The 144179-nt window shown below is 40.5% G+C and overlaps 1 protein-coding gene across 4 annotated transcripts; it reads left to right on the forward strand.

The window, feature by feature from the left end:
* Window positions 1-10394: 10394 nt before the first annotated feature.
* Window positions 10395-121305, forward strand: SGK1 (serum/glucocorticoid regulated kinase 1). 4 transcript variants are annotated; one of them, XM_060029931.1, is made up of 14 exons: window positions 10395-10889; window positions 55845-56060; window positions 90886-90961; window positions 115660-115735; window positions 116473-116548; window positions 116964-117068; window positions 117171-117254; window positions 117355-117486; window positions 117756-117868; window positions 118211-118334; window positions 118769-118864; window positions 119360-119515; window positions 119620-119709; window positions 120093-121305. In XM_060029931.1, the coding sequence occupies exons 1-14, from the start codon at window positions 10821-10823 to the stop codon at window positions 120258-120260; spliced, it is 1581 nt and encodes a 526-aa protein (XP_059885914.1). In that variant the 5' UTR covers window positions 10395-10820; the 3' UTR covers window positions 120261-121305. The 4 variants fall into 4 exon arrangements, with proteins under 4 accessions (XP_059885914.1, XP_059885917.1, XP_059885915.1 ...); XM_060029934.1 differs by lacking the exons at window positions 10395-10889; window positions 55845-56060; window positions 90886-90961 and adding an exon at window positions 112672-112813; XM_060029932.2 differs by lacking the exons at window positions 10395-10889; window positions 55845-56060; window positions 90886-90961 and adding an exon at window positions 114214-114590.
* The last annotated feature ends 22874 nt before the right edge of the window (window positions 121306-144179 follow it).

A 144179-nucleotide genomic window follows, 5' to 3' on the forward strand; every position in this document is an offset into this window, starting at 1 on the left:
TGGTTGAAATTACAGCCTCAAATGTTACTTTTGGTGGCAGTTATCAATAAGTCAACCCTTTAGCTACATTTGGTTCTTCCATATTGTAGAGTATGTCTGAGGATGAAACAATAGGAGTCTGAATGATACTAAAGATAGTCATTTACATGGGGAGCCAATATGAGTTGTTCCCTGACACTTAAAGTGCAATAAATGTCACCATCTGTGGGGCATTCAAGAACCATTTCCCTACACACACACACACACACACACACACACACGCACACAGAACGTTCTAGGTCTAGGGAGCACCCCATCCCAGGCTATACTATGTGGCATATCTACTCAGCCTGTGCCTCCCTGGCGCCCAGACTTGAGAAAACCACAGCGTTTCGGAAATTGTCTTCCTGGAGCCCAGCAACCTCTTTTTGGTGGGGAACTTGAAAGAAAATGCTTTCATATACCCCCTGAGGCAACAGAGGACCTAGAAGAGGTCACAAAAGGCTGGATTCAGCCTATAGATAATTTTTTGTTTCATAAAGAGTTTTAAAAATTAGAATATTTTTCATAAATATATGGTTGTGCAGCTTCTCTAACACATCAGAAGATCTGGCATCACTGGACTGATACTTCCATGGGCGATAATTCACTGAGGCTGAGTAGCAGCTGTCCTTTTCAGGGGGCTCCATTCACCTCAGTTGCTGACAGTCTCACTCATTTCCTTAGCCCACCTGGCCCCTAGTCTATAACAGTGGGAGAAGCCTCAGAAATATCAGTTCATTGACCAACATGATTGTAGCACCGGCTCCTTCCATGTTTACACTCATAACTTCTCTGTAGTTATGAGGAACTTCCCATAGCAACAAACAAATAATTACACAGAGCTGCTCGTGAGTCAGTAAATATTTCAAAATTCATGTATTAACTCATTTCAATCTTCATAAAAACTCTGTGAAATACGTGTATTTTTACCTCTATTTTTAGCTGAGGAAACTAAGGGACGGAAATTAAGTAACTTTCTCAAGGTCACATTGCCAGAACACAGTGCAGAGTGAAGAACTATACCCAAGTAGTCTGACGTCAGAGTCTTTGTTTTTAGCCACCATAATATGCTTCCATGCCCTACATCCACTCAGTTAAAAATTCTATTCTTGAGACTTCCCTGGTGGTGCAGTGGTTAAGAATCCGCCTGCCAATTCAGGGGACACGGGTTGGAGCCCTGGTCCGGGAAGATCCCACACGCTGCGGAGCAACTAAGCCTGTGTGCCACAACTACTGAGCCTGCGCTCTAGAGCCCATGAGACACAACTACTGAAGCCCGCGTGCTGCAACTACTGAAGCCCGCACGCCTAGAGCCTGTGCTCCGCAACACTGCAACTAGAGAAAGCCCGTGCGCAGCAACAAAGACCCAATGCAGTCAAAAATAATAAATAAATTAAATAAATAATTTTTTAAAAAAAAAGCACTCACAACCTAGTACCTGCTATTGTAAATACTACTGGAATATTTCACTTAACACCCTTTTTATAAAGTGGATAACCTGGTCCAACTTAAACTCCTGCCTCTAGCCCACATGTGATTTCTTTCTGCTCTGCCCCTTGTGCTTCTCCATCTGGCATAAAGGACAGAGTGCCAGAAGCCACAGAAAAAGTAGGCCTCAGCCCCCAGGAACAGAAATTGTACTTGAGGACTTGCAGTGCAAGGCGAAGAAGGCATATTATTCTTATATTAACACTTAAGAGCATATATTATGGAATTATAATACAAAATTGGTGTGAATTTTTCAAAAACTAAAACATAAGACTTAAAGAAAATCTTTACTTGCAGGTGATTGCTTTGGGTTAATATCCTCAGACCACCTCTAATAACTAGGTCCACTGTCCTATGAAAGTATTGTCCAGCACCCAAAAGAACACTCAGAACGCTTCCTGCCTGCTGTGCTCTGAATGCTCTTTTGTAGCCGCTGGTTTCAATGAGATCTGCCTCTGTGAATGTTTTCAGGTAGCAATAGCAACAGTAGCCAACCCTTCCTGATCTCCTACAGTACACCGAGTACCCTGTTAAACAACTCACATATATCTTTCAAGTATTCTAAGAACTCAAAGAGATAGGTACTACTATTATCTCATCTTTAAAGATCAGAAACGAGCTTGGAAGGCTTAAATCATGTGTCTCAAATCACATAGCAGGGAAATGATGAAGACATACATTCAAACCCGGGCATTCTTACTCTTAGCCATTAGACCCCACTGCCTCTAGTACAATAACCCATTGTTTCATTATTCCTCTGTTGTTAATTTAAATATGCATATTGAATCCTTGAGATAAAGAGGTGAAACTCATTGTCCTTTATTTAGACTGTATCTCCTTCCTCACCCAAACAGTGGTGATATGTATCTAGTAGACTAAATAAATACAGCTTAGCATATAGACCCTTAAAAATAGAGAGGTCTTATTTTCCTTAAGATTTCATGTTTGTGCACTATCTAGAATGCCTGGCAATAAAACATAAATTTATATTACATTTTTAAAGCTTTTCAGCGGTCTATTTTATTATAAAAATAGCACACACTGGGTAAAAATAAGAGTATTCCACTGAAAGTACACTTTCAGCCCTTCCAGAAAAGTTAAATATTGGAATTTGGCTCAGCCAAAGCTGACAAGGGAATCAAGGCAGAACTCTCTAGTAAAACCCTATATTAAAAATTAAAAATAGGGCTTCCCTGGTGGCGCAGTGGTTGCGAGTCCGCCTGCCGATGCAGGGGACACGGGTTCGTGCCCCGGTCCGGGAAGATCCCACATGCCGCGGAGCGGCTGGGTCCGTGAGCCATGGCCGCTGAGCCTGCGCGTCCAGAGCCTGTGCTCCGCAGCGGGAGAGGCCACAACAGTGAGAGGCTCGCGTACCGCAAAAAAAAAAAAAAAAAAAAAAAATTAAAAATAGAAATATAAAACGATAGGCTATATAAGGAATAAGTATTTTAAAAATATAAATAAATAAACGTGAGAATTTTAGAAGAACATACTGGTCTTTCCCCACTTCGTTCAACAGCTTCTGTCCAAATGTCAAGTCTGTACTTCAGTGACAAGATAGTGTAGAAGGAAAGGCCAAATCAAATGAGAAACACAGTCGCTAAAATGTGTTTACCCATTTACAATAGATGACCTTTCACAGTCCAAGTGATTTCTGATTGCACATAACTTCCCAAAATAGCCAGTTTCTCTTCAGAATGTGTTATTATATTTTGAACTAAACATTATTTTTCCCATCCCATCTGAAAAAGTCTAAACCTCCTATTCAACTTCTTATAGATTTCTTGACTTTAGGAACTTGGGGAAAGTTTCATGAAAATGTTATGATGCAAATTCAATTAAATTCTCAATCATTTACCAGAATCCTGTTTGTCTGAGTTTATCTCTTTTGATTAAGAAGGTTACTTATAGGGAGCGGTTGTTTGACTGAGTTTGTAATCAGTAAAGAAAAAGAAAGAAAGAAAGAAAAAGCAAAGTCACTAAAAGGAGGAGCTACAAGTCCTCACGCAAATTTTATTAAAGAGGCCTTTATAAAATTAAGCATTGGTAGCCAAAGGCTGGGTCTAGAAAAAAATGAGTCAGAGCCTAAAGAAATGTGAGTGACACTTAGTCCTGAACCCTGTGCTTAAGGAATGATTGAATTGTCAACAAACACTTGCTGTCCTATTGCTTGATGGATACATTTTACTATATTTTCTATTCTCTTTTGTATAGGTTTCATATATTCTTGTGATTGGCTAGATTCAAAATGGAAAGTCATTAACTAGGATGTAACTTTGGGCAAGTCAGTCGCTCTCTGCGCCTCAATATCATCATCTATAGAATGAAGGGTTTGACTGAAAGATCACTAGGGTCCTTTGCAGCTCTATGTTACATTCTACAATTCTAGGTACTGACTGTGATCAAATACTATTCTATGTAAATGTCCTAGCACCCAGCATCGCACCTAAAATCTATGATGTATAGTCAGGGATGAATGCCATTTTAGTATGCTCACAAATTCTACCTCTGCTCCACAAAGCCTGGGACCTCAGCTGAAAAATCTCAAACAGCTGAGATGACTCAAATATTTCAGGGCTGGAATTATCTGAAGAATTTCCACTCACATGTCTGGTTCCTGGGCTGGGATGACTTGAAGGCTGGGCTCAGTTGAGACCGTCAACCAGAGAGCCTACTGCTGTCCTATTCATGCAGTTTGGGCTTCTTCACACCACTATGGTCTTTGGGCCACAAACTTCTCACATGGTGGCTCAGGGCTCCAAGTGAGGCAGTTACAGTGAACAAAGTAAAGCAACTTGGCCTTTTATGACCTAACCTCAGAAGTCACAGAACAGCATTTCCACTGTATTATATTGGTTGAAGCAGACACAAGCCCACCCGGATTCCAAGTAAGGGGTCACCAACCCCTCACTTGTCAATGAGAGAGCAGAACTGAAGAATTAGCAAACCATGTTTTAAAACTGTCATATATATATATATATATATATAAAAATATAAATTTATATATATATTTTTATATATATATAAATAGGTATATATATATGTGCACGTGTGTATATTAAATCTCCTTTAATTTTCACAATCAATCACTTGGATAGGTAGTATTCTATTTTTAGCTTGCCTGGGGTCACATAACTAGTAAGTTTCAGAGGGAGAATTCCAATCCATCTACACAAAGCCATGCTAATTCTACTAAACCATATTGACTGGAGGGGAGACCCCATTCATTTCAATGCTTATTATTGCCACTCCAATAATTTTGAGTTGACACTGTATTCATGGTGGCTGATTTCCCTTGAAAACCAAATAAGCCAGATGAGATGAAATTGTGTTCAATTTAAATAAGCATAATTTACAAAACAAATAAACCCCAGGTAAACTCTGAGAGAGTTTCAAATTGAAGCCAATCACATTCAGGGATCAATTCACCCTAAGGCACAGGAATTTCTAGAATGCTAGGATATGAGGTTTCTGGTTCTCTGTCTCTGCTGGGGCCACTCCTGCTGCTGGACTTATATCCACCCAGCTCACTCTCTCTTCTGATTTGAATTATCTGAGAAATTGACTCAGCTTTTCATTTCATGGGGCTCGTAGAGATAAAGCCAAGGATCCTGCCTATAAAATAGAGAAAACAGGACGCTGGTACAGGCTACTAATTTCCCTCTAGAGTCTTCTCAATCAATACCAGTCCCAATAGCCTCCTGCATCACGTACAGAGCATGATGGGATGGCTGACAGGAGTAACCCTCCACCCCATGGTTCATTTGTGCTCCACACAGAGAAGTAGCTAATGAACATCTTTTCGACAAATCAAATCAATAACATGACTTCTGACCTCATTTTTAGGAATTTTATTGAACCTGATCTCAAAGGTTGAATGTTGAAAGAAAAACAAAGAAGTCGCTAAAAATATCCCCAATGCCCAAAATTGCATCTTATAAAAAGGCTACGAAATCCATTACCATCTAGAGTTTCTATTTCATTTCTCAAAGTCATTCAGAAGGCAATCTAATTCACAGATGATAATGACCTTTGCAGGATACTCTGCTGACCTGCTCTATTCGTTGCCACTGAGTATGCACATGTGTGTGCAAGCGGGAGTGTGTCTTTGTATGTTTTCCAGGTCTCCATCAATGAGATTTACACAAAGTCTTGCTTGCTACATGTTGAAACTATCCTGACTCAGGAGAAAAGAGATCACTGTAATAAAGATGGTCAAGTCTAAAGGGAGTTCAAAGGAATATATTTTCTTTAAAAAACAATCTTTGCGGGTCCTAAATCTTTTGTATGATTTAAACGAGGGAATAGAAATAAACATGAAATCTGGCTGAGCTGTAAACTTCACTGTTTATGTTGAATGAATTATCACTAATATTCAAATGAGCAATTACTAACAAGTTGACTTGTCCCCTTGGGCTACATGTTGTCACATCGTCTCAAGAAAGAGCCGATTTCTTTATGCCTTCGTGTCAGAAAAGGCTGTCACAAATATGTTTGATACTATTTTATTATATCGAAATAATGAGAGAAAACACAAAGAAAGAGAGGTCTATGTGTGTGTGTGCCTGCGTGGGTGAGCAGACCCAGGTAAAAAGCAAGTAACAGAGAAATATAGGGAGGTGGCTTGAATTTTTAATCAGCTGCTACCGCTTCTCTTGAACTAAGGAACTAAATGTTGTAATTCTATGTAAAAATGTTTCAGGTAATAGAGATAAATAAAAGTCAAGTTTATTTGGTGATCTGGCTAAAACCATATCCCTGGAAAAACGTCAAATGCCTTAAATGTGAATTAAATATTATCTTCAGATAGGATTTACCAAGATAAATACAGTTCTTCTTTTTATTGGTTTGTTCTTTTTCTCATAAGTATAATGACTTGACATTCAATAAGTAGTGCCAAATCAATTAACATTGAAAATATTTTTTGACTTTTTTGCCCATTAGAAGAACATAGTTGATAAATACTGTCTCTATAAGGAAGCTGTATATCTATAAATTGCATGACTGTTTTTTGGATGTAGTGAGAATGGAAACCAACTGTAAGGATGCAGCACTTTATCCTTACTTAGTCTCTTATTTACAAAAGGGACAGCAATCCATAGCTACCGGCATCTTTTCTGCAAAATTCCATGAATCCATTCTGGTATTGATTCTTTGTGTGTACATAATCCTTTCTCTCAAAGAAAAATATCATGAACTGATATGCAGGGTTTGGCTCTTCTTTTGTAATTTTCCTTTGATATATGCACGAATTAAATAAAAATAAATCTAATTTGGTGAAACCAAAGAATTCTAATTAAAAGAAAAATTCTTTCATCTGTACAAAAACAACCCATAATTCCCAGTGGGCTTTCCTAATTTCATACATACATCACTACCATTGTGGCTGGAGTTTTAAGCAAATGATCAAGTCATCTGGGCCAAAGAGGAATGTAAAACATTTCTCATCATGTGGTCTATTTGTATCCTTTTCTCCTTAGGGACATTTGTCACTAGATAGATCTTCTGTTGTTTATCAACTTTTGGTTTTCCAGGTTGTTAAAGAAAAAAAAAAAAGAATCTGTGTTCCATTTAACAACTAAGTGCATAATACAAAAACACTTTAATCTATGGAAAGATAAACTTTCTAAAAAGTATTACAGCAGTATATGTCTCTTGCTTTAGTAAGACCAAAACAGTAGAGTTAAATACTCTTATACAAGGCCCTTTTATATGTAATTTGATACTTTTGCAGCAATATGGATGGACCTAGAGATTATCATACTAAGTGAAATAAGAAGGAGAAAGACAAATATCATATGAGATCACTTATATGTGAAATCTAAAAAAAATTGATACAAATGTATTTATTTACAAAACAGAAACAGACCCACAGACATAGAAAATGAACTTATGGTTACCAAAGGAGAAAAGGGGGGAGGGATAAATTGGGAGTTTGGGATTAACATATACACACCACTATATATGAAATGGATAACCAACAAGGACCTACTGTATAGCACAGGGAACTATAGTCAGTATCTTGTAATAACCTATAATGGAAAAGAATCTGAAAAAGGATATGTATATATATATACGTATGTGTAGCTAAATCGCTTTGCTGTAACCTGAAACTAACACAACATTGTAGATCAACTATACGTCAATAAAATTAAAAAAAAAAATGATACTGACAATTGCCTTATGAGGTAGATGGGATGCATTTTGTTATTGTTATTTTACAGATGAGGAAACTGAGGCTCAGTGAGTTGAAGGGACTTGTTCAAGGTCACACAGTTAGAGAAGGGAGGTTAGTAACCAGATCTTCCAAATCGGCATAACCTCTTTCCATATCATTTATATGTTGGTAGTCGGTCCTACCTATTTACTTTATTTTATTATTTGCCTCACGGTTTAAACATTTTTCTTGGGAGGAAAAGTATATATACTACAAAAATGCAAATAGAGGATCAAAGGATTCTTTTTCACATGAGAGTTTTTTTAATAAAAATGCTGTGTTGGGGACTTCCCTGGTGGGGCAGTGGTTAAGAATCCACCTGCCAATGCAGGGGACACGGGTTCGAGCCCTGATCTGGGAAGATCCCACATACCCCAGAGCAACTAAGCCCATGCACCACAGCTACTGAGGCCGTGTGCCACAACTACTGAAGCCCGTGCATCTAGAGCCCATGCTCCACAACAAGAGAGGCCACTGCAATGAGAAGTCCGTGCACCACAACAAAGAGTAGCCCCTGCTTACTGCAACTAGAGAAAGCCTGCACACAGCAGCAAAGATCCAAGGCAGCCAAGACCCAATGCAGCCAAAAAGAAAGAAAGAAAATTTTAAAAAGAAAATCCAATAATATTTTTAAAATAATTTCTCTTTGGGGGGGGCTTCCCTTGTGGCACAGTGGTTAAGAGTCTGCCTGCCAATGCAAGGGACACGGATTCGAGCCCTGGTCCGGGAAGATCCCACATGCTGCGGAGCAACTAAGCCCGTACGCCACAGCTACTGAGCCTGCGCTCTACAGCACGCAAGCCGCAACTACCGAGCCCACGTGCCACGACTACTGAAGGCTGCATGCCTAGAGCCCGTGCTCCGCAACAAGAGAAGCCATGACAATGAGAAGCCCGTGCACCGCAACGAAGAGTAGCCCCCACTCACCACAACTAGAGAAAGCCTGCACACAGCAACGAAGACCCAATACAGCCAAAAAAAAAAAAAAAAAAATTTCTCTTTGGGGAGTTCCCTGGTGTCCTAGTGGTTAGGATTCTGGGCTTTCACTGCTGTGGCCCTGGTTCAACCCCTGGTCAGGGAACTGAGATCCTGCAAGCCGCCCGGCACAGCCAAAAAAAAGAAAAGAAAAGAAAAGAAAAGAAATTCTCTTCGAACTGCCAGAATTTTAATGAACTCTTCAGAAGAACCACAAAAAGCTATCGATGTTGGAGATTAAATAATATAACCCCTGGCGTCTCGGACAGCTTAACGTATCTCTCTAAAATGAATAGCTTATTTTTCCTCAATCATCATGCCGTCATTTGGTTGTGCTGCATTTTCTTTTGGAAATCCCAAAGCATTTAGCTAACAAGAGTTCATGGTTATTCCCAAGGAAACCTGATCCAGCTATAAAGGTTTATATTCCAATTCAATGAAGTCAGTGCATCTCTTCCCCAGTTAACCTGTATGTTTCTCCTCTTGCCATAGACTGTCATATAAATATGTTAACAGTGTTAGCTACATTGTTTTTAATGACCTGGCCATTTGTTTTATCAAGTAGACTTTGTGCCTTTCCTTTATTTATTAATTGTATTCCTTCGTGGTGACATTGAAAAGGCCCTACCTCCTGGGGACACTTGCTGCTTTGGGATCTGATTTAATGGATACGTAGAATGACACGGCAAACCAGTGAATGACTAGATAAGTGAAGGAGTGAGTGAATGAATGAGTGATTGCCTCCCTTTCATGGATGAGACACGGTCTGAGGGGCGTGTGAGGTCATGTGACGGGCAGAAAGCCACACGCTGATGTCGTAGTAGTGCCCAGTTGACAGATGCCAAGATTATTTTCTTTGCTCTATTTAGCTATCAACTGTTTAAAATCCTCATAAAATATCAACATGAAAAAGTAAAAATGGAAAAATAAGCCACACACAAATTACATGGCTTTTTAAATTGACTGTAATGTGCAAAGAATAACGAGTAAAAAGTATAGTGGGGGGGATAGTTTTTCCCTTGATGGGGTATAGGTTATTCACTGTGAGTCCTTCCTCTCCGTCAAATGGATTCAGTAGTACTTTTGGGTAATGCTCTTTGTAGTTTTTGCATAAAACACTTTGGATATATGCCCATTGTGTTCTTTTTAAGCAGACTCCTTTAGTGGAAAACACACACACACACAATTACGTTCACGGTTGCCCACTGTATTACGACAAGTAGAAGAGGACACTAGAAAGGTCCTACATAATGAGAGATCATCAATTGTTATATGTACACTTGCACTTTATTTCATTTTTCTCCACATTTGGACAGATCAGGAATAAATTTGATTACGTTTCCACTGAGAGCCTTTTTTTCCCAGGAATACATATCAACAGAATTTCAATGAGCATAAAATAAAAACGTTCTGCATTTTGTATGAAAGTTTGATTTAAATGGTCTTAACAACAAAAAGAAAAGAAAAAAGCTGTTCAAGTAACCCTCCCAAGGGGAGTCAACTGCTTTTCAGCGCTTCCTGCGCTGGTGCCTTCTCTCCATCCGCTGCTCAGATATTCGTGAATTGCTTCCAGCACTGCTTTCTGTCTCCCTCTGCTTTTGTGGCGCGGCTCTCCCTCCCTCCCTCTGGCTTCTGGTCTTTCTTACTCCTTCTCTCAGCTACTTAACTACAGCTCCCACTGGAACTTGCACAATCAAAACGAGCTCTCCTCTCCAGCAGCCTCCAGAACTCATCACCTGGAGCAGAGCGACTCGCCCAGTGCACCCGCCGCAGAGCGGCCAGGTAGCTGGGGCCGCGCAGCGGGTGCCCTTCTCCGGCTCTGCGGCAGCAGGAGCCTCTCCCCGGAATCCGCTGCATCCCGGGGTCCTGTAGCGGTGATGCCTGCGTTTCGGAGCAATGATGGAAAGAGAAGAGCCACTGCCGGTGACAACTGAGAGTGCGGAGAGGTTGCTGCAGTAGCCAGTGCTGCAGAATGTGTGAGTGAAAACCTGAGCCCTGCTAGATTCTCCATCACGCTCCGTCTTCGTTAACTATCTCCAGGAGGCACACCGAGAACCAGATGCATTGACCAGGCAGGTGCCACCCTGGATCTATAACTGTGAACTCCCCACTGTGGAAGATGGTAAACAAAGACATGAATGGATTCCCAGTCAAGAAATGCTCAGCCTTCCAATTTTTTAAGAAGCGGGTAAGGACAGGTTTTGTCTGTTTCTTTTGTTTTCTGCTCTTGTCTGAAATGCCTTTGATTGCTTGCCTGAGGTAAGCCTAAGGTTCAGTTGCAGAGCCCTGAATGGAAGCCGCGTGTCTGGTAGCAGTGGTCCAGCTAGGAAATATACCTGCCTTGATACAAATTTGTGGGTGGGGGCCCCGAAGAGTTGCTTTGGGAGAAGGGGGTTGGGCTGAGATGTCTTAAGGAAGGTTTAGAGCTGGGAATGGGAATTTCTCAATCAAAGCCACAAGATTACAAGCAGTTTCAAAGAGAACTGGCCTGGGTAGAGTTACGGCTAGCAATTTAGTCAGGGACTAATTCAGTAGCGCACTCTTGCTCTCTGTTATCTTTGAAGGCTTCAACTTTTCCCACACCTTTCATTCACTCATGTCAAGTGCTGCATTATCATCTTCCTGCCTCAGAAGCAGCAGCTTCTAGCTTTCCAAATCCGTCCAGCCAATAACTTGCTGAGTCTCTATCTATGGTAAAAATAGCAAAGGACTAGAATGACCTTTTACAGAAATGATAGAATCCAGCATTTTAAATCCTCTATTTCAAGAATGCCTCAATTTTACTTGGTACAACTGCCTTTCTTTTTTGTGGGCAGTCTGAATTCAAGTGATAATATGGGGTTATGCTGCTGTATACTTTTATTTCTTGAATTCCTTGTTCTATTCAGAGAGTTAACATTACATTGCTTGTAAGTGAGCAAAAAAAATAATAAAATAAAATAGAGGGGGGGTTCTTTTTTGTGTGTTTCACAATAAACTCAGTTCATTGTAATGGTCCCACTGGTGGTCTGCGTAAATCTGCAAATTTATACACAAGTGGGAGGTAAGAAATGAATGATTGCTAAGCAACTGATGACTGACACTCTTATGGAGAGTTTCTTTAGCAACAGAAGCTTCCTCCAGTCCCCAGCTGCCCAGCTTATTTAATACCCTGGGGCAATTCCATCAAAATGGCTCTCTTCATTCATTCTGTCCCTTCATTCAGGTCTTTTCTGTGCTGCTCCTGAAACATTAGCCCTTCACTTAAACCAGCAGCAGCACACAGTGATTATACACTGGGCTGGACTACCTCCTACACCAAGTGGGCAAGCTGGGAAGGCAGGGCTGGGAACAGCGTGTCAGGCCAGGCCAGAGGGCTAACACAGGTTCCCACACGCCTGTGACTGAATTCTCTTCAGTAAGGCAAAATCTTCCCTAAAGTCCACGGACCAAAATGTATGCATTAAAACCAAAGCAAAACCCACGCTGCCCTGGCCGCTGCTCCTGGAGCCCCAGCAGCAGGCAAGGTCTCCCACTAGAGGAGACTCAAGTTGATTTTTTTAGGTTTTCTCTTATTTTCTTTGCTATCGAAATGTACTAATAACAATATTAATTTACTGTCTAGTTTTTTTTGCTTAAGAGCATGATTTACCAGTAGCCTTCAGTTGGTGCCTCTGTAGACCTTGGATTTGACAAAGAACTAACCAGGGTACTGATGTCTAATCTGAGTACTTGCAGAGAGAAAGAACTTTACACCAAGATATCCGGCTGGCAGCTTCATCTGCCTTTGAACCTGGGTCTATCACTTGCTGGAGATAGGATCAGAAATGCCCCCTCCTGCTGTCTGTACTCTTCAAGGATGGAACTAAGCAGAATATGACTTTGTGTCAAGTCATGGATGGCCCTAAGAATAAAGTCCTTGATTCTTGTCCATACGTTCTCTTTTCTGAAAGTTCTTTTCAGTTTGTACGATGACTTTGCTTTAGGTTTTGCTTTTCATTTGTTTGCTTGTTTGTTTGGGATCTTTATTTACACAGCTTATATGTAAATAAATGTGTAAAACACTAAGATAACATCCAGGTAAATCCCTCCTCCTCCCTTCTCCAGAGGTAACTGTTGTTACTGTGTTGGTGTCTATCCTTTCCAGATCTTTTCTATGCATCTGCATATATATTTATAGATTAGAATGCCTTTGTTTTCAGCTAAGAATAATCCATTTTTCTTATATTTTATTGTTGACGTTCCACACATTTCTGCACATTTTATTTTTACCCTACTTAGACAGTCTTACAAAGTGAACCTTTGGGCCCACGTTAAACTATGAATAGATCTTGGAAAAAAAGCCATAGGTTTTTTAGGGCTTACTAAACACATGGAGGTTTGGACCCAAATTCTGACGGCAGAAAGCTTAAACAGTGTTTTCTATGCCTCTGAGACATTTCAAAAGGAGCGTAAGAAGGTAGCAAAAAGGGAAGGCAGAACGATCCGCCCTATCGTTCATTTAGGATAGTAAGTGTAGCACCATTTATTGAGTGCTTACTTTGTTCTCGAAGTTATGGGTCAAGTGCTTTATATGTGTTAGCTCTTTAAATCCTCATAGCCACCCTATGAAGTAAGAAAGCTTATTAAATGTGCAAAGGGTGGCTTAAAAGAGATTAAACAACTAGCCCAAGATCACTTAGCTAAAAAGTAGCAGAGCCAAAATTCAAACTTTCTTTGACCCAAAGCCCATATTCTTAATCCAGACTTTCTAATTCAAATCTGCTCCTAGGGACTTCCCTCCCTGGTGCTCCAGTGGTTAAGACTCTGCCCTCCCATTGTAGGCGGCCCCCTGAGTTCAATCCCTGGTCAGGGAACTAGATCCCACATGCTGCAACTAAAAAAAAAAAAAAGATCCCACATGCCTCAACAAAGGTCTCGCAGGTGGCAATGAAGGTCCCTCGTGCCACACATAAGCTATGGCACAACCAAAGTAAATAAATACATATTTAAAAACAAACAAACAAAATTATGCTCCCACCTTTTTTTTTTTCCATAACAGAATCTTTTCTTTCCCCAAATGAAATCTTTATGCCATTACACAATTTATAAAACCTATGAAGGCAGCCAGTCCTCAGTTGATGTCTCTCGAAGCTCCTTTCCAACCCTCAGTCGTGACCGAGGCAGCTCTGGGGAACCCAGCTTCAAGGAACACAATCTGAAGAAAGACATTCCCAGTGCTATAGTTTCCCCAAATCCTTTGGATTGATGCTTTCCACGCTCATGTCTTAAAAGCTCAACTAAATCAGCTTTAGTTGAGAATTGCTAAGCTAACCTCAGTAAGAGTTCTGCTTTCATTCTCTCCGTGTTAATGATAAGTTAACGTTAGATGCCAATGGATTATGTTGTATTCTTAGAATTTCTGAAAAATTTGTTTAAGATGAATGCAAAAATGTCCTTAATCATCTTTATTGTTACAATCCAAGAGCTTTAAAAGTTAACATGTTTGCTAAAGATAATCCATTTTCATGGATTTAAAGATTTGCTCATGGTTCAGATTCTCGCATTATGACTCAGAAAACACCAACAAATGACGTTATCTTCAACTTGATAATCCATTTTGGAAATATGCTAGGTATGTAAAAAGACTTCTATACATCTTTTGTAACATTTCAAAGGATAACTAACCCGTGTGGAATTTTGGGTTTGGAATGCACCTTAGAAATTCTTCCATTGACCTCCCTATTTTAAAGATGTAGAAACTGAGTGCTTGGCAGGTGAATCACTTACTCAAATTAAAATGAGGCCAACCACCCCTCACAGGTAGGGTTTTCACTTCCAAATCAAGTGTGCTTTCCTCTTTATTATGCTCTCAAAGTCGTTCAGTGCTTTATGCCTTACTATTCATATTTTTTTTAGCAAACAGAGTAGGGACAAAATCCAGCTCTTGTCTTCCTAGAGCTAACTGCCTCATGACCACCAACTCTGACAGGACACAATTCTTGCCAAACTTGTCTCGACTCACTAAGTGATACTTTTATGCTTTTGAGCAATCCCTTGCATTGTTCTTTACTAATGACACATTTTATAATAACTATCACTTATACAGCACTAATATCACTGACCACTGTTCTAAGAGGCTTTCATATACTACATATTTAATTTCTCAAACATGAAAAGTCTAAGGGAGATATTATTGTCATCCCGATATCACAGATGAAGAAGGTGAGGTGGGCCGAGAAGGAGGAAGTAGTCTTAACATCATACAGGTAGCTCATGGCAGAGTTAGGGTTTGGGTCAAAACATCTGGCTGCGGAGTCTGTATCCTTCACTGCTGTACTTCCTGTCTGTGACGTCAAACAATCCAGTGTGGCCAGAAGAGACATGAAGAGGTCTGATGGCCTTAGCTTCCTCCCTTCTCTAAAAATGATGGGGAGCAAAGCAAAGGGTTTCAGCCTGGTTATGACGTTTCCTCTAGCAGAGCTGAGAGATGAAATTAACATCCCTGAAGTGGTTATTCTCCACCACTGTTTCATACACCGCATCCCTTTACATCTTATTTCCCTTTACTGTTCTATTATGTCTGCTTAAAGCAACTGAATTGGAATGATAACAAAGGTCCTTTTCTTATGTGAAACCCTTTATGTCTTCTCAGGAGGCTAGAGTTTACTGAGTGTTCACTAAGGGCCAGGCCTTACTAGTGCAGCACTTTACTCATGTAATCGGCACAGTCACTCCATTATGCCCATTTCACAGCCAAGGACACTGAGTCAGAGAAGTTAAGTAACTGGTCCAAGGTCATGGTTCTAGGAAGAGGTGTAGCCAGAATACAAACTCAGGCAGTCAGCTTTAGCACCACCAGTATTTCCATTTGACCCACTGGAGTGAATGGCTATGAGGCTAACACCGCTTCAGGGTTAGCTCTTCCCACTGGATCATCTGTGAAGATGATCCAGAGACGATTAATTGGCGGGGAGCGGGGGGTGGGGGGGCAGGGGTGGTGGTGGTGGTCGTAGCTGTGGAGAATTACATTTCCCACACGACTCCTCAGGGCTGTAGGAATCAGAAGTCTGCGTCAGATTTCTCCAAGATATATTTGATCATACTTCCTGGAACCATGGTGGAGATTCCAATGGCTTCTACTGTGCTGTCTTCAGAGATAGCTAAAATCTGAGCCCTTTGAGTCCCTCCTGTGTGCACTCGACAGCACAGCACACAGTCCCAGTCACAGTGCACTGTAATCTTAGGGCCCACCTGGATCTCCCACAGGGCAGAAAGGTCCTTAAGGACAGAGAACCCATAACCTTGTTCACTATATCCCCTACCAGTCAAACCATATTTGTTAAATGAATGTATGAATAAAATGAATAAATGAATCCTTACATTAACTGGTCCCTAATTCGTTGCCTTGTCCTCCTCCTCCACTTTCTTCTGTCTTGAGATAGTTGAACGGCTTAGGGATCTAATGTATTTTAGTTCTCTCTGTGTTTGAATATGAATTATATATAAATGAAGACTTTGAAAAATAACTTAAATCTGATTCAAAGACATGTTGTCACTACCCTTAGCAGCTGGCAGGGAAACTTGAACTCAGATCATTTAATGAGCAATGACCACACCTTTTCTGTAATGCTTTTCCTGTCAGGACAAACAAGACAGACATAGTCATGACTTACTAATCTCTTTTGATTTTATATTAATATAAATCACTGACTTCAACACTATACATTATGCATTATGTATTCTCCCACCTAGAATCCTTAAAATATTTTCCCAGTTATTGTTTTTCCTCATTTTTCAATGTGATCTTAGGAGCTACTGAGTGTGAAGAAAAGCTTGAACTCAAGAGGGCTTTTCTGCTTTGACCAGTGAGTCTTAGAGGGTTTGGACTGGAGCAGGGACTGGCTAGGCTTGGCTGTGCTGGGGGATTACTCTTCAGTACCATAGGACGCAGGTAAGGAGTATCAGGTATTTGTCACCCCAGCAGCTCTCAAGAAAGCCCATGAAGGACTTCCCTGGTGGCGCAGTGGTTAAGAACCCGCCTGCCAATGCAGGGGACACGGGTTCAAGCCCTGGTCTGGGAAGGTCGCACACGCCACGGAGCAACTAAGTCCGTAAGCCACAACTACTGAACCTGAGCCCTCAAGCCACAACTACTGAGCCCGTGAGCCACAACTACTGAGCCCGTGTGTTACAACTACTGAAGCTCGCGCACCACAACAAAAGGTAGACTCCGCCTGCCGCAACTAGAGAAAGCCCGCGCACAGCAACAAAGACCCAATGCAACTAAAAATCAAAATAATAGATAAATAAATTATTTTTTTAAAAAAAGAAAGAAGGTCAGTTGCAACCACCTCCCCAGGTCCTTGGTCTAAGGGCAGGCGGACCCAGCAATTGGCCAGGTTCCTCTGGCAGCCTGCACAGTGAGCTGGCAAATTTTTAAAGCTTCTGTGTGGGAGGAAAAGGAGAAGGAGGCAGGAGGAGGACAATGGGGAGAGCAGACAGCCAAGCGAGCTGGGTGCTGCCTCAGCTTCCTTCTGCAGCGGCTCTGGCGTTTGCAGAAAGGATTACTATTAGAGTTTGTTTTCTCTCACACCTATTTCTTCACAGCATTCTAAAATGATTTCATAAGTATTTACAACAAAGGGAAATGAAAATCAGGGCTGTAACTAGGACGGTAGGAGACTCTTCCCCTTGGTGGTTCAAGATGCCAAAATATTACTCTAATTGCCTTCCAGAGCCTGCTGTGACATTTTTCTGGGAAGAGTCCGCTGAGCTATTTTTATAACTTTGGGGTCACCTTGGTCTCTTTTTTCCTCCTAGGTCAGGGCATTCACCCAAAATGCCATTTGTTTGGGGAATGACTGGTCCTAAGGTTCTTTTCTTTTACTCTTCTCTCTTCCTCTTCTTCCTCCTTTTCTTTTTCTTCTTCTTTTCTCTTTTTTTTTCCTCCCTCCACCCCTCTCCCTCTCTTTCTCTCCTGTCTCTGGAGGATAAGTGCACATCAAGGCCAAAGAGAGAAAAACCTGACATGAAATACTCCTAGATTCATCTTCCATGGAGAACAGAGAACCCATGTTCTTCTAACCCAATGCTTCAGGAATATCTTGCCATCTCCGAGGCTGTTAGAGTGAAATCGGCCAGTGTGGAAGATCCTGACAGCTCCAAGATTTTAGTTTCTAAAAATAGCAAGGTGAAAAGGGCCCCAAGATAGTTAAAACACTTTAAGACTCAAATCTTTGTAGGATCAATATTAAAATATGCCAAGAAGGAAAAAAATCAAAGTTAATTGATAAGTAAAAATATGTATTTTCAATGTTTTTCGTTACAAACATCATCTTTTCTATAGAATGCTCTTTCTGAAAATTGACCGAATTTCCTTTGAACCCTGAATCTTTCTAGATCTGTGATAATTTGGGTTATATTGTAGAAAAAAGAAGTGTAAGAAAGAAAACTGTGAGTATATAGCTTCTAGAGTAGTTAAAAAGATTCAAGGAAAGCTAAGGAGCAAAACAGTGGAGAGGTAGAGTAAAAGCAAAGACATTAAAAAGGAACAATATATAACAATAAAATATATGTAACAATAAAAATGTTATATATATATCAACAATAATGTTATGTATATATAACATATATCGATAATATATGTTTAATGGATCGATAAAAACAATTAAAAGGGCTTGGGGAGAAGGTGTAATTGTAATAACAAAACTCAGTTAAACAGAGAGGGTATTGATAAAGAGAGAGATTAAGAATTTAAGAAAACCTTGGTGTGTTTTCCACTGCTTTCAATAGTGCCATAGCAACACATAAAAGTGAAGAACTAGAACCCAAGGCCTTAATGAATTAAAATACTTTAACGCAGGTAGTGAAATGCTGTTTTTGTTTGGTCAGGCTTGGTAGAAACTAGATTTGAGCACTGAACTCTAAACCGTGTTCTATTTTGATGACTAGTTTGGCATTTTTTTGATGCTAGATGTAAATAATTTTTTAATATCTTTGTAACAAGTAGGAGGGCTTGATATATGAATACCCATATCTTGTACATCAATTTTACTGTGATTAACCAGAAAAGCTGAATGAATATATTGGTAGTTTACTGAAGAATATGTTTAATGGGATTACAAAGCTTAAGGAGTTAAGAGATATCAAAGACATCCACGGCACTTAATTCATGGAGGTAGATTATAAAATTTCTAATTCATCTCTTGGTGAGAAGTAGAAAAAGCTTCCAGAAACTATCTTTGATTTTCATGGGGAAATAGAGTTTGCGTTAGTTTCTTAAGGCTGCTGTAACAAAGTTCCGTGTACTGAGTGGCTTAAACAGTAGAAATGTATCGCCTCACTGTTCTGGAAGCTTGAAGCTTCAGAAGAAGGGGTCAGCAGAGTTGGTTCCTCTTGAGGGCTCTTATCCAGGCCTCTCTTCTGGGCTTGTAGATGGCTATCTTCTCTATATGTCTTCCCTCCACATGTATCTGTCCAAGTTTTCCTTTCTTATAAGGACACTAGTAAGTTGAACTAGGGACCACCTTATTTTAACTTGGTTACTTCTGTTAAGACTTTATCTCCAAATAAGTTCACATTCTGAGGCTCTATAGTTAGGACTTCAATATAATAATTTGAGGGGGACACAGTTCAACCCATAACAGAAGTTTCTTCTTATCATTGAAACTTCAGTTATATCTGAAATGGAGGAACATCCCAATAGGATGGGCTCTAAGGTATAAATTTTTACTTTGTTAAAATTATTTGCAAATTCTAGGAAGCAAAATATTGCAGAAAATCTATAACACTGGAGAGCATCAGGTGAGACAGAGAGGTTTGGCACACAAGAATATGTTTTTAAAAAGATGGTGAGGGGCTTCCCTGGTGGCGCAGTGGTTGAGAGTCCGCTTGCCAATGCAGGGGACACGGGTTCAATCCCTGGTCTGGGAAGATCCCACATGTCACAGAGCAACTAAGCCTATGTGCCACAACTACTGAGCCCACGTGCTGCAACTACTAAAGCCCGTGCACCTAGAGCCTGTGTTCTGCAGCAAGAGAAGCCTGCGCACTGCAAAGACCCAATGCAGCCAAAAACAAAACAAAACAAAAAAACCAGTGGTGATGTGTTAGAAATGAAAATTGACCGAACAATAAAATATATGTAACAATAAAAATGTTATATATATATCAACAATAATGTTATGTATATATAACATATATCGATAATATATGTTTAATGTGCTGGGAAAAAAGTGCTGCTAAATGTTATGTAATAAAGCTTGAGGAGCTATATGGTTGATAAGATGTCTAATACAGCATCAAAAACTTACAACTGATGATGTATCAATATTGGTTCATTAATTGTAATGAATGTACTATACTAATGTAAGATGCTAATAATGGGGAAATTGGGTATATGTATATGGGAACTCTCCATGCCATTGCCTCAGTTTTTCTGTAAATCTAAAACTATACTAAAAAATGGAGTTCATTAAAAAATTTAAAAGGCAAAAAAAAAAAAAGCTTACAACTAAAATAAAAAAAGCTCTGTAAATGAATTTCTCCAAAGAACATCAATATAATTGCTTCCTCTTCCAACCACTTAACCTCAAAGATTAAATGTTGCATAGTAAGAACCAGGACCCGGCACTTACTGTATACAGGGCCTTGCTTATCAGCTTTGGCAAAGCAGTCATATCTAATTTATTTGTCTATTAGTCAGCTTCTATGTAAAAGGGCCCACACCTTCTCACCTTGCCTAATAAGATGGTGAGGCCATTGCTAATAATTAGTCTTCCAGGCCAAAATGAACACATTAAATCAGGCATTTGAGAGTAACCCTTCAGACCTAATCTCAATTAGATGGATTTTTTTTCTCTGGTATCTTGACAGTTATCTCTTGTATTATATATTTTATTCTTTTCCAAAAATCGGAAAATTTCTAACAATGCCTTTTTCCTAAAGTCATTATCTTTCAAACAATAGGTTCAGAATGTGTTGAAAAGCCTCCTTTTTTTTTTTAATAGTATCATCATCAACAGCCAACATGAATTGAGCACCTATATGTGTTAGGCATTATGGTAGGAATGCAGATATAAGAAATTATATTTTCCTTTAACAAGGACCTACTATATAGCACAGAGAACAATACTCAATATCTTGTAATAATCTATAAGGCAAAAGAATCTGAAAAATAATATGTGTGTGTGTGTGTGTGTGTGTGTGTGTGTGCGTGTGTATAAACTGAATCACTTTACTGTACATCTAAAGCTAACATGACATTGTAAACCAACTATACTTCAATTAAAGAAAAGAAGGGCTTCCCTGGTGGCGCAGTGGTTGAGAGTCCGCCTGCCGATGCAGGGGACACGGGTTCGTGTCCCGGTCTGGGAGAAGCCCGCGTACCGCAAAACAAACAAACAAACAAACAAAAACAATTTAAAAAAATTATATTTTCCTTCAGTCTCCCCATCTTACCCCATCCCCAAGAACTTGGATCACATCTCCCTGTTGTGTATATACTCTTTATAGCACCTTGTACTTTTTTTCATGACACCTATAAATCTGTTATCACATATTGGTGTAGCTATTTAATTAATGCCCTTTACATTAATTAATATCCTCCTGGACTATGACCTCTATGAGAGCAGGGACCTTCTCTCTCTTTTGCTTCCAGTTATACCCTCATGGCTCGGTACCTGGAGGGTTATCAATACATCCTATTGAAACAAATAAAAAGATAGGATATTATGAAATTCTGATTATGGGGGAGAGGAGAGAGGAGTTAATCTTAAAACCCACATTGAAATGAAAAGTCCCTTACATTTTATTCTGCTTTGTTTTAAACGGAGGCATATATGAAGACTCCATGTCCGAGAAACATTTGTATTCTAAATGACATCTCTTTGGAAACTGTTTTCTTTTCTATCATTTACTGTTCCCTGTGAAGAGATCCACATTAATAAATTGTCCTTATAATTTAGCAGTAGGCTAAAGATTTTTCTTCTCTGAAAGAAATCACACTTAGCATGATATAATCCCACAGGTTTGCCTCAGTTGCCAGGAAACTCAAAGCTAAATTTAAAGGTAAATTTCAGTTGAACAAATTAGACAAATCTTTAGAAATGACTTCTCAGTTGCTGAATTTGGTTTTGAGCTTGTGTTTGTATTGTAACTCTCTTGTTATACGTATCTCATTGTAATCTGCCTCAGATGGTCTTAAAAGTAAGGTAGATGGTATATAATATAAATAAAAAAGCAAAAAGGACTTATCAGGGACGAGTTCCAAATATTAAAAGTGGCTAGGGCTTCCCTGGTGGCGCAGTGGTTGAGAGTCTGCCTGCCGATGCAGGGGACACGAGTTCGTGCCCCGGTCTGGGAAGATCCCACATGCCGCGGAGCGGTTGGGCCCGTGAGCCATGGCCGCTGAGCCTGTGCATCCGGAGCCTGTGCTCCGCAATGGGAGAGGCCACAACAGTGAGAGGTCCGCATACTGCAAAAAAAAAAAAAAAAGTGGCTAAAGATTACACAAATACATCACTGTGGTGATATACAGCACACACAGAAGAAATGTATTTCTAAGCTATAAAGTGCTTCTCTGCTAGCTTTTCTTCTTGAAAATGCTGCTTGCCTCAGACCTACAGAAATTAACCACTGGACAACAGAGCTAACGTTTAAACTGTAGGTTTATTAGCTTGGCTATCCTATGTAAGCCACTGGGACGCAAAGTAAAGCTATAGGAATGTTTACTCTCCGTCCCCCCAAAGTAGAGTATATTTTTCCAAATCATATCAAACCGTACTAAATTTATGTTGTTTATTGTTGCCTAAAAAATACCCCCCAAAAAGTACCCCAAAATTAGTGATCAAAACAACCCCCACTTTTTTTTTTTGCTTATGATTCTATGATTAGGAATTCACACTGACTTATTAGGATGGCTCTGCTCCACGATGCTGGCTGGGTCATTCCTTGGCTGCATTCAGCTGGTGGCTAGGTTGGGCCGGAAAGCCCAAGAAAGCTTCACTCTCGTGTCTAGTGCCTCATTGCTCCTCTGTTGGCCTCTTTCTCTCTCCATGTAACTTAGCCTTCCTCACAGCATCAGGGGCTTAAGACAGTCAGACTTCTTAGAGGGCCGCTGGCTTCTAAGAGGATGGGCTCCAAGAGAGAAGTGGAATCTGCCAGTCTCCTAAGGCCCAGCCTTGGAAGTCCTACTGCGTCATTTCCACTGCATTTGATTCATTAAAAAAGTCACTGGGCCAGCTCAGATTGGAGGGGTAGAGACATAAACTCCACCTCTCAATGGGAAGAGTGACAATTTACTTTTACTAACCGCTGAATGTTCCTATTTGTGCCACTGTGACATGGCATAATTTTCCAAATTGTGTCCAATTTTACTGATTTTATCTCTAAACTTTTAAAATCAAAACATTTTCAGTTACACTAAAAAGTAGAAGAAACACCCAAACCCTTATAGGAAAAAGCTGTTAAGGACTCCTAATAGGGATCAGACAAAGCCAGTAGGATTCTTACCTGCATTCTTACCAGCTTTGTAACATTGGACAAGTTATGGAAATTTCTAAGCCTATTGACTTATCCGTAAAATGGGTTTAATGACAACACTTAGCTCTTAGAACTGTTGGGAGGATTAAATGACATAACATGTATAAAGCATTTAGCCCCAGTACCTGGTATATACTTAGACCTCAAAGCATGTTAGATATTGTCAAGACAGACCTCAAAATTATGACCTACCTTTCTAGCCTACTTTTCTACATTTTTCGTTATGGTGTAAGTTGTGGTTTTACTCATGGGTATACTTGTAGACATGCTGCTCTCAAACCTCTTTGCTTTTGGATTTTATTGCTTAAAGGTCATTTCTCAAAAGACATCTGCATGATCAGTAAACTCACACTTTTATTGAGTTATTTAGATGCTTCCAGAGGCTTAGGAATTAGTGAACATAATTAATTTATCTTCTATAGATACTTCTCCCTATAGCAACTGCAGAGGTCCAGCTTCATTACCAAAACGATATTTCATTTACCCAAGATCTCATTAAATCAAATGACACCAAATTACTCTGCTTCCTTAGCTATATGTGCACAAAGTACTGAGGAAAGAACAGATACCCAAACCCACAGGTCCAACGTGTAATCAGTTATTAATGACATTCGATCTGACTTTAATGCCAGGTTTTCCTTTCTAATCTGTCTTGCATTGCCAACCAAGAATTGATATGAGCTTGAAATTCTAAATCAGAGCGCCTTGTATCTCATGAACACTCAGATGACCTTTAAAATTCTTTTTTGGCCCCCTTTCATGAAAATATTTCTTTTTAAAGGCTCAAAAGCTTGTGTTGCAATGGATTTTCATCCCTCTGTTTGAACCCTAAGATCAAGCTGTTTGGTATTTCTCTTGTCATGTGGACACTTACGCATCATCTCAACTTTCCCTTTCTCCACATGCCTCCAGGTGGACCACTCTTCCATAAAAAGCCCTGTGGCACAGCACTGGCCAGGCTCTTCTCCTACCTCTGGGCTATTTCTTAGTCTCCTTTCAGGCTCCTCCTCCTCTCCATCCTAGGAGTAGGAGTGGCTCAGTCTGAGTGGTTGGCTAACTCGCCTGTCTCCCTGTCTCACCGTCTCTTTCTCTTTTCTCTCTCCCTCTGGTTCTCTATCTTTCTCACTTTCCCATACACCCTCCCTCCTCTCCCCTTCCTCCTCTTGCAGCACACAGATTTATTCATTCCTGTACTTTAAATACAATCCATATGTCTTTCTTAAATTTATCAGTTCTCGGGACTTCCCTGGTGGCACAGTGGTTAAGAATCATCCTGCCAGTGCAGGGGACATGGGTTCAAGCCCTGGTCCGGGAAGGTACCACACGCTGTGGAGCAACTAAGCCTGTGCACCACAACTACTGAAGCCTGCGTGCCTAGAGCCCGTGCTCCGCAGCAAGAGAAGCCACCGCAATGAGAAGCCCACGCACCACAAAAGAAGAGTAGCCCCCGCTCGCCACAACTAGAGAAATCTCGCGCATAGCAACGAAGACCCAACACAGCCAAAAATAAATTAATTAATTAAAAAAAAAATGATCAGTTCTCTAAATGTCCGATTCCTATTCCCACTTGTCTACTTAATATTCCCATTCAAATGTCTCACGGACACCATGAATTAATCATGTCCAAAAATTAAACTCTTGATTTTCCTTCCTATCTAATTTTACCCCTTCCCCAATTTTCCCCAGCTCAGGAACTGAAATTACCATCGACTAATTCATTAGAGCCAGAAACCTAAACATTATTCCTCTTTCTTTTCTTCCAACATCAATGCAATAAATTCATCAGCACATCCTACTGAGTGTACCTCTAGAACAGATTTTGTTTTTAATCCCCCTCTTTATCTCCAGGGCCTTGGTGCAAGCCACGCCCACCACCCTATCTTATGAATTCTTTAATAAAGTCTTTACTCTCATCTCTAAATCTGCTCTTCCCCGCCTTTCACCTCCTTGACTGTCCCCTGAAGAAATCACAGCACTTTAGTCAGACTATAGTAGTGCGGTTTTCTTGAGGAAAAAAGGCAGTGAAAGAGAACAGAACTTCCCCAGAGACTTACAGAGAAGTGGCCAACTTGACATTAAAAGCTGGGCTCCTTCTCTGTGGCAATAAACTCTTTTACCCTCTCAGATATCTCCTGTTGTGGTTTAGTTTTCTCCTTTTCTTGATTTACTTTAGTTTGTTGAATTAAAGAAGCATTTTATTTGGTGAAGAACTGAGGTATTTGGACCCTCGTGAGAACAGCGGACGCTGATCTGCTTTACTTAAATTCCATTATTCATCCCCACCTACCTCAGGGCAAAAGAAAGTCATAGGGATTAGAAAAGCTACCAGAGGCTCCGAAACCCTGTCAGAAGGAACTGGCCTGAGTCTTCCTCTGAAACTAGAATAAACAGACATATCCAAACACTGAGTATTTCCAAAGTGGAAATCTTTTTTCCATATTGGAAATCTTTGTTAAGTGGTTTATGAAACAGAAGCGTAAATAATGTTAGGGACCATATTTTTTATGAGTTTTACTGTAGTGTCAACGGACCGCTTTGGATAGTTTTCAAAGTCCTCCATATTCTGGACACGTTCAGCATCCTTTATACCTTATACCCTACACTCCCTGGCGTAACTCTTCACCTTTGTTATCTCAGGAACTGGGCCCCCATCATGTCATTCTTACCCTTCTTCCACCTGAAAAGTCCTTCTTTGGCTCGCCCCTCACCCTCAGCCTACTCTTCGCTAAATTCTACGCATTCTTTCCAGCGTCAGCTGTAGTTCCATTTGATCCATGACGCTTAACCAGCTGCTAGAAACTGTACAGGTTGCTTTCTTCAAATGGCTCTTCAACTCTTAGTAAACACTGACTTACAATAATTACCCTTTTCTGATTGATTTTAATATAGGAACACAAGTAGCATTTTCATAGCGCTTAATTTAGAAGATGTTCAATGATTTCTTTCTCCCTGTGTCTCACAACTCAGGAATGCAGGAGTCCTTAGCCTTTTTTTTACCAACAAGGATACTGGGCATCAGAGAGGTTATGTAACTTCCCCATGGTCACACAGAAAGAAAGGCCCACATCAGCTGGTTACATTTGAGAGTCTCTTTCCATTACATCACATCACTTCTCTAGCAACTATTGTGGTATTTCACTGGACATCTTATACTCATCATCTATTACTGCAGGAACTTCAGAAAATGGAAATAGAGTTCTTTATGTTCATGCTAGCATTGTCAGATTCTTTGGTCTAGGAGTAGGAGGGAATCCACTTTTGTCAATACTATCTTCTAAATAGCTTTCTGCTCCCATTTCCCTTACTTACTGAGAGTCCACACTGCTGTTTCCCTAGCTCAGGCCACCTCCATCCTTCCCTGGAGAACTGCCACCACTGCCAAAGTGGCCTCCTGCTGTCAGTCTTGCCCCACGGAGCCCTCCAAAGTTCAGTCTAGAAGAATTTTCTAGAAGACAAGTTAAAGCTTGTTATACCTGTGCTTAAAATATTTCAATGGTTCATCATAGCTCTCAAAATAAATTCCTAATTCCTTTTTGTTGCATATAAAACTTACTAAATTGAGCCCTTGCTTAATTCTCTCACCCCTCATGTCTTTCCCTTTCTCCTTCCCCTTCTTTATCCACTGAATTCCGGTCTCCAAGCAAGTTGAGTAACTTAATTTTTTCCACCTACACCATCCTGCCATCAATCCTGGGGCTCGTCAGCTGGGGTTTACAGACCCCTTGCAGGGAGAGAGATGTCTGTGGATGGAATCCAGAAACTTGGATGGAAAGACTTACAAGTTTATTTTCACCAAATTCTAACTGAACTTTAGTATTTCCTCCAGTTACGAATGAAACCAACAAATGACAGTATTATTACCAGGATCTGTAATTTTTTTTTTTTTTTTTTTGCGGTACCCGGGCCTCTCACTGTTGTGGCCTCTCCCGTTGCAGAGCAACAGGCTCCAGACGCTCAGGCTCAGCGGCCATGGCTCACGGGCGCAGCCGGTCCGCGGCATGTGGGATCTTCCTGGACCGGGGCACGAACCCGCGTCCCCTGCATCGGCAGGCGGACTTCCAACCACTGCGCCACCAGGATCTGTAATTTTATCAATAATAGAAATCACAGATATTTTCATACCACATGACAATTTTTGAAGATACTAAATATATCGTGTATGATTATCATTACTAAGAAGTTTACAGTAGTTACCAGTTCTCTTCTAAACCTTGTTACCTAATACATCAAGAATCACATATAGTACTGATTATTTATATAGTACTGAAATATTTTTTAAAATTTTGCTAACTATAGTTTAATACAATTGATTGCCTTTGTAATCCTACGTATTTTACTTCATTCATTAAAAACTTATTCTAGGGACTTCCCTGGTGGCGCAGGATTAAAAATCCGCCTGCCAATGCAGGGGACAAGGGTTCGAGCCCTGGTCCGGGAAGATCCCACATGCCTTGGAGCAACTAAGCCTGTGCGCCACAACCACTGAGCCTGTGCTCTAGAGCCCACGAGCCACAACTACTGAGCCCGCATGCTGCAACTAGTGAAGCCCATGTGCCTAGAGCCCGTGCTCCGCAACAAGAGAAGCCACTGCAATAAGAAGCCTGCGCACCGCAACGAAGAGTGGCCCCCGCTCGCGGCAACTAGAGAAAGCCCGCACAGCAATGAAGACCCAACGCAGCCAAAAATAAATAAATATAATAAATAAATTTATAAAAAAAACAAACAAACTTATTCTAGGAAGGGACCTCTAGGTTTCACCAGACTGTCAGAAGGGTGAAAGCCTCAAAAACGGCAAGGTCCCCTGTTGTGATTCCCCTTCCTTCCAATGTTCTTTTGACCTTGAACTCCACACTCTTGACCTGGCCAACACTCACTCATTCCTGAGGTCGGGATTTAAAGGTAGCCCTTGAAAGTCTTTTCCCTGATGCTGCAAGATTGGGAGAACTTCCTGTCTGCTTCGTTAGCAGTGAACTTTGCTCAGTTATGGGCTGATTTCACTATGGTACGATTATCTTTCAACCAATTGACTCTAATACACACACGAACTCTTTGAGGCCAGACCAGTGGCTTTATCCCTGTTATATCCACCATGCCCCAAACGTAGAAGTGCTCAGTGGTCCTCTGTTCAACTGATTCCTGCCCCATTTTAGCGGCATGCCATCCTGAGCCATCCATTCATACAAACATTTATCCTGAATCTCCTAAGTCCCAGGGAGTTTCTAGGCACTGGAAATGAAGCAGAGAATAAGACAGAAAGAAATTCCTGAACTACATGCTTACATGCTCATGAAGTGAGCTAGTCAATAAGCAAAATTTAGGAAGTAAAACACTCCAGTCACAAAAGAACAGTACTGTGTGATTCCTCTGGTGTAAGGTACCTGGAGTAGTCAAATGCATAGAGACGGAGAGTAGAATGGTGGTTGCCAGGGGCAGAGGGGAGAGGGGGATGAAGAGTTACTATTTACCGGGTACAGCACTTCAGTTTAGGAAGACTGGTCTGGAGGTGGTATCGGTCTGTGGCCGATACCACAACAATGTGAATGAACTGAACTGCACACTTAGAAACGGTTAAGATGGTAAATTTTATGTTATGTTATGTTACAATTTTTCAAAAGTAAAACACACTATACTAGATGGGAAATGTGCTGGAGAAAAGTAAAGATGGGAAGAGGGGAATAGGAAGGGCTGAGAGGTAAGAGGCTGGGATAGGCCTCACGGCCACAGGATTTCTTGCTTGTTTTGCTCGAGACCTGAGTTACAGGCACAAAGACCACCTGTTTGGAAGAAGATTCAGAAAGACCTAAATCTCCCATATGATCATCAGTGGGCATAAAAGCAGAGCTTTTGTAATGTGTGATGCTTAATTCCCAAGAACTGGATGCCTTTCATTCCCCTAGCACCTTCTGGGAAAAGCATACAGTCAGTGAGTGAAATCCTCAGGAAGAATACTGGCATCTCAGGCACAGCACAGGGAGATCAGCGCGGTGCTTTGTGACCGCCTGGAGGGGTGGGATAGGGAGGATGGGAGGGAGGGAGACCCAAGAGGGAAGAGATATGGGAACATATGTATATGTATAACTGATTCACTTTGTTATAAAGCGGAAACTAACACACCATTGTAAAGCAATTACACTCCAATAAAGATGTAAAAAAAAAAAATTGTTATTTGGACCTACCATTTATCTTTCCCCCTCCACTTTTCAGTCTGACATAAGCACTTCTCTGCTGTGCGCCATCAAAGAACTATGAGACCATTTGAGGAGGCGAATATGATTCGTTTTTGAAAATCAGATAATTATATCCGATTTACGTCTCTCATGTCCTCATAAATCACCGTAATATCCATGTTTCCGTGTGTTTGGTTTTATACTATATACTTTTCTTACTCACAAAGCTAATCAATGGGGAGTCCAAGTCTAACCGTAACCTTTCTGTAAGCGGTCTGACTTCTGTTCTTTTTTTATTAAAATACAGGCTTTTATTTAAGTAAATATTATCAAATTTTGAGGTTTAGAGGTTTGATATTAAAGTTTGATTTACAAAATATCAAAACAACCAGTTATAAAGTGAAACTTCTATCTAATCAAGACTCTTTGGGCTTTGCAATATCAATCATACAGCCTAGTTGATTTTTTTTTTTAAGGTAATTTGACAAATAAATAAACACAGACCTTCTAATACTCTTGTTTGCCTTTAACCTAAAGGTTCTACCATTGAGGGACACCTCGACCAGCAAAGCCTTATGAAATGTTCAGTCTATTACTCCTTTGTAATATTTTCTTAGTTAGTTGTAACTGTTTAAGATTTTTTAAATTTACGAATCTTTCTCGATGAAATAGTGATACTTTTACAGCTTATTGGAAACCGGCAAATTATGAGTCATCTTATATTGTCTAGATCCTAAAGTATCGATTGTCAAAGCTTATTTCGTTAAATATTAAAAGTATTCTTTCCCTCTTTTCACTGTCTTCTGAGACACTCAGACAAAAAAAGACATGGAGTTTAGCTGAGAACACGGCCTAGAAACAAGCAAGTTATCTAATTATGAGATGACATGTGACTTAGAGAACAAGCTTCCATGACCATGGTGCTGCCACCAATTTCCCTCTTTTTGAATTCTTTCAAATGGGAACCCTTTGACATTTTGATCATTGTGAAGGTATCAGTAACGCTTCTAACATCCTTAGAAAATGGAAATATATAAGTAATTGCTAAATCAGAGCCCTTGACTGAATATGTTATCAGCTTCAGGGTTTTAAGGTCAGTAATCTCTAGTGTCCAAACCTTTTTTTTAGTACTTTTTAAAAATAAATTTATTTATGTATTTATTTATTTTTGGCTGCATTGGGTTTTTGTTGCTGCATGTGGGCTTTCTCTAACTGCAGCGAACGGGGGCTACTCTTCGTTGCGGTGCGCAGACTTCTCATTGCGGTGGCTTCTGTTGTTGCAGAGCACGGGTTCTAGGCACGCGGCCTTCGATAGTTGTGGCACGTGGGCTCAGTAGTTGTGGCTCACAGGCTCTAGAGCGCAGACCCAGTAGTCGTGGCACATGGGCTTAGTTGCTCTGCGGCATGTGGGATCTTCCCAGACTAGGGCTCCAACCCGTGTCCTCTGCGTTGGCAGGCGGATCCTTAACCACTGTGCATTCAGGGAAGTCCCTAGTGTCCAAAACTTTTAAAAATAATTTCTTTCATAATTCAGATGCATTTTGAATCCTTTTCACGCTTTTCTCCTCTATCTATAATCTGTTTAATTTAATATTTGTAAAATGATCCCTTCTCCTATAACAGGTAATCTACTCCTGGACTTTATCTTCAGAATGAAGTTCATTCGTGCAGAGTAATGAACTCCAAGATTTCATTAAAGGAAAGTAATTTAACTTATCTGAGTCTTGCTTTCCTCATCTGTAAAATGACAGAAGCTCTTTTCACCTCTAAAAATGCGATTTGTGGGAAATGATTTGCTCTCTTGGTGTAATTTGTAACTAATACACACACCCACCATTCTCCTATAGCATAGGACCCGACGAATTCTCATCTGGACTCCTTCCAAAGACTCCTAACAGGGCTCTCCATTGCCTAGGTCTCCTCATCCCAAACTGTCCCGCACATAGCTAAGCTGCAGATAAATATTTAACATGCAAGGGACAGGTGTGGACCTGGCTTCTCCAGAATTCATTACAAACCCTTAAGCTCAAGGTCCTTGGCAACATGTCACCATCAGACCTTTCCCACTTTCCCTTCTTCTTATCCTCCTCCCCTCCTCCTCCTGCCTCTCCCCGCCTTTCCCTTTTTCCCTCCTGCCCCTTCTTTTTCTTCTCCTTCTTCCACTTCCTCTTTCTCTTCCTCCCCCCCTCCCCTTCCCTTCTTCTTTCTTTTCTTCCTCTTCTTCTTCTTCTTCCTCGTCTCTTCCTTCATGTTCCCTGCAATTGTTCATTTGTTCATTTGTTCATCCAAATGTCTTAACTGATGACTATCTGAGCACTCTGCTAGGTGCTAGAAGCAATGAGGAGCCAGATAGGTTCCAGGCAGGGCACTGCTTATGTAAAGACCTAGGTGGGAAGAAGTAAGGAATTTATGAGAAGAGGCATATAGCCTGTGCAGCTGGAGCAGAGAGCCTGAAAGTAGGGGATAAGTTTGGAGTGTAAAGTAAAAAACTCAATAGAACCTCATAGACCTCCTTAAGGAGTTGTGTCATTATTCTGAGCACAAGGAGAAGCTCCATTGATTGAACTGAGCTGTAATTCCCTGCAATTTTCCTCCCCCAAGTTGCTGCTTCTACAATTTCTAAAGTGTGAACTACACTCTTCATCTCTCCAACTCACAAGCATTATCTAGAACACCAATTTCAAAAGCCATCTCCTCCATGGAAAAGTTCCTCCTCTCCCTAAAACAAATGAGCTTGTATTGTACTCATTTATGGCCTTATCTCTTCCAAGTACTAGACCTATAAGGCCTGATATGGTAGCTGCCAGCTACATGTGTTTTTCAAACCCCTGAAACGTGCCTAGTCTGAACTGAGATGTGTTGTAAGTTAACCTACATACCAGAGGTTAAAGGCTTTTAAGAAAAAAAAAAAAAAAAAAAAAAAAAATATATATATATATATATATATATACATTGATAGTTTATAACTATATAAACTCATTGGTAGTTTCATGTTGACTACATTTTGAAATGATAATATTTGGATATATTGGGTTAAATAATTATATGATTAAAATGAATTTCCTCTTTCTTTTTGCTTTATTTAATGTAGCTAGAGGAACTTTTTAATTTTTAATTTTTAAATTAATTAATTTATTTGGCTGCATCTGGTCTTAATTGCGGCACACGGGATCTTGCGGCACACGGGCTTCTCTCTAGTCGTGGTGTGCAGGCTCCAGAGCACATGGGCTCAGTAGTTGTGGCACAAGGGGCCTCTAGTTGTGAAACGTGGGCTCAGTAGCTACAGCATGCGGGATTAGTTGCCCCGTGGCATGTGGGATCTTAGTTCCCTGACCAGGGATCGAACCTGCGTCCCCTGCATTAGAAGAAGGATTCTCAACGACTGGACCACCAGGGAAGTCCCGGAACACGTTTGTTTGTTTTGGTTTTTTTTTTTTGGCTGCCTTGGGTCTTCATTGTTGTGCGCAGGCTTTCTCTAATCGCAGTGAGCGAGAGCTACTCTTTGTTGTGGTGCATGGGCTTCTCATTGCGGTGGCTGGGCTCTAGGCGCGTGGACTTCAGTAGTTGCAGCCTGCGAACTCAGTAGTTGTGGCATACAGGCTTAGTTGCTCTGCGGCACGTGCGATCTTCCTGGACCAGGGATCGAACCCATGTCCACTGCATTGGCAGGCAGATTCTTAACCACTGCACCACCAGGGGAGTCCCTGGAACATTTTAAATTACTTTTGTGGTTCACATTATATTTCTAGTGAGCAACACTCTTCCGGACTATAGATTTCCTGAATAGTGAGTGTTTATTCAATTATGTATATGTTTATCTCCCTAACTAAGCAACACACTAGCTTGTCCACAGTAAATATTGTTTTAAATTCATTGCCATTCTCTAAAGTATTTTTTAAAAGTACTTTGCAATTTTAGTACACTACCTACTTTCCATTTCAGATGTGTAGCCACAACTCCACAGTGAGAATAATGGGTGGGGAAGGGGACAGGTTTGCCCCTTGGCCCTGAGAAGGTTAATGTACAGAACACATGTGGTGTGACCATGGCAAACACAGTGGGCCATGACAGCTGATTCAGAAGGTTTCTCTGTTTCCAAAACAAGAACTTTTATTGCAGTGTGTGGAAGGAGCATTAAGACAAGAGGATCCTTGTGGTTTCTCGCTGTATCTGTGGAAAAAACCTGTGGCTAAGGTTTAAATTAAACTGACATTAAAAGAGCCTTTGTAGTTACTATGCGTATTTTAACATCTGTTGCTATAGCTATACTGACACTGAGTATTGTGAATGATGGTTTAGGAGTGATGGAATAAAATGTTGTTTCCTGCCCATGATTTTCTAAGGTTGACTTGGTCTTTTTTAATGATGAGACAAAGACCAAGGAAAATTATTAAGAGCATAGAAAACATAACAGAAAGAAAAAATTATTAAGATACCAAGTATTTCTGGTATAAGAAAAAAAGTAGGACTTCCCAGTACCACATCTGTAATTTTATGGATTCTTTTGTTTTGGCCAGTTTCAGGTTTAGAACAATTTTCAGGTTTAAGTTCATGGAGGCTCCCCCATGGCAACACTGCACACACATTCTCCTCTTTGTTAAGGGAGCTTTGAGGATGAACCAAACACAGTTTTCATCATAAAATATTTCGGAACACCTCTCAGCCAATTTGAAAAACCGTTTGCAAGGATATTATGTTTTATGCCTGGATAAAATGTTTCATTTTAGACTAGTTTTGGTTCAATCAATTGTGGCCAGTATGACAAAGTCCCATTACTGGGTTTTCCTCAGAAGGAGCAGAGGGTGTGACTGACACCCAGAGCTAATAAATGCTCTCTAATATACCATGTGTTATATGTATTTATGTGAATATTGTTTCTGCTTATTTCTCAATAAATCTGGGTAAGCTCAAAGAACTTTTGCTGGAAATAGTTTAATTATGCCAAGCATACTGTATATGACGAGTGCTAGGATAAAAATGTGTTTGTATATTTGTTGTTGTGGCCCAGCACATTCTGTGGAGAAGCAGCAGGAAGTAGTAGATAAGACTCTGAAAAAAGTCAGACCTGGATTCTGCATCTTACTTGCTGTGTGACTTTAGGCAAGTCAAGTGACTTCTCTGAGCCTCAGTATTTTTTATCTATAAATTAGTGATGATGTTGGCCTTGTGGGATATTATGCATAAGAGGTGACAATTACACAGTGCCTGGGACACAGTAGTCCTTCAATAAGAGAAAGCTGTTTTTAGTGGCTTGGGACATTATTGATGGAATCCTTGGTAGAAATTTGACATCATTTTTACTGTAATAGAGTTCTTATTTTACTGAATGCTGAACATTTACAAATCTAGAATGGGGAAGAAACATCAAACTCAGGTTCTGTAACCTCAGATATTATATCACTCATAAATCATTATATTTTAAATAGCCGTTGATAAGACATGGCAGCAAAAATTCAATGAAAACAAACAAAAACAACCTCTCAGTCAATCATTTGGATTTTAGTGTATTTGATAGCCAGTGTGACAGTCTTATGGCCTTCAAAAATGTTCAAACATAAAGGAATGAAGTTGCATTGATAATATAGCACAATGTCTCAGATGAACCCTAAATTGGAAATCAGGATTGATCTATAGAATTGGGTGCCCAATATCTCTTTATACTAAATGACATGCATGTGTGCTTTTAGTTTTTGGAAGAAGGCACCTTACAAGGACAGGAGAGTAGTTGTGGCGTACAGGCCCTTGAGAATGGAGAAGGTGACGTTTGAAAAACTTGTATAGTATCTGTTTCCCTGCCCACATCAAGGGATGGGTTTGAGTAGTGGTGGGGAAGGGATGTCAAGACTAGATGCTGAAGGGCCATGTTCTCCAGTGGCTTTGAAACTCTGAGCACAAATTATGCCACTTGGGCCTCTGGTGATGGTCGAATGAGACAGAACGGGGCAGAGGGGCATTTTCCACCCCGTAAACACCTGCCCCTCTCCTTGAACGCTCATGCCAGCATCACATCGACACACAGGGGCTGAAGTGTCACAGGAATGCGAGGCAGTCACCAACAAAGGTGTCTGTGCAGAGCCAAGATAACACAAGCACAACTGGAGGCCCAGAAGAGGTTAAAGAACACACACACACCTGGATTTACTTCTGAGGACACTGAGGGGAGACTAAGACACATAATCTGGCCATTACCTTTAAACTGACCTCAGTTGCACCCAAAGGCTCCTGGGGGCTAGGACATGTTCAAATGAGCTAATCAGATTAGTAAACATTTAGAAAATGCTGACAACTTGGCCTTGTGGCAAAGAGATAAGATGTATTTTCATGGTGAGGAAAGAAACCTGGGCTGCAAAAACTCCTCCTTGGTTTGAAGGAGGAGGGCAAAAGCAGGGACCTTGGAAATCCTGGAGCTGTGGTTTTCAAAGTGGGGTCCCCGGAACAGTAGCATCAGCTTCTTCTGGGAACTTGATAGAAATGCAAATCCTCATCCTCAATCTGCTGAATCAGAAACTCTGGAGATGGGGTCCAGAGAACTGTGTTTTAATTAGCCCTCCATATGATTCTGATGCAGGCTTAAATTTGAGAACCTCTGGCCTTGTGGAAGTTGAGAAAACTGGGGCGTAGCCTATGAGGTGAGAGGAAGCCCTGGCATCTGCCCTGCCCCTAGGTGGGTCCCATTTACCTAATGCCTCTGCCACTGGCCTTGTGTCATTGTCCTTCCTCCCACCCCCCAACAAAGTGTATGGAGTCCAGTCCCACACCCCCCAGAGCACCGCCCCAGGTAAGCCACACCCCTCTAGGCCACTCCCCAGAGCCCACCTGGGGCTTCCTTTACAAAAGGCCACAAGCCCTCTTTCAGTGCCTGCTCTCCTAAGGGGGACCTTATGCATGCGCTGTATAGGGGAAGGGGGGCAGGGTTGGGGGTGAAGCTTGAGCCCCAGGCAGTGGGGTGGAGTCAGACGGCTTGGCTGGAGCCTCGAGCAGGCCCAGGCCCTGTCACCAACATCTACGTGAGTGCCTAGGACAGTCACCTGCTCACCGTTTTATCTAGGGGCAACCTAAGTGACCCCAGTTCAAATTACTGACCTGAGGAGAAGAAATAAGACCAGCAATTCTTTTTCTCTCAGAAATCTAGTCTCTAAGAGGAAAACAAGAAACTCTAAAAATTAACTCTGATGTACTTTAGAAAAAAGTTGGCAGTCCAACTTTTTTCTCTGGCAGTCCAGTGGTTAGGTTGCCGTGCTTTCATTGCAGGGGGCACAGGTTCCATCCCTGGTCGGGGAACTAAGATCCCGCAAGCTGCGTGGCATTACCAAAAGAAAGAAAGAAAGAGAGAGAGAGAGAGAGAGAGAGGAAGGAAGGAAGGAAGGAAGGAAGGGAGGGAGGGAGGGAGGGAGAAAAGAACAGTTATTATTTTTCTGCTTGCTTATTTATATGCGGTAACCTAAATTAGTCATTTAATCACTATTCTGAGATGATGCTTTCTTTACCAGTCTACTACTATATGTAGAATTCTGAAATGAGGTCTGAACACCTAGGTTAACTAGAAAATTAATATCAATTGAACATGAATTTTAGAATAACTTCAAACTCCAAATGAATGAACTTTTCTTCTAATCAAGGTCAAATATAAAGTCAAAATATAAAAATATTTTTTTCATCACCTGCCAGATCTGGAAATTTTTAAATATGTCTGTTAAAAATGTCTTCATTTCCAGCAAAATGAGAGAGAGCAAATAATTAACAGCACCATGGAGATTTTAGGAACTGAAAAATAGTAGTGAAAAATATATTCAATTCTAAGATTTATTATTTCTCTGCAGATCAATATAAAATAATACCTTTCCCTTTTTAGAAATTCATGTTAAAAATATTTCCAAGTCTACATTCTATTGAATTAATATAATTGTATATAATTTAATGAAATAAAAGAGAACAGAAACAAGATTATGTTACCCACTACCAGAACACGTACAATATCCTTCAAGATAACTGGACACAGAGACTTAAAACAGGCATCATTTCCATCTAAGAACTAATGATTATAGTTAAAAGGGGTCTCGTTTTAAATGAGGAAATCCATTATATTCATCTCCAGTGGTAAGGGATGATTATTATATTGTAATTATATTTTATATTGGCTCCATATTTCAGCTAAAGTTGCTGAAAAGTAGAAAAAATAATTATAGCAAGCAGTTCTATGAAGTATACTTCAGGGAATGTAAAGCTCAAGGGAAAAGTCCTCCATGAGCATGGCTTGCATGATGGTGCCAGGGGTGGGTGCACAGGGCACACTTTAAATATGTGTTTTGCAGGCAGTGTTGGCTGATTTCTAAGTCACCTCCTAGCTTTGACCTTGTTCTAAGTGTTAGAACATTATAATGTCATTTGTGCATTTCAAAAATAAGCTTTATAAAAATTCAATTCTTGATTCTATGCTTATCTAGCCTAGAATTTGTTTTGCTGGCTACAGTCTCACAGAAAAATTGGGGAAAATTGTATATTGCTAAAGCCATTTGGCTGAGAGATGCCAACTAGTCTGGTAAGAAAAACCCTGCTGTTAATTTTATAAGCTTGCTAACCTTCTCCAAGTCCTGATTTGTTACAGAATGGTTGGACGACTTTAGAAAAGCATCAGTTTTATATTCTGCAAAATTAGAACCATGTGAGAGGCTTTACTTAGTGGATGAATATGCAGCTAGGAGCTTTGAGCTTAATACAATGGTCCACAAATTAGAAATATTGTTTAATGAACCACAGAAAAGTCCGTCCAGGAAGAATAGTTATAAGAGCAAATAAAATTTCAAAGAGTAATAAAAGAGCTGTAAGAAAGGAACTCATTTAATGCTTAGAACCAAAAAAAAGCATTATTTGGGCACTTCATTTCACAGAATAAAAGATTGATCAGATTTCTTCTTCGATGTGCCCTCTGACGGGCAGCTGCCTTCTTTAAGAGAAAACCCCATTTAACTTCTGTTATATGGAAAGCCCACATATGCCTTGCTGTTACCTCCATCCATTTGTTCATCTTTCACACAATAGCTATTCAAATACTGGGAAACTGTAGTCATGACCTTCCTAAGTTTTTCATCTCCATCTTTCTTATTTGGTCTCTGAATCAGGGCTCTCCAGTGAAACAGACCATTAGGAGATATAGATGAAGAAAGTTATTTCAATGAATTGGCTCATGAGATTGTGGAAATAGCAAGTTTGAAATGCATAGTGCAGGCTGGAAGGTTGATACAATCTTGAGGCAGAATTTCTTCTTTCTGAGGGAAATCTGTTTTGCTCTTAAGGCCTTTCAGCTGATTGCATGAGGCCCACCCAGATTATCAAAGATAAACTCTTTTAGTTAAAGTCAATTGATTGTACATATTGATAACATCCACAAAATCCCTTTATAGCAAACCATAGATTAGTGTTTAATTTAATAACCAGATACTATAGCCTAGCCAAGTTGATACGTATAACTAACCATCACAATCTCCTTCCCCATTTTACCTGTTCTTATTTGGGTGTCCCCTAGTTTGTCAATACCCCTATTAAAATCAGAAAACCAAGTCTGGAACCGGTACTCCTGATCCGATTTAGCAGGATAGAGGTCAGTGTATCACCTCCCTTGCTCTAATCTCAATGTTTCTACTGATATAGCTTCATTCCAATAGTCCGGAAGATGGATTTGGTGATTCTTATAGGGTTTAGTGTGAACTAAAATCCCTAGGACTTTTTCTACTTGAACTGCTTTTAAGCCAGTCTCTCTTATTCCACAGTTAGAAGGAAAATAGTGAATTTACCTGTCATAGCTCAAGTGTAAGAAAGCTCAAGTATACAGTTAAACTTTGACTTCCCTCTGCCCCTACTTGCCAAGTGCCTGCAACTTTCTCTGAAGTAACTCTAGTGACTTCCTGTCTTTTCCGAGAGCCAGTTTCATCTTTGGAAAGCTAACTGTGAATAATTACAAAATTAATTATCCTTATACATGTATATTCATTTAACATACTCACAGAGGGCTCAGGTGCCTTCCTGCTACTACCACCTGCTTGTCTTCTAATTCGTACCACTTTTTAGATAAGTATGATCATTACCTCTTAATGGATGAGAAAGTACTCAGAGTTTTAGTTGCTCAAAATCACACCTCTAATAAGTTCAAGAAACAACACTTGAAATCAGACCTTCTAACAATACTAAGATAGTGAGATAGACATCAAAACAGACAAGAGCTAAAACTATGAATGGATAGGTGGATGAAAAATTTGGATCAGGACCTTAAAATTATGGTTATGGTCTAGATTCAAGGAAGCTGGAACAGAGAATAAGACCGTGAAATTTCCAAAGACTGGGTCTGCTACTCCATTCAGACCCCATGGGGTGACAGGTAGTTACTTAGCAACTAATAAAGCAAATATTTGCTGAACTTGATCCATGCAAGACACTGCCTGGAGTGACAAGTGACACAAAGATGTCTAAGGTGAAAACTTTATCCTTAAAAAATTTACCATCTTGGGGCTTCCCTAGTGGCGCAGTGGTTGAGAGTCCGCCTGCCGATGCAGGGGACATGGGTTTGTGCCCCAGTCCAGGAAGATCCCACATGTCGCGGAGCGGCTGGGCCCATGAGCCATGGCCGCTGAGCCTGCGCGTCCAGAGCCTGTGCTCCGCTATGGGAGAGGCCACAACAGTGAGAGGCCCGCATATTACAAAAGAAAAAAAAAAAAATTACCATCTAGTAAGGACACAAATTAAGAAGTTAAATATTTATTCCTTTACCCATCTGTTCATCTACAAATACTTAGGAATTTCTGTGTGCCCTCAAGACAGTCATGAACAAGATATAAGTAATAAAATGATAATAGGAAGTATCCTCTACAGGGTAGAGGTACCCTTCTACAGAGAAAGGCCACTGGAAGATTAAATGAGACTGGGAGAAATTCTTCACCCAGGAGAGGAAAATGATGAAGAACAGAGTTGAGGATTCCTTGTAAAATGAGTCAGGCACTCCTACCCCAAACCTTCTCATGTTGGCCCTTGTATGTTTCCAAGGGAAAATGACTAGGTGGGGAATGGCTATAGCGAGACCAGTGTTTTTTCAAGAAAGTGATAAGTAAAAATATAAAGCTTGATAGAATCAGAGAAGCAAAATTAATACCCATGCATAGAAAGGTGAAAAGCACTTGGTGATGAAATTTTAAGTAAATCATTGACCGCTATCCAAGTCAAATAAATGTCAAAATCAGTGGAAATCATTGGTCTAAGGACATGTTAGAAATTTTATAGTAGCCCTCAAGGTCTCACACAGTCCCTTAGGAAAAGGAATAGCAAAAGTATTGGCAAAGAAATTAGTCTTACAGACTGAACCCTCAGGGGAATTCTCAGAGTATAAATGAAGTCCTCCAATTTCATATACACATGATGAATTATTTTCTCCTAACCCTTCTAGCATGACATTATGGCAAAAAATTCTACATTTCTCATAATCCCAGGAGGGGAATATACCTCATGGTAATTATCCATGAAAATAAATCCTAGTTGGAATCTTTAAAGAGTGCATCAATCACGGTGCTATACAATATGATGGATTCACATGAGAAGTTTGGAGTAAAAATGGGGGGTTCAAGGAGGAAGATACTTCATGAAGTTGTAATAAGCCTTCATGAAGATGCTTTTAGAGCCAGGTTTTCAAGTTTGGCTAAGATTTGACCCAGCAAAACTGAGATGAGATGAAGAATAAAAGTCACTCCTGTTGACAAGAACACATAAGAATACAGAAACTCAATGATCAAAAAATTGAAGGATTTGTTAGGAAAAAAACAAATAATCTGTTTTGGCTGGTGTATGGCACAAAAGCAGGTGAATCATGGGGAATTGGATGGTAAATAGTGTCAGGGCCAGAGCGTGGAGAGATTCCAGGTAAATGCTAAACAAACTGGCTTTGCCCTTATTCAGCAGAAAATAAAAAGTCATTGAAGGTACTAAGCAAGGAGGTAATATAATCAAAACTATGTTTTGGGAAGATGGCTCTAGTAGGGAAGTACAGGGTGGATTGGAAGGGGGTGAAGGAGAAAGGGAAATGAGTAGGCTGCTGTGATGGTGTTCAATCACCGCTTAACCTGTGACTCTTGGGTTCCTAAAGAACATTCCCTATGGGACTGAGGAAAGAAAATGTACTGTTGAGCTCGTTGTCTGCTGACCACAGCTCTTATTGCAATCAATAGTGTTTCCTTAATACTCAGTTCACTAGAGACAGGCCTGGAATTCAAATGCCTTGTTTTCATATACTCTACATTTTTGTTTTGTTTTGTTTTAGTGGATTTATTAGCCAAAGTACCCACCAAAATCCATTTTTTTCACATTTTATTTCTTGTTTTTGGGAAATTCTTTCCTATTTTTTTGATTAGTTAGGATTAGTTTCCCTTATGCTCAGAATATTTGCCCTATATTTCTTTATGAAATGTAAGTACTCGTCTTATTTAACCTTGGACATGAACAAAAGACATTTTTAATGCTTTTTACTATCTTCTGGCACTTGGTGGAGGGCTCAGGGACAGCTGGATTGTGGAAAGAAATGAAATTTTGGCCATTATCAATTTGGAATGTAAAAGAAGACCATAAAACCCAAACTATAAGAACAATTTGAGTTCAAGCAATTGGACAGCTTTTATGCTACGTACAACCTTCATCACACAGTCTACTCTGTCATTTCCACAGAGAATAACCACAATTCCATTTCCTCTTTTCCCAAACAAGGGCGGATGTTCAGTTGACATGCATGGTAAGCCATACTGACTTTGAAATGTTGAAATATTTCTATAAGGGTTAGTAAATAGTCATTGTCCAGAACTTTCTGAGTGTCCCCTCCCTCCAACCAACCTAGCTCTTCCTGCCTGTCCCAAAGGACTCTTCAAGAACTCTCCACAATCTAATAAGCAGAGGCATGAAATTGGGACCGTAGGAGCCCTAAGCGATCCTGCCTGGGTCCTACAGACAATGTCTGTTCTCCGTGCCCCTGCTGTTCAACGGGTGAAATATTTTGAATTATGTCTACCTAAAAGCAACTTTCTTTTCCTGAGAATTGTATTCCTTGCATCTAATTACACCAATATGGTCCATATTAAAAAATGCTTACTTTTTTTGGAATCTGGGTATGATATGCCTCTGCCTTTCAGTTCTGCCTCTCACTAGGTAGATTATTATCTCAGCCTTTTCCACATGACAAGAGAGAGGCTGCTGGTATTTCCTCGGGACACATCCCTAGGGTCTGCAATCCAGAAAGAAGAAAACTCTACCTCTCAGCTTCAGTATGAAAAGATTGCAGAGAAGGATTCTGATTAGTTCTGATTTGGGTCGCAGGCCAACTCTTGGACCGATCACCATGGCCAGAGACATAAGTTCTTACAATTGCCTTTACCTGAATGTTATGTATGAAACCCTCCCCATAAAGCTGAAAGGTTTGCTATATCCTTTTGGGGTTTAATGAGGACCATATTAAAGTATTGCATTAAATATGTATTTCTGGATTACATACTCCGTTTTCATTTACTCATGTTTCCTTTAACGAGTCAGTTCATACGGCTCAGTATTGCTGTCCATTGGCAGATTGCACCATTTCTGGAGGGCGTAGGATCACCAGGGATAATGTTGCTTGCTAAGCTCTTTCTCTGATTCTAATTCTTTAGTTTTTTTTGTTTGTTTTTTGCGGTATGTGGGCCTCTCACTGTTGTGGCCTCTCCCGCTGTGGAGCACAGGCTCCGGATGTGCAGGCTCAGCGGCCATGGCTCACGGGCCCAGCCGCTCCGCGGCATGTGGGATCCGCCCGGACCGGGTCACGAACCCGTGTCCCCTGCATTGGCAGGCGGACTCTCAACCACTGCGACACCAGGGAAGCCCTAATTCTTTAGTTTTAATATTATTATTAGTGTTTTTTTTTTTTTCACATCCCCAGATTGCATCTGTCCTGAAAAATATCTTTTTCTCCTTCTCCACTTACACAGATTCATAGTAATGGTAATTTTCCTCTGGCTCAGTTGTTCTGAGGTCATAGTGAGTTTTCCGATTTCAGCAGTTTCCATAGGATTTTCAAACATCTGCAATTCATTCTGAATTCCTTCTGCCATCTCCCACATTTTTAGTACCTCAAAATTCTTGGACATAGTAGAGACTTAATAAATATCTATTTATTAGCTTTGACTTCCTTCTTGTTTTCAGGCAACAATTGAATCTTACCATTTTCTTTATAAAACATGAAGTGAGGGGAAAAAAAATAGAATACTGAAATAGCAACCATTACCAATACAGAACAAGCATCATCTGGAGGAAAACTGTTTTTGCATAAAATTGAAACTGACTGTACTGTGCAGCTTCTGTTATAAGAAGCCTCGAGGACGGAGCAAAAACATCAGGAAGGGGCTTCCCTGGTGACGCAGTGGTTGAGAGTCCGCCTGCCGATGCAGGGGACACGGGTTCGTGCCCCGGTCCGGGAAGATCCCACATGCCGCGGAGCGCCTGGGCCGCTGAGCCTGTGCTCTGCAACGGGAGAGGCCACGACAGTGAGAGGCCCGCGTACCGAAAAAAAAAAAAAAAAAAAAAATCAGGGAGTAGTAATAAGCCCCCATTTTGGATGCAAATCATCTTCCCTTTCATTTAGAGCTTTCAATTTAATTAAGGAATGTACACTGTTCAAATAATGAGACTTTCATCAGTCTGCGTCATTGCAATTTAAATGGGTTTTCTAACAACTGCCTTTAATACCATATGATTATTTTAAGAGCCTTGTGGGTTTTTTTCCATTTATCTAATGGAAGTAATACATAGTTATGGAAGAATGTAACTGACTTGGCAAGCAAGGAGAAAATGTAGTGGGTAAAGCAAATGTTATTTGATCATTTGTTCATTCAGCAGACCTGTGCTGAGCACAGCACACCATAGAAGTGGGGGTTCCAAATTATCTTAGTAGAACCCAGTGAAGAAATAGCCTTGAATCTGTGACGTGGCTGCAGGGGACTGTGGGGTTTACCAGCACCGAGCCCTTCATTCCACAGATAAGGGCAGTGAAGTTCAAACAGGTGAAGTGAGTTGCTCAAGGTGGTTGCACAGCGGGAACAAGAATCCAGTTCTCATCAGCCAGTTCATTCATGTCTGTAGAAAATCATTTTTACATTTTACATGTTTTTTAAATTGTGAGAAAACCCAAATCACTTGTAAACTGTTTCACCCCAGAATAACATAAAAGCAATATTATACTTGCTGTTTAGTAACCTTTCATGTGTCACACCTGACCCTACCCTTAACCATAAGAATCTATTAAATTCATAATATACCTTGATTATTAAGGAATTTAGCAGTTGTGTGAAATAATAAACCTCTGACATTATATTAGATTCGGTCGGGGGGGAGGAGGGAGGAAGAAGGGAAGGAGATGGTCTTTGAAGGATGATAAGGTAGCGCTGCAACAGGGGCTGCAAAGTGGCGCTTAGGCTTCCACTTGCACTATACTCAGGGTAACCCCTCCCAGTGCCCGCTCCTGGGTCTGCCCATCCTACCTGACCCCCTAACCTCCAAGGCCCCACTCTTTTCATGCTTCATTCAGTCTGCCCTGACCTTCATCCAGTCACACAGAGCTTGAAAGGAAAATTTAAAATTTTTTTAAAGAATCTGGTTTACCTTCATTTTTTAAAAAGCTCCCCTAGGGGTTTCCCTGGTGGCGCAGTGGTTGGGAGTCCGCCTGCCGACGCTGGGGACACGGGTTCGTGCCCTGGTCCGGGAAGATTCCACATGCCGCAGAGCAGCTGGGCCCGTGAGCCATGGCCGCTGAGCCTGCGTGTCCAGAGCCTGTGCTCCGCAATGGGAGAGGCCACAACAGTGACAGGCCCGCGTACCACAAAAAAAAAAAAAACCTCCCCTAGGTTTAGAAACACATGTAGGAGATGTTCTTTCTTGGGTTTCCCTGGTGGTGCAGTGGTTGAGAATCCGCCTGCCAATGCAGCGGACACGGGTTTGAGCCCTGGTCTGGGAAGACCCCACATGCCCTGGAGCAACTAAGCCCGTGAGACACAACTACTGAGCCTGTGTTCCACAACTACTGAAGCCTGCGCACCTAGAGCCGGTGCTCCGCAACAAGAGAAGCCACCGCAATGAGAAGCCCGTGAACCACAGCGAAGAGTAGGTCTCGCTCCCGGCAGCTAGAGAAAGCCCTTACACAGCAAGAAAGACCCAATGCAGCCAAAAATAAGTAAATTAAATAAATAAATTAAAAACAAGAAAAAGATGTGCTTTCTCGAGACCCCCCTCTCTACCCAGTGCTTGTTCCTCTAGTCTAGGCTGCCTTTCCCCTGGACGTGTTCTAATTCATCCAGAGTACGGCAAGTCTAATCACTGGAAATTTTAAAACCCTTAAGTTTTTCCCTCCCTGGGAGTGAAGGATAACATTCCATCATTCAGGAGGTCAAGTCCCTTTGATAGCTGACACCCTTCCCTCTTTGGCTTTCTGTCTTGCCCTATACATGTTCACGCCCAAGGGCGGCTCCAGCCAAGCCCATCACGCTATCCTCTCTATCCAAAACCCACCCCCGTCATGGCCCTGTCCTAGCTGTTCCCAAAGATGAACTCAAACTAGCTTTAACACTGTTTTACAACTGTTGATTTCCTTGTTGATTCTTAAGGACAATTGCCTCTTATTTTTTATTCCCTGTGCCTTGAATAATATCTGGCTTTAAGCCAATCAACAAATATTTCTTTATTGCTTACTATATGCTGGGAGCTGCGCTCAAGAGGTATAATAGTGAGCCTCTTTCCTTGGGAGCTTCAGCTCAAAGTCAGGGCAGACAGGAAGTGGGGAGAGGATGGGCTAGGAAGAAGGAACACACAAAAGAAACTTTGTAAATGTCCCTTTAAGGAATAAATGAGAGAAAATAATGTCTTCCTCCTTGCAAAACTCAAATTATAATAGGGAAAATAGACAAGTAAATCAGAGTGAATGTGAGGTCCCATTTGAAGAAATAAATACCTTAATGGGTCAAGGAGTAGTGAGAAGACAGACAACGGTAGTCTGTCCCTAGTGTGTGACACTTAGTAAGAGTTCCCAGATGGACAGGTGGGTCAGAGGGAAGAGTTTGTACACAATCAAAGACTTAGGAGACCAGTCTTTAAGACAACTGAAAATTAAACGATATAGTGGAGGCTCTGGATCCACTGGGGGCACAGTGGGAAAGGAGAATGCAGATCCTTGGGGAATATCCCAGGCCAATGAGTTTAGACTTTTTTTTTTTTTTTTTGGTCATGCCGCGGAGCATGCGGGATCTTAGTTCCCTGACCAGGGATCAAACCCAGGCCCCCTGTAGTGGAAGCACAGAGTCCTAACCACTGGACTTCCAGGGAATTCCCCTAGACTTTACCATTTAGATGAGTGTTCTTCAATTTGTGTGTCAGCTATTAGTGGGTCATGAAATCAAATTAGTGGGTTGTAATAAGCATTAAAGGAATAGATTAGAATAGAAAATGTCAGTGCAATTTCATGAAAAAAGAATAAAGTTGGAGGTAGACAATTTTTCCTGTTATCTCTCTCTGTATTATTACAAATGTGTATAAATGTGTATATGTGCAGGACTTTTTTTTTTCCTGGCCGCACCATGTGGCTTGCAGGACCTCAGTTACCCAGCCAGGGATTGAACCCTGACCACGGCCATGAAAGCCTGGAATCCTAACCACTAGACCACCAGGGAACTCCCTGCACAGGACTTTCTTACAGCACATCCATCCTTACCAAACAGATTTGAAAGCCACTGCCACCATTGATGGGAAACCACTGAAGAGTTTAAAGCTGGGACAAGATCAGCTTTTCCATTTGGAAAGATACTGTGGTTTCAGTGAGAATGGATTAAAGGGTCAAGGCCATGTAGGGCTTGGCTTTAAGAATCCAGATAAAAGACAATAAAACAGTGATTCTCGAATGAATATAGACTTGAGAGCTGCAGGATCGATAGATTTGCTGATTCATCCCTCCTTTCCACCTCCACTGCTGCTATTCTTTTTTGGCCCTTATCATTTCTTTTATAATCAAAGACTCCTGACTCATCTAGCTACTTGTGTTCTTGATCAACTTAAATCCATCCATCATACTGCATTGAAAGACACATCTGACCATCCCACTCTCCTGCTTTAAACACTTCAGTGACCATTCATCACCCCACAACCCAACTTTTCTATCCAGCTTCAGTTCTTGCCTCTCCTCTATGGGCTTAGTTTCTATACATCACATGCAGACTTTTGCCTCTGTAATTTGTTTCCTGTCGTCCTCTCTGCTGGAAGTGTCTTTCCCATTTCAATTCACCTGGCTTCCTTTAACTCAACCTTTAAGCCTCAATTTAACCATCACTTCCTCCAGGAAGCCTTCCCTGATTTCTCCCAACTGGGCCAAATACCTCCCACTTTTTCTGCCATGGCACTTTGTATAAAACTCTCTCCTGCTTAGAACCATAACTATAATAGCAAATATTAACCAAGTGTTCACCCAGGGCCAAGTGCTGAGTTTACTTGCATTGTCTCATTCAGGCCTCATTAAACCCTGATGAGGTTGGTATTATCATTATCTCTATTTTACAAGTGTAGAAACTGAGATCTGGGAAGGCTCAGTCAGTTGCTGAAGCAGTGATGCTAGGTTTTGCAGCCAAGCAGTGTGGTTCTAGAGCTTATGCGTTTAACTATTTGCTACATTAACACTTACTATGATGTGATAACCCATTCTCCTCTGAAATGCAAGCAACCTCACTCAAGGGTCACTCGAGCAATTTTATTTCTTTGTGTCTTCACCACCCAGCATAATGCCAGGCAGAGACTTTTTGAACTTTCGTTGAAACCTTTAAATGCTGCAGAGCATGCAAGCCAGGTTAAGTACTGAGAGGGGTCCATTGGATTTGGAAATGAGGTTTATTGACATCTCAGTAAAAACTTGTTTCAATGGAGTGAGACTTTTTGTCATGTTCTTCCCTTTAGTCCCAGAAAATATTAGGTGATCCATAATATTTGTTTAATGGATAATTGCAATGGGCTGAGGAGTAAATGTGAGGTGAAGCAATGGAGATCATGTTTTCATGAAGCTTAGCTAAGAAGGAAAAGGGCTGGGGTGGTGGTGAAAGAGGGTTTCTGGAACCAGGAAATTTGTGGGTGAAAAGGGGGTGTTATGTGTTCAGTTAGTTTGCTGGCTTTTTAGAGATAGTTCAAATATTTCAATGTGTTGAATACGCCAGGGGACAGTAGCCAAAAGAGAAGAAGTTAAAGCTCCTGGAACAGGGCATTATTGGAGGAGCCAGAAGAGGAAGCTTCCAAAGCGTGTGTGGGTGGATTAGCTGTGGACGGGCCAGACAGGCTCTTTCCCGGGGATCAGCTCAGGCTTGCAATTTTCCCTGAGCCTTATTTTTCAATTCCAAAAGCAAATAGTACATACTGCCCCCTAAGAGATATTACCTGAAAGAATTCTCTCCTACTTCCTCTTTTTTCCTTTTTTTTTTTTTTTGACTGTCACCATTATTTTATTCATCCATTCACTCAACAAATATTTACTGATACCTACTTTGTGCCCAGCACAAAAGAAGCCTTTCATTTTTTTTTTAAAAGGGCCATTTAAACACTAAAAAAGCCAAATGTACATGATTCCAGAATGCCAGGCAATCCATTAAATCGAACATGTTTGGTTTTAAGCATAACTTTTTCTGTTGTCCTCACCGTTCCCATCCTGCCAAGGGCTGTTCCTCTTTTTTCTTTTTTTCTTTTCTTTTTTTAAATTTTCTAGATCCAGGAAAGACGAATTCAAGCTAAAAGCCTCAGTCCCAGAACTTAAAGGACTGAGAAAAACTCTACTTCCATTTCCAAAGAAAAACTTATGTCAGTAAATTCTGAGCTTTTTCTGTTTAAAGCTTTGTGGGGGGAGACGGGGTGAGGTGGGCACGTAAACGAGGAGGAAGAAGAAGGGGATTTACAGGACTGACTACGAGAACCGGGTCTGGTGTTGAATCCTCACTGCCTCATGCTGGTAGAACACGGAGGGCTGGCAGCTGTAACAGGGGATGTAGCTGAGGGTGTAGGTAGCAGCGTAGAAAAGGATGAAGAGATGTGGACCCTCTCATTCCTGCCTCTTCCCCCTAGCCCTCCTCACCACCCCATCCCCCAGACGAGCCCTGGGGAAACACAGGGTTAGACCCTGAGAATCTTGAACAGGATGTAATTACCTTGGCCAATGCTGACAAGAAAGGACGGGGAAATCCCAAGGGCAGTGGCATGAAAGGATGGGGAATTCCAAAAGTCACTCTGTCTTCTCAGGGTGTCTGCTCTGAGGAGCTATTGCTATGTGAAAGAAATTGTTATGCAGAACATATTTATTACCTTGATAGAGGATGACAGCCAAGTGTGTTAAGAACTGTAAATGAGGGCTTCCCTGGTGGCGCAGTGGGTAAGAATCCGCCTGCCAATGCAGGAGACACGGGTTTGAGCCCTGGTCTGGGAAGATCCCACATGCCACAGAGCAACTAAGCCCGTGTGCCACAACTACTGAGCCGGTGTGCCACAACTACTGAAGCCTGCATGCCTAGAGCCCGTGCTCCACAACAAGAGAAGCCACTGCAGTGAGAAGCCCTCACACCGCAAGGAAGAGTAGCCCCCGCTCGCCGCAACTAGAGAAAGCTTGCATGCAGCAACAAAGACCAAACGCAGCCAAAAAAAAAAAAGATCTATAAATGAATAAATATAGTTATTGTCAAAAATAATCAAGCAGGGCTTCCCTGGTGGCGCAGTGGTTGCGAGTCCGCCTGCTGATGCAGGGGACGCGGGTTCGTGCCCCGGTCCGGGAAGATCCCACATGCCGCAGAGCGGCTGGGCCCGTGAGCCATGGCCGCTGGGCCTGCGCGTCTGGAGCCTATGCTCCGCGAAGGGAGAGGCCACAGCAGTGAGAGGCCCGCATACCACACAAAAAAATAATAACAATAATAATAATCAAGCAATTCCTATTTTTATTGCCTACTATTTGTAAGGGCTAATGCTAGCCTCTGGGGAATTAAAAAAAAAAGCCTAAGATGCTATCCTCACCCTTATGTTCCAGTTAGAGAGATGACATAGCATAACAGCCGGTGAGCATCAAAGTCCCACGGTTTTACTTAAGCAATACACACTGCAGATGTTCAGAGAAAAGAAAGTTAGATGATGACCACGAATAGCTAAAGTGAAGAAATCAGATTAATATCACTGACCTTGTATCGTAGCACTGTTATATTTTAGGAACCGTGCTATGAAGCAGCCCCGGGCACCAAGGTAAGAGGAACTTGCTTCCAGGAGCCTTCTCCTGAATTCCATTAATGTCAAAACCAGCCTGCTGGCAGGCACCCCTCTGGAAAAAGGAATAGGTGTGGAGGTCTCTCTTTATGATCAATTGAATTATTCAGATCATCTTACTAGAAAGCTTGCTTGACTATATCTGAATTGAAAGTTACGGTGGCATCATATAAACAAAGTCAGTTTTGTATAATAAAAAACGCCTCTCTGGAAATTGCCAAAGTTGTGTCCAACATCAAGTTCACTTGGATTTTAAGGAAGAGACAGCTCTTCATTCCCAGAAAACAAAAGGAGTGATGAGACCAGCAGGTGCTGCCTTGTGAATTCACAGATAAGTACTTGAACCCTCTATAATTTTTCTGTATCAGTGGACATCATTATCAGCTTAAACGTATTAAATTAGGAGTAATATATGTTTCCTATTATTTAATAGGAAAAGAAAACCACTAGTGGAAGATCCCTCGAAGCTGGCCAATCTTTTTAATCACATCTGGTGATTTTCTAGTCTGCGGGATTATTGCTTTTGGAGATTTTTTTCAAATCTATTCAAATAGAGAAATTAAAAAAACCGGGGCAGACTGATTTAGCAAAGAAATTGGCTTAATATTTTGCATACACACTGTTCAGTAAGAGTAGCTGTGAGGTTAAAAGAAAGGCTTTACTCTTTGACCTGTGGCTGGAGAGGTAATTCCTCCTTTAAAAGTCTGATGCGGTTTGGAGAACAGGCTTCTAGAAAGCCCAAGTGAGGGAGTTTTTGATTTATTTGCGGTGAAGAGGATGTCTCACCCCAGTCCGTGTTTGTTTACAATGCTCTCCACAAACGAGAGTGTGTGGCTCTGAATAAAACCAGGCCCAGGTGGCCCAGGAGCCAGGGCAACAGCCTGTATCCGGGCATTCATTTTTCTCACACAGGCAGCTGCTACGGTTTTCCGAGAGCCATTGTGACAGGTCTCTGAGGGGCTCCCAAAGCCACTCGCTGTCAGCAACTCCCACAATAGGCCGGTTGTAGCTTGAATTCCCTCAGGGCCAAGGGAGTGGTCCTGCACTCAGCAGTTTTGGAGGGCACCTTGCCGGAGTCCAAGGCCAGAGGGAGAGCCCTTATACTCACTCCCCGTCCAGCCACTCTCTCAAGATTAAGTACACATCGTCAACGCTGTCATGAATCAGGCCAATAAAAACCACTTGGAAGGCTCCAAAGCAGTGAAATGTGCAAAGCAGTAGGAGGGGAAGGGACAGACTGAAGCCAGTAAGAGGACTTAGCCAGAGGAGATACAGCAGTTCAAGACAACGCAGGTGATGAATGTCAGCCACAGTCCTTTCACAAAACGTATCACTATATCTATTTTTATAACACCTTTCTCCTTTCTCCCTGATGCTTCTGGAGAAATGGAATATTTCTAAATTTCCCTCACGACCTTTTCTGTGGAAAGAAAGGGAGAATCCTAGTCCCATGTCTGTAAGGATCAGAATGGGTTAATTCGTTGAAGGTTATTTGGAATCAGGGACCTTTCTAATGAAATGTCACGCCACCCACTCCCTGCCCTCCAGTGGGAGGTGTGAAGACACAAAACACAAAACACTCACTCTTAGGAGACTTGAGTAAGTCATGTTATTCAGTAAGTTTACGTGAAATATAATAGATTCGAATAACCAAATCCCCAGAAATATGACACATACTTCGCAAGTAGATCTTGGCAAGTCACTGGGTTTTTTCCCCTGGAAGACTTCAGTAGAACATGGCTATTTGTTTCAAGTCTTCAACGCATATCTTCAGCTTGAATCTTTCTCCCGAAATCTCATAAAATTAAAACTGAACCCTCCACTGAGACTGATCACTCACTTCTGCTTTACCTCCCCCTTTAGTCTTTATTTAAATAAATAAATAATTTACTCCTTGAGTCATAAGTCGAGCTCCACGAGGGCAGGTTTTGGGGGATCTGACTTATGAACTGAATTCTCAATGCCTAGATTATGCCTGACACGTAGCTGGTCTTCAATAATAAGTGATGAATACGTGAATGAAAGTTAAAATGTTGAAAGCATTGGATTTTTTTTAAGTTAGAAGATAGCAAATCATTTTATTTCTACTTCATAGAATTCTACGTCATACTTATTCTACTTGCTAGAATAACTTCAAGGGTCAAGCAGTGACTCTTGAAGGTGTAGGGTATGTTTGACTAGGGTTTTATTTGGCCAGCATTGTTTGCTTGGGGGTTTTATGTGTTTGTTTGTTCATTTTTTCATTTAAATGTGAAAACACTTGGCAAGCATGCACTCCTAGTTTGCCGCAGTCTCTACCACTCCCTATTTTTATACCCTGGTCATAGGGCTTTACACATTTCCTGTTCTTGCCAGCCTCTGAAGACACTGAGTTTGCCAGCTTATACCCTAGTAGAAACTAGTTGACTGATTTGCTTAAACTAAGAGGTGTAGTTTTTCCCACATAATAATTTTCATTGTGACTTTGGGCAAATTACTAACATCTTTGGGTCTCTTTCAACTCTCAAATTCTGTGAAAGCATCTATGCATTGTTTGACAGCCTATGCTCAAAGTCATCTGAACTATTTTGGGAATTCTTAGCTGATATCAAATAAAATGACAATTCCTTATGTGATTCTTTTATTTAAATTTATTTATTTATTTTCGGTTCAGTTGGGTCTTTGTTGCTGCGCGCGGGCTTTCTCTAGCTGTGGCGAGCGGGGGCTTCTCTTCATTACGGTGCACAGGCTTCTCTTGCTGCGGAGCGCCGGCTCCAGGCACATGGGCTTCAGTAGTCGTGGCGCGCAGGCTCAGTAGTTGTGACTGGCGGGCTCTAGAGCACAGGCTCAGTAGTTGTGGCGCACGGGTTTAGTTGTTCCGCGGCATGTGGGATGAGGGATTCTCCCGGACCATGGCTCGAACCCGTGTCGCCTGCATTGGCAGGCGGATTCTCAACCACTGCGCCACCAGGAAGCCCCAAACAAACACTTTGAATGCAGCTACTAACATGCTTATGGGGCCCCAGCGTACAAGAAATACTGATGGAACCCTCGCAAATGTTAACATCAGAATAGTAAACGTAAAAAGATTATTTTAAATGACATTGAGAAGAGTACCTATACACAAAGCAAGTAAAAGACACGTATGTAACCAAAGAAAGAAATATGATGATTTTAATTGCTTAAGATTCTTATAAACTTTAAAAGAAATTATTCTTTAAAAAATTAAAGCACAGGACACTGTAAAAAGAGGGAGAACTAAGACATCCATGATCCTAACAAGAAATGCAAGTTTCTATTTTGCCTGTTACTTTCTTGCTTTGTCTATAGATAGTACATATATTTTTACATTTGCAATTATAGTGATTGAGCAATTCTGTATTTGGCTTTTTTTCGTATAATTACATTCTAAACATTTTCCATGTTGCCACAGAGTCTTCACAATATTTATTTTTAGTGATGGCATAATATTCCATCAAATTGCTTAAACATTCTTATGCTATTGCAATTTTAGTTTATTCTCAGTATATTTTTAAAAAATCTAATTGTCAGCATTACTAACTAAAATTCAGTACTGTGATTTTATTTTTTCATCCTTTCAATATACACTAATTTCACCAATTGGTTACCTATAAAAAGAATCCTCAGGAGTTTCAAAGAGCATGGAAAAGACATATTAAATTAGGATGAATTTTAAGTATTTGATGACAAGTCATAAATCACTCCAACACTTGCTAAAACTGCATGCTTGTAAAGGACTAGACAGTGGATTCAAAGTGCCTGCATCCTGCCTTTGCTTGACACCAGTATTGCGCCTTGGGGAAACTTGATTCATTTCTCTCTGCCTCTGTCTTCTCATCTGCAAAATGGGATTAGTAATAGTGCCTATCATGTAAGACTGTTCTGTGGATTAAACAAAAAAAAAAACGTTGCATGTTAAACACTTAGAACAGTGCCTTTCACACTGAAAGTGCTATATAAATGTTATCCTTTTAATGTTAGAATACCTTTACATTTTTTCTCTACCTTACAAGAATTCTACATGCAAGCAAGACAAGTGGTGAGTTTTAAAACTTTAAGGAAAAAAAAAAAACAAAGTGAGATAATTTCTTAGCCAGGAGCAACTTCTTTTACTTCTTTTTCTAAGGTGAATTGGTTACAATTCACCTTAGACATTTGTGAACTATCATTCTGTCAGCATAATCATAATAGTAAGAGTAAAGTAAAATAAGAACCACTCTGGCATGAAAGGATGAGGAATTCCAAAAGCCACTCTGTCTTCTCAGGGTGTCTGCTCTGAGGAGCTATTGCTATGTGAAAGAAATCGTTATGCAGGACATATTTATTACCTTGATAGAGGATGACAGCCAAGTGTGTTAAGATCTATAAATGAGGGTTTCCCTGGTGGCGCAGTGGGTAAGAATCCACCTGCCAATGCAGGGGACACGGGTTCTAGCCCTGGTCCGGGAAGATCCCACATGCCACGGAGCAACTAAGCCTGTGCGCCACAACTACTGAAGCCCTCACGCCTAGAGCCCGTGCTCCACAACAAGAGTAGCCACTGCAGTGAGAAGCCCTCACACCGCAAGGAAGAGTAGCCCCCACTCGCCGCAACTAGAGAAAGCTTGCATGCAGCAACAAAGATAAGAGTGAAGTAAAATAAGCACCATCGGGCTTCCCTGGTGGCACAGTGGTTGAGAGTCCACCTGCCGATGCAGGGGACACGGGTTCGTGCCCCCATCCGCGAAGATCCCACATGCCACGAAGCGGCTGGACCCGTGAGCCATGGCCGCTGAGCCTGCGCGTCCGGAGCCTGTGCTCTGCAATGGGAGAGGCCACAACAGTGAGAGGCCCGCGTACCACAGAAAAAAAAAAAAAAAAAAGCACCCTCTACTCAATATTATGTGCCAGGCAAAACACTTGGACTTTTAAAAATATTTTAAAATCTGCATAACAACCTGGGCAGAAATATGACTACCCCAGTCTTACAGATGGGGAGACAGACTCAGTGAAATGAAATGACCAGCCAAAAAACACAAGGTGCTGGAAAATGAGTGGCCAGCACTGACCAGTTCAGGTTATGTTAAGGTTTGATTCCTGACTGTCCATCCCACCAACTTTCCCATCAAGGCCTCATTAGACATCAAAGGAGGTAAAACGCATTTTTCCTTTTCTTTTGCACACTGCAGGTACGAAGATGGATCAAGAGTCCGGTGGTCAGTGTGGACAAGCATCAGAGTCCCAGTCTGAAGTACACGGGCCCTTCAGTGGTGTACATGCCACCAGGGGAGCCAGACTTCGAGCCTTCGTTGTGTCAGACGTGCCTGGGAGACCAAGCTTTCCAAAGAGGGGTTCTCCCTCAGGAGAAGGAGTCAAGCTCATGGGAAACTCAATCCGCGTGCGAAGTAAGTTTGGTCTGGATCCATTCTTCTGAAAGGATTCTAGGCCTTTGTTTTTCTTGTATCCATGCCATGGTACGCCCCCAAAATTTATTTTTTTAATGCACGTTTATAAAGCTTCTGAGGAGGACATAGAATTGTGGCCTTTGTTAGTCCATTGTACTAAGTATTTTTTAAATAGACTTTACTTTTTAGAGCAATTTTCAGATTACAGCAAAATTGAGAAGAAAATATAGAAATTCCTATACATTCCCTACCCCTAGATATGCATAGTCTCTCCCACTATCAATGTCCCCACCAGAGTGGAACATTCCTTACAACTGATGAGCCTACTTTGACACATCCGCGCCCAAAGTTCATAGTTTACATAAGGGTTCACTCTTGGTGTTGTATATTCTGTGGGTTTGGACAAATGTATAATGACATGTATCCGTCTTTATAATATCATACAGAATAGTTTCACTGTCCTAAAAACCCTCGGTGTTTCACCTATTCATCCCACTCTTCCCCCAAACCCTGGCAACCACATATATTTTACTGTCTCCATAGTTTTGCCTTTTCCAGATGCCATGCAGTTAGAATCATACACTCTATTGCCCTAATTTTTTATGCTGTTCCAAGGCAGCAATGTTTTGGTCAACTAGAAATTCCTCCTAAGTTGTTTGATCACACAGAAATCAATTCTTGTATGATGTAAGAAAGACATCATAACAGTCATCTAAAGTTTGTAAACACCACTGAAATATTTATCTCAACTTGATTTGACCCATAAGAGAGAACTATGTCAATCTTTCACTATTTTCCCATATATACTTATATTTTTCCTGACATTTTTCTCTGTTACTCCAAGAGTTTTGGGGATTTGTGTGTTTGTTGTTTTTTAATTTTGCTAATTCGAGGAAGCCAGATAACTGACTTATCTTGTAGGTTCTAACATTTCAAAAATTTAAGGTTGTATTTTTAACTTATAACTCAATTAGGCTTATTTAGTTTGACTTTTTAAACCGTCAGATTACATGTTTATATTATTTTTATTACCAATTTATTGACATAAAAATACAACAGTAAGAAGACAGGACATGTTATTACAAAGTACAATTAATTGCAAGTGATCTTCCAATATATTATTTCAAATCAGTGCATCATAAGATGATAAATGTTAATAACTTCTCCTTCTTTTTTTTTTTTTAAATCAGCATTTTCCAGAGATAAAGTAATCATTTTAGCTGCTAAAAGATAAAAACACTTGAATCTGAATTCCTTTTAACCCTGAGATATGCAATGTCTCAGAAACTGTTACCTCATGAAAAAGTAATACCTGCTGCCTACTTTCTAGGGTTATTGGAAATATCAAGTGAGATATACATGAAATACTTCATAATCTATAAAGTGTCACGCAAATATAAATCATCATTACTTATGTTTGCTGACGTACATATTAGCTAAGCCTGTAACTGAACTAGACTTCCATGACTAGGTCAGCAGTTTGCTGATCTATGAACATTTGTCATAGGGCATTTGTTGTTTAGCTAGACACTGGCTCAACCCCGTGTTAGTCATAAAAGGTAATAAATAGATTTTAAATGCAAGGATTGGAAAACTTTTTCTGTAAAAGGCCAAATAGCAAATATTTTAGGCTTTGCAGGCCATACGGTCTCTGTCACTCTGATTGAGCTCTGCCCTTGTAGGGAAAGCAGCCACAGATAACATACAAATGAATGGGCCTGACTGTGTTGAAATAAAACTTATATTTATAAAAACACGTGGCTGGTCCACCAGCCATAGTTTGCATACTCTTGGACTCTTAAGAGTCTAAAAGAATTTGCCAACTCCTTAGAGTCTAAAGAACTATTCATGACGCAGAGGCAGAGAGAGGGCTCTGCAAATCCTATACAGAGCACAAATGCCTAGTCCTAAATGTTTACTGGAGGCCCTACTATATGCCAAGCTGTTGGGAACAGAGCTAGATTAATGAATAAATGGAATTCCACTCAAGAGGAAACAATAAACAAAGAGCTGGAAGGAATTTAAAGCAACATTGTGATTCATCCTTTTACTTTATCCAGGATTATAGGTGAATCAGTCTCCAATTTACAATGGATTACCTGGTTCTGACTTAGTTGGGTTTTTTTAAGATCACCACAAACCAAAAAGACACTTATATTTTAACAATTTAAAAATGAATCTAGAAACTTCTCTGGTGGTCTAGTAGTTAAGATTCCACGCTTCCACTGCAGGGAGCATGGCTTCAATCCCTGGTTGAGGAAGTAAGATCCCGCATGCTGCGTGGCACGGCCAAAAAATAAAAATGAATCTATACCTTGTATCCTTTAGGGATTAAACCATGAAATAGTTCCTTGAGAAGGCACCGCTGTCCTTTTAGGAAGTGGAGTTGTGTGCTAAGTAGATGGAGAGGCTGTTAGATGGAGACCAGGCCTCGTGGCGAAGACCTCAAGTTGGCCCCCTGACAACTCCTGATGTGGATTATTTTAAGCAAGTCATTAATTCATCCTTCCTGCTCAATGTTCCCTCCTATGAAAACTGAGATTATTCATGCCATCGAGTTTCTTCCTAGGAGTTTCTTGGTACTTTGCAGATGAGATGGGACTTTTAAAATCTTTTGTAAATGTAAATTTATGTGTAGTGTTCTGGAGTCAGGCAACCCACATTCTAGTGCCAGCTCTGTCCCAAGGTCAATATACGAACTTGAGCATGTCACAAAAGCTCTTCAACATCATGTGATGGGCCTAACCTAGTTAACTCTAAAGCCCTTTTTAGTCTGAAATCCTGTGGTTGGAATTTGATGACCTATAAATGAGAAAAAACTCTCTATTTGATGTATAAAGATAAAGCATAGAAAATGAGGTGAGAGTGTTTCAAATAAAATAAGAAAGGAAACAAAGCACAAGTCCTTTATGAATAATTGTGAGAGATTTTTTTTTTTTTTCCTGACTTTAAAAATAGTACAGTCTAAATGCTACTTTTGGGCTTCCCTGGTGGCGCAGTGGTTGAGAGTCCGCCTGCCGATGCAGGGGACGTGGGTTCGTGCCCCGGTCCGGGAAGATCCCACATGCCAGGGAGCGGCTGGACCCGTGAGCCATGGCCGCTGAGCCTGCGCGTCCGGAGCCTGTGCTCCGCAACGGGAGAGGCCACAACAGTGAGAGGCCCGCGTACCGCAAAAAATAAATAAATAAAAATAAATAAATGCTACTTTTAATGGCCAAAAATTTGCTAAGAGTTATAGTGCAGTTAGTTTGTGCCATGCCTCGCCAATTGTCTAGTTAGTAGCTTTTAAACATGTTTCTCCTATGCAAGAAACTGGCATATACGTATTGCTAATAAATCATCCAGAAGAATAGCAATATTGTGATGTTATTAGTAGTGCTGTCTAAAAATGGACTGTTTATTAAACAGACCTTTCTGGGAATGAGATGGGAAGAGGATAACATAGAGCTGTGTAAGCTGTTACTGAATAATGCATGCCAGTGGAACTCAAGTTGAAGTCAACTTTTAGTTCCTAAAGAGGTGGAAAACCATGTTAGTTTTCGATGGGTGCATGTTGATTAAACATGTTCAAACTCTGTTTTGAAGCATATCTCTCACAGCACCTCCAATATCCAGATAGACCTCGCTCTAAGGACAGGAAAGGAATGTTTTGGAGTGGCAGTGGGGAAGGAAATCTGGTGTGAGGGAAAGCATAGGATTGGATCAAGATGGCAGCCAGAACATTTAACGTCATCTCTTCTTCTTGCTTTAAATAATAGAAAACACACACGCATTTTAATTTATAGTAGTGCTAGAAAACAAGGTATGTCATTGTATGCATAAGGAATAATTAAGACTCTCTGAAAAACAGAAGGCAGGTAGGATTATGAAGTTGATGAGAAAACTACAGTCCAAAATGATCACATCAAAGACAGATCTAACAGATGGGGACACTGCAAGCTTATCTATTCAAAAGAATCCAGTAAGTTGGAAAATAAAGATGTTCCAGGCAAGGCTTAATAAAAGGAAAGCAGTGTTAAGAATATAAATGTCAGAAAAAATACAATGTAACACAAAAAATTTGAAAGGAACAAAGAGGAATATTTCACATTGATGAAAGATAGCTGCTAAGAAGGTAAAACATTCACCAACCTTTACGAGCTTAGCAACATAACACGGAAATAGTTAAAGCAACAAATAATAGAAATACAAAGAAAAATGGAAAATTCATGTCACAGAAGAACATTTTTGTCATACTTCTCCCAGGAATTGCCAGTTCAAGAAGACCGACAATGTGTGAGGATAGAGGATTTTATTTTATTTATTTTTAAAAATTAATCTATTTATTTATTTATTTACTTTTGGCTATGTTGGGTCTTTGTTGCTGCGCGTGGGCTTTCTCTAGTTGTGGTGAGCGGGCACTACTCTTCGTTGTGGCGCGCAGGCTTCTCATTGTCGTGGCTCCTCTTGTTGTGGAGCACAGGCTCTAGGTGTACAGGCTTCAGTAGTTGTGGCACATGGGCTCAGTAGTTGTGGCTTGCGGGCTCTAGAGCTCAGGCTCAGTAGTTGTGCTGTACGGGCTTAGTTGCTCCACGGAATGTGGGATCTTCCCGGGCCAGGGCTCAAACCTGTGTCCCTTGCATTGGCAGGCAGATTCTTAACCACTGCACCACCAGGGAAGTCCCATTAGAAGATTTTAATAAAACAATTAACCAAATCTGATTTATGCTGAGATTTGTATATAAAGAAGAATATAGTTTATTTTAAGCACACATGGAACGGTTACAAAAACTGACCAAGAATTAGATCATGAAGCATATCTCATCAAATTCCAAAAAACAGGAATCACACAGGTCGTACTAGCTAATTACAATTTGATAAAATTAGAAATTAAAAACAATATGAGAGCCAACCACCATCCTCAGCCAATCCATCCACCTGGAATTCCCATACATTCTTCCTATAACTCTGGGCTTACAGAGGAAATAAGAAAAGAAAACTAAATACTATTTTAAGTGTCTACCACACCACCAGGGAAATGCAAACTGAAACAATGAAATCCATGTGTTTTTACTCCATCAGATTGTCAATGGTTGAAAAGATTGATAATGTCATGGTAAAAGTATAGGCCAAAACACTACTGGTGGAAGGATTTTTTTGGCAATTTTCCTTTATTAAAAATTCTCATCCACCTCTACTTTAGATATGTACTTGCTTATGCTGACAATGGGGACAGGTACAGTGATATTCAGTTAGAAAAGCAAATCGAAGATGAATATAGCATCATCACATTTATTTTTTTTTTAATTCGGTATTTCTCTTTTCATGTCTGTGTGTGTATGTGCGTGTGTATCTATGAGTATATGTGTGTGTCTGTGTAAATGCAAACAAAAAGATCTGGAAGTATATACATCAAACTGAAATAGTGATTACAACTTTCGTGTGATTCAAATGGAGAGATGATGAGGTGTGAGAGAGTAATCAAGAAGGACTTTAGCTTTGTCTATATTGGTTGAACCTCTCAAGACTATATTAGTGTATTACCCGTGAGTTTGGGGAAAATATTATGCCCACCAGGAAACTCACTTGTAGAAAGGAAGTTATAACTCAACCTCATTGGTTAAAAGTCAGGCACCATCACAAAGATGGTTTTGTACCATGAGACTTTCCCAGCACTACACTACAAAGAAAGGCACCTGGAGGAAAATGGAAACACACAATGTTTGTGCTCCCAACGTGCCTTGCTAATCCTTCTGTCTGTCAATCATTTTACCCTGCCCTGTGTGGTGTTTTTTGGTATGCACATCCATTCATTCTCGCAGTTCCCCCCAGTTTTTAAATCTAACATGTTCATTCTCCTATATCCTTCCTGGACCTTGCCTACATCTTAAAAATTAATGTGTTCTTTGTTTTTCTCTTTGCCTTTATTAGTTGAAATGGAAATTTTGTTGATGCAATTTTTTTTTTTTTTTTAACGTGAAAAGGGGAGACTAAGAAAACTCTGCAGCCCATGCTGGTTATAAATCACTTAACATTTTAGAGGCGTTGCATGCCGAAGGCTCATGACTGATTCTCATTAACTTTGCCCTCTCATACGGGTTAGATTTGGCTGAGTGAGGATTTCCTCAGACTCCTCTGTCTGTGTTTCAATTGAAGACAGCTCGAAAGGTGCTTAGTCGGCTGCCAACAAATGAAGCCAGGGCACTGCACGCGGATTTTAAGGCCTGGTGAAGTCAGTCCCCTGGATAGAGCTGCCAACTTGAAGAAATTATTAACCACATTACTAACCCAAGAATTACTGTTGAGCCTTTGACATGATTAAATATAAGGTCACTGCCTCTTCTTCTTCCTCAGCAAATCACCACAGACAATAATAGAAGGCACTTTTAATTAAGCTTACTTGACACAGTTCTGGGAGAGCATCTGCCCCATGTGGCTTGTTCAGCATCTGGGATGCCATCCCTCCATCTGTTAGGCTATCATGGCTCAAGGAGGTGCACCGTTACCTTTATATTTCTTCTCAAAACTGTTGAGCTGTTCCTTTGAAGGCCAGGAAGCTTGGTAGTAAAATGGTGAGCTGAGGGACAGTCTCCATCCTGATTTACCTTCACATCATCTTGAGGTTTTCTGATCTTTCTTAAGAAAAGGCTATAAAAGACTTGAATCAACCAGATGGCTTTATAGACTTCTGGTTTCTTTCAATTTACATAGTAAAAATGGATTTTTATGAAGGCTTATAGGGAATAAAATAATAGTCTTTCCAATTGCCTTCTCCCCCAGTTTTCTGCTCTTAGTATGACATATCATGGTCTCTGGGGGATGTCGGGTGATTTCTAAGCTTATCATCCACAATAGTCCTTGTTCTGCACCAAATTTTAAGCTATTTCATCTTTGAGAAGGCATTTATCACATGAAACAAAACATTAGACCACTAAGGCAGGGAAAAGAAAATACCCTATACTTAGGATGTGACAGAGTGGATGAAATTCTGTCCAGAGCCAGAAAACCTGGGTTCGAAGTCCAGCTCTACCACTGGTGGGTCACGTGAACATCCACATGCTACGTGATCTCCAGAGGCTGACCTGCAAACCCTGAAGAATAAAACAGTGCTGCCTACCTTACCCAGCTGATGAGATGATGGGGATCAAATGACAGAGCATGTGTGGAAACTCCTAAAGAAAAAAACCCATAAACAGCACTTGTAATATTATTAGTTGGCAAATACACTTAAGGGTAATACAAACTGAAAAGACTTTAAAGCAAGTAAATCAATCTTAAGCAAAACAGTCATCACATTTCCAAACTTTCCTAATAATAACAGCAACAATAAAGAATACTACCTGGAAAGTAATATGTCTTGGGAAACATTAAAAATGACTTAATTGGGGACTTCCCTGGTGGCACAGTGGGTAAGAACCCACCTGCCAATGCAGGGGACACATGTTCCCGGGAAGATCCCACATGCCTCAGAGCAACTAAGCCCGTGCACCACAACTACTGAAGCCCACGTGCCTAGAACCCGTGCTCTGCATCAAGAGAAGCCACCCAGTGAGAAGCGCGCGCACCAAAAGGAAGAGTAGCCCCCCCTCGCCACAACTAGAGAAAGCCCACACACAGCAAGAAGGACCCAAACACAGCCAAAAATAAATAAAATTTTAAAAAATGACTTAGTTGCCCTCTTAGGAGAATGAAAACCCCGATACTCACTATTGCCAATATTTATCTGAATATTATTATTCTAAGACTAAGGCAGAATTGGAAAAAAATTAGTTTCTTTCCCCAAAAAACTTGGAATATTTTTTCCTAGAAAGGCAACATAAAAAAAAAAAAAGGTAGGGGTAAGAAAATAGAGGAAACTCTATTGGTTCCCCTTGGAGGTTTTCAATGTTTTTTCCTTTGTTCTACAATAATTTGAAGTGTCCTAAGTGACTTACAACTCAAGCATTTCTCTTTGGCTAAGAACCAGAGGAAAGATTACCTTGTTATCCTGTAGCTCTTGCTAAGAGCTACTAGTTAGCTGAAATTTCCATTTTTAGATTTCATATGTCTTTTACTATAAATCTATCTCCTTTCTGACTTTTCCCCATGATTTTCAAAATTTATGTAAGAATGATCATAACAGCATTATCGAGATGTTTAAAAATAATTCCATTTTCTTTATATGCCAACTGTTTTTATTTTTTTGTGTTCTCTCTCAGTTTCCCCCCTGTGTACCTAGTTTGTCCATGATTGTTGTCATAGTGTATATATGATACTGAAGCTGCCTTTTTTCCACTTAACATTTATTGGAAACATTCATATGTTGTAACAAATTTCATATTTATTATGGTTAACATTGCATCAAATTGATGTTGTTTAATGTAACCATAGACCTACCGTTAGTCCTTTCATTTTCTTAATTTTTTTCTCTTTTTCATAAGGCTGAAAATGATTTTTTCCCTCTCAATTTGAATAACCTTAGAATAAATTGAACCTTAGTATGAATCCCCAGTAATGGAGTAGAGTTTAAAAATAATTATTTTTGTCAAAATACTTTCAAGACCAATTTAGAAAGAATCAAATAAATAAAAATGGTACCAGCACTATGTGAATAAACTTACTCCACTAGCCCTTTATCCCTTGAAGGTAGTGGTATGTTTTAATTTTTGTTCATTTAATGAAATGACACTTCAGTGATGTGATATGCATTTCTTTGATTACCAGAAAATTTAAGAAATTTTTCTATTTTTCAAGTCGTTACTTGTAAGTCTTCATGAGAATTGTTTTGTTCTATCCTTGCCTCTTTATTTGTCAGAATTTTGCATTTAATTTTGTCAATTTAAATGAATTATTTCTAGGTAGTTGACATTCTCCTTCAACTTCTTTCAAGTCTGTCTGGGGCAGATTTTTTTCCCACTCTACGTCTTGGTTATTATAGCCACAGAAATGAACCAGGTCTGCTTTTTGCACTACTAGAGAGAGGATATCTACATTTAAAGCTAAAATAAGCACACACTCCTCCACCCAAGAAGGTACAGAGCAAAGCCCTAGTGCCAACAGAAGGGTTGCACGTGAAAGAATGCTAGGTCCTGGGTGATTATGGCTTTCTGTCTGTGCCACATGCACATTTTGTGTCTGGCCAGACAGCTTGATACCCAGGATGCCGGTTCCTCCTCTTCCAGGAGTACATCTGTGTTTCCAGTCCATGTTTCCAGGGCTTGTAGAGCCAGGAAGCCATCTCCACCCACTTGGTGCTGTCCTTCTCTTCCAGAGACGAGGGCCGGGACTCTGGAGGGGCATTCTTCCAGGGTCAGGGCACAGGGGGAGGTAGCACAGTGTCCCGCTCAGCCCCTCACCACCAGGCACTGACCAAAGGCTCGTTTGCTCCACAACCTGGCACACACTTCTGCTGTATTTAAAGACATGACTTAAGTCACAGGACTTACATGTGAGAGTCAGACTTTGGAATAAAACAAGTTTCTGCTTGCATCCAGAGCTCACTTCATTTTGATTACCTAAGCTCTCCTATGAGGTCCATCCCACCAGTATGCCTCCTTCCCAGGAGATAAGTCTGGAAAGGGATAAGGGAATCCATCCAGGCTATTTAGGACATAAAATATTCCAGGAAAGTTACTCTCTGTCCTCTCTAGAAATCTCTAGCCAGTGGTTACACTTACGCTTGGGTTGGAGCATATTTCGTTGGCTCTTGTTGTATGTAACCAAATCTATCCTGCTTCTAATTAAACTTATTCCTTTTAGTATAGTCCTTCCCAGAAACCATACGGCTATTTTCCACTATAATAATACCCCTTCTCAGTAGTTTTGAGACTTTAAAAATTTTATAAGAAGGCTTTTTACAAACTACTAAAAATCTACAAGCAAGAACTGAATTTAAGTGATAAAGCAAGTTTAATTGTATTCCATTTGATATTTTTGGTCATTATTTCTCTTTTTTTCCTCAAAGTTTACAATTATATTTTTTTCTTGGATTGTTTTTTGAAATAATAGAATTGAATCTATCAAGAAGCATCCCTATAGTGTAAACTATAAAGAACAAGTGAAACAAAACTGTGAAGAATTTTGAGAAAGACAATGATAATTTCTTAAAACGTAACTCTAAACTTAACTTTTGCGGACTTGAAAAGACTCTTCTTATAAACATTCTAAAGACAAAGGAAATAAAAATGATTAATATCACCTTGATATTCCCTATTCACACAAAGTAAATTGCTTCTGGTTCATTCTGCTTACACAGAGAGACTTTGATAAACACCTAAATGTGCCAAGACACACATTTGTCTGTGGTGTTCATGACAAATAAGCCATTCTATTTTCACTTGTCTTTGTGAACCCATAAATAAATCAATCTATTTCTAGGCAAGATTCTAGCAAAGCTCAATTTGGTGACATCATCTCTTTAGAGAATCATCACAACCAGTAGAAGTACACTGATATTATGTGACTCAGCTCTGTTCCATGAGAAGATTAAACTTTTCTTATCGACCTTGAGCAGCAGACATTGGCATAAGGGCATATTAAAAATCCCTTTGAAGTCAAGCCAAACTTTACAGCTTGCTATCCATAATTTTAGTGTACTTTTCCAATGTCCATCAGCCTTGATAACTATAAATACACAATTCTATCCTCAATTCACTTTTCTCTCTTGTGCTGATAGGTGGTTTTCCTTTTGAGTTGGTTTTAAAATGACCTTTCAAGAGATTCATCTAGATTTCTACTTGAGGGAAAAATTTGAGAATTCAACACCTCTGGCTGGGTTAGATAAGTAGCAGACAGGTGGCTCCCTAGTTAAGACAGGGAGCAGGGGTTATAGATCTTTGTAGATTAGAAAATGCTAAATGCATTAACTTGGTCCGTACCAAAAGAAAAAGAAAAGAGAGAAATGGCCATTACAGTTCTCTTCTCAGCTTAGTATTGTGGAATCAGCAGCACTGACTTATTTTTAAAACAAGTAATCTGATATTAGCACAAAGGCAGACCTTTCCTGTAGTGACCACATATGCAAAATGCTAAGAGGGACATGAGAATGTGGAATGCCCTCCGAGCCACCATTGGTTTGTTCTCTCAACTAGTGTTTATTGAGAATTTCTATTACAGGCCAGGCAGGAAGAAGTATCTCATGCAGTGCTTCCAGGAGAAGGGAAAATACTGATAATTAACCAGGCAGTTATAATACAGTGATACATGCTACCAAAGGGGAAAGTACTTAAGAGGGTCCCATAGCCCACTACTGAGGGTCGATGAAGGCTTCAGCAGAATAGAAATCTAAACTGAACAGTGAAGGATGATGTACCCCAGTGTTCACAGCAGCATTATTTACAATAGCCAACACATGGAAGTAACATGAATGCCCATTGACAGAGGAATGGATAAAGATGTGGTATACCTGTATATATATATATAAACACACACACACACACATATATATATATATATATATATATACCAGTCATGTATATTACTCAGCCATAAAAAAGAATGAAATAGTCTGCAGCAACATGGATGGACCTAGAGATAATCATACTAAGTTAAGTAAGTCAGACAGAGAAAGACAAATATCATATGATATCACTTATATGTGGAATCTAAAAAAATAATACAAATAAACTTATTTACAAAACAGAAATAGACTCACAGACATAGAAAACAAACTTATGGTTACCAAAGGGGAAAGGTGGAGGAGAACAAATTAGGAATTTGGGATTAACAGATACCACACTACTATATATAAACGAGATTAAAAAAAGACCTACTATATAGCACAGGGAACTATATTCAATATCTTGTAATAATCTATAATGGAAAAGAATCTGAAAAAGAATGCATATATATATATATATATATATATACATACAAACATATATATGTGTATATATATGTGTGTTGTATATATGTGTGTGTATATATATATATATATATATGTATGTATATATATAACTGAATCACTTTGCAGTACACCTGAAAGTAACACAACATTATAAATCATCTACACTTCAATTTAAAAAAAAAAAAAGTGAAGGATGCGTAAATTAGTGAGGTAAGGAAAGGTGAGGAAGGAGAAACCCAGGCAGATGGGACAAATAACCAAAAGCCTGGAGAACTCAAATGAGAGAGTAAATTTGGAGCAAGGGAAATGAAGCTGAACTGGGACACAAAGAGTTTAGATCATTAAGGCTTTTCACAAGGCATTTTAAATAATTTATAACTATCCTCAGGAAACAAAGATCCATTGAAATGTTTCCATCACAACAGTGTTATCATTAGGCATAAAGAATGGATAGGAGAGAGTCAAATTCCAGAAATTCTTCCATTGGAGATTTATGGCTTTGGATTAAGGTTTATGGCTCTGACCCTGCTGAGGATAAATATGCTTGAGATTTAATACAATAAGCTTGATTCTCATTTCACAAAGAAAAACAAAGGTTCCAGATTTGGAAAAGGATAACATTAACCAATTTACTAAAAATTCCCTCATTATTAAAATGGGGAGGGAGGATGAGAATCTGAAACCATGAACCAACTTTGTCATTTGCCAACTTTGTTGTTATTTTGTGACTGAAAAAAAAAGGTAAAATTAAGATGTGGGAGAATTGAAAAGTTTCAAAGAGGATTGTAGTTGGAGGGAGAAGGAGACAGAAAGAGAGGATACGTGTGATCACATGCTCACATGCTCTAAGCCATTTTGTGTTTGACTTGAGGAATCCAACTGTGTCTTGCAGAGGCAGAGCCTACGTGGATCAGAGTCAAGGAGTTCTCTCTGTTGGGGCTGATTGTACATGTGTAAGCAAAAAGCTGTAAAAAGCCAAGGAGAGTGGATGTTTGTAAAATGCATCTGCACCAGTGTCATCAGTCTTTGTATGGGAAGATGATACCACTGACTTTGTATCAACGCTGAGTGTGGTTCCTAGCGCTAAAAGCTGGATTTGTACTGATCTGCTCATACTGTCTTGCCTAATCTCACAGAAGACTAATAGAACAAATTTTCAGTAGACTTGGAGGGTTAATCTGACTGACCTTCCCTGGGCTTAAACAAGGGGCCTTGGTCTTTTAGCACAATGCTCTAATCAGCTACTCTAATCAGATCCATGGTTTGCAATACACACAAGGAGAAGAAAGTAACAACATTTGAAGAAGTGGGGAGGTTTTTAGTGATTTTTAGCCACTGAAGAATGCGAAAGTTCCAATTTTCTTCATAACTGAAATCATAACAGCTATGAGCACTCGGCTGTTCATCAAAGATACGAGGAGGAGTCATGAGGCTTTATTTCATGGATTAAGTCTAAAAGCTGTATGTACTTTCATGAAGTCTCATAATGGATTGGTAATGGTTATTATGGATGATAATATTTATTTCGACAAGTCAGAAATACAAAGTACAAAAGATGTTTAAAGTGCAAATGGCATAGATGGTTTCACAAATGCATAGGTTGAAATTACCTATAATTTCAGTGACTGTCATAAATTGTATGACATAAAGTTGGCTCTGGTTTTCATTTTCATGGTAAGGACAGCTTGTAAATCAATGACATGACTCATGGGTCTCAGGGATGGGGCATCAACCCAGCACCTGCTTTCCCAATCAGTCAAGTTACATTCACATCCAAACACAAATAACCATAGTCTTATTAATCTCAGCCACGAAACTTGATATTTCAGTTTTGAGAGGACAGGCAAGTTTAAGCTCAGAGGGTTCATTTCCTCCTGGTGGCATACACCATACACTTAATGCATAAAAAACTGCTATTTCTTTCTGAGGAACTTCTCAGGGTTGAATGCCATTTTGGGTTCCGTGTTTGTGGCTTTGCATGGGCCATATATAGGTAAATTTTACAAAAGTCCACAGCAGATGTCACTTTGAGCTGAGGCTATGTGACAAGCAGCAGCGTGCCACCCTAACCTCACTTTGGGGAAATCCAAGCTTCGCAGTTGCCACACAGGATGTCTCATCAAAAGAGGGATTTTCCCCTCTGCTCTGGAACACGTTACTTCCTTCCCCTTCTTCAGTTCTACCGTACAGAAGTACTCTCAAAACAGTAAATGAAAAAAAAAAACAGTTAATGATTTTCCCTGTCATGAGTGACTGTACTTGGGGGGACTGTAAGGGGGTAGGGGTAGGGAATGAGGGGTGGGTATTCGAGGGCCGGGGTGTAGAAGAGGCCATAAGAACAAGATGCCCTGAGCACTCTGGTCAGCCCACCATGTCTATGGGCATGCTATTGATAGTGACCAATAATAAAAAAAATAATAATAATTGTCTCTGACCCATGTATGTATCAAGCATGGTTTTGGTGTCAGATTTCAATTCAAAGCCCAGCACTGACACTTACCAGCTGTATCCTTGAGTTTCCCCACCTACAAAATGGATAATAACACAAACTAAACAGGGTTGCTGTATGGTTTCAATGAGAAAATGTACAGACAATGACTACATTTCTCTCTGCTTCCATCTTCCCTCAAACCTCTTCCTAGCTCCCCAAGCCTAAAAGAAGTCAAACAGATCTAACAGTGAGAGTCATACGGTGATTCTGAACTATGTGTCGTGAGCCCAATGTACTACTTCTATTTACTTTGTAATTTGTTTCCGTAGGATACTACATTTATTAATCACAAGCTTGTGTCCCATGTCTTTTCGTTCAGCAAAAAGAGAATTAAAATAGGAAGTGAAAGTTGCAAAACAAGTACATTATTAAACAAGCTTGTGTCAGTGTAGCTTTTTTAAAACAAGTGAGCTTTTGACCAGTCAAGGTATTCTGTCAACTTATTTTTAGTCTCATTTCCAAATCTCTTGAATGAAACTAGTGGGAAAACTGGAGGAAAAATATTCGAGTTTGCTTTTCTCTAGGGCAAAATTTTTAGTATTCCTACCCCCAATTCTGAAGGCTAGCTCTCCCCTGAATACCTATTATGGACAAAACCACACAGATTGTTTGCTCAACCTACACTGCAACCTGAAATATTCTCACAGAAAAATAATTCCACTGACATTTTTTTCCCCATTGAACTGCAGCTCCTTCTGGAAAGTCAGATTCTCTGTATAATCTCAAGATCATCCCAAGCAGGTGTGTCTTTATCTTTAATTCTAGGAAATAATTGCTGCCTGGAAGATTAAACTATCAGGGCCTAAAACATAAATAAAACCAGAACTCCTAGAGTTTTTTTTATTGTTGTTTAGAGTTTTCTCAATTTTAACCTCAAGACAATTTTTCTTCACCTATAAAGGAAAAAATGCAATAGAATTTTTAAAACAAAAATAATAATTATCTATAAATTAATGAGCAGCATCTTAAGCTTTCTGAGAACAAGCCAGACAGTAGAATTCCTTCGTGCAAGGTTAATGAATAATACAGATTAGAAAACCACTAGCAATTTAGTTCCATCACTGATGGGACTTTAAAACTATAAATTAGAATGAAAATAACAAGGCCATAACTTGGCATATAACGAATTGCCCCAATTATACTTTTGTAATTTACTTTCAATTTGCCTCCATTCAGGCAATTTAGAACTAAAATTTAATCATTAATATATTAAAGATGGCATATATTCTTTATTATTATCATATTCATCCATTCTTATTGATTCTACATTTCCTATAACAGAAGACAAAAGCTAAATAGGGAAATGTATTGATAACAATGCTTTTAAGTATTTTTTTACTTGGAAGATTTGAGAATCTTTTTAAGGATTTTTTTTTTTTTTTTTTTTTTGCGGTACGCGGGCTTCTCACTGTTGTGGCCTTTCCCGTTGCGGAGCACAGGCTCCGGACGCGCAGGCTCAGCGGCCATGACTCACGGGCCCAGCCGCTCCGCGGCATGTGGGATCCTCCCGGACCGAGGCACGAACGCGTGTCCCCTGCATCAGCAGGAGGACTCTCAACCACTGCGCCACCAGGGAAGCCCTTTTTTAAGGATTTTTTCTCACTAGTTGAAATACCTATTCAGCCTGTCACTGTGTAATCTAGTTCATACTCAAGGACAGATTACTGTTTCGAAGAGAAAAAAACATTCTAAATGTTGGAAGGGTTATAAAGCAACATTGGGTAAATTTCACATGTTCAAAATAGCTCCACCACTGGCCCAGACCACCTATCTCCTTCACTCTTATCCCTTATTTCAAAGTTCCATTTCAACACTGAGTCAGAGAGACATCTGGATCAGCAATCCATCCTCCTGCGACCACTGTCCTTTAATTGCTCTCCTCCTTCAATTCAGTGATGCCTGAGTCCCAGCATCACAGCAAGCACCCCAGCACATTCAGTCCCCATCACAGTTTTCATCCCACTCATCTCTGGTCTGCTGTTTTTCTTACTCAACAACACCATTAACCCCCTCACTTTCCCTTTCTACAGCATCCTCTGGGACTGTTGTCAGTAAACACCATTAAATCATTCAACTTTTCCTCAAAACCCTCCCTCTGCCCTCTCACCTTGTTACGCAAGATGGCAATATGGGCCACACATTAAACAGGGTTTGTCACCAATAAACAGGGTTTGTCACCAACCCTGTCAACAAACAGGGTTTGTTTTGAAAAAGCCAGGTTAGATTTCTCAGGGCCTCCGTTAGGGTAATGTGCCCTGGGAATCTCCAAGAGGGAAGAGCCTGAGCATTACCCAGATGCATTGGACCCAAAAATTTCCTATAAAGAAACATCTTTAGGAGACCACTGTCTTAGCTGAGACTTGGCTTTCTATGGAAGATGATACTGCTTCTCCTGCACCCTCAAGTAGAAATGGCCTCTTTTCCAGCCTCCTTTACCTGGAGGTAAAGAGCTTGGCTCTAACATAGGCTCTGAGAATTTCACTACCTTTACTCAACCACAGTCTTCACTGGCATCTTCTACTAACCTCCAAGACACTTCTTCCTATTCTTTAATCACTTTGGTGGTTGATGTCATAATTTTCTCTACTCTTTCACAAGCAGTCATTCTGGACAAATCCAATATTCACACTCACGATTCGGCTAATAATAACAATAGTAGTAGTAATACTGACAAGTAATAGATTATTTTTGAATGTCTTCTGTGCGCCAATAAGTATCTTTAACACTTGACATGTATTATCTCATTTAATGTCCACAAGCACTATAAGTAAGAGATATCATTACTTTCAATTCACTGATGAGGATCATGACATTATTTAACAAGTCCAAGTTCACACAGACCATTAAGTGGCAGAACCAGGATTCAGAGCCATATTTAGCTGATCTACCATATGGGACTGTTGTCAGTCTAGTTTCCCGCTTTATAGCTACTCAAACTCTTTCATCAGACCTCTGTACCCCCATTCCACGTCATCCTACCGGCATGGCCATTTGTTGGATCTTGTGATTACCCTAAGCTCTTCCTTCTCCAAGTTTTTATACTCTGCAGTTCCCTCTTGACTAAGGCTTTCTGCCCCCATCTCCTCCCTCACTTTCACTGCTTGCCCTTCTCCTCCATGCCCTCCAATCATTTCCCTTGTACCCCTGCTCTTCATCACGGAGACCTCATCTTTATCTGCTGAAGTGGCAAGTCCTCTCTTCACCTACCAGAGATTCCTACAGTGTGTTAAATGTGGGGACGACCCAACAAGCTGGGCATAGTTTGTAGGCAGTTTAGAGAAAAGAAGACATGGACAGGATTATAAAACACATCTATCGGGACTTCCCTGGTGGTGCAGTTGTTAAGAATCCGCCTGTCAATGCAGGGGACACAGGTTCAAGCCCTGGTCCGGGAAGATTCCACATGCCACAGAGCAACTAAGCCCGTGCGCCACATCTACGGAGCCTGTGCTCTAGAGCCCGTGAGCTATAACTACTGAGCCTGTGTGCCACAACTACCGAAGCCCATGCACCTAGAGCCCATGCTCCGCAACAAGAGAAGCCACCACGATGAGAAGACCGCTCACCACAACAAAGAGTCGTCCCCGCTCACCGCAACTAGAGAAAGCCTGCGTGCAGTAACAAAGACCCAACGCAGCCAAAAAATAAATAAATAAATTTATTTTTTAAAAAGTTAAAAAAACAAAAACCAAACACATCTATCATCATTTGAGAGATCATCTTTGAGTATCACCTTCCTCCCCAACGATCTGGTACCATCAGGAGCTATGGTGTCCCAGAGCAAGTTTCACATGTTTGCTGTCATTCCTTATTCCTCCATAGTCCTTTCTCTCTGTGCCCGGAGTATATTCTGTGAAATCACAAACTGATGAGATATTGAGATTAGAAGGGGCCATAAAGTTCACACAGCCCAACACCTTCATTTTACAGATAAAGAACGGAGGCCTGAAGAAGCCCATAAACAGACATTATCAAAAGAAACGGCTGAAAGATTAGATAAAGGTAACAGAATCTGCTGATGTCCTTTCAAAAAGAGATTTATTTCACCATTATATCCCTGACTACTTCTTATCTGTCACGCCGTCATAGTTTTAGATCTAAGCCTCTCAGTGAACCCCCTGTTCATAAATATTTCTCTTACTCACTCGCTGCTTGAGAAGCTCGTGTGTTATCCGAGGACAGGAGGGCCCACTGCTCTTCACAGCAGCACAGTGAGGCTCTTTCTGTTGGGTGGGACACTTGGTCTAGATTTCCTCTGCACCAGATGGCTGTCCCCCAAAGGCCCCAGAGCTCCTGGGATCATTAGGATTCCAGATGTTCTTGCTACCGTTGATCTGCGGTAATGCGACCCCAGCTCTCTTCTTGCCAAGTATGTATTCAGCAGTTAGACTATGTTCAGATATGTTGTTTGGCATGCTCCTAATATATGTGATCATTTTCATTTTCCATTTTGATCCTCAAAATAGGCATTATTCAGTATTTAAAGATATTTAGAGCTTAACTAGTTAAAAAGAAAACCAAAAACCTGCTGTATGAATCGTGTGTTGTAGAAATGTATTAGTGAACATCTGAGACAATCTAATTCCCAGGTCCCAGAGTTCCAAGGCGTCTCCGTTCTTAATACATTGATGTTCTGAATTCAGTTATGCTCTTTCCAATTTGCAAAATAACTCATTTTGTATGTTCATCAGTAGGATGTACTCTGCTATTAGAAAAAGCTTTTACTTTAGTGTGCTCCAGATTGAAGACCCTTTTTAAGGCTGGTCTGCCTTATTTCCCAGTAGTACTAATTAAAAGTACTAATTATTTCCAGGCTAGTATCTCAGGATCATGCATGAAAGTTTTGAGGGAATTAATTTAAAAAAAAGAACTGACTGATTTTGGGAATCATATGAGGGAATTGATATTCTTTAGTCCCAATTAAAAAAAAATGCTTTTACGTCAGTCCATTTGACTTTCGTTCTTACTTCTTCAGTTTCAGGTCTATTCTGGATTTCTGCCATGTGGGACGTAGTTGCCAGAATCCTCTTTCTTTATATAGCAGTTAGTGTCATTAATGCTGAAAGGGAACTTACCTCACTCCTGAAGCTAATAGGCTTCTCAAAAGCAGTTTTCATGCCTAATTCTTATCATTTATGAAGGATTTAAACCAGATTCCCAAGATCCTTCTTACATTTAAAGTCAATGATTCTCTTAGACCTTAGGGTCATTTTCCTAATTCTTAAATCAACCCGTTTGTTCCTCTCATGAGAAATAATCCAGGTGTGCTTAGGCAGGAGGTCGGTTATTTACTTTTCTATGCAAAAGTTGGGAGAATGGAAGAAATATTATCTTTCCAGCTGGAAGGCAATCCTTTCCCAGAGATACATAAAATCCCTTTAAAATGTTTTTAGATTCCAGAACAATTATACTCTGAATAATTATTAAGTCACATAAACTGAGGGAACCTTTCTATTGGGGAGTAAGATTTCTGTTCACACATTTACAGGTACAAAATTTTGAGTTATGTGAATTACCTACAGTATACTATTCTCAATGGCAAGTTTATTCTATTTTAGATGCTCTGGTATTGCAAACATGCAACTTATTTACTCTTTCAGTATACCTTTGCTTGAGAAAAGAGAATATTTTGGGGGCAAGCCATTTCTATAGATTTAGACCATGCAATCGGACATAAAAAAAAAAAAAGAACCTTTCTAAAAAGTAAGTGTATATATAACTGGAATTGAGTTTATTTTACAAAAATAAAGTCAGTGAAAGTGAATCCCACAAGTGGAGTGCACTCACTCAACAATGATTTTATTTATAAATAATACAGCAGCATTGGAGATGCTTACTGTGGGTGCTTTTCTGTCCAACTCTAATGCTGTGGGTTGGTTAGGGAAACAAAATAGCAGCAATGGTATCTACCTGAATCCCATTAGCATTTGGGAGTTAATATCCTGATTTTTGAGGAGTGAATTGGAGCTCAAAAGGTAGCAAACCATTCCATTCTGCAATTATTATAATTATCTCAAAAAACTTTAATATTCATGGGACGTCCCTGGTGGCACAGTGGTTGGGAATCCGCCTGCCAATGCAGGGGACACAGGTTCAAGCCCTGGTCCAGGAAGATCCCACATGCTGTGGAGCAACTAAGCCCGTGCGCCACAACTACTGAGCCTGTGTGCCACAACTACTGAGGCCCGTGTGCCTAGAGCCCGTGAAGAAAAAAAAAAACTTTAACATTTAATACTTAGAAAATGGCTATTTCAGATATTTGAGTTGCTGGCAAGCTACTTCAAAATAGTTATTTCTTAATGATTTTTTAAAAATCACTTATCTAGGGCTATTGATAGAAACAACAAACTCTGGGGATGAAGCATAGAAGCTATTATAGGAGGAGAAAGTACCCAATAGTATGTAAAATATGTTGGAACTGAGTCATATGTAAATTTTCTTTTTTAACTTTTTCACTCTTAAATTCTAGTTCCTGGAATCCCTCCTTCATAACTGACTCACAATCTATTTTGGGACAAACCTGCCAGTACTACAACCCTTTCACTGTATATTACAATCCATATAGAAAAGTCAGAGACTAATGGAATGATCAAGTAAGACTGACTGGGCTTCCCTGGTGGCGCAGTGGTTGAGAGTCCGCCTGCCAATGCAGGGGACACGGGTTCGTGCCCCGGTCTGGGAAGATCCCACATGCCGCGGAGCGGCTGGGCCCGTGAGCCATGGCCAGTGAGCCTGCGCGTCCGGAGCCTGTGCTCTGCAACGGGAGACGCCACGACAGTGAGAGGCCCGCGTACTGCATAAAAATAAAATAAAATAAAATAAAACTAAGACTGACGAAGGAGCCTCTCATACCTGTAGCCCTATGTTAACACTGAGCACTGGCCTCCAAGTCAAGGCTGACCTAAACCCAGTGTTTTGAAGTTATGTCTCCTGATGCTGTGTTTGGAAAAATGAGTTGATTAGAAATACTAAGTTTCTAATTTAGGTGAAACACTTGATCTTGTTCTTATTTAAAATAGTTATTTTTTCCTACTTCCTTCCTGTCAAAACCTCTCTAAACCTTTTAATAATGAATTTCATTATTTTTAAGTAATCCCTTTTCTTTTTTCTAAAAATAAGCTACATTTTCATCTTCATCTTAGTTGCTTTCTCCCCTTTTGTTTACCACGTTCAGCTAATTTGTTTTCAGAGTGTATATTAACTCCCTGGCTTTAAGAAGATTCTCTCCAGGGAACTGAATCTTAGGCCTAGAAGGGACATGAGCACATCCCTCTCCTTCAGGAAGAGCCAGCCAAAGAAGATACCATACAATAATTATTTTTTATGGCTCTAGAGAAGATTGCACAACCTCAACCTGCATCTCATTTCGACATAGAAATACTCTTATTCTGCTTAAACAAAGCCTTTATACTTCAACCCCAGCCTGTTTTCTTTTGTTTTATATATAATGCAGATAGCCCACCACCTCCTTATAAAATGCTCTTCATACACTCAAAGAATGTATTCATTTGCCATCTGACTTCTCTTCAAGAGAATGAATAACTGTCCTGTTTACTCTTCTTCCTGGTCTTATTTTCCAACACTTGAATCATTTTGCCATTTTCCTGGTTATTTTTTAAACAATTTCCAACTTCTCCAATCAAGTCTCCAAACATGGACTCCAGGAATTCACCTTTCAGAACAATAATAAGTTGACATCACCTAACACCTCCTTCACGTCATACTCTCATTCTACATTTATTTATTTTTATATTGGTCTTTTTAAATGTTTTATTATAAAAACCAAATTTTTGAATCTAGATTTAGATTTTTTTTAATGCAACTGATTGGTTTAAATGAGTGTGTCTATATAGAGTAGGTGTTTTAATGCAACACAGATGACATACATAAAGTTTCTCCAAGAAACATCCATAGAAATTATAACTACAGTTAAAATAGCTTTACAGTTTCTCTATTTAATTTTTATTTCTAATATTTTTCCTCTATTTAATCTTGGATGAATTTTCCAGTTCTATGTTTTTCCAGCAAGTTTCTGCCCCACCCCACCCCCCCAAAAAATAAAATTCAGAAACTAGCTGCATAATACCAGTACTAGGCCAATTTAGTTTGGCGTCAGTGTGATTATGAACAAATTTAGAGCCTTTAAGAATGTTTTGAGCTATTTCTGCATGAATTATATTTAAATATCAGGTTTATTGTTTTCCTTTTTTGGAAATCAGGCTGAAAATGATTACAGTAGATGCAAGTATGCAGATTGTAGTTCATTAACTTCATTAATCCCTCTGAAGTTTCAGACCTTCAGAAATGGTAACCTTGACTGGCACTGGCATATTCAGTATGGGTCTTTGGGAAGTTCAGTAAAGTGCTGACCTGGCATGTGGATTTTCATTCACCTTGGGTGAGAACCAGGTCCATGGGGAAAGTAGGCAATGGAAATAATGATTGAGGCCCTAGAACTTAAAGGAAAATCTTCACAGGGGAACTTTGATACTCCCTGTCTCCCTTTTCCCAATGACACAAAATGAACCTATCATGGATTGGTGCTAGAGGGCCTTATCTTTGCACAAGTCCAGAGAAACTCGAGAACACCAAACTATAAGAGAAGACTGGAGGTAGGGTATACATGCATTCACGTTCATCAATAATTCTGTGCCGAAGCAAGCATGAGATTATAGCTCAAAATGAATATAATTTCGTTTGTTGTTTTTATAGTAACACTTTATATCAGGGCTTTTTCCCATCATTAGGACATTCATTCCTATACTCCATTTCCTACATATGGACAAAGCAGTTCTGTTTGCATTAAGATAGATAGATGATAGATAGATAAATAGATAGATAGATAGATAGAATTATAGACATAGATGTTACATAATTTTTAAATTATGAAGATAATATAAAATATTACTAAAAAGCAAAGAAATAAGAAACAAAAGAAAAGCATCCATAATCCCACTACAGTAAAACAACAAACATTGCTTCAGGCATCGACTTGTTTGTCCTTCTATACACAATTGAAATACAATTTTATGTTGTGATTTCTTTTATTTAACATAATATGGGTAGCATTTCTCTATACCAACAAAAACATTTCAGAGGCACCATGTGAATAGTGGCTATCTTTCTTTACTCAATCATTTCCCCATTAAATGTTAGGTTGTTTCCAGTGTTTTGTAATTATGAACAATGCTAATTCAGCTTTGTGCATATAGATTTATGAATTATTTATTTAGGATAAATTACCTAAAATAAAATAAATAAAAGTATTGAGAATCTTCTTTTTTTTTTTAACTTTTATTTATTTATTTTTGGCTGTGTTGGGTCTCCGTTGCTGTGCGCGGGCTTTCTCTAGTTGCAGCGAGTGGAGGCTACTCTTCGTTGCAGTGCGCGGGCTTCTCACTGCAGTGGCTTATCTTGCTGCGGAGCGCGGGCTCTAGGTGCGAGGGCTTCAGTAGTTGTGGTGCATGGGCTTAGTTGTTCTGCAGCCTGTGGGATCTTCCCGGACTAGGGCTGGAACCCATGTCCCCCACACTGGCAGGCGGATTCTTAACCACTGCACCACCAGGTAAGCCCCTAAAAGTATTGAGAATCTTAAAGGTCTTAAAATACATTACAGTAGCTTTCAGAAAATGTTTTGAAAATTAAAATACGATGAACAACCTATGAGAATACCAGGTTTCCTAAACCCTTGCCATCATTGAATATTGCCAAATAAAAAATTAGTTCTGTATATTATTATGAATATAATTTTATTTTGAAACATGAATATTCTAACCAAATACCATCATTGCTAACCTTGTCTTTTTATATGAGGAAGAGTCAAATACATATTATTATTATTTTTTTTTTTCGGTACGCGGGTCTCTCACTGTTGTGGCCTCTCCCGTTGCGGGGCACAGGCTCCGGACGGGCAGGCTCACTGGCCATGACTCACGGGCCCAGCCGCTCCGTGGCATGTGGAATCCTCCCAGACCGGGGCACGAACCCGTGTCCCCTGCATCGGCAGGCGAACTCTCAACCACTGCGCCACCAGGGAAGCCCCAGGAAGTATACTTTCTGTGCCTTTTTTTTTTTTGCTTCCTCTCTTTTCCTTTTTTGAACTTCTATTTCCTGGAAATGGAGAATTGTCCTTAATTAATTTTTTAGCGTTACTTTGTGAAAAGGTATCCTATTTAATCATCTTTATTTCCCCACAACAAACTAATAATTTAAATAGTAATATATTTTACACCATCTTTGTAGAAAGTGTACCCTGATGTTATTGAGAATGAATTCCATTTATTCTTCTCTTTCAAACAGGTTTAAAAGGCAGATGTATGCCCTAACATTCAAAAGAATAAATTTCAAATAAAATTTTCAAATAAGATTTGATTAATATACTCATGTACAATAGTTATAATCTAAGTCATTTGACTTCAAGTATGTATGTATTTGGAGGCAGTGTGGTATAGAGATTAAAAGCCTGCACTTGCTAGCTGCATTTACTTTTTCCAAGGTACCTCAGTTTCCTCGTCTGTAAAATGGGGATAATGATCATAGTACCTTTCTCATAGGGATGCTATGAGCATAAAGTGAGTTAGTTAATGTGAAGCACATAGAACCTAATGTGCTTCCTCTTTGGGTTTAATTGTAGTCTTTTGCCCTACAAGCCTGCCGCTTACTTATCTCCTTACAAGGTTTTCCAGCAGTGTCCGCTCCTTTTCTGGCCTAGGTGAGAGATGATCTCCTTACTGCAGTCCTTAGGTAGCTCACAGATAGATTCAAAGGGACATACACTCAGGGACATACCCTCTGGGACCAGGGACTAAGAAGGCAGGTTGTGGGGATGGGCAGAGGGCTGGCTCTTCAAGATTGTCACTAAGCTAGGGAGGGGGGAGGGTACAGACAACTAAGAACTCTGCAAAGCTTTCCTACAATTTTTAGATTTCCCCTTCCCGTCTTTTATTCTGTCTTCACTTGGTTACTGTAAACCTTTGACTGTTTTCCAGAGTTTTAACAAATTTAGTTGACAATTTTTGCTTGCTTTTTGATGTTTCTGTCAGGGTACAGGAGCTTGGAGGGGCATACTCTGTCATTTGGCTGATGTCACCTCCCTGGATAAGATTTTAAAGGTTAACTTGTTCATACTTCCTTTCTCCCCCAAAAGGAGACAACCCAGAGGTTGTTCTGAGGATAAACTGAGTAATGAGATAATTAATGTGCCTGGCCCATTGTAACATCCATTAAAAATTTTTAGTAATTATTATGCTAAAATACAGTGTGACTTGAAATGCATGATATTCTAAGTCTAGGAAAACTTCAATACCAGATTGCAGTGACCTTTACTTCCTTTTTAAGACAGCTAAGGGTAGCACCATTTCTTCCTCAATAGTAGTCTCTTGCCTTTAACTATCTGGGATGTCTATTTGATCCTTCGCCAAACTCTGGATCCACAATTGTATCTCATATATATTACAGGATCTCTATAAGGAATGATAAAATACAAAATTCATGTAAGGATTTCCTAGAACACACTGAAAAATAAATAGGAAAGAAAATATATACAGAAAGAAAAGACAAGGGGCTTCCCTGGTGGTCCAGTGGTTAAGACTCCATGCTTCCAATGCAGGGGGTGCGGGTTTGATCCCTGGTCAGGGAATTAAGATCCCACGTGCCAGACGGCGCGGCCAAAAAATAAAATAAAAAGAAAGAAAAGGCAAAAGTAAAGCTGCATATGGAAAATACCTGCAAAGGGAAGCAACTCATGCAGGATCTTCTTGGAACACTCACAGACTCACGTTGTTAGTCTGCTTACTTCCCAGAAGTTAAGAGCTCAAGTGATCTGGCTGGGGTCAGAACCTGCACCCCTTAAAGTTGAAATTTAGTACTTAGTAAAACTATCCACTTCTCCACAAGTTATATAGATGTTTTTCATTCCCTGGCCATTCTCCCACTTATTTCTCCATGGGCCTAATGACCTACCCACTGAATACCAAAAAGATGTTGGATAAAGAATTACTGTCAAGATGTATGATTAACTTGGCTAAATGCTAACACAGTTTCGCAATGAAAACCTTAATCTCTGCCATTCAAAACTTTGCAAAAGATGTATGCATGGTGGTTTTGCTTATGCAAAAAATGCATTTCATAATTGTCATGTATTGTTTTTCACATATGTTTCATATCAGATACAAGAAAGGTCAAATGAGAGCTAAAAAACTGTTGGCTGGATTTGCTATGGGTGAGTCTTCCAGCACATCTGGGAACCTCTGTAAAAAATTAACTCAACATTCTGGACTCTTGGGATGGGCAGATTATTAACTGTTTTTGCAGAAGCACTCTGTGCAAGCCAAGGCATATAAGAAATATTTTTAGACCTGTAGACCATTAAATACTGTACAGTTAGCTTACTGCATGAGAAAGACAACAGGTACTTAAATGGAGATGTCTAGTTCCATTCACAAAGGGAAAAATAAACCACGCGTTTGTTGGCAATGGCATTGGACAATTTAGACTCTATGGTTAAAGCATTATTGGAAAATTGAATATCAGCCTTTTGTATTAAAATAAAATTAAACATTTAGAATTATAGCACAGAACAAATTATAATCGTATTGGCCTTGAATCTGACATAGCTTCTGTATAGGTAAGCAACGGAAATATTTCTCCTAGAACCTCACACAAAATCTAGATCCAGATTTCTACTTTTTTTCCTCCTCCTGTCAAATACCTTTTTGGAGGTAAGCTCAAGGAGAAAAATACTAAGAAATATGCTGTCATTTGCAACGAGAGATTCAAAACATTTCTCTTTTGCCCAGAAAGCCTAGGAGTGAATGTTTGGTCATCATTTAACTCAGGCCTGGGAATCATTCTTTATATTACCTTTAGACGGTACAGTGACGCTGAAATAGCCATATTTAGTCTCTTCCCTGTACACAGTAGATAAATACCACTTAATCCCTGTTACTTCTGTGTGGCAGAAGTTTGTTTAAGCATGTTAGAGATTCCTGGGGAGCTTAAAAATATACTGACTCCCCAGTCTCTTCTCTTCTTGCGTTGGGCCTTGACACTGGTATGTATTTTTTAAGTTCCTCACTATAGTGTGTAGTCATGATGGAAAACCACTGGAAAGCAATGTGTCTTAGATGGAGGAAAGAAAAATCTAATCATGGACTAGACATGGATCAGTCATGGACAAATCCAAATGATTCATTGAATGAAGTCTGAATCTATGCAAAGAGTTTTGAAGATTATCTTTTCCCAGCTACATGGTGTGTTAGTCAGACAATAACCTGAAAAATGAAAAGCCAATCATTAATCATTTTTCCAATAAATATACTTAGTAGCAGAGTACAGCCGAAACAATTTTCTACATCTTTATGCAAAGAAAAAAAATGGTTTGAATGGTAATGTCAGGAGCTAAATATCAGATCAGGTCCCAGCCTTACTGCTGGGCTGGGGAGAAGTTTCTTTCACTCCAAATTAATTACAGGAGCATCAGCTACTCTGAGCTGACCCCACTCTAAATCACTTCAGGCCCCCAACACCAGGAATTTAGAAGGGTTAAAACACTAGAGGAAATAAAGACACATGTTTTAAACCACTGCATTTTGCCATAACGACTAGCCTTTTCACTCAAATAGCTTAAGTTGAGTGGGATTTATAGTCTTCATTTTTAATTGTTTAGAGATTAATAATTCAATCATTCAGCAAGTGTTTGTTGAATGCCTACCATGTGCCAAGCACCCCTTTAGGACTCATGAAATTTACAAGAGACCATTCAAAAAAATGAAGAACACAATTATATATGAGATGGTGTTAAGTGCCGTAGAGAAATATAAAGCAGGAAGGGGAAAGAAGTTTCCATTTTAAACAGGGTGTTGGGAAAGGCTTCCCTGAGGAGCTGACGTGTGAGCAGATAGATATCTGAAGGAGATGAAAGTTATGCAGATGTCCAAGCAAAGAAAGTTCCAGTCTGAGTGCTCAGCAAGCACAATGCCTAGAGAGAAGTCTTTTTACTTTTGCCGATATTGTTTGCACATAGATAATTCAGTTAACACAGTAAACTTTTTCTACCAGAAGATTCTCCCTTCCAGCCTCCATTCTAAGTCATGATACTCCTGTTAACATGTTTGACTATATAATCATGAACCCTAGAAGAAGCTAAATCTAACCTTAAATCTAACTGTAACTTTGCCAATTTTTCCAGGAAGGAGACTGAGCCTAAGAGAGATTATGTAACTTGCCCAGGGTCACATGCATAGTCAAGTGTGGGGCTGCCGTATTTTATTCCAGGTCTGTCTGACTCCAAAGTCCATGCTCTAAACAGCTATACCTTATTATTTCTATCAACTTTGATCTAAAATAAACAATAAATGCAAGGAAGTTTCTCTTAACCATGGTGGATGTATTATAAGCAATATAAATAACTTTTGTATCTCCTTCTGTAGGTCACTTTACCTCCTCCTTCAGAATCCGTTTTCCCATCCATTAAATAAGGAGCTGAACTAAGTCATTTGTTAAATCTGTTCTAGCCTCAAAATACTATGATTCTATGATATATTCACTTTGGCCACTTTAACATCTTTTGAGTCCTACCAAATCAATGACATAGTCAGTAGACATACATTGATCGCCAAACTCCATGACCCTAAATAATTTTTACTTAAGAATTTAATTATATGCTTTGGTATAGAATTTATAAAGGTTTGACCTGGATTCCAGTCAAACCAACTCCATGTGCCTGCTTTGCTTTGTGTTTTCACTTACAAATACCGATGTGTATTGTTGATTCTGGGAATATTATTAAAATATGTAAGAAGGTGGACTACTTTAAAGCATCTAAAATGACCATATATTGCCCCACTCCCTACTCATGTCATCTTATTTTTTGCCTCCTTCATGCTCATCTCAATCACCAGCGTTAGAAAATAAGTTCCATGAGGTCAGGGACACATCCATCTGCTTCCCATCTAAGCATGTGGCTGCTAGTACTGTACCTCCTATACCATAGGTTATCCACTAATATTTACTAAATGAAATGTATAATTAAATTACTTTCAAAATTGAGGATAAACCCAAGTTTTAAGAAACCAATATCAGCTCTCAACTGACATCCTGAAATGTAACAGTGGAGACTTGGACTCTATAATCACTAACTTAAGCTACATTACTCTCTAGTCCTCAGTTTCCTTGTCCATAAAGTAAGCAGCAAGGAGAGAAACAATGTCTTCCAGCCCCGCAAGTCGCTGATCCTCTGAACTCTACCACTGGTGTAGAATATAGAAAACATCTAATTTAATAGAGGTTTAACCTGGATATCTTGACTTTATGAAACTGAAACACTTGCTGGGCCAGGCAGGAGACATAAATAAGCAAAATGGGTGGGGTGGTAAATTGCCTTTAGCAATTCACAGTCACAAGGGCTAAACTGAAAAATATAAAATCCCAGTAAGGACACAAGTGAATTAAAGCCACAAAAGGAAGAACAGTTATCTAGTAGCTTAGCATCACAGTATCTTCAGGGGCCAAGAATAATCCCTATTCTCCATGTTATGCGGATGTAATTATCCTTAAGCAACTGAATGAGGATGAGTCACTAGCTTGTGGAGACCTGCATGATAAGACTTGTGATCTCTGATGGGATTCCTCCACTAAGCTCTTGATCAGACTTCTGCTGTCCTTGTCCAAACTGTCATCTTCATGAGGGTGGAGGTTAGTGATACTAGATCTGCAGACTGTGGGATGTCTGCTCTAGTGAAATAGTGGGGGTGGATTCTCATCCTACCCTGTGTGCGGTGGAAGATTGTAGCCCGAAGGTTGAAGCCACTTACACATGACTATGTAAGTGAAACCTCACCACTAGGCACCCAAAGGGGATCTGGTCTGAGGAGGTTAGAGATGAGCAAGTGCTCCTAGGAGGACTGAAGACCTAGCACATGAACAGGGGACCACATGTGCTTGGAAAGCCCGCCATGCTAGCTTAAACACAATACAGAATCGTCCCTTTAGCTGCCAGTGACTGTGGACTGCTGGGACCACACACCAAGTTCCAAAGTTCTGAAATATTTTGGACTCCTCTGTCTTCCCTCATGTTCAGTCATTTATCAAGTCTTCCCAAATCATTCCAGCTGCCCTTCACGCCCATCCCTTCCTGCCCATATCCACAGTCCCCATGTTCACCCTGCTCTCATCCAGTACCTTCTGATGGTACAGCTGCCTCCTAATCTCCTCACTTTGGGTCTTTTCTGACTCTGGCATCTCACACAAACTTCCAGGGCTCTTGAATTTCCTCAGAGTGAAGCACTCATTGACTTTCAAAGCTATCCACTCTCTGGCTTCCACCTAGTTTCCAGTCATTTCTCCCAGGAGCCTTCTACTCCCATGAAATTGTTCAACCAACAGTTGCTTAAATACACCTTGTTAGGTTTTGCTCCCACACCTTTATTTGTATTGTTCCGCCCACTTTGGATACTTTTCTACTGGCTGCTCACCAATCCAAGTGTTGCCAGTATTTTTTTTCTTTGGCCGCGCACCACGCAGCACAAGGGATCTTGGTTCCCCGACCAGGGATGGAAACCATGCCCCCTGCAGTGGAAGTGCAGAGTCTTAACCACTGGACCACCAGGGAAGTCCCACCAGTATTTTGAAAACCTGTCAAATCCTCCCTCTTCCGTGAAGCCTTGCTTAACAGCTTTGCCTACACTATTGCTTCTTCCTTTAAACCCTGATCAAAATTAATAACCATACCACTTTCTTCATGGAGGTACTTCTTCTTGGAGGTACTTTTATTTATTTATTTATTTTAATTAATTAATTTATTTATTCTTTGGGTCTTTGTTGCTGTGCGCGGGCTTTCTCTAGTTGTGGCGAGCAGGGGCTACTCTTTTTTGCGGCGCACTTCTCATTGCAGTGGCTTCTCTTGTTGTGGAGCACGGGCTCTAGGCGTGCAGGGTTCATTAGTTGTGGCACACAGGCTCAGTAGTTGTGGCACACGGGCTTAGTTGCTCCACAGCACGTGGGATCTTCCCAGACCAGGGCTTGAACCAGTGTCCCCTGCATTGGCAGGTGGATTCTTAACCACTGCGCCACCAGGGAAGTCCCTGGAGGTATTTAGTATCAGGCTGCATTATGGCTTTGTGGATGTCTATGTGCTGTTCCCAAATCAGAATATAAAGTCCAAATGATCAAGTTTCCTTTGTGTCCTTATAAAAACCGGGGTAGCATCTTAAACAAATGCTTAATAAATACATTTTGGATGCAATAAACACATCCAAGAGAAAAAATCAAGGAATGCTTTTCTTCCTCCCAGATACACAGAACTGAATTCAAAATTAATATTTGCAGGACTGTTTTACATCCTGTGATAGTGTCCAAGGGACATTTCTAAAGTCTTATTAGAGCAATTTGAGAAGCAAAATTTCATTTCTCTAAAGTGTTCTTGCTTACTTCTGAACATCATGGAACCTGATATGGGAAAGAAGGAAAAAACCAAAGAGCCCACTGTGGATTCGTGAAGGGTCTTGTGAAGGGTCTTGTGAAGTCTCTTGTGAAGGATCTTGTGACGACCCAGCAGGACTGACATCCGATATAGACTTTTCTTACTTCTGTGAAGTACCTAAAACTATGGGAGTGAGTTTTAGGGCATTGCTTACAAACAGTTGCAATATATATATTTATGAATTAATTTGCATAAACTTGTGCTAAAAATATGCGCCACGAGCTCTATAGATAACTTGCCGTGGGTACTTTGGTGCTTGGGAATCATGAAGAAAACAGCATGATAATAATACTTCCATGATAATAACACAATGAGCAGGAAGTCATTCTTGATGACTCTGAATTTAACAGGAACAACTTCAACAATGTAGAAGATTTTTCCAACAAATAGTGATAAAGAATTATTCATAAGTAAATGATATTTGGAGGAATGATGTTTATTTGACACAAACGCCACAGAAACACAAGATAATTAGAGCTGAATGCAGGAAGAATGCTCATACATGGCAAATTTCCCAAATGGGTCCATAGTTATAAAATCAACTAGGACTTTCCAAATAAAAAAGTGTGGCTAAATAGCAATGAATTTTTTACTTTCACTCTGTTAGATTTATAGGTTCTTAGAAACATTTCAATTACTCACATCTGGAAATAATGTTTGTAATCCTTCCGGAGTTGTTCCTCAAAACCGATTCCTTATTTCAGGGGCTATTATCTGTCCCTGACCTGGAAGCTCCTAGGTGATTAGCTCACAGGCCAGAGAGGATGTCTTCTGGGGTACAGTGATCTCAATAAAGAGACTTAAAACCATTTCACGAGGAACAGTGGAAGGAAAGAGGGCCAGCTAACCTGGGAATGGAAGACTGAGGTGAGACATAACAGCTACTTTCTAATATTCTAGGTATTATTTTATCAAAGAGAAAGTAGATCTCTTCTATGTAACTCAGGAGTGAGCTAGAACCAGTGAGGGAAGTTTCAAGGATCCAAACTTCTGTTCAACTTGCAAAGAATTTTCTAACAAAGGGAGTAATACTTAGTGGAAGAGGTAATTCCTTTGAAGGAATTTAGACTGGGGCTGCTTAGTGAAATTTGAGGGATGTTTTTGCTTTGCCACTCAAACTGGTATCCACGGAATGGGGCTGGTCTATACTTTCTTTTTTTTTCTCCTGGAGATTTATATTTTAATGATTTTTTTTATCACAGTTTGACTTATAAAATGATGGTTCCTATCAATTAAAACAAACGACATTACCAGGAAATCCATTAATAAAATGTAGACCGCTTACATATTTATGTATGAAATATTTTATGTGTGTATCTGATATACTAAGAGACATAAGATGATGATCTATTCCTAGATGTTCTTGTTGGGGGAGGGGAGGTAAGAACACAATATGAAATCTACCCTCTTAACAAATGTTTGTGTGCAATACAGTAATGTTAACTATAGGCACATGTTGCTAGGCAGATCTCTAGAACTTAATCTTCTTACATAACTGCAACTTTATACTCAATGTATGGCAACTCCCCATTTCCCCTTCCCCCAGCTCCTGCCAACCACCACTCTACTTTCTGCTTTTACATGTTTCACTAATTTAGATGCCTCTTATAAGTAGTATCAGGCAGTATTTGTGCTTCTGTGTCTGGCTTATTTCACTTAGCATAATGTCTTCAAGCTTCATTCGTGTGGTTGCATATGACAGGATTTCCTTCTAAGTCAGAATAATAGTTCATTGTATGTGTCTACTACATTTTCTTTATCCATTCATCTGTCCATAAGCATTTAGGTTGTTTCTACCTCTTGGCTATTGTGAATCATAGGGGTGCAAAGAGCCCTTTGAGATCTTGATTTCTACACGTTCCTTGGTATTAGTTCAGGACAAGAGAAAGAGCTTGTGCCAGATTGAAAATGGACACACTGACTCCTTCATCAGTAGAGATTTGCTATGGAAAGAAAATGTCAACAGAACTAAACAATGTACTTAGTGACATTCTTGCTGCAATGGAAGGAATACTTCGAGTATTTTGAGTACTTTGACTGTTGCTGCAATGGTAGGAATTTATCCATTAAATAGTAAAATACTAGAGAATTTTCACAGTAATCAAATTATCATACTACAAAATATATATAAATGGAACATCCATTTGAACACTAGGATTTATATTTCCCCAATTGAATATATGTTTGAAAGTCACACATCACAATTATAGAAAATTGCAAAAAAAAAAAAAAAAAAAGGATCATTACTGTTCCCTGGTATTTATTGAAAGATTCTATTAGTTGGATGTGCTGTGCACCAGGCAGAGTCTTTAGGTTGAATAAGTAATACATATTGCATATATGCATGTGCTACTATTTAAAAAGAAAGATTCTGCTATAATTATAAAAGAAGAATTCATATTAAATTGCAACTGAATTAAAAGTAGCTCTTTCTTATTATGTGTTTTCCCAAGCATATATACTAAAAGTACCATCTTGGCTACGTAGAAGTCCAAAATGCTTTTTATTTTATTATTTTTATTTTTTTGCCCACACCACACAGCACGCGGGATCTTAGTTCCCTGACCAGGGATGGAACCCCTGCCCTCACAGAGGAAATGCGGATTCCTAACCACTGGACCACCAGGGGATTCCCCAAAATGCTTTTTATGTGATGGATATTCTTACATGAAAATGCTTGCTAATCATGCAGGGCCTCTGCGTCCAGCTGTGCAGTTTGTGTTATGCAAAAGGCACAAGAATGAGGGAGCAAAGTAGGAGGCTGAACTCCAGCCCCCATGAGCCCTGGCAGTGAAACCACATCAGGCATAGGGTCACCATCCATCCCAGTTTGCCCAGGACTGAAGGGTTTCCCAGGATATGGGGCTTTCAGTGACACAACCAGCATAGTCCTGGACAAAGCAGGTATGGTTGGTCACCCTAATCAGGTCACAGATGCACTTTATGTTCTAGTTTCAGCCTTGGAATCTTTTCTGTAGAACTGCAGGCCTGAAACAACTGAAACAGTGAAGCAATTTTTTCACATCATTTCTTTTCTCCTTCTGTTTTCAAGGTGAAAGAGCCATGTAATCATGCCAACATCCTGTCCAAGCCTGACCCAAGAACCTTCTGGACTAATGATGACTCAGGTATTATTGGAAAAATACATTCTGGCCCTGTGATATATAGAAAGCATGCGGCGGTAAAGCCCCACACAAAGGCAAGGTTTAGGGGAAATTTTTGGTTTTGCTTGTTTGTTTCTTTATACATAGTCCAACACTTGAATGTACTTCACAATCACTTTTTTATAAGTCTCTTTATTTTATCTTCTTTTTCAATTTCTAAAGCATGTATACCATTAAGTACAGCTTGATGAATTGTGAAGTATAATCAAGTGTTGGGGGAACAAAGCATGAGTCTATTTCCTGGAGTGGAGGACAGAGAAATAAGATAAGGTGGGCAAATATACTGATTCAAGTGTCTCTTCCAAGGAAGGAAGGGATTAAAAACCCTAAGGTGAGTCATATTCCAAATACTCAGTGGAGGGCAAGTATGACTTGCACTATCAATCCCGAAGTATAAATCTAATCACAGTCAGAGGAAAGCTACTTTCTGAGATTGGAGAATATGCCTCGCATGTGTAATTAAAAATTACACTCGGACCAAGGGTAGGTATGTTTTTATAGGAAACTGAAGACATAACATCTTTTCATTCTTTTCCACAAACACATTGAACCATGAGGCCTAATGACACCAAGTAAAGACACTAGAACTGAGAAGAGAAGGGTCAATAAAAGAAACAAAATAATTCAGAGGGTGATCCTAGAGCTTTCACCTTCTCTAATTAAATAGGGTCTAATTAAGTGGAGAATTGTGGTGATACCTAATATTTGTATTAGGCCTCACGGTTTGTATATTTGTATAGATCTCAGTGTGTTCACAAAAACCTAATTTAGTGTTTGGGCCAACCCTATGAAATAGAGGGGCACACATGATAGATGAGATCAGATGCTGAAAGAGGGTAACTGACATCCAAAGCTCATGAGCAGAGAACCTCAGGGCTGGGAGGGGGATGGAGAACCTGCGTGCTCAGTTCTGTATCACTCTTCCTAGGAAGAAGCAGCTCTCCTCTGAGAAGCAGCATGAGCTAAATTGGTGCTTTAATCTTTTCTTTATAAAAGAGAGTCAGAGACTATGCCTATTAGCAGAAGCAGGAGGGGTTGGAGAGGGAAAAACACTCTGCTGCCTTTTTTTCAAAGACCAGGCTTACAGTAAACTTATTATCAATTTCATCTGTCAAAAAAACTGTTCTGTCTGTTTTATGTCCTTTGAAGAAAGATGAAGAAACATGAAAGTGAATTGGCCTATTTATGCCATCATTGTGGTCCATTAGTAGTACAGCCACAAAATAAACAAGCTGTCCACCGACTAATACTACTATTAAGATCTACAGCACGTATGCTGTGAAGGAGCCATGTAGAACAAAACATAACAATTAAATGATTTTTTTTTAGTTTTTTAAGGAATTTCCATTCTGTTCTCCATAGTGGCGGTATCAATTTACATTCCCACCAACAGTGCAAGAGAGTTTCCTTCTCTCCCTATCTTTTCCAGCATTTATTGCTTGTAAATTTTTTGTTGATGGCCATTCTGACCAGTGTGAGGTGATACCTCAATGTAGCTTTGATTTGCATTTCTAGGGAGATGCAAGAGGGAGGAGATACGGGGATATATGTATATGTATAGCTGATTCACTTTGTTATACAGCAGAAACTAACACACCATTCTAAAGCAATTATACTCCAATAAAGATGTTAATAAATAAATAAGTGATTCTTAAAGTTATGCAAAGAGAATGGAATTAGAAGGGAATCTGTATGGGCCAGACCCAGAAAATGCTGCTTAGGTACTTTTTGGAGCTGGAGAAATTATGTTACAAGAAAAACTACTGCAGAACGTGTACAGAAATAGTAATAGGAATGCTCTGGATCTACTCATCTTAAAAACTTTAAAAAAATTTTTATTGCATCTTCAATGGGGTTACAAAGATAGTATCACTTCTGTAGTAGCAGCTCGCTTAATAAAGATCCTCTCCAATAATCACTTCTTAGACTAAGGTCTATGTTTAGTGCTTTGGTGGGAGAGGTAGCTGTTCAGTCAATGACTGAGACATGGGTATTAAAATCTCCACCTATGGTGGTAGAATTATCTTTTGCTTTTTAAAGTTCAGTCCATTTTTACTTTATATATTTTGAAGCTCTGATATTAAGCACATACACTCTTATAATTGTTGTAAGTTCCTGATGAATTGTGTTCCTCTTTATCTCTGGTAAAAGTCTTCATTTGAAGTCTTTTTTTTTTTTTTCTGACATTAATATAGCCTAGCCAACCTTCTGACACCTACTCTTCATGTGATATATCTTTTCTATCCATTTACTTTCAACCTATCTGTGTCTTATCGTTAAAGTGCTTGTCATATAGACCTCATATAGTTAAGTTTTCCTTTTAAAGACTATCTGACAATCTCTGCTTTTGCTTGGAATTAAATTACATTTAATGTAATTGTTAGATATAACTATACCATCTTGATATTTGTCTTCCTCATGACCCTTCTCTTCGTTTGCTATCCTTCCTTTTATGACTTCTCTAGTTATTTGAGTATGTTTTAGAATTCAATATTAATTTATCTATTGGCTTAGTGGTGGCTCTAAGGATTACAATTAATAACTAAGTTTTCACAGACCATTATAGAAAACTTCAAACAGTATAGGTCTATTTATCCCACTACTCCTCCCATGCTTTACATTATGGTTGTAATATATATCACTTCTACATACGAAATTAAACCAATGGTATAACGTATCTAAAGGAAAACCATCCTTTGTATTTTCTGAGATGTTTACCATTTCTGATGTTCTTCATTTCTTCTTGAAGATCCAATTTTCCTCAGAAATCATTTCCTTTTAGCCTGGAAAAACTTCTTTTAGTGTTTCTTATAATGCAGTGATTCTCCGGCAATGACATCTCTCAGTTTTCTTTTATCTTTATGATATGCCTTTATACATGAAAATATTTTTATTTAATTCTTGAAGGATATGTTTTTCTAGATATAAAATTCTAAGTGGATGACTTTATTTTTTTCTTTTATCGCTTTAAAGATGCTGGTCCAAGGTCTTCTTCTCTCTATAGTTTCTGATGAGAAGTCAGTGATGATTTAAATTATTGTTACCCTGAATGTAATACGTTGTCTTTCATTGGCTGCTTTAATTTTTTTTTTTTAATCTTTGGCTTTTATCAGTTTGACTATGATGTGTCTAGAATAGAATCAATGTTCTTTAAGATGTAGAACTCTGAGGTTTAGGAAGTTAAACACTCTTCTAGTCTATTAGTAGTTTTCTTAGAATTTGAATCTGAGGGATGCAGTTGTTTCTGCGGTAGTTTCTACACTGCAGCACGCCCTTTCTTCATCAGGACATCAGCACCCCAACTAAAACTTCTAGATGCCTTCAATTCTGTTAGGTGTAAACACAAGCTGAAGCAACTCCACAGCCTTCTGCAACATGCAAATTTACAAGCCTGCAAATGGATTGTTTACCAAGACAATATTCTGGTCATAGTATGAATTTTATTAGGGTAACTTTTCCCAGTTCCTGAAATAATTGTGATAAAATGGTTCCATCATTTCCTCCAGCAAATATATTTCAGTGAATGGATTATTTCCATTCAAAGCCAGCCATCATCACAGAGTATTTTACTTACTTAATCTAATGTATAGTCTCAATACACAGTTTAAGTAGAGTTCAATATTGGAGGTAACTAGTCAAGATTGCTTGATAGAAATAGAAGTTAAATTAAAAAATCTTTTGTTTTGAAGTAGGGAATTACTGAGGGTTAGCTCACCCTGAAATCTGGTGAGATTGCCTAGATTTTCATACCCATTATCTTTTTGCCTGACTACCAGAGGATGGGGCTGGCGTGCTCAGTTGCCATATGCAGATATGGTAGTTGGAGAAACAAAAGTAATTTTTTAAAAGCTTTTTTTTAAAATATAATATGAAAGTAGCATATGTTCATCATAGGAAAGAAATGGAAAATTAACCACCCATAATCCTCCCACCCACACTTTTTTTCATTGGACTTGACTGTCTTGTGCATTCCCAGTATTTGTTCTGACAAAAGCAAACAGGCTGCAAAAGTTTAGGCTCTTTCCTATTATCTTTGTTTTTAGGCCTTAAAACCTGATTTGTTTGTTTTGGCCCACCTTTGTTTTTCAATTGCTAGTCCTTCCGTAGCCTGTAACATCCTCTTAAATGAGAATTTCAAGGTAGGATGAGTTTCCTCACACTTTCAGAATGTGTGTTTTTCCAGGTACTATTATTGGCAACACAGATAATGGTATTTACTTAGAGGAAGTCAGATAATGAAGCAGTTAAACAATAAGGTTTCTTTTGCAAGGGCCATGGTTTTAACTGGGCACCTGTTTTGCCTGGTAGGAAAATGTACCTCCCTGATGTTCTCCCTGGGCTCTTACTTGAAGTCACCTTTGAACAAAATGCAATTCTACCCTTGGGATGTTCAAAATGTCTAGATTTCTTTCAAGCAAAAATTAAAGAGGAAGATTCATTATTGTGCAAATTTTTTCCAGAAAGAAAACTAAATTTTCCCTTATATTTTCAGGATTATCATTATTTCTTTATATTTATTTATTTATTTATTTATTTTGCAGTACGCGGGCCTCTCACTGCTGTGGCCTCTCCCGTTGCGGAGCACAGGCTCCGGACACACAGGCTCAGCGGCCATGGCTCACGGTCCCAGCTGCTCCGCGGCATGTGGGATCTTCCCGGACCGGGGCACGAACCCGTATCCCCTGCATCGGCAGGCAGACTCTCAACCACTGCGCCACCAGGGAAGCCCTATATTTTTTAATGATTCATCACATTTTAAAATTCAGCCCAAATTTCTGGAGATGTAGAAATCAATATCAAGAGGTATATTCATATTTATATGAGAGCAGTAATTTTTGTACCAAATGTAGAAATGAAAAGATGCATAGTTTGAAAACATATGGACTACAGAAATATTTCAGTGTTTCAGAGAATACATAAAATTCGATCATTGCGTTAATATAAGGAGAGGGAGGACTTCATTCCATAGATCTTTCAAAGTGGAGAAAATATAACTTCTAGATTTTTATTCTTAAAAAGCAAAACACTCTCATATTTAATATCCAGAAAACTGTTGCTTCATTCCTCAAGATATGGAATTATCTAACCCCCTCACCCTGCCAACAAAAAGAAATGTGAGAAAAGTTAAACACAATCTGCTTCCACAGAAACTTTCCATCTGATACTTGTTGGCCAGTGTAGACTCTGCCTCTTGCTATTAGAGATAAACCATTTGGTAAAAATCTGTGGATACAAGAAGATCTCTTAAGTAGACTGACCTCATTACTCAGGTCTTAACTAAAAAAGGTAGCTATCTCAGTAATGAAAGCCACCTTACCCACAGTGAGAAATTCCAAATATCACATAATGCCACCCATGGGATCAGAGATGGAGGTAGGCTTTGGAGAAAACGGGGGCATGCTCCTGGCTGCTTCTGATATCCCCTACTTCTGCCGCTCAAAGCTTTCCAAATCAAACTTGGTATTTATTCCCTTCATCTTAGATCAGGAAGCCACAATCATCCTCAGTTTTCTGAACCGCATCTCTCTCAGCCAACTGGACTCACATCAGTGCTGACCAGCAGACCATCTGGCCATGCTTCCCAGTGAGCCACGCATGGAGCAGCAGGAAACTGCTCAACACTTTACTTTCTGCTGTGATTAGTGCTGTGAGCTCTTGAGTAAGGCCGCCTGAGTTTGCCACCAAGTTCAATGCTTATTACCTGTGTGACTTTGCAGGAATGATTTCACCTTTCTGTGCTTCCATTTCTTTCACGTGCAAAAATGGAATATTATAATAGATTACAGTTTTGTGGGGGCTAAAGGAGATAATTCAGGTAAAGGTACTTAGAACTCTGTCTAGCATATAGTTAGTGGTCAATTTATGACAGCTCTTTTTACTTGGAGAAAGAATTATGTCATTTATACAAACCTGAACACTCATCCCCCCGCCATATATAAGGTCTACAATCTATGGGTTGAAAGAAGAATACATTTTATTTTGTCATTACTCTTACTATTTCATACTTTTCTGAACCCATAACTTGTTTTTTTGTTTCGTTTTGTTTTTTTCTTCTCTCTGAACCAAGAAGTTCATCATTCACTGTCTTCTGTTATCTGGGTCCCCATACACAGCACTGATAAGCTTCCTGAAAGTAAACATATGGCTGGACATAAAACCCTCACACTGGAAAGAACCTTAGACATCGCCTATTCATTTAGATAAAATATTGCATTCTTAAGCTTGGTCCATAAAGCAGAAACGCACTTAGTTTTGCATGACTTTAACCATTTACAATGGCTTAGAGGGTTCCCAGTTCAAGGACGGGTTGTTTATTCCAGCGAGTAGCAAAATGTCATTTCAAAACTTTCCTGTTTAAAGTTAGAGTCACGCGCATCTAGCATTTAAGTTTGATAGCAAAACATTATCAATTCCAATCCTCATGATGGTCCTGCTGCCTGTTGTGTGAATGTGTAAACGTGTGACTATAGACTCCTCCAGCTCAGCGCAGAGAAGCCCCCTCTCTCTCCCTCGCATTGTGTCAGGTAAGTTTTACAGTTGGAGCAAAGTCTGTTTCTCCCTTTGTTAAACTCACAACTTTCTCTTCCTCTTGATTATGACCAAAATTACTCGTTATTTCTGCTGTTTGACTCAAAGCTAAACTAGCAGCTTTTTCACAATTTTATTTTTCTGATTCCCCAGCATTCTTTTTTTTTTTTTGGCCTCACTGATTGGCATTCGGGATCTTATTTCCCCGACCAGGGCTCAAACCCATGTCCCCTGCATTAGCAGGCGAATTCTTAACCACTGCACCACCAGGGAAACCCCATAAGTTTGTTTTTTATGTCTGTGGGTCTATTTCTAGAAGTTCATTTGTATCATTTGAAAAAAGGGTTTTAGATCGTTGCCTTAATATCAGAAATATTTTATCTGGTCAAATATAAACGCAGTCTACAAAATTTGAAGAAAAATTATTTACAACTTTAAAATTGTATGTAATAAGGAGAATGGGCCAATGACATGAAAATGGGCTTTCCCTGGGATGAAATGGCCCACAGAGAGGGGTGGATGCAGGATAGAGAGTGACGGATTAGGAAGGGAGGGGTGGGATGGATGGGTTGGAGCCTAGCGACAGGGAGGTTTGTGTGAATCCAGGATGCCCAGAGTTGAGAATAGAATTAAAATTTAGGCAGCAGTGAATCACCAGGAGATGAATAGAGGAGGTGCGTTTTAGAAACCTTTCCCAATCACACGGTGTACCATCCTCTGGGTTTCCCATGCATGTTTTAGCTCTTGGAAGATTCCCCTGAACCTGGAGATTTGGGACCCATGGAATGGGTTTGCATTTGCTCACCCAACCTCACCAATCCTCTCAGCCCCAAGAGTGTCCAGCCTTAGGTCTCATCCAGCTGTGGGTCTAGATGTGGTCAATCCAGGTTGCATCACAGCCCCTGAACAAATTTTGTAAGAATTTCTCTCTCTTTCACTGCCTTTGTTTTTTTTGTAATTTATTTTTATAATGGGGTTTAGCTGATTTTCAATGCTGTGTTTATGCCACTTTACACCCACTTGATTCACTACACCCACTTGATTCACTACAGAGAGATCTCAATAAACACTTTTTAAGATTAAAAAAAAAAAAAAATTTAGGGCAGGGAGCCCCGAGCAAACTCACTGGTAAAGTGAGAGTTGATTGAAGTCAATTGATTCTAGGATTCTTTCTTACTCTGAAACTCCTTTATTCTATGAAGGTGTAAATTGACAACAAAAAGAAAATGCAAAAGGATTTAGAAAAAAAAATGGTTTAGGGTGGGCTGGGGCCTTTGGAATAGACTTCAATGAACAGTGTATCTCTGACCTTTTTTCCTCAGAAGCACGTGGCAATCAGCTCTTTCCACTGATTAAAATTTTGGCACTTAGAGGAAAATTTTACATTTAATAGTTCAGCTGCACTGTTCTTATAGGTATTAAATTACATAACACACTTGAGTTTTCAAATTGTTCACCCATACCTAATCTCATCTGATCTTTCCTATCAAGCCCTGAGGGATTAACTAAATGGGTGTTAACCCTGAGGACACTTAAAGGAAGTTAAGTGCTTTGCCCAGAGCTAAATATTTAGTCATAAATTCTAAGACACAGAGCTGAAAAGTCACATCTCCTGGAAACTCTTCTGGTTCTCTTTCTACAGCTTCAAAAAGGTAACAGGGGAGCTTAGTAATGAAGTAGCTTGAATGTGGACACAAGTATTTGGGGAAATAGCAGTAAGTGAAGGAGGAGATTCCAACTGACTTGTGATCTTGCCATTGGGTGAGGCAGTTGGGAAGAGGAGGAAATTAAGGTAGATACAAGGTTTGTTTTACAGAAATTAGATATAGTGTATCTCTTTCTGCCCTGCACTCTGCTAGGTTCTATGGACAAGGAAGCAACAGTTTTCTCCCTGGAAAGCTTAGGTAAACAAACTGGACAGACACAGGTGAACTTTGAATAAAGTAGTCTAAATACAAGTTAAAATCATGATTGCTGCCTACAGATATGTGAACGATTGGTTTTTAAAACAGATAGAGAGGAAGATTATTTTAATCGTTAAAAGCAAAGCTTTTGGTATCAGAAAAACCTACACTTTCATTCTGTTGGGTTTTTTAATTTTTTTTTATTGAAGTATAGTTGATTTACAATATGTAACTTACAATATGTAAGTTTCAGTTATATAGCACAGCCATTCAGTTTTATATATATACATTCTTTTTCAGATTCTTTTCCCGTATAGATTATTACATAATATTGAGTATAGTTCCTTCTGCTATACAGTAGGTCATTGTGCATTCTGTTTTTGCCATTACTAGCTATGTGGCATCACACAACCAACGTTTACCTCTTTAAGCCTCAGATCTTAAGAATGTATAAGGGTATTGTAACAGCTTTTCATAGAGTCATTATGAGGGTTAATTGAGAAATTGCATAAAAAGCACTAAAACACAGTGTCTGCCACTTAGTATAATCATTCAGTGTTGGCTATTACAATAGATGCCCTAAACTGTGGAAGTTACAAAGAGGAACATGTTCATTTCTGCTTAGCGGTATGTCCTTAGCATCACTGAAGTGCCTGGCTTTAGAACATGCAGGAGAACCATTCCTTATAAAACGTTCATGAGGATATTTGAACACAGTCTAAGAAAGAACTTTACTGATTGATGCTGGTTGACAATGGTAGAGATAGCCCTGGAAGTAGAGGTGAGTCCAGTGAGAAATTAAAGTGATAGCTCAATAAATATTTATCAGGAATACTGTAGGGATGTTCACAGTCCCTAAGATCCTTTTAACATCAATAGAATCTGTTCACAATAATATGAACAGCATGAAATGAGGCTGTCAGTGCTGTTCAAATAAAAACTCCAACTTTCATATATATACAATAGTTTCAAACTTTAAAACAAAGAGAAAAGGAGCTGTTAGTGTGCTGGCTGTGAACTCTCCTGTCCTTTGCACACATGACACAAAAATACAGTAGAACTAAAGTGAGTGGTGGTTGGGTTATTTTTGGAAATGGCAATGGGTCTACAATGGTCCAAACACATGCCCTCACCCAGTCTCGTTGTGAGATAAATGATCAGAAAGCAGGCTGTGAAAATCAGAAAGAATTGCTCTGTGAGGAAAAATAATTGGCTCTTATAGGAAAGACAATGTTAGATCCAGCAGCACCATGTTCTGACAAGACTACTTGTGTTAGAAACTTTTACTATTATTCCTGGAAGTACTTTAGCTATGGCTGGTGTATTTGTTCCTCTCTGACATCTTTATGTAAATGTACTTTCTAGTATTTTTTAAATATTAATATTTTAATAATATTAAAATGGTATACAATGTGTATTATATATAATGTATATATATACACAATGTGTGTAATATTAGGTCTAACCCTCTATACTGTTTTAAGAAAAGAGATGGAAAAGGAATAGCAGTCTTGTCTTGGGGGAATTTTACAAAGTCCCTGTCAACCTTACAGAAACTGATGATCTTAAATAATGACAGTCCTAAGAAAAGAATATGGAAAGTGGAAAGAGACAGAAAGAAGGATGCAGAGAAGAGTGGCAAGTGGGGCTTAGACAGAAACTATGTACTCCTTTCTACTCTTTGGTTATTTGTTCCTATTATTAAAGGAAAAGTCAGAAGGCAATGGGCCATCAGTGATGCTTATGAGAGCAGATTGTAGATATAAAAGTACAGTATTTACAAGGTGGTAAAGAGAAAAAAGAAAATGCTTTTTCTTTTAAAAGGTAAACTCAAGACTTGCTAAACTGGATTTACATTTGTACATTAAAAGAGATATAAACAACATGATTTGAAGAATGAATTTCAGATAGGTCTCTCATGATGATCTATGTTTGTATTCTAAGGTTTTAGATTTTTAAGTAATAGTTTGTGAATTGTGAAATAGAATCATTGTAGATACTAACGATAGTAATAGTCTTATTTCTTTGGAATATTCATTTGCTCTAAATGAGGATAGGATACAAGGCAATTTTAAACAGAGTTTTATAAACAAATAACATTATAGTAACTTCTCTAAGTGACCATATTTATTTAGTGTAGAAAGGGAGGTATTATTCATGATTCCTATCTTTTGTTCACATCTGTTTAGTTTCTTCTCTGTAATTTTCTTGTGGTCTTAAAAAAAGCTTATTTTTATTCTTTTAGCTGTCACTTATATTTTTTGTGAAATGGTGATTATGAAACAAAATAGAAAAATAAATAACAGAAGTAGTTAATATATCTGAAACTTCTGACCAAACCATCAGTTTGTGTGTGTGTGTGTGTGTGTGTGTGTATGTGTGTGTGTGACAACTAATCTTGTTAAAAGGATTCTATAATCCCATCTCAGAAACAAATAGTACTATCAAAAACGACTGATGGGATGACCATATGCTTTTAGAAAATTAGGCTCTAATGGCTAATCATAGAAGTTCTGATCAAGGAAATAATAATAAAAACAAAAATAAATTTACTCTTATTAACTAGTCTAGAATAAACATCTCTCACTGAAATGTGTCATCTGAGCAAAAGATCGAAACTTTTAATTTTCATCTTAGGGTTTTAAGCTGAGATATAAAAATAAGTAGGAGAGGGCTTCCCTGGTGGCGCAGTGGTTGAGAGTCCACCTGCCGATGCAGGGGACACGGGTTCGTGCCTCCATCCGCGAAGATCCCACATGCCGCGGAGCGGCTGGGCCCGTGAGCCATGGCCGCTGAGCCTGCGCGTCTGGAGCCTGTGCTCCACAACGGGAGAGGCCACAACAGTGAGAGGCCCGCATATCGAAAAAAAAAAAAAAAAATACAAGTCAGGGCTTTTTTAGGCATCAGAAGTCCTAAGGTGTCATATCCTGATATCTGGCGTATTTGGCTACTTCCTATTGTTGCCAAGTTATGGTGCCACTGTGTGAAATATGAAATGTGCTTTAGGTGACCCTCTGAATTTCACACAAAAATTGTCTAGTGTCAAGACAATGCCTTCCGTACTTTTACACAATATTTTCAAATATATTAAGTGGATATCAGATAGTGTAGTTAGCGCTTCACAGTAATCTTTCTTTGAAGTTTGGCTTGGTAAACTGATGGCAGTGCCTAACTTTCATTGGGTTACTAAGAATAGGTTGCAAATTATCAGCTAAAAAGAGAGTGGGAGGACTAGAAAACGACAGAACCCAAATATTAAAGCCAGCCAGGAATGTCCTAAAAATAAAGAAACATACCCAAATCTACCAAGCACTAAGAAAAAAGCAAATGAAGATGTAGAATCCTCAGGAAATAAAAATGCAAGTGCTTAGTATCAAGTCTGCGGGTTCTTGCATTTTCCTATCTCTGTGTGAGATGAAGCTGTGTGTCATACCCTCATGTGATGGATGACACCACAGAGTTACTGATATAATCACTGAGTTCTCTGATATGATCACAGAAGTGGACAGCTGCAATATGATACCCCCTTTCTGGGACATAGCTGGAGGCCAGTAGTGAAGGAAAATCCGCTCTGTGTGCAGAACTTAAGAGGAGTGCACCTGGTTGCTCATTTTGCTTGGAAGGAGGCATGGGATTATAATAATAATAATATCTATAATAATAAAATTAATATATATAATTAAATAATAATATTTATTTATTTATATAATAATATATAAAATAAAATAAATGTATATAATAATAATTCATGGGCAAGAAGAACCGTAGACCTCCTGCAAGGACTTTGCACCCTCTTCTAGGGAGAGTATTAGTAGGTTTTTGGTTGTAAGCAGGATAGTTGTATCATTTTAGGTGGAAGTATGACCTTGTCATTGTCCTTTTATGGAGATTAAGTGAGATTTAAGGAGATGCATATGGGTCCAAATTGACAAGGACTGGTCTTGTGATAGTTAATTTTATGTATCAATTTGACTGGGCCATGGTTTCCAGATATGTGGTCGAACACTTCTAGATGTTTCTGTGAGAGTATTTCTTGTGTGAGATTAACATTTAAATCAGCGGGCTTTGAGTAAATCAGATTGTCATCCAGAATGCTGGTGGGTCTCACCCAATCAGCTGAAAGCCTTAATAAAACAAAAACTGACACACACACACACCACCCCACCATCCCCACCCCCCGCCCCCCCGCCCCCGCAAGCAAGGAGGAATTCTGCAGCCAGCAGAGAGCCTTCGGGCTTGAACTGCTATTCCCTGAGTCTTCAGCCTGCTGACCCACCCTGCAGAGCTGCAGATTTTGGATTTGACAGCCTCCATAATCTTGTGAGCTAATTACTGAAAATCAACCTCCCTCTCTCCCTCTCTCTCTCTCTGCCCATATACTATTGGTTCTCTTTCTCTGGAGAACTAATACATTTGTGCTTGCATATAACCACAGAGGTATGACAATGCAATTTACCCACCGACTTGGTACTAAGCATCTGCACCACTTGCGCATGGCCAGTGGCTCTAGACGCTTCTGACAACATGGTGGTCATTCTGCTATGGCTTTAAAACTCCTTTGTCCAGGGTGGCACTGCACACTAGGGGCCCTTTTATCAAGACCTCATCATTGCGTAGAGAAGGATATTTTACAAAGATATAGTGTAGAAGGGTTTCGGACTAAATGTTCATTCAGGTTTTCTGGCAATATGAAAGTTATGGAAAAACTTTATGATTACAAGATAGAAAGAAAGGATTCTGTGAGGTGGCTGTGTTATCTTCCACGTTCTCAGGCTGGAAGTGAGGTTCTGGAGCTGCTGGAGAAAGTTGATTGAGTGACAAAAGTCAAACAGGTTATGACGGCATTCTTTTCTATACACCAAATTCATGCGGTATCATTAATGAAGAGGATTTTCCCTCCCTTTATTCCTACATATCTGCAGAGACAGTGTGACATTTTGCTACCATCATCTACTTTTAGAGATTATGCAGGGCAATCATAGAAGGCCAAGAAGAGACCCTGAGAGCACCAGGCTGCCTCTCTGACCGGCCTATGCTTGTTAACACTTTCTTTAAAGAACAGTTCTTAGTCAACTGTCAAGGCTCACGAACATGATCAGTACAGCCCCTAAAAATACTGGGGAGGCTCATAACAGGAACAGAGCAGAAGGCTTTTAGATGAAAACAGAAGTAAAGTATCATGAAACTTAATGGGACTCTCATTTGTAAATTCTATCTTTATAGACAGCAAAGAATTTTGGGGCAAAGGAGAATTTGAGGGGCAATGTAAGGAAAGTAAAAGGAGGATACATTTTTCTGACTCGTTGGAAGATTCCTCTGTGGTCCTTGGAACAAGAGGCTAAATGGACATTTTCCCAGCCTGGGCAGATGAAAACCTAGATGGCTACCCTCCCGATGGTTTGATTCTCTGGACTTGACGAACTATCCATTGAATGTTGTCTGTAGAAAAGGGCATCTACTTTAGTTCTCTCAAAAAATGGTTATTCAATATGCTTGTTTAATGATCCCATTGGACCCAAAGCCTCGATTTCAAAATCTTCATGTACCTCATGTATAAAATCTAGTCCCTCAATTTTCTGAAGCAACTGAGTAGCATAATATAATATGTAATATGATAGTTAAGCCTGAGTGGGGTGTTGTTTGGTTTGATTTTGTCTTGCGTTTTACAGTGAGGTGTCAAGTGACTGCTAGGGAAACATACCCTTGATTATTTGGTGAAGGGAAAAAAAAACTAAATTTGGTTGAGAACAAATCTTATGCCCAACAATATATAAGGGGCACATTATTAAACCATTTCATGTATTAAGCATTTTCTACGGATCAGGTACTCTTTGGGGCACCAGGGATACTCTGGAGAACAAGATAGGTACTACTATCGGGCTTCCCCAGTGGCGCAGTGGTTGAGAGTCCGCCTGCCAATGCAGGGGACACGGGTTCGTGCCCCGGTCCAGGAAGATCCCACATGCCGCGGAGCGGCTGGGCCCGTGAGCCATGGCCGCTGAGCCTGCGCGTCCGGAGCCTGTGCTCCGCAACGGGAGAGGCCACAACAGTGAGAGGCCCGCGTACCGCAAAAAAAAAAAAAAAAAAGGAAAAATAGGTACTATCCCTGGCTCACAGAGACTACTTATTAGTTGGGGGAGACAAACAGCAAACACTCAGAAAGTCAGCTAATAAAACTAATATGCAAGTAACGGAAACAGAATAAGTGACACTGTGTAAGTGATGTTTGATTGGAGACTGTTAGGCAGGAGAGAAACCTGAATTGTTTGTGTTATCTGGTCTTCAGGGAACTCAAGGTCCAGGGAGTCACCGGAGATTTAGAATAGTAGCACAAAGTCCCTGACAATGGAGGGAGGGGAGAGGCATGCAAAGCATTAGCTGAATTAGGAAGTCACATGAGGGGCTTCTGGGCATTCAGAAGTTCCTTTTTAGATTTATCTTTTCCCAGATATCACAGAACTGTAGAATCAATATTAGAGCTGCAAGAGAACTTCTAGCACATTCACTTGAGAAATGAATAATCTAAAGGGTTCAACATGCCCAAGTCTGTATTTTAATGGCATTAAGGCATAGCAGGGCCTTAGGAAAAGTAGAAATATCTGTAAGCTTACTTTTGCTTTTGGGAAAGCGCTGTTCAATTTAACAAAATAAATTCAGACTTTGCCCTCCCTGAGTTTAGCAACGCTGTCCGTCTTGGGCATCCTTGTTAGACCCAGGACTTAGCACGGTGTCCGGCACAAAAAAGGTGCTCTGTGGAGGCCTGAAGGATTAAAAACAGCAGGCCACCATCAGTTGGTGCTTGTACCTCTTTCTGTAACTCAAGGATAAGCTAAACGACCTAGAACAAGCATCCTCTGTGCTGCTGGCTTTCTCTGACCTGCTTTCAATGATTCTACCCTCTCAACAGGCCCATATTTACATTCTATTATTTTCCATCCACCTTGAACAATTAAAAACTCCTCTGGTTTAGCTTTTGCCTTACTTTCTGCTTTTTCACCTTAAATTTAACTTTTACTTCAAACATGTGGTAAACAAGCACTTATTCTGTTATCGTGGCATTTAGGTCTTTACTGCCTGTTCTGGAACATTGTGTGGAGACCAAGAGAGGAGGGGGGAATTCGAAAAAACGAAGAGGATCACCTTTTCAGGCCTTTAAAGGAATTCCCATCCAACTAGTCTGACCTTGACCCAGCAGATTAAGTGGCCCACACTGTTTCTGCTCTTTAAACACAGCACATAACCGGTATTATTTTGATTTGTTGGAGCCCTTTGCATTACATGATGTGTTCTGTTTGTGGCTGTGGTATGTGTGGAGTGGGGTAAGGAACATAGACACATTATATTTTCTTTTTTCTTCTTTTTTTTTTTTTAAGATATGTCATATTTTCTATGTGAGATTCCAACTTGAGTCAGCACTTTAAATTCTTAATTTCAATTACTTTTCTTTGCAATTTACATTAAGTATTAGTATCCCCATTATACGGATTAAGAGATAAAGATGTAGAGAATACCTTGTCTAAGTTCTCACAGGTAATGAGCCTCGGTTGTAGCTGACTTAAGTGTACTGCAAAGATCTCTATCCTCAGCACATTACTGTCACTGCTGAGCTTGTCGTGGGAGGTGACAAACATTTTTTTAAAAGTTGCTTTACATAAAAATGATGCCATTCAACCTTTTGCCAGCCACCCGTGCCTCCTGGTTTTCCCACTACGAGTTACTATGACATTTATCTTAATTCGTTGCTGCAATTTGTAGGCAGGCTTTACAGGAAACAGCCCATAAGGGTGGCCTGAGCTTCTGTTGCTTCTTGCTAAATTAATTATAGGGTTAGAAATGGAGTCGACTGGAGAGAGATTTACTTACCCTGAGCAAATGAAAGCTTTCGGGTTTCACTTTTGTTTGGCAAAAGATGTCCATCGGAAATCCAGGCTCCTTATTTACTATCGGCACTTTGTAAATACAGTTGGGGTGAAAGAGAGCCCTTTATATTGCTTTCATGTCTGTTACAACTTTAATATGTGTGTCCCAAGAAGAACTCGGCCTGCAAAGAAATTCCAAGCCCTGTGCTGCCTGAACTCTGAGCTGGGCTGTGAGGCACATAGGGAAAGTAGGTGTGTATGAGGGTTCATCCTGGACAGAGAAAAGGGAGTAAAGCCAAAAGCCCTCTGACTTGATCCTTGCGACAACATCTGACATTTTATCATTACAAATTCATTTTTTTAATCAACCAAGGCCTTTTAAAATGCAAATGCCTAGCAATAAATGCCCAATAATAAAGCTATGTCAACAATATATAAGGATTTCAGTAAGGACTGATAAAGTTAACCCCTGTGACCCCACCCTGTTCCCTCATCAGCCAATCAGAGAATTGTGCACCATCTCCTACCCTGCGACACACACCCCCCACCTGGCTTTTAAAAATGCTTTGCTGAAACCCTGCCAGGAGTTCAAGGCTTTTCAGGGCATGAGCCACCTCGTCTCCTTGCATGACCTTGCAATAAACCTTTCTCTGCTCAAAAAAAAAAAAACCCAAAGTAATAATAATAATAAAATATAAAGCTTTCAGTAAAGCCATAGTCCTCTTGAATTTAGAAAGTCACAGATAATACTGAATTTTGATTTCAAAAATTGTCCAATTTATTCCTGAATTATTTTTCATAATCATACAGAAAATACCTTGGAGGTCTTTTTCCAGGTCAATCCTGAGAGCCAAATACAAAGCTATCGAATATGTGCTATTCCTTACCCTTCATACTGTATTCTAATTGACAGTCATTTTTTATTTTTATTTCTTGTTCATTGGATTATGCTACGTCAGACATTGACAGCATTATAAAGATGGGGATACAGTGAGTTTTCAACCCAACATAGACCCGTTGGTTTGTTCTAGATTCCCATTCCTCCCATGTCAAGAGCTGCCACTGGCCTCCCTTCTTTAATTTATTCCCTGATTAAAATTAAAAATTTACTACAAAGCCATGTCCGCATCCTACCACCAACTTCCCTGTGGCCTAACTTTCCAGAAGGGATGGGCATAGAACATGGTGTTATCACTTCTGACAGATTGCTAATCCCTATGCTGGGTTATAACTATGCTTGTCTAAACTTTTATCTTCCAACTACATAAATTTCCCCATTCCAACTTCCAACATTTCTTTATGTGTTTGTGTGTGTAAATTTGTTCATTTTCAATGAGGTAGGGGTAGTGTAAAAAAAAATGCAAATATCCTTTGAAGGAATGATAGCTGAGTGATCGATCACATTTGGTTTGAATTAACTTTTCAAAGCACATTGGAATGTTCTCCTTCTTAAAAGGGATTTTCCTTGGTGGTTTTTAAGATCTCTTCACAATAGGGCTCCGTCTACCTTTGTAGGTAGTTCCCCACCTGCCTCTCACCAGGTGAGATCATGTTTACCACTGTATCTCCTGCATCTAGCGCAATGTCTGATGCATAGTTCTAGAAGAATCTGTGGATGAATGAATGAATGAGTTCCACCGGGCCTAGAGCGTATCAGACACAGAGGTGCCTATGCAGGCTAATAATCAGCAGTCCTTCAAACGGGTATGTTTTCTAAGACATTATTAATTCCATATTTATTGGGGTGGGGGGCAGTGAGAGAAAGAGAGGAGAGGCAGATTTGTGTCAGCTAAGATTTTTTTTTTTAATATTTATTTATTTATGTGTCTGTGTCGGGTCTTAGTTGTGGCATGCAGGATCTTTAGTTGCGGCATGCTAACTTCTTAGTTGAGGCATGTGGGATCTAGTTCCCTGACCAGGGATCAAACCTAGGCCTCCTGCATTGGGAGCGCAGAGTCTTAGCCACCGGACCACCAGGGAAGTCCCTAAGATCTTTTTTATTTCACTTGAAAGTGCTGTTATCCACTTCAGCAGTAGCAGCAGGAGAGCCATGTACATTTGCTTGTGTGTAAGGTCTGAGTACGGACCATATTTCCAAATTATGCCAGAGATACTACATAGCACCTTAAAATTTGGTGCCCATACTATTCCCTCTGCCCAGAATGACTTTCCCTTTTGTGTACCTAGCTGGCCTTTCCAGGATCAGGCCAAATATCCTTTGTTTGTGGAGACTTTCCTCAACAATTCCAAGTCTGGGGACTTTCCTGGTGGTGCAGTGGATAAGACTCCATGCTCCCAATGCAGGGGGCCCAGGTTTGATCCCTGGTCATGGAACCAGATCCCACACGCATGCCACAACTAAGGAGCCCGCCGGTCGCAACTAAGACCCAGGGCAACCAAATAAAAAAATAACTATTAAAACAAAAAAAAATTCCAAGTCTGCTGCCTCTCCCCAGTAGAAAATTCCCCTCTCTGTTGTTCTATGGCAGGTTGCTCAGACCTTTGTTTTAACACTCATCGTGTTGTATCATAATTTACGTGTGTGTCTCCCTACTTAGAATGAGTGCTTCTGTCAAGTCAGATAACGGGATTACTCATATCTGTGTCCTTTGATCTTAATATCTGTACTTACTTGATAAATGCTTGTTAAATACTTGCACGAATGAATAAATGGAAGGGAGGGGAGGGAGTGGGGCAGGAAGGAAGGAGGGAAGGAATGAAGGATGTATCAGTTCAATACCTCCTGTGATGATTAGCTGACAGCAGGGCTTTGAGGCAGTTAGCATTAGTGGGAAGGAGGATGGGAGGCAATATTTCAGAGTTTGGGGGACCAGAGAGTATGTCACTGCCATGGGTGGGAAGTGGGAGAGGCATAGGAGTCAACTTCAGTGACAAAGAAAGGTTAACTGAAGGAGATAAATCTGGTCCTATAAGTAAGTTTTGTTACCTCACAATTTTGCCTATCATCTGTCCAACTCAGAAGAAAAATAACAATAATTGCTTAATCCTTAATAATGAAAAAATGCTGTTAGAGAAGACAACATAAGGTCTGCCGAGTAGACGGCTACACGTAGATTATTTAACAAAACCCTATTCCAAGATTCTTATAGTGTATAGTCTTGCTTATTCAACATCACTGCCTTGGGAAAAAAATAAGCCCTGTGTAAATAAAGCATGTAGTTTTGTGGGTTTTAATAACTCAACACTATTATTCTAGATAATGCGTTCTCTTAGTTATCTGCTGTATCACATTCCTAATTCCTTTATGCATGTCGATTTTGACAATTATGAATAGGGAAGGTAATAGTCACTATAGAACCTGTGTTCTATAGATAGACATTTAACCACCATTGCTAGTTACTGATCTATAACAGTTATCCGGAATTAGCTCATTTATCATCATCATTTTGTATTTGATGAATACTGTAAAAAAAAAATGCACTTGGTGACAACCTTCAACAAAAACTGATCCATTTTGTTGCTCTCTAGAGTAATAATTATGTTTTCTGGCATTTCTATGTACTATCTTTGGAGATGCTCCAGGAAAAAGATTTCCGTACGCATTCACCAATAAAACAATAAGTATGGCAACCTAAATGGTGCAGCACAGGATTGTTATAGAATTTATGACAGTTTGAGCAATACAAAATAATCATATTGCCCTGTTATCAATGGAAGACATTTTATCTAAGGAATGAAGACTAACACAGCTGACACATTAAAGAAATAGCCCAAGAGGGGAACTTAATTATTTTGCATGTTTGTCAATTGCAGATGTATTAAAATGGGGGAAAAAAAACATGACATTTTTTTTATATCCCTAAGATTTATATGCATTCATATTTAGGCTTCTGAAAAGATAAATCATTTTAGAAATCGATGTTCATATTCTGAAACTTGCTTGTCAAACCCTGATCTCATTTTATATTGACATGAAAATATTTTAACAGTAAAAAAAAAAGTTAAGTCCTTATATTTTTCAAAATATTTCCTCTAATATGTTGAGAAGTACCAGGAATTTGTTTTCTGCGCCTTTAAATTAAATGGAAAGAATCATATCTTAGTAAAGCTTTCAGGTTGTACTATTTATAGTTCATCATTAAGGAAAAATTTTACTTAATCACTAAGTAGGAAAGCTAAAATAGTTTTCGTATTAAAATACACAGTGGAAACTGTTTTGTTCCAGTGCAAACATTACATCTTGGTGAATAATTCCCATTTGAAAAGCTAAAATAATTTTCGTATTAAAATACACATACATTGGAAACTGTTTTGTTTCAGTGCAAACATTACATCTTGATGAATAATTCCCATTTGAGAGTTTGATTGCGTTTTCCCAGTATGAGGAATAAATGAGACGATTGGCTTGGGGGAGCGGGGAACTAATTAGCGTATCTCATATCAAGCCGTCTATCTATTTTCTTTGCCCTCACAAGGTATTGCGGAGGCATTATCTGGAACTGATTAAACCCCAGGAGAGAAGTGGGGGAAATCATACATTCGGGAGTAGTTCTCCCGGAGAACGCGAGCGCCCTCTAGCTCGTATTTACAAGCAGATACTGGTGACGTAGCTCGGGCCACTTCGCCACCAGGGTGTAGGAGGGAAGGGGCCGGATTTCTCCCGGTAGGAGCACTCTCTGAACCAAAGAAAGAGGCTGGCGACAGGAAGGAAGAACAGATCAAGCGTTTGAATAGCAGCCACAGGACAACCTAAAGCCTATGAAGAGTTAGGCGCGCGTCGCACACAGTTCCCCCGCGTACCTCCCCCGACCCCATACACCCGCCGCCGTGTGTCACCTTCCTGTTCGGAAGTCTTAGTAGGTTGCTGGGACAGAACAGGGGGCCCCTGCTCCACCCATCAGGTATCCGGTTGGAAGAAAAGCCAGTCTCAACAACTTGATTCTCTCCGTTAAATGATAAGTTTAGCAGACCATCCGTCTCCAACGGCTGCACATTAGTGTAGGGGGAGGAGGGAGCACAGCAGACGATACTTTTCTGTTCCAACCACAAATCATACGGTTGTGCCTCTTCTCTGTTCCACTTAGAGCCCTCTAACTTAAATTCCACGTTCCTCCTGGAATGCGAGCAGAGCCTCTTTGAGAAAATGAACTCTGTGCATGTGTTTTGAATTTTTTCTGGACTGATTTGTGATGATAATCAGTCAAGTTACATTTCTTGTGTGTCTTGCTGGGGGTGTAATAAACCCAGGGCACTGATGACTGTAATTTTCTGGACGATGTTGCAACGAAGGGAATAAATGGCCCAGTGTTGAACTTTGCAGCTTGCTCCCTTCCTGTATGTAAATTGCCTTTTATATAAAGTGGGGTTCATAACAGAGCTGGGACAGCCGCCTCTGACTCGTGCTCCCTTATCATCTCAACTTCCAGTCCTATCAGGCACATAGCAGGGAGGCTACTCCAGCCATAACTAAGCTCTACCTCCAGCCTCCAGAAAGGAATCCCCAACCTTCATATCCTAGACAACCTGAAGAATGAAAGAGGAAGCTATAAAATCCCCTTTGAAAGGTTTGTCTGCTTTTATTAAGGTAATTTGGATGAAATGGGTAAAACAAAGATGCTTCAGAGGATTTGGGGTTACTTGGCATGGGGGGGCACAGGAGGTGAGTCGCTGGAGGTTTCTTAATCTCATGTTTAAAAAACAAACAGGCAGAAATCCTGGTGCAGTTTGGTGTTTCTGGTCATTCTTCAAAAATTTTGCTTTCTCAAAAGGGGAAGGAACCGGGTGGGAGCGGGGCTGGCCTAGACTAGTTGAAGTGGAGCGTGGGATATGGGGGTACTGGCAATAACAAAGTCATGTTATATGAAGAATCCGTGAAAGAGGAAGCAGAAGTGGGCCAGTTGCTGTGACTTGGAGTTTCCTAAACCTTGCTTTGGGTTGGAGTGTCAGTTTCGGGGAATAGTAAGTGCTTTTTAATGAGTGGGTGCTGAGCAGAATTTCCCAGCCAGCCTCCAGCAGAGAGGATGTGTGTTCTCTTCTGCCAGTTTGAGGCTGCTGCAAAGCAGTGGAGGCTACAGATCACGTTAAGACAAATAAGGTGGTTGGTTTGCAAAACAAATTCCTGCCCAGCACCAAAGAAAAACCGCTTCACATGTATTCTTGGTTTGACAGTTAGTAGTTCGGAGTGTGTCAGATCCAGTAGGCAACCTTAAATGGCAGGGCCGTTGGCAGCAAGGGGTCATGGCAGGGCAGGCACCGCAGACATCCCTGACAAGCGCCAGGTACCCGGCCCTGCAAACTTAGTAACTTGCAGCCCTCTCCCCGCTCCTGGCCCAGTCGTTGTGCTCGTGGCTTCCCCGCCGGCGCTGGCGCAAGTCCTCCCACCGGCGGTCAGACTGCAGCTCCCAGGCATCTCCCAGCGGCGGGGTTACTGGAAGGCACCGCACCGCTGCTCTGCAGAGCTTCCCTCCTTCCCTCCCTTACTTTCTGGAGCGGAGGAGGCTCCCGGCTAATCTTTCAGGAGTTAACGAGTCACAAGTTATCTGGGACTTGAGGGAAAGATCGAGGTGGTAAACCTGTAAGAAGACTGCGGGGTCAACCCTGAATTAAACCGGAGGAGGGGTAGGGAAGACGAGCACAAACTAAGAGATTTGAAGACAATGGGATGCAACCTTGCGGAGTTTTCAGGTCGGGGAGCGGGCGAGGGAACCTCGGGAGTCGACGATGGCCTGGGATGCCGACTCCGCACCGCCCCAGGGTCACGCCAGGTCTGTCCCCTAACTTGCCACCTCCTCACGTGTTTTTGGCAAGGCGGGGATTAAAAAGGCAAGGGGGAAAATTACATGCGGAAAGGACTGAATGTTCCCAAAGATTACTTTAGGGGGAAAAAAAAGTGAAATGCAGATTTTTTTTTCCTTTAGTGCTGAGACGAATTTTATTTCCGCCCCCTCCCCTCCACATTCCTGACCTCTCTCCCTCCCCCTTCCCTCTTTCTTTCCTTCCTTCCTCCTCTTCCAAGTTCTGGGATTTTTCAGCCTTGCTTGGCTTGGGCCAAAAGCACAAAAAAGGCGTTTTCGGAAGCGGCTCGGCCGTGCACAAGGGCCATTTGTTTGTTTTGGGACTCGGGGCAGGAAATCTTGCCCGGCCTGAGTCACGGCGGCTCCTTCAAGGAAACGTCAGTGTTCTCTGGTCGCCCTCGCCCGCTGCGCGCCCGGCCGCCGCTGCCCATGGGGGAGATGCAGGGCGCGCTGGCCAGGGCCCGGCTCGAGTCCCTGCTCCGGCCCCGGCACAAAAAGAGGGCCGAGGCGCAGAAACGGAGCGAGTCCTTCTTGCTGACCGGACTGGGTAAGCGCCGCTGCCGGCACGCGGGGGATTTGTCTCACCAACTCCTCCACTAGTTGCTCGCATTGGGCGAGAGGGGCTGGGTATTTGGGGTAGTACCAAGGATGGAGAGATGGGGAAGGGGTAGGAGGGCGGCGGGAACCCGGGGACGCGCCGGGCGCTCTGGCCCCAAGCTGGGGCCGGAGATAAGGGCGTGCGGGGCCGCCCTCCCCGGGCGCTGCAGCCCTGCGCCCGACAGATAACCTCAGCTGGCGGTGCGCGGCCGGCCGGCGAGGGCTGCGGAGGCTGCCTTGCGGATTAGGGGAGAGTGTCAGGGTCGGCGCCGGGGCCGGGAGTGAATCCGAGCGGAGAGTTTGAGAAGCCAGAGCGGGCACAGAGCCACCCCGATCGCCTCGCACCGGGCAGAAAGCGCTCTGATTTCCTGATGTGCCGCGACTCTGATTTCCTCGCAGGGCGGAATAAATGAGAAAGGTGGAAAATTACCCCGGCCGCTCCCTCCCTCCCCACCCCCTCCGCCGGCGGTTTCCCCCTCTCCGGCCCGGGAGCCGAGCGAGGCCGACAACTGCCCTGCGCCGGGCCCTGCCCGGGCGGTCCCCGCGCCCCCCGCGTCCCCCGCCCCCGCTCCGGGCTGGCCCCTCTCGCCGGGGGCGGAACCGCCTGCCGCCGGCCGCTTTGCCGCCGGGCAAGTCGCGGGGCAGCCGGGGGCGGGGTCGCGACGGGGCCGGGCAGCGCCGCCTCCTCCATGTCTTGTGGGTCCCGCCCTCGCGGCGGCACAAGGCATATAAAACCGGCGGCGCGGCCGGAGCGCAGTGTTGGCTGAGCCGGTCTCTCGGGCCTGACAAGTCCTCGTGCTCTCTCTCTGTGGTGATGACGGTGAAAACCGAGGCTGCTAGGGACACCCTCACTTACTCCAGGATGAGGGGCATGGTAGCAATTCTCATCGGTGAGTGTAGGAATACGACTGGACTTCCAGGTTACGCCAAGTGGAAAGTTTTGAAGGTCGCGGATCAGACTGGTGCGTGTGGCGTCGGATGTTACAAAGCCGTCTAAACGTTTCTCCTCTAATTCGCAGCTTTCATGAAACAGAGAAGGATGGGCCTGAACGACTTTATTCAGAAGATTGCCAATAACTCCTATGCATGCAAACAGTAAGTTTGGTGGGGCGACGTGGGGAAATAGAATTAAGTAGGGAAGTTTCCATTTACCAGCGGTAAAGACATCCTCATCAATATATTGATCAGGAAGCCGACGACTTACCGAGGGTGGGGATCCTTTTTCTCTTTAAGTTCTAATTATTTCAAACATTTAAAGCATTACAATTAATTTGCTGATTTGGCTTGTTCTGGAAATGCAAGGTAAAATTTTCTTTTTTATAAACGTATTTATTTTTGGCTGCGTTGGGTCTTCGTTGCTGTGCCCAGGCCTAGTTGTGGTGCGCGGGGGCTACTCTTTGTTGCGGTGCGTGGGCTTCTCATTGTGGCGGCTTCTCTTGTTGCGGAGCACAAGGGCTCTAGGCGCGCTGGCTTCAGTAGTTGTGGCGCGCGGGCTCAGTAGCTCCCGCGGCATAGTGGGATCTTCCCGGACCAGGGCTCGAACCCGTGTCCCCTGCGTTAGCCAGGGGGATTCTTAACCACTGCGCCACCAGGGAAGTCCCAATAAAATTTTCATATTTGCCTAATTCACCCCCTCTCTCCTTGAAGAACCACCCTCTGTGTTTAACTGGGTTTATCATTTTGGCTGTTATTTTCTCTCACTGAGTAATTGACTTGGGTGTTTTTAAATACTGAATCCCCCGGAAAGGTTGAGCCAGAAATTCACTATTGGTGTTGGTCTGCCCTCACGTGGCGAGTTAGGATGTTCAACGTTGCTCCTTTCTTCTCTGCAGCCCTGAAGTTCAGTCCATTTTGAAAATCTCCCAACCTCAGGAGCCTGAGCTCATGAATGCCAACCCTTCTCCTCCAGTAAGTGTTCTCTATTCGTGATGCATCCGTGGAGAATCTTGTAAATGAGTCAGTTAGTTTTCCTATGTTGATGAATTATAAAATAGCATTTGAATTAGCGTCAAGGCAGGAATGCCTCGTTGGTTCATGGCAAACAAGTGATGTAAGCACTTAAGTATGAGTCAGTGGAGTATTTTAAAAGACATATTTCATAAAAGTTTTCTGCTTAAGAACAACACGATTATATACAGTTTCCATACTCTCATTTGAAATATTTGCATGTATGGATGAAAAGGAGTTTGGAATGTGTTTATAGATGTCTGGGGACCTGCCCCTGTCATTTGCAGATGTACCACCTTTTTGCATTGCCTATACTTTATTAATCTCTATCTTCCTTTGAAGCAAGGATATTAAAAGAAAACCTTTTATTTTCCAGCCGAGTCCTTCTCAGCAAATTAACCTGGGCCCATCATCCAACCCTCATGCTAAACCATCTGACTTTCACTTCTTGAAAGTGATCGGGAAGGGCAGTTTTGGAAAGGTAATTTCACATCTGAAGCTCTCATTATTTATAGTCTTTCATATGCTCATTTTACATCTCCCTGGATGTGAACAGGAAAATGATCTTTAATTTCAATTTCAGGTTCTCCTGGCAAGACACAAAGCCGAAGAAGCATTCTATGCAGTCAAAGTTTTACAAAAGAAAGCGATCCTGAAAAAGAAGGAGGTATGAGATGGGCTTGGAGATAGACATTCAGTAGACATTACCTTGCCATCTTGGTGCCACGTTGAAATTTGCCACTAAATCTTGATTGTCCTTTTTCTAGGAAAAGCATATTATGTCGGAGCGGAATGTTCTCCTGAAGAACGTGAAACACCCTTTCCTGGTGGGCCTTCACTTCTCTTTCCAGACGGCTGACAAACTGTACTTTGTCCTAGACTACATTAACGGTGGAGAGGTGAGCAGAGAGGATGGGAGCTGACCCCTGGCTGTCCCATGCATAGCCTGCTTTGTTTTAATTTGAGAGGAAAGTTTTTAAAAGATAATTAGTGGGGGAAGAGTTACCAGATTTAGTATTTCCTTTAACCTGCCAGCGTTCAGATGGCTTATAAACTATTTAGGGCCACTTCCTGCAATTGTCCTCTTTAGCTATATATGTCAAGACAGAGCCAATGCATTGTCCGGGGTTTTTGGCAACCCAGGCTAACTCTGTTCTATCTCCTACAGTTGTTCTACCATCTCCAGAGGGAGCGATGCTTCCTGGAACCACGGGCTCGGTTCTATGCTGCTGAAATAGCCAGTGCCTTGGGTTACCTGCACTCTCTGAACATCGTTTATAGGTGAGCTGAAGGGCTCTTAAGACTCCCTTCCTTGTGTAAAGGAGACATAGCCCGGCCTTTGACAGGGCCTTAAAATAATCTGTTTAGGCACAACTTGGTCACCTAAAACCAGGTCCCCGGCATGTGACCCATCTGTTGACTCCCTGCCACGAGGGAACTAGCCAATGAGGATTGTGCCTCATCCAGAATAGATAAACAGAACAAGGACCCCCTTTTAGATTCACTAACACAACTACAGTGAATGCAAAGTGCTTCCGATAGCCCTAGTGGTGATCTTTACGGAGGATTGCTAATGCGGTGAAATTAACTTAATACGACTACTTTCCTTTTTTTTTTTTACAGAGACTTAAAGCCAGAGAATATTTTGCTGGATTCACAGGGACACATTGTCCTTACTGACTTTGGACTCTGCAAGGAGAACATTGAACACAATGGCACGACATCCACCTTCTGCGGCACACCCGAGGTAGGCGAACTCCTGGTCCACACCCCTCCAGAAAGGGATCACTGCAGTGACTCTTAACTACTGAAAGAACAAGCTGTTTTCGGAGATGATTTAGTCCAGTTCAGTGCAAGTAAAATACACTGGCTGTTGGAGGCATGAGAAATTCCAAGGCCTCACGGTGCTTTAATTAAAGTGAGCTGTTTGTAAGGTCCACACTATAAAAGGTTCTAAACCCCTAAGTAAGATATCTGAGGAGGGCCCAATAGCTTTCAAAACATCAGGACATGTAAGTGGCCAGTCAGCCTCAAAGCCAGCAGTTTTATCAGGAAGTAGTTTAAAGAAATATATCCTCCAAGTGGACCCAGGGTCTCTCAGCCCTTTCAAAGTGCATGCCTGGTCTTGGGATTGCGTCGTTTCAGGGGCTCTGAACTCTCTTTTCCTGGTCTGTCTTTCAGTATCTTGCACCTGAGGTACTTCATAAGCAGCCTTATGATAGGACCGTGGACTGGTGGTGTCTGGGGGCCGTCTTATATGAGATGCTCTATGGCCTGGTGAGTAGCCCATTGAAAATCGTGAAATATTGCCCTGGGTTGATACATTTCTCCCTAGAATGTAGTCTTAAAAATCTAGACTTAGTCTTAAAAATCCAGACTTATCTGGGCACACAAGCCCCATTGCAGACCTGATCATCACGTCTTGCCCTCTATCAGTATGCTTATCAAATGCTGATGAGAGAGGCATATTGGTTAAGCTATAGGTATTTTAGGGTAAACCGTTACCTAGTGGATTTTTTTCTTTTGTAAGTTCACATTTTACTAGGTGTGACCACACTTAACCTATGTGAGAGTGAAAAACATGGCTTATTAACATCTACCCCCCGATAAGGGTGGAAAATGTAGACACTTAAAAATCTAAGGCAAAGAAAACCTATCAGGCGATAAACTTCGTCCAAACCAGCTTCGTATATTACGTTTAAGTCTTTCTTGGTAATGGATGCTCTCCAAAACTTGCAGTTAAGTGGTAAGTAATCTTCCTGCTTCTTTCAGCCTCCATTTTATAGCCGAAACACAGCTGAGATGTACGACAACATTCTGAACAAACCCCTCCAGTTGAAGCCAAATATTACAAATTCTGCAAGACACGTCCTGGAGGGCCTCCTGCAGAAGGACAGGACAAAGAGGCTTGGTGCCAAGGATGACTTTGTGAGTCATTTTTTCCTTTCCTCCCGGGCTGCATGGGTAGAGCCCTAGACCTCGCCGCCCTTCTTGAATTTCACTCTTCTAAATTCGTGCTCCTTTCTCAACAGATGGAGATTAAGAATCACGTCTTCTTCTCCCTAATTAACTGGGATGATCTCATTAATAAGAAGATTACTCCCCCTTTTAACCCAAATGTGGTGAGTATCTCTCTCATGAGTGTGCACAGGCCCAGAGGGCCTTTCTTTAAGTCAGAGTTGCTGTTGGTAGTGGTGGAAGGGGAAGGGCCCTCAGGGAATAAATTGGCATTCGTAAGCCATTATTTTACCCACAGAAGAAAGTAGAACTTTTGTCCCAACAAAACTCACGTTATTTTTCCACACCTTTTATAAATTACGGTAGCAAAAGACGGAAAGTAAGCATGGTCCTCATAGTTGAAACTTTGTGTGGCCTTTGGGTTTTGTGCTTGAAATGGTTGCTGATGGTGGAAGTTGCCATATGGTGCCTGCATGAGAATTTCCCTTTCTTGTCTCCATTGTGAATTCTTGACATCGAGTACTGTTTTCTTCCCTTCCTGCATCAGAGTGGACCCAGCGACCTGCGGCACTTTGATCCCGAGTTTACTGAAGAGCCAGTCCCCAACTCCATCGGTCGGTCGCCCGACAGTATCCTCCTCACAGCCAGCGTCAAGGAAGCGGCCGAGGCCTTCCTGGGCTTTTCCTACGCACCTCCCGTGGACTCTTTCCTCTGAATGGTCTTAGGGTTGGTTGTGAAGGATTTTACGGGCGTTTTTGAAATGTTTTAGTTAGCCTTTTGGCAGAGCTGCCAGCTGACAGGACATCTTAAAAGAGAATTTGCACATCCCTGGAAGCTTGCACATCTTGGCAATCTTATTGCACACTGTTTGCTGGAAGCTTTTCGAAGAGCACATCCTCCTCAGTGAGCTTGTGAGGTTTTCCTTTATCCTTCCTTCCAATGTGGTGCTATCTCTGAAATGAGCAGTAGAGGGCCGCCCCAGGCAGATGCAGTGGTCTCATCCTTAGGAGGACGCTGTTCAGAGAAGGAGCTTCTGAAGGTCTGTCCGGGCCGTGATAACGCATCTTATGAAACGTGCCTTTTCTGATGAGATCGTGTTAGCTCCAAAGTTCTTCCTGTTGCCGAGTGTTTCCGTTCTGTTTTTCCTTGTGGACTTTCCTGTGTGATCAGCCGTATGAGTGTGGTATGCTTGCTCACAGAAGGACTCAGTTATAAGCATCAATGTGACACTTGCAGGACACTACAACGTGGGACATTGTTTGTTTCTTCCATATTTGGAAGATAAATTTATGTGTAGGCTGTTTTTTTTTGTAAGATATAGTTAATAACTAAAATTTATCGAAAATGGTCTTGCAATGACTTGTATCCAGATGCTTAAAGAAGCATTGCTGCTACAAATATTTCTATTTTTAGAAAAGGTTTTTATGGACCAATGCCCCAGTTGTCAGTCAGAGCCTGGTGTTTTCATTGTTTAAAATATCACCTGTAAAATGGGCATTATTTATGTTTTTGGGTTTTTTTGTTTCTTTTTTGCATTCCTGATAATTATATGTATTGTATAAAGAAAGTCTGTACATTGGGTTATAACACTAGTATATTTAAACTTACAGGCTTATTTGTAATGTAAACCACCATTTTAATGTACTGTAATTAACATGGTTATAATAATGTACAATTCTTTCCCCCCCTCCCTACCACACACCTTTTTTTGTGTGTGATAAACCAACTTTGGTTTGCAATAAAACCTTGAAAAATATTTGCAGAAATTGTGTCATGTGTGTTATTTTGTAAATTTCAGTTAAGGGGGCAATAGCAGATCTCTTTAAAATTTAAAACCGGGGAAATGGCTGCTGTAGTTTACAGCTCAGTGGCTTGATTTCCTCCAATAGCATCAGCTTCTGACTCTAAGAGAGAATAGGGTGGTCTTAAAGCCAATTATTTTTTTTTTTCTTTGGTGGGAGGCTGCATTGCATGACTTGCAGAATCTTAGTTCCCAGACCAGGGAGAACCCATGCCCCCTGCAGTGGAAGGACACAGAGTCCTAACCACTGGGCCACCAGGGGATTCTCTAAAGCCAATTTATGTCAGTCATTATCCATAAATCCATCCAAACAAGTCCTTGTCAATTTAACTCTCAAGGACAGCCATGAAGTAATGATCCCTATACTCTTGCCTGCCCTGTGAAGTTGGCTGTCTGTCTGACATTTGGCATTTGACATTTGAAGTAACAGGTAATTCTTTCAACAAATACTTGGTGCCTTCCCTGGTGCCAGGCTCTATTCTGAGTGCTGGGGATAAAGCAATGAGCAAAGCTGACAGATCTGCCCTTACACATCCTGGTGGGAAAGACAGACTTTCAATAACGCAGTTTGTCGAAATGGAAATCGGGATAACAGTCTGTAAGTGTATGAGAATGCCACTGAAGAGGGTGAGGGTGTTTGTCATACATGGCTATGTTCCCAAAATGCTGAGCCGGCAGGACTCCTGGTTCGTGAGAGTAACCAGAGCCGGAACAAGTCCAGTGTCAGCTCAGGGAAGGACCCTGGCAGGGGCATGTCCCTGGTTTGGACCAGAAGCCACTGAAGCTGGTGTGCACCCAGCACTGCATGGGCCCACCCGACTGATGTTCAGAGGCCTTCCCTAGAGCTCATCCCATTGGAATATTTCCTGTGGGAGAAAGGAAAGGGGCTTGATATTAGGAGATAATCATCTTGCGTCCAAGTTGTTTGGACTTTTTCACTTTTCTAGGCCTTCCACAAATTTCCTAGCATACGCGGGATTCTCCAATAGTTGGCCTTGCTGCTGCTCTAAGCCTACTGCACACCCTCTACCCTGACCTGTTAGTTTGCACAGGGATTTCCCCAGGGAAAGTAGTGGTCATTTTCCCTTTTATCATGGCTCTTATATCTCACCTCTCCCAGAAGGCTTGTAAGGGTTGAACAGGTGTTGGAGATCACTTAGTCTGTCTCTCTTGAGTCAATGACTTCTTGCTGAAGGGGAACCCCAGATCAAGCTCTGCATTTGAGTTACGGCTCTGCCCTACAGACATTAGCTGCATATTATAAACCCCTTACCAAACCCAAATGCCAAAATCGACAATGGTGACAAAGAAAGTCTAAAGTCCTAGTAATGACTGATGCTAGCCCTGACAAAAAGGCTTTCTGCATATCTCCCCCTCATTCTCATGATCAATAACAGTTAAGAGTTCCTCTTTGAACAATAAGTACTTAAATCACTTTTTTTATCTGAACATAAGTCTTGCAGCCCGGACTCTCCCATCTAATTATAGATAACTGAGAGGGGTTAATCATGGATTACAAAGCTTTTTAATTTTTTAAGGGTAGAAATTTGGTCTATGGCTTCAGTCAGTCACTGTGTAAGATCTGATTTGCATTGCTGGAGAGTTGATAAGAGCCAGAGGAGTCCCAAGGGTCACATAAACAGGAGGAGATTAAATCAAACACAAGTGGGTGGGAAAGGAACAGGGCAAGAACAGGGAAGTCCAGAAAGAAAAAGAGATCAACTAAAAAAAAGGCAAATATTTATTAAACACTATGATGTCAAATAGCATATGTGCAGAGGTATCTTTTATCTAGGGCTGTGGGGCACATCCCTGTCAGCATTTGAAACTACATTTGAGCATTATGGTTGGTAAAAGGGACAATTCCAATTCCAAGGAAGCCCTGGTGGTAATTTCTTGATCTTGGCGGTTTCAGGCGTGATTTTGCTTTTTGATATTTTATCAAGCTAAATACTTACGATACGTGAATTTTCTATATGTTTGTTATATATCAATAAAAAAGTTTACTTAAAAATACATGGTATGGGGCTTCCCTGGTGGCGCAGTGGTTGAGAATCTGCCTGCCAAGGCAGGGGACGCGGGTTCGAGCCCTGGTCTGGGAAGATCCCACATGCCGCGGAGCAACTAGGCCCGTGAGCCACAAGTACTGAGCCTGCGCGTCTGGAGCCTGTGCTCCGCAACAAGAGAGGCCACGATAGTGAGAGGCCCGCGCACCGCGATGAAGAGTGGCCCCCACTCGCCGCAACTGGAGAAAGCCCTCGCACAGAAACAAAGACCCAACGCAGCCAAAAATAAAATATAAATAAATAAATTAATTTAAAAAAATACATGGTATGACAGAAACAGGATGTTATGGGAACACAGAGGAGGGACTTCTTATCCAATCTGGGGGTCAGGGAAAGGGGCTAAGTTTTCGGGGAGTTTAGGACAGAGAGGCTTAGGGAGGTCTGAAGGGCTCAGGTAGATTGTCTTGGGAACTGGATCTTGAAAGTGAGGCAGAAAGTAGGGCCTTCCAGGTCTGGCTGGTAGAGGTGGGGAGCCAGGGGGCAGCCTGCCTAAGCACAGTGAATGGGGTATTGGAAAAAGGGAGGGTCTCAGGCAGACCTAGGTCAGAATCCCAGCTCCACCCATCTGCTTTCTAGCATTGGGCAAGTAGTAACTTGGGCAAACCTCTCCTAACTTCAGTTTCTTTAGGGGGAGAAATGCATCCACTGCCTATCTTTTCTCAGTTATATGTGAGACAAGGTCAGAAGGAACTGGAATTAAAAATGCTAATTAATTTCTTCTTTCCCCACTCATTACCTTTCTTACCTTTCTCAATTCCCCCTACTCTTTAGCAGATTATAGGGGGAAAAAAGATGTTAAAGAGCAGTGAGGGACTTCCCTGGTGGTCCAGTGGTTAGGAATACGCCTTCCAATGCAGGGGAAGCGGGTTCGGTCCCTGGTCAGAGAACTAAGATCCCACGTGCCGCGGAGCAACTAAGCCCGCTCGCCTCAACAGAGCCCACGCGCTCTGGAGCCCGTGTGCCACAACTAGAGAGAGAAGCCTGCGCGTCGCAACGAAAGACCTCACATGCCACAACTAAGACCCGACGCAGCCAAAAATAAACAAATAAATAAATATCTAAAAAAAAAAGAGCAGTGAGAAGTCATTTTGGATAAGGAGATGGACCTTGTGATTGATGTTCTTCGAAGTTTCGTGGAGATGTTTAGATTTCATTAGGTAGTAAAATGAAGCATCTGGAGGTTTTCCATGAGGAAAAGGCGTGATCAAAAGGCATGTTCTGGTGACTCTTGGCAAGAGTCGTGAGTGTGGGGAGAGCTTTGGAATTAAAAAAATAACAGTAATAAGGAAGCCACTTAGGAGACTTCTGACAATCATCCCATTGGTGGTGGCGATAAAAGGTTAGAGAGAGATGTAACTTCATGAATCAGTGGAGCTTCATGAGTTGCTGGGAATGGAGAGAGAAGAAGGATGAATCAGTGTAGTTTATTTCTTTAATGTAGTTGACTCCACCTACTGAAGTGCTTGTCACAGCTGCAACAATAGCATTTAGGACAAAAACCACCCACCAGTTTCTTCAATATCCCCAAAGCATAATAAATCAGCTGATAGATAACCAATCAGTGTACTTGGCAAGGCGAGATGTTACACATTGTACTCAATCTCTACCGCATCCTGTTAAGACATTTCTCACCTCATCCATCAAAAAGCTCCCCAAATCCTACTCCATATGCCTCAAGCCCTGTATTAGGAGCATAAATGATGTTAAACTTAACCTGTTGTGAATCATAACAACATTTCTATTAAGAAAAACACACTCATCCAAATTAATTAAGCTCAATCTGAGAAATTGGTTAAATGCGTTTTCACATTGCATGAAAATTGTTAGCCAGTCACAAAAACTAACAAATTATTAGTGCTCAGACTCCACTTGTGGCTTACGTGTGATCTTTCCTAGTCTGCCTTGCCCACTGCATACTTGCTCTATAAGAACGTGTTTAATATATATATATATATAAATATATATATATATATGTTTTCTCTGCTTTCCACACCTCTTCCATGAAGGACTTCAGCAGCAAGATTCAGAGCAATCCTGGAGGCTTATTTAGTGTTTACCTATAACATTATGTTCAGACAGATATGTTTATGTATTTGGATAGCTTGGAAACCATGGACTCTGATGGGCAGGGTTCTTAGTTTCCTCTTTTCTGTGTGGTCTGTTCTGTTCTCCACTTACTGTACCACAGCAGGCATGATGATGATGCTGTAACAACAATATAGAAGCTACAGACTGTTCAAAAGAAAATATATACGCATAATCACTCCGGTCAACAGCAGAAAAAGGATCATAATCATAAAGACATAGTGTCACTTTACAGACACAAATAGAAAACACATGAGCGGCTGTCAACTTGTTCATGGCATCTGGATGATTTTAACACAGTTCTGCTCAGCCTTATTTTACTGCCTCTTTGGCTTAGTCATAGACTCCAGACCTCGTATTCCAGAGGCCAAAGTCATCACCTTCCCTAGCCAGACCTAAATCATTTGATTCCAAGTGAGTTGCAGTGTTGCTAGCAAAGGTCAGCACAGATCTATTTGTTTTGGCAATAATTAATTAAAGTTCATTTAATTAGGTTATTTAGGGTTAAGCTGGAAACAATTTGGGGTCTGAATTGCAAACAATGATTATATTTTCCTCTGAAAGATCATGAAAAAGAGACATACAGGATGATCTGATGCTTGAATTAAATTATATGCTACCTAATAATAATGGACAATTTGAGATAAGTTTAGAGAAAATATAATTTTTCAAACATATGTGACAACTCTTAAAATTATAGCAAATAAAAGAATAAATAATCAGGGAGGAGGAAAGGATGTGCGTGCTTCCTTAGAGTTTTCTTTTATTTATAAATGGATAACACGCTCTTGGTTAAATAAATCAATAAAAACATGGTGGGTCAAAATGAGTAATAATTTCACGATTGCCTCGCTGCTCAGTTATTCCCATCCCAATTTTCCCTTGCAGGCGATAACCAATAGTAAGCTTTTTTGGTGTATCCTTTTAGAAATTTGATATGCACATACAGGCATAAAGGATTCTAATAACACAGAATTAGAATTTTAAAGGAGGGAGCAGAGGAGGTGTCTTGATCGCTGGTTGATTTTTTTTAAGTTGTCTTAATTGATTATATTTTTTAAAAGTTCAAAATCTCATTTGTGTGAGTCTAGTGCTTAAAAATTTTTGGTGTAACACAACCCTTATACTGCATGCCAACTTTTTCATCTGGGAAATGAAGACAAACAAATCTGGTTTCATGTTGCAGAATAAACAAAGCTGTAGGCTCACAGAGACAGGAGACTTGACTTTCAAGGTTGCCCTTTGCAACTATGTATGATTTTTGCCTTGTCCACAGGCTTTAGAAGCTAACAGCTCAGCAACTTCATTCTGGCTGCACTCTAACATAGCTAGGAACCACCTTGATTTTCCAGTCACTAAACAGCTGTTTCATGCCTAGGGCATACCTGAATATTCTCACAAAAGTGACCTGATTAGGGGATAATACTTTCCCTTCCAACCATCCCTATATTCCTTTAAGTCATTCTCCCTATTAACTATCCTGTCCTTTCCAGTATCGTAAAATTGTAAAAATGTCAGGGGCGGGAGGAATCACTACTAGCTCCAGGGGTCATAAACTCAATGCCTTCAGGAGCCAGGGCTGGAAATCATATTAGATGAAGACAGTAGGAGCCATGGACCATGCGTGTTCTCTTAAAAGCATTGAAATTAAAATAAAAATCAGAAACCACTGTGTTGGCCAAGTGAAATGAGTCTATGGTCAGAAACATCTGCAAGTGTTATAGACTAATCTCATATGCAATTATGTAAAATTCAATGGCTTGCCCTCGCTTTTGCATTCTTGTCCATTCATTATCTAGGAACAACACAACAAAAAGCAAAACGCCAAACACTGGGGATTGAAAGCTCTGCTTCTCCCAACTAAACAACAGTGAGGAAGGAATGGGTTTACAGGGACACTGGTTTGGCATTAAATGACACAAAATCCATCAGAGACTCTTCCCAGCTTCTAATCACATGCACACACCTGGTGGCCCCAATGTCCATCAGAATTCCATCACCAGTTTTGGAAAGGAAGTGGGCAGACTCCCTGGTGTATCATCCAGGAACATTGAAGGGGCCCCCTTTAGAGCAGACCACTCATTTGCTCACGCATTGTTTATAATAATCTGAAGAATTTTCTGTCTTCCATAAAAGAACAAGGAAAAAGCTTGGCCAAGCCACCCAGAGTTCCAAAGAACATGCAGCCAAAAAAAGATATGTTAAGGAAGGCAGCCTAATAAATTAGGAAAACCTCTGATTCTTTTGTGTGCGTCATTTTTTTTGTGTGTATGTGTCATTTTTTTTTTTTTAATTTATTTTTGGCTTCATCGGGTCTTTGTTGCTGTGAGTGGGCTTTCTCTAGTTGCGGCGAGCGGGGGTTACTCTTCGTCGCAGTGCGCAGGCTTCTCATTGCGGTGGCTTCTCTTGTTGTGGAGCATGGCTCTAGGCACGCAGGCTCAGCAGTTGTGGCTCACGGGCTCTAGAGTACAGGCTCAGTAGTTGTGGCTCACGGACTTAGTTGCTCTGTGACATGTGGGATCTTCCCGGACCAGGGCTCGAACCTGTGGCCCCTGCATTGGCAGGCGGATTCTTAACCACTGCGCCATGAAGGAAGTCCCGAAAACCTCTGATTCTTGAAACCCGGTCTTTCTGAGCCTTGGTTTCTTTTTTCCCCAAATTGGGACTAAAAGCACTTCTTTTGTACTGTAGAAGATCTGAGGTAATGTGTCAGGATGAAGAAAAATGTATTTTAATTTAACAAGACAGTAAATAATGGTGCTGTTGGTACTTGCCTGGGGAGCGAGGAGCCAGGACCACGCAAACCTTCTGTCCATAAGTTTCATAACTTAAAACATAGCTTCCCATCGGTTCCTCCAGCTGCGCGTCTTTGGAAGGGTGGAGAACAGTCATGTGCCCTCAGATTCGCAGGCACACCCACCCTTCCAGCGGCAGGCAAATTGTGAAAAGTAGGCTGAATAAATTTTCCCACATTCTGGTTTCATGGAGTTTAAGGTGTTTCTAATTATCCCAAAGGATTATTAAACTCTTCAAATTAAATTTTTTTAGGCTTCTCTAATACACATGCATCATAAAATAAGGGAGAATTATACTACATTACTCACCAATGAAACCAGAGTGGCATAGTGCTGCAATAGCCTATCACCCCATGTTAACCTTTTCTTTAAAGAGAGAAAGGGTGAGTGACACAAAAGTTTTGTTCTTTATTTTTTCATCATTGCTAATAGCAGTACAGTCAAATCCATGGAAGAAACCTAGGGTTGTTGGGAGTGTATCTGGATATAAACCAGAAGATTTGGGTTCAGACTCAACCTCTGCCATGTTGGTAAGTCTCCTTTTCCATAAAATGGGGAAGTATCCCTACTGGTGACTGTTCTGATTTCCTCACAGACCAATGCAAAGTTCCAACAAGAGAGACAATGTAGAAGAATAGGCTTTGCTGACCAGGAAGTGATAAACTAGTGTCTGATGCTTCCTAGAAAACATGATGCTTTGAACTATACCAATTTACACAGTCGTTAATGTTAAGACTTGAGGCCTCTAGGAGTCTGTCAAGATTTTTCTAACAGATTATCCTACTGAGAATACTGCTACCTAGTAGAAGTCAGTTTTTTAACACATGGCAATGCGCATGTTTATTTCATTGCCTTTGAAAATTCTTCCCATTTAAAAGCAGGAAGCTTTTTGCAGGAATTAAATCCCCAAATGCAGACAGTAAGAATTGTTCTCCATCTTGCTAATCCTTAACATGATGACATCATATACGTGAACAAGCAATCTAAAGTATAAGGTAGAAAAGATATTACTAAATAAAGTATATGCAAATCTTTACTTCAGTATTCTTTAAGCTTTGTTTAAATGAAAATCACACAATGGAGAGAGAGATAGAAAGATAGAGATAGAGAAATAGAGGGAGAAAGAGAGAGGTGAGAGAGAGAGGGAAAGAGAGATTCTGATAACATGAGTCCTTGTCACTATTCAACATATTCCACAGAGCTTTAGCGGTCCCAGCCATGCAAGACAAACAAACAAACAAAACCAAAAATAGAAAAAGAAATAAGAAATATAAGCATCAAAAATGAAAAGACAAAATTGTCATTGATGCAGATGCTATAATTATATACACAGAAATACCAAAGAGATAAACAAACTATAAAACCTAATTGGGAGTTCATCAAGATGGCCTCATCCAGTATCTACTACCCAGCAAAAAAAAGTTAGACAATAGAACGGAAAAAAAAAAAAAAAAAAAGATTCTGTTTACAGATACAGCCAAATTTATAAAGTACCTAGGAATTAATGAACCTAACACAGAATGCACAAGGATTTTGTAGAGAAAAAAATTAGCTCAGTTAAGGGTTGTTTATGTTAGTGGACTGGATGTCCAATTTTGCAAAGATATTGATTCTCCAAAAATTTATCTATAGGTTTCAGTAAATTTTCAATGTAAATCTAAAAGGATTTTTTGGGCTGAATTGAAAAATTAATTGTGAAATGTATATGAAAGAGTAAGGTTCACTAATATTTCATATAAAATTTACACCAAATAATTGATCCACTATAATAGCAAATGGTGAGCAGAGATGGAAAACCAGATCTACCAGATCTTAAAACATAATACAAAGACCTGAAACAGTATTAAAACAACATGCTATTGGCACATGGACAGACAAAAGGACAAATGGGACAGAGAGATGGTATATAGAATATGAGATTAGTGACACCACAAATCAATGGAGAAACCAGAATATTTACCAAATGATATTAGGAAATTTAGCTCATTATTTGAAGAAAAATAAGTTGGATCTCTACTTCACACGACATTTAAAAATAAACATCAAATGGATTGAAAAAGACCTAAATATGAAAGATAAAACTGTAAAAGTAATAGAAGAAAATATCAAAAAATATAGCAAGTCATTGATGAGCTAATTAATGGTCAGGCACATCAAATTGTCACCTTCTGGTTCGAGAGGCTAAGAGAGCCTTCTGTATGAGAATCATGGTTTGAGCAGGATTAAAGGATGGGAAGAAGTTTAATGAATGTGGAGTAAGCTTCCAGAGAAAGTAATGGTAACTTACATTCACAGAACACTTCCCACTATCACATAGTAACTCATTTACCTTATTACACTAATAAGGTAAATGGTAAAATATTTCTATTCCCTTCTCACAAATGTTAAAATTGAGGCTCTGAAAAGTTTAAATGAATAGACGCCCACGACTCAGACACCAGAGACTTCAGGGTGTCTTGTGAGCATCCTGGTATCTCTACTGAGCGGTGAGCCAAACTCTCACCTCCAGGAATGTGTAGCCCAGCTATTTCAGTCTCCTTTCCCTAGAGATTGTCTTTTTATGAGATGAACACTTGAAACTGGAGAAAGGAACCAAAGGTCACCAATAAATAACTTTGGAATATGCAGCTCAGAGGTGAATGGGCCATTTTAAAGTGAAAGTCTCCATTAAAATGTGCTACAAATCTCCTGAAAGGCGGTTTCTTATGTTTAATGGTGTCTAAAGTCTATGTTTAAGGGATAGTAATCCATATGCTACATTCCTCATAGAGCTGTTGTGAGAATCAAATGAAAGAAGGAGCTTTTACATATGAGGAATTACTGTCCTAACTTTTAAAAAGTTTCCTGACACCCTTTAACAGTGTGTGAAATAACATCAACATCGGTCTGCAGCGCCACCCAGTGGACACAATAATGCTTTGCTTGATAGTTTCACGTGTCTTCCCTGTTTCAGGGGGTAAATATTACCTTTATTATATGTCTATTACTGAGGCATTTTGCTCACAGTATATTTATCTCAGATTTTTTATTTATAAAAATTGTTTACATGACATTTTGCCGGTGAATTTTATTTTGATAAGTCAATATTTTTAAAAAGCCAAATTTCAGGTCATAAACTCATTTTACTCAGAATGCTTCGCCCTGTATAGCTGTCCTCGCCAGAATTGCAACCCAAGTGTCTGTCTGATAAACAGTCTGAGTTTTAACACAGGAGTACAAGTTGGGGGTATTGGAGCCATCTGTTTCCTGCTTGATTTGCCCATAAGTTGTACTTAAAATTGCTGAGTTCACACCTGAAACTTTTCTTGTTAATAGTTTGCCCATTCATACACATAGCATTGCTTTAATAAAAAAAAAAAATCTCTTGAGTTCTTTTTTCAATGTTAGGCACTGTGCTTAGCGCTATGGATACAATGACAAACAAAAAGGAATGCAGTCCCTGCCTTCGGGGAGTCTGCAATCTAGTCAGAGAGCTACACAATAATTAAGTAACCACACTATCAACTGAAAAAAACCCCACAACCTAAAAGTTGAGAATTATGTTTTCTTTGGTGGACAAAACTGAGGACTTAAGCCCGGTACGCAGCCTCTCAGATAGCTCTGAGGGACTGCTCCGAAGAGGTCAGGGAGAAGCCAGGATATATAGGAGTTTTTACAACAAAGACCAGGTAGTCAGAACTTCCAATGATTACTGTTAATTAAAGAAAACCAAATACCTCAAGTTAATGAACTTAGCACTTTTCTATGTTTGGGAAGATGCAAGTGTCCAGGCTCATTGAAATCACTCCTTTGAGAGACACCTTAGCTACCTAGGGCCAGTATCCTGTTCTCTCCCATTCTGAGTCCCCTGAGGGTGCACCTTTGCGGGTGACTGCAGTGGCTGAGAGCTTGGCAGTGGGCAGCGCATTTGTTTCCAGTTTGTCTCCATCCTGAGTTCCCCCAGGGCTCACCGCGGAGAGGGGGACCAAGACAGGGGTGGAGGGACGGCTGTAGTGGCTTAATGACTGCAACATCCTTTGTTTACTGATACGGCAGGCAACATTTTTCATTCACAATACAAATGTTATTGCCTTACTTAGCTCAGGGAATGAGAACATTTGTTTCATTGTGCTTTTTAATTTTTTTTACTAAACATCAAGAATCTAACTTGTCCTCATGTATATCTGGGTGTTTGGGGGGCTGTTGGGTTTATAGTGGAAGACCTTGAAGCTCTTTTGTTTAAATTAACCCTGACGATCAGCAGGATGAAGTGTGTCCTCTGTGTTACAGGATAATAATGTGAAACAGTGAAATCTGGAGTCAGAAACACCAAATAAATCTTGTGGTCTCTTACTATTCTATTATTCACTTTTTCTTTTCTGTAAAATAACAATAGTAATAATACCTACCTTGACAGGGGAAAACCATGACTACTACAGTACATGGTACATAATAGGTGATTCATACTTTGCCTAAAGTACCATGTAATTAAAGGCCACATGTTTTTAATGCATCACTCATATTTCACTGGCCCCAAAACCAGTACATAAAGTTTAAAACAATAAGAAAAACAGTAAATGTGGCTCAAAAACAGGCAGAAATTAGTAGTTGAAAGAGCACAGTATATAACATTGTTATCTTTGAATGAAGATACAAGCTACTCACAATTCAAAGACATCTAGTGACTATCTCGAAATTCTTATTTAATAGCCCCAAGAGTTGGGCTAAGACAGATGTTCAAATTCAGTTGGTCAAATGAAGGAGGAAGCAAAACTTAATTGGTTAGCTTAGGTGTGCTAACTAGTTAAAAGGAGAAATGGAACTAGAACCCATGACTCTTAATTCTCTGGGTTGTGTCTCTCTAGACACCATAAAAAAAAAAAATGGACTTCTGGATATCTAAACAATATGAACAGAAAAGTCTTCTCAACACTGTTGGAAGCCTTGCCTTGCAGACAGGTTTTCAGGTCCTTCCCCTGTCTCACAATTGAGCAGAGGAAATGTATCAAATGTCGTTCCAGTTAGAAGAGTTTTCTGTCCTATTGAGTGCGTGCACATTCCTGGATACAACTCAAAGTATCTCTGAAGGGAAGGAAAGATTAAAGAGTTAACATCTCGGGGCTTCCCTGGTGGCGCAGTAGTTGAGAGTCCGCCTGCCGATGCAGGGGACACGGGTTCGTGCCCCGGTCCGGGAAGATCCCACATGCCGCGGAGCGGCTGGGCCCGTGAGCCGTGGCCGCTGAGCCTGCGTGTCTGGAGCCTGTGCTCCGCAACGGGAGAGGCCACAGCAGTGAGAGGCCCGCGTACCGCCAAAAAAAAAAAAAAGAGTTAGCATCTGTTGAAACCTACTTATATATTAAGCACTGTAAATACATTATCTTATTTCATCAGGTAAGTACTTATTCCTGAGTTATGGAAGGGAACTAGGGCTAGCAAGGACAAATAATGTTTCCATAGAGTTAGAGAACAGCAAAGACAGGATTCAAGTCAGGTCTTGCTGACCCCAGAGGGTCTGATATTTCCATTGCTCCCCAGTCAGAAGAGTGACCGATGAAAACAGAATGTGCTTCACTCTGACCTCAATATATTTTCTCCAGTCAACCAGCCATCATGGACCTTTATGTGGCATCTGGAAATTGAAAGCTGCTAATGTCAGTCTCTTCATTTTTACAGAGGAAAATGGTTAAGGGAGGTTAGGGAGGTTAAGATCCTTCTCAGAATATTACTAGAATCAAAATAGTGCCGTTAAAATAAGTGCATACTATTTTCTACTGTCTGCTTGGAAAAAAACCCATGTTTAGTGAGCTTTTATTAATATTTCTTTTTTCTGAGGCTCTGAGCACATTTTTGTAATTTTTTCCTCTGCATCATGGACTTTTGAGAAGGGCCCACAGGGTGGTTCTTCCTGGGCTTATGTTCTCATCATTGAATATGATACGGGAAGAAGGAAACTTGGAGGCCAAAGCTAATCTGGGCAAGAGCCTGGCGTCACGAGACCGTGATATTAATTTTCCAGATGACTTTGCAGCTGAGTTGGCTTAACTCTGTGACATTAGAAGATTGAAAGCAGGTAAGAAGTTTAGTGGAAGGACTATGCCTGCTAGGTCCCACGCATCCCGTACAGTCGGAGCAGTGCACAAGCATTGGCACTGACAGGCACACGCACGCTGAGCTCCAACAGCCCCTGAGACTTTCCAAAAGGGACACCTTTGCATTGTTTCTGCGCCTGCTCAGCGTGTGACCTCAGATTCCATGCACTCTTTCCAATGAAAATGTCCCATGAGATGGTCCACTAGAGAGGCATCCCACGTTTCCCAGGTGAGGGTTTCTGAGCAGCTGGGGTTCTCCACTCAGTGCTGTGCTCCGGGGAAACAACTTCTCACTGTGCTCTGATATGTAAAGCCACGAGCAAACCCACCAAGTCCTGTGCTGGGGGTGAAGGTCAGAGTCAGAACCAGATAGACAGAGACCAAACCAGATCATGCATCTCACCCCTGGACATACTGTCAAGGTTTTACCTGTCTCAGGACTTTCCACTTGCACTTCCCTTTTCCTGAAAGGCTGCCTCACCTGCTCTGCGTTTTGGTGAAGATGTGTTCCCTCTATTCTGTATAAAGCAGCTCGCCTAGAAATTATTCTGTCTCCCTATCACGTTTACTCCCTTTATCATACCACACTCTGGGACTACCCCGACAGTCCAGTGGTTAAGACTCTGCCTTCCAATTCCGGGGGTGCGGGTTTGATCCCTGGTCAGGGAACTGAGATCCCACATGCCGCGCGGTGTGGCCAAAAAAAAAAAAAAAAAAGTGTGCAAATCATACCATGCTATGCAATTATTTATTTATGTCTCTTTGTAGAATGCAAGCTCCCGAGGGCAGAGACTTTATCCATCTGATCTCTATTAAATCCCTAGCATCATGCCTGGCACATAGTAAGTGCTCAGTAAATGTTTGTCGAATGAGTGAATGAGTGATTCACTTGTGTAATACTTTCCAGACATTTAAAAAACATCTCTGTGTTAGAAAAGCAAGGATGATAATACTTGAATCAATGCCAACTGGTCAATTTGTCAAAACAAACAAACAAAAAAACAAACAAATGAACAAAAAAAGTCACTACCCTGAAATTCAAACTTGAGACTAGAAAAAGGAGCTATAAGATTATACATGATAGCGTTAGAATTCAAAAAGATTATTGAAAGAATCACACAAGATGAAAGATGGTACAAAATGCATATAAAAGTCCAAAGAATCAACTTCACAGCTATAAAGTCAAAAAGTTGGACTTAACAGTACATGTGAGTATTGGACTATTTAATTTACTGCATTCTCGATATGTTACTTGCAAATGAAGCTTCCAAAAATCAAATGTGCTCTTACGCTGATTAACAGAAATATTGTGTCCAAAAGAAAAACGGTTCATTTTTTTACAAATAAAACAATACCAAGAGGAGAAAGTTTTCTTTCTGGCAAGATATTTCAAAAACAACCATTCAGATGGAAATGAGCACGGTGGAAAAAGTACTGAAACCAGATTCCAGAAGCAAATACAGCGACTGTCTAGCTGGGAAAGGAGGTGTTTGGGGCGGTATTTGCCTTGAGAGGGGAGTGAAGAGGGGTATGCAGATAGACAGCATGATAGCTATCCACAAATATTTTGTGCAGAGGAGGAATTAGCCTTATCTTGCTGTGCTGTGTGGCAGGACAGAACTAGAACTGGGTAGAAATCAAAGGGAGGCTGACTGACGCAATCTGAGGAGGCAGTGAGACCCTGATACTGACTATGGAATGGCTCCGTGTATTAGGGTTCCCCAGAGAAACAGAATCAACAGCGTGTATATATATAGATATATATCCTATTGATGTATACACACACACACACACACACACACACACACACAAGAGTAGATTTATTGTGGGAATTGGCTCACGTGATTGTGGAGGCTGAGAAGTCCCACCGTCTGCCATTTGCAATCTGGACAACCAGGAAAACGGTTGACATAATTCAGTCCGAGTCCAAAGTCCAGGAGCACCAAAGTCAGAACGCGGAAGATGGATGTCCCAACTTCAGCAAATAGAGCACATTCACTCTTCCTCCTTCTTTTTGTTCTCTTCAGGCCCTTAACAGATTAGATGATGCCCACTCACAATGGTGAAGACAATCTTCTTTATCCAGTCTACCAATTCAAATGCTGATCTCTTCCAAAAACACCTTTAGAAATCGTGTTTTGCCAGCTATCTGGGCATCCTTGAATCCAGACAAGCTGACACTTAAAATTAACCATCAAATTCTATAACTATTTGGGGGAGGGGGCAGTGGGCAAGCTGTACTGGAAATTCCTTCATCAGGTAGAGACTTGGACAGGTAACTCCCACATTTCCTTCTGTTTCTAAATATTTCACACTTCAGATAGTCTCTCAGGAATGTTAAGAGTAAAATAAAACCATTTGGAAGTGTATCAGAGTGCTCTACAGATATAACCTATTATTTTATCTTCCATTAAAAATTTCTGCCTAAACTTTATTACTTAAACACAAGTTTTCTTGCAGTTCTTTGAAATAACTAAGAAAGAGTCCTAGAATCAGATTATAACAAGAAAGTGAAAAAGCCATTCCGTTGACTATTTTAAGTAATAGTGATACAGAGATGCCATGCCTATAGTTTACTGGCTACTTCCTGCCAGAACAAGGAGACCAAATCCCATGCTCTTAGAGCCTTGACAAGAGTTATGCTCATTTCAGCCACTGATGTTTCACAAAAGAATCCTCAGGGAAATTAGAGTTAAGGAATCCTCTGGGAAAAGCCTCATAACATCTATTTTAAACCAGTATCACAGCTACTGCCAGATCAGCCTGGGACACAGCCTGGAAGTAGACATTCCCCCAGCCTTCCCCACTCCTCTCCCCACCCCACCCAAACTCACACGTGAGAGGGCACGTGTCTCATCACACAGAAGATTTCCCCAGCAGTGTGGGTTGTGGGTTAGTATGGGGGACGGCTGAGCACAAGATCCTTCCTTAGAAGTGATAGTTAAAATATGCAATAAATAAATTAGATCCTCACTTGTCAGGGGAAATGTAAAGGAGTCATTGAGGGTGAAATCACTTCTGTGCCATCCAGATCGCCCAGAACCCACCTACTACTAGCATCTACATCAGGGTCGCTAGCGTAAAAGTTACCCAAACTGAGGATCACCCAGTTAGGAGAAAAGAAGTCATTCCAGATGCAAATCTGTGCTGACGCGGATGCAGCGCAGTTACTAGACTCAGAGGGACATCAAGTCCACCCCCTTTACCAGTATGTGAGTACGTGGCAACTTCATAACATTCTTTCCGGAGGTGGTTCATGCCAGCCCTTGTGCTTGCCTAAAATTACAGACCAATTTCACTGAATTGCATCCAAATTCTAGATAGAAAAATTAAAATGAATTGTGAGTAACCCTTAGCTGATGAGAACCAACTTCCAGATCCAAACCTGGAGCTAATTTTCCAGGAAGAAACTCCCAGGAATCTAGCACCATTCCTTAGGGTCAGGGAGGGGCAGAGCTAGCAGACCCACTGAAGAGACTGGCTATTGTCCCTCAAGCTCGGCTTTTCTGAGACCTACTGTGGATGGATTATGTCTGTTTCACACGGAAGCCTTTGGCTTTCGACTTCTTCCATCCCATTTTCTCCTTGGAGCCCGTCAGAAAAATCTGGCATCCTTGTTGTCTCCAATTTTTGCCAACTCCTGAACTTCATGCCCTTTATTTATTTATTTATTTATTTTTTTGCGGTACGCGGGCCTCTCACTGTTGTGGCCTCTCCCGTTGCGGAGCACAGGCTCCGGACGCGCAGGCTCAGAGGCCATGGCTCACGGGCCCAGCCGCTCCGCGGCATGTGGGATCTTCCCGGACCGGGGCACGAACCCGTGTCCCCTGCATCGGCAGGCGGACTCTCAACCACTGCGCCACCAGGGAAGCCCAATAAACCATTCTTCATCAAACTTTCAGTTGATTCATTCCTTCATTTAGTTCAGTATACATTTATTTCTTATTTTATTTAATAGGTTCTAAGGTTATTATTATTTATTCCAGTGCTCAAATTGTCTCAAATTTGGTATGTGGGGTCCTCTCTGATCTGGTTTCAAGGTAATTTAGTCATATCCCCATATTATTTGAACATTTCTTTACTTTTTGGCAAAAGGGATGTGAATCTAGCCCTGAAATCAGCCATTTATCAAAAAAAAAAAAAAAAAAAAAGCTCTGGTTCCATTTAGTGGAAAATGGTATTTAGAGACCAATCTTGGGTGCTAAGTGTACTCATTGCTTTGCTTGGTCCTGGGGTATCACTGCTCCCGGGACCTCTCAGTGGACAGAGCCAGGTGCCCTCTCTCTCTCTCTCTCTCTCTCTCTCTCTCTCTCTCTCTTTGCCCCCACTCTCTGCTTGTCTCTCTCCCTGTCTCCCTCTTTGTCTCTGTCTTTAGCTCTGTATCTCTCTTATCTGTCTAGATTAAAGAATAAATTTACACCAATATTTCTAATTCCAATTCAATTCATTCTGGTTTTCTCCCTATCATGATTATAACTCCTTGCTCTAATAATGAGAAACCTGCTTTCTTTATCCTTAAAGTACTTATTCATGTGATCAATTCCCCTGTATGTAACTTATATCCTGCTGCCCCCTCCCCTGCATGGATGCCCTACTCACCTTTCTCAAGCTCTGACGCCCTGAGCTGGGCTACCCTCCTACAGTGACACCTGTCTACCCTGGTTCCAACTGGCTCTACACTGGCTCCAGCACTTACACTGAGACACTACTTCTTCACGTGGACACGCTTCACACACGGTCATCCTAACCTGTGTGGACACTTGCCTTGCTCGACCTCATCTGATGGATTTGGACCAAATTGCTCAAATAGAGAAAAGGAAGAATAAGAATTGTGTGCCATTGTGGTCTTGCCTATTTTAATTTTGGTTTACTTATTTATGTATGTATATATTCATTTTTTGTTGTGTGAGAAAAGCTGCATTTGAGTTTAATTACAGCTCCAAATGATCTCTGGCATTTTGAATTACCTTAATTATATTAATTAATTCTTGCATCTTTTTTGCACACATGGAACTTCTAAAATAGTAATAAGAATATCCCCATGTGGTCCAGGCAATCTAGAGTTCATTCTATTTGTATCTCTATGGGTTTTTCAGAATTTGCTTCTTGTTGTCTTTATCATAAATATTTTTGTTTTCCCATGGAGGTAACTTTATCTCCTTCCACACTGCTCTGTTCCCAGCATTTCTCAAGCTCCATTCCTGTCCAAGCATTTCAAAGTACCATCCCTAGCCTGCGTTCCAGAATTCGGCTTTTGTGTCCCACTACATAAATGTTCCCGTGGAGCCACCTATTTCAGAAAGCACAGTTGCGATGGTTTATGGGGTGTCTGAGAAATGTAAGACATTGTTTTCCATGATTCACTGGGGAAGGTCAGTAACTCACTGCTTATAAGAGAGAGAGACAGTCTGTTACTTTTGGTTGCCCTTTTCCTCCTCACAGAGAGGCCATTTTAAGGCCAACTGGGATATGCCCAAGCTCCCCCGGTGCTAGGACATCTGGCGTCTCTGGTGTGGTGCGTGCATCTCAGAGGACAGCTGTGGCCTGGCAGCTCTCCACCCCCAACATAATGTCCTCACAGTCTTCAATGGCCAAAAAAAAAAAAATCCAATCAAGAATATGAAATGATTTGAGTCTATGCCATAAGTATGAAAAGAAATTAGAATGGAAGCGTCACCACCAGTCTCCAGTAACTGAATGTTCCATTTGGAAGGATTTGGCATGAGTTTGAGTTTTGCCAATGATCAATTGTTAGCTCTTGGGTTGATAACTCTGCTGGCCGGTTTCTTCTTTTTTTTTTTTTTCCGGTACGCAGGCCTCTCACTGTTGTGGCCTCTCCCGTTGCGGAGCATAGGCTCCGGAAGCGCAGGCTCAGCGGCCATGGCCCACGGACGCAGCCGCTCCGCGGCACGTAGGATCCTCCCGGACCGGGGCACGAATCCGTGTCCCCTGCATCGGCAGGCGGACTCTCAACCACTGCGCCACCAGGGAAGCCCCTGAGAGCTTTTCTTCTTTCTCTTTGGACAAGTTTTCGGTGTTACTACAATAGCAAAGTAGGAAACAAATTTCCCATGACGTGATAACTGTGTTAAGGGGCTTTAGCTGCTTGTATTTTGAAGTGTCCACATAATTCGTGTAAATCTTCTTAGGTTTCCCTTTTAGGACATTACTGCTGTTCTACCAGCCACGAAAGGATACGGCCTCTGTCTGCAGGAGACGAGCAGCAAGAGACCGAAGTTGAATGTTCTGCTACCAAGATGGCTCCTAAAATGCTGTTGGCCTCCTTTTGTGAAATATTGCTGGGTACTTTATACATATTTCATTCTCAGTAGAGGTTTTTAATTTATTTATTGAGGGATTCTATCTTTAAAATGGACCTAAGGTGAAACTGAAGAACCCTTGACTCCGTAATTAAATATATGGTGAGTGAAATCATTATAACCAGTCTTTTAATTTCATACAAAACTGTTCCCCCCAAACCTAGACATTTTATAGAAATCTTACTCATACCTTTGCCTTTAGACACAATGATGCAGCTTCAGCACATAAATGTCGTTTAATTTTCTTTTCATTTATAAGTGAATTACAATAGGTCAATGAGTATCTCATCAAAACTAGAGATGCACAGCTTTTGGTATGACTAAGGATTTACATCTTTGTTCCAAATATATTGTTTATACGACCTACCCTTCTTTGTTTATAAAACGATCTCTCGACTTTCATATTTTCATTTTCCAATTAATTTGTAAAATAATAAGGTCTGGTACAATAAAATATTTTAGAAATATATCCACCCTGCAGCACATACACATGACGAGGAGACCAAACTGACCTCCTGGCTTGCAGGCAGGGACCTCATGCAGAGCTAAACCTGTTTGTTTCTCAGCTGAGCGTACAGCAGTCTGCAAGCAGCACTACCGTGTGAAGACTGGGCAGAGTAGAATGTTGCCTTTATAGAAAGAGGTGTCAGGAGCGTCTTCCCCTGGAACAAGGGAAAGAAAACATAGCTGTGTGTTGCCTTCTACATATTAGACACATCTACAGTGGTAAGACATTTCCAATTCACAAAAATGTTGACGGACATTGTTTTCTCCATTTTTTAGATGAAACAAAAAATTTAGGGTCAGGGAAATTAAATAACTTGCCCAAAGGCATATCACTAATAAGTACGTAGCTGATCCATGATGGGAGCTCAGAAATATTTAGGTTGAGAAATTGTCCTCCCAAACAGAAACAAGGTACCATCCCCCCTCAGTAGCTGTGAGGGATTGGTTCCAGGACCTCCCCCAACCTCCGAATACTAAAATCCATGGATGCCCAAGTCCCTTATATAAAATGACATAGTATTTGCATATAACCTGTGTGCATCCTACCATATACTGTAAATCATCTCCAGATTACTTATAAATACCTAATACAATATAAATGCTATGTAAATAGTTACCAGCATGTGGTAAACTCAAATTTTGCTCTTGGGAACTTTCTGAGATTTTTAAAAAATACTTCTGATGCACAGATGCAGAACCCACTGATACAGCGGGGCAACTGTATGCCAAAGCAACTCTTTCCTCCTCAAATGATAACTATTACAGAATTTGCTACTAACGCTGCTGATGCTGCTGTTATTATTATTATCATCATTATTACTATTTGGATGGCTACACTGAGGGACTTGGGGTAGACCAGTTGCTCTGTCTCTCTACACATTAAAAAGAAAAAAATCCCTGGAAGCTCTAAACACAAACGTAAGTTATTGGAAGATGCGGAAGCCTTATATTAGAGATTAGCCTTCTAGGCCTTTGTAGTATCTTATTGACTGGTTCCTTGGCTTTAAATTTGATCTTTAATGAACTGTCAGACACACAGTAACATGAAGTGCATATGAAAGAGAAAAGTCAAGGAGAGAAATGAGGTATTTGACAGAAAGGGCAATTTTTAGAAACCTGTAAATTGAAGAAGCACAAACCAACCAAGCTATTTCTCTTAATTGGTTGTTCATTCTTGTGAAAGCATTTGGCTGATGAATCATTTTAGTAATGCTTTTTTAAAAATCAGAAATGTGCTGAGCTAGATTTATAGCTGAGCTAGTTATGGTCAAACATGGTTCTAATTTTAGCTGACTCAGAGAGATTCTGTTTAGCGAGTTGTTACAAATAAGATCACTTTACATTAACACTTAAAGCAAATCTTGATACTCTAGGCCCTCATCTGCTTAATTAGTTCGAAATTAGTTAGAATTTAGTTAGAAATTAGTTAGAAATCTAGCTTTTTCTTGGGATTTACCTCTCCAAATAGTTTGAAAGGTCCAGGGGTGTTATGTGTGTCTGTGATTCAGTTTCCTTTGCCACCTATTTGGGAAATGGACCATCACAATTTACTCTTTAAGGCCAGACTCCTTAAGGCCAGATGCTAGTTGGGAATTTCCCATTGTCCTTACATGCAGTGAATTGCACAATTCATAGGTGTACAAATTAGTGAATGCACACACACACACACACACACACACACACACATGAAACCATAACCAAGAGCAAGATATACAAAGTTTTCAGTGCCCCTGAAGCCTCCTTGAGCTTCTCCCATTCAATTCACCAAAACTAATCATTATAATGGTGTTTATCACCAGAGACTTCGAGTACAGTTTGGAGCTGAGAGAGAAGCTTGGGTTTTAAAGTTTTAAAGTGCAATTATCCTTTTTTTTCTAGTTAAAAAATGTAGCAGAGTTAGTCAGTTTTCCTGGGTATCTCCCTTGTACACAGGAATTATACATGTTATTTAAAAAATGTAGCAATATAATAAGCATAAGAGATGCTTATCAGAATCTTGAAGGGCATGAGCCCACCCTGCTTTAAAATATATTATTTGTGGTAAACAAACATATAGGCACTCAGGTTAAAAATTTAGTAAAATTATGTTTACAAAAACTATACAATGACAGAAGAAAAGCTTAAATTGTCTAAATGCCTGGGTTTGAATTCTGGTTCTGTCACTTTGCAGCTACGAGACTTTTTACTAAATTGCTTAATCTCCTGCAGTTTCCTCTTTAGTAAAATGAGGGTAATAAGAGTTCCTACTTCATAGACATGTCATGAGTCTTTAATGAGGTAATACGTGTGAAGTGCTCAGTCCTGCACCTGACACATAGTAAGGACTCTATAAATTTCAGGCATTGTTACGACCATTATCATGGTCTGTGAGCCCAGCAAAAAAAACTTTGCATGGAAAAAGATTAAAAGGAAACGCACAATTTGGGACTGGTCAAAGCACTACTGCTAAAAACAATGAAAAAGAAATTCTAGAAATTTATAATAATATAAGGTAAACCTTTACTGTTTGAAAATAGTTTAAGCCGTTTAATAGCTAAACTAAGGCTTAAACACCTTAAGTGTAGCGGCATCTGCTGGCAAAAAGGTGAATTGTTCAGCTTGTGTACTAAGTACCTACCCTAACGCGTTCAATTCAGTAATTTACTGAACATAAATCGGCATCAGATGTTTTGCTAGATTCTGTGGACAAGGTGATTAATTCCCGTGCTCAAGAAGCTTAGAGTCTAGCAGATCAGTTGTAAATTGCCTGTGCCTGAGAAGGAAAAAAACCAGGACGTCGTCACCACAGACCTCTCAATTCTGTTCAGAAAATGAGATCTAGCACCCCCCACCAAAATTAAATGGTAATATAAGGCTGGTGTATGATCAAATTCAAAAACGAAAACTCTCAATAGTAGAGGCGCAGGAGTGTTGGGAGAGAGAGGATGAGATCTACTAACGGAACACTTAGAAAGTCATTCAAAGGGGTGAGTCTGGAATTTCTTTTAATGAC

Source organism: Delphinus delphis, chromosome 14 (assembly GCF_949987515.2).
Source record: "Delphinus delphis chromosome 14, mDelDel1.2, whole genome shotgun sequence".
NCBI classification, from domain to species: domain Eukaryota; kingdom Metazoa; phylum Chordata; class Mammalia; order Artiodactyla; family Delphinidae; genus Delphinus; species Delphinus delphis.

Bases quoted from the DNA above. Each gene is read 5' to 3' on its own strand.
- SGK1 (XM_060029931.1), top strand. From the start codon at position 10,821: ATGGTAAACAAAGACATGAATGGATTCCCAGTCAAGAAATGCTCAGCC. The intron at 56,061-90,885 runs GTAAGTTTGGTC...TCTGTTTTCAAG, and splicing joins AAACTCAATCCGCGTGCGAA to GTGAAAGAGCCATGTAATCA. The intron at 117,487-117,755 runs GTGAGCAGAGAG...TATCTCCTACAG, and splicing joins ACTACATTAACGGTGGAGAG to TTGTTCTACCATCTCCAGAG.